Source organism: Parambassis ranga, chromosome 17 (genome assembly GCF_900634625.1).
Source record: "Parambassis ranga chromosome 17, fParRan2.1, whole genome shotgun sequence".
NCBI classification, from domain to species: Eukaryota; Metazoa; Chordata; class Actinopteri; family Ambassidae; genus Parambassis; species Parambassis ranga.
In genome coordinates, this window is record NC_041037.1 from 7,991,749 (window position 1) to 8,114,851 (window position 123,103).

Sequence of the window (123,103 nt, forward strand, 5' to 3'; positions counted from 1 at the left end):
GATGCTGCGTGTTTTGGGGAAATGTGTGCTGGTTTGCATATTCATACATTAACATGTGTGTGTGTGGTTGTGTGTGTGTGTGTGTGTGTGCAAGTGTGTGATTGTGTATTGGAAGGGATCCGTGTACTTGATGGTACAGTCATGGGTCACTCTGAGGACCTCAGGGCCCCTGACATTGTCCTCCTGTTTTGGCCCTTGGTGGTCAGTGGCTTACATGATGTGATCCGGTCGCCCTGGTATGCCGAGGTGCGCATGCCCACTAAGAGGACGCAGCGGCTCCATGTGTGTTGAGGCGCATTATTTGGCAACAGACGCGGCAGTGGGGAGGGCCGAAAAAAGAGGATATCCCCTGGATTTCAAAAAAGCAACGATTTATCGAGGTTAACTGCAGATTAAACATTCCTTGGTCGACCATCGGCGAAGAACGGGCGACAAAGCTACAGAGTAAGTTGACTTAGGTGAAGCCGAAGTTTCTTAGTAAGTGGATCGAGGAGAGCCTTTTATTCGGACTGGTCGAGAGGAGCCAGGTTTTCCTCCACCTATCTGTGACGATAAAGAAGCTGATGGGCTGTTGAAAAGTAACACTTCTCCGCAGAGCCAAAGGTTGAGCACTGGGGAGGAGAGGGGGGGCTTACTCCGCCGTATTTTATTTAATTTGACGGTTTGTTTTCTTGTAAACATGATGAGTGGACTTGATTTTGTGCGGTAATGAGGTAAGGATTACAACGTTACATCGCCAGCGGCTCGTCGGCGGCGGCAAGCTCCGTTCGTGGGCCGGTCGATGAAATTTATGAGTTCCGACTGGAAGGTTTTTCTTCGGGAGAGGACAGCCAGGTAAACAGTCCCGGTGAGCCCCGCGGAGCCGTACTTTTGTGGCAGCAGGATGAAAGTTTGTGTCCCCGTTTCGAGCTGACGGCTGTCCCGCATCGGGGTGCAGCCAGGTCAACGATTCGGGCTCGGTTCTGGCGGTGCGGGTCATGTTGACGAGCAGCTGCCGGGCTGGAGGACTTTCACTAGTTTGTCTTGAAGTGTCCGGCAGCCGGTCATGGTTGGACATGTATTAACTGCTTTTTATCCGAGCTAAAGTGGCTTCGTGTTTTTGTTTGTGCGATGTAGCTAATGTTAGCCCGCTAACTAATAACACGCACACCTCCTCCTCCGAGGCGGTGTCAATAATAAAAAAGCCGGCTAGTTGCACATGTAGTGTGGGCTGGGTTTAGTTTTTAAAGGGCTGAGTTTGCTTTGGATGGTGTGCTGGCTACTGAGACGTTAATGGTGGACGCTGCTGCCCGCTTTAAGCCCCGTGGCACCAGTGTTGGTTCTGCTATCTGGTAGCTAATCTTCCTACTTCTCTCTGTGACAACCGTAGTCTTCCTCCTCTTAAAGCTGAACACACACACACTCTCTGACACACACTCACACACCGTACACACTCCCTCCCCTTCTCTTCTTCTCACCCAGACAGCCACACACACACACACACACACCACGGCCGTTCGAGTTTGCAGCGCTTCGGGACAAAAGCTGTGTCTCCGGATTTCTGCCATCATCAAACCAGTTTATCAAACATGTCTGCTGTTTATCTGGACGCTTCTCAGATGGATTTAACACCTTTTAATATTTAATGATTGACTGTTACGGAAGCCGGCGTTGCTCATGGTATGATCACTAAACCACATGCAGCACAAAACGTTATGAAGCCGATGCTCTTTAACTCTTATTTTTCATCGTGTAGGTCTTTATTGATTCCGATTAAATGTAATGTCAGTTTCATAATGTCAGTGCTGTGATGACTTATATCAGCTGCTTTAAAACAATAGCTTGGAATGTGTCATTATTTTTATTGTAATTACATTCCACTACATTTTTGCCATCATCTCATCTCTTTGCCATCTATCTTGATCAATCGTTTTTCTATTTAACATTCTTTCAGTCAGTAAATGTTGGACTCACTTAAAACATCTGTGCCTGCCATGTACAGAGATGATAGTATGGTGATAGAGTGTGCTGCTTTTAGGAGACTTTATTGCCTCTTTGTGGTGATCTGGAATGAGCTCTCAGTTGTTTATGTGAACAAAGGCTTTGTAAAGTGTTATTTACATGTTAACAATGTGTGTAGAGGATAGGGTTGTCAGAGCAGGGAGTGCTTTGCTTTGACTTAACTACTTGATAACTGCTGACAATGTAGAAGTTGTGCATCCACAAACATCATACTCTGGTACAACTCTATACTACTGTGAGCATGATGTTTGTGGTATTAGAATTATAGGAGTGAGTGAGTCAGAAACTGCTCATGAGTTTCAACCTTTGCAGAATGCACTGTTCCAGTCATCATACGCAAGACTGATCTAGAATAGTTGTGCAATCAGCCACTGTTCAGTAGAGGGTCGCCTGATGGCCACCTTTCAAGCTGCTGCGCATAACTTCTGGGGTCACAGGGCAGCTGTTTGGCCAAGATATAGAGAACAATTTCCTCTTTAATTGCCCCTGTCAGCATGTTTTGTGTACACAGTGATGTCACTTGCTACATAAAGCAGTGACCTGTCAAGAGTTATTTTACTGAGCAGGTTAGTGACCCATAAATGTTAGCTTTTTATTTAAGTAAGCTCCACTGCTAAACCCAGATTACATTCATCAGTTGTGATCGGGCCATGATGGTTTTGTTTTTAGTTAGTGCATGATGTATGACAGATCAGGTGACAGATGAGAAGGTGTCGGTTTTACAAGGTAGCTTGATCCCATAGTTGCAGTTTTTCTGAAGCCCTTGTGCGATGTAGAAATATGTTTTCACAGAGTAAAGGTCTGTCATTGTGTAAATAAAGTCTTGCTGAACACATACAGTACGAGCAGCCGGGCACCGGTGATGGCTGAATGCAAGTCTGGCAGTGTGAATGAAGGGTGACTGAGTGACTGATGGCTGACAGAATCCATGAGTGACTAGATAAATAGCACACCTTGAAGCAGTGTTCTGATAGTGGTAGCAACCTAATACCAGATTAAAGTATGTGTATTCTGTGCTGGTGAAAGCCACACTTGTCAAGAGTCAAGTACCTGCACAGTGCAGTTTGATAATGTGATGCCGATCACTGTGATTTAATTACACTGCAAGTGCTAATAGGGATGATTGAGTTGGATTAAATACATGCTGCAAACAAAATGTATTCAAACACCCATCGTTCCTGTGTAGTCTCAGGCCAAACAAAGATGAGCAGTTTCAGAGTGTCAAGATCTAAACACCAACACTCATCCTACAGTAAACATGTTATTTGGGCCAATGGGTTAATTGGATACATGTATTTAAAAGCATAATTAAGTTTCATTATCCTAATGATATAATGAGGAGGATGATAACAAAATAGTGCTCATTATAGGACCAGGCCTGTGGTCAGGATGCTTCTATAAGCAATAATCAGACACAGGTTCCAGCAGTGAAGTTACAGCACAAAAGAGTAGCAATGGAGCATTTCCTTTATTGTTGTGTCATTTGAAATAAGACTCGCACAGACATAAATGCTTTAGTTTTCTATGTAAACCCTCTCTTGTACTTTAGAGTGCCAACATGGAAGTTGGCACCACATTGGGTCTGAGGGGAAAAAAATCAAGGGGATTCTTTCATTGGCTTTTGGATTAGAAAATGTGCTCTGTGTCAGCCAAACAGTCACAGGTTATGTTCAGGATTATTTTACATATGGAATCCACTCAGTTACCAATGTTACTTCATCAATCAAACCACACCACACCACAATCGCATGACCTTATCGTCATTGATATGACAATCTATAAATCCTCATTTAGCATCTGCACTATGACAATCTCTTTACTTTCTTTTAACCACATACGTTATTTAAGACATCTGTTCAAAGCCTTAAGTGCTAAAATGCTTTGGGACTTATTCCTGCTAACTTTGTTGGGTTCAGCAGTGTGACATACAGGTAGCACAATATGTATGTTACATGACTGTCTACATGAGTGGCTACACTGACTAATATTCCAAAAGTTGTACAGATGATCAACATTTAGAAGAATTCCAACCACAGCATGGTGGAAAATGTGCAGTTTTGATGTCCCTCATCAAAAGGGATTTAGTTGAAACTATGTTGATTCAGATTGTTCTGATAAAGATGTATAGGAATGACAGTCAAACTGACAAACCTCTCTCAGCTTTAAATGCTGTTTGCGAATTTACATCTTATTTGTATATTTGTGAGGATAATATTGTACACAAGATCATTCAGAAAAAGACACTTTCATAATCACACATGGCTGCGGATAAAAATAGTAGTAGTATATTAAGAAGTACAGTGCAGCAGTGTGTTAGTAAGCAAATGGTTAATGTTGTGTACATATATTTCATCAGACATGTAAAATTGAGTTTTCTTTTTAGTTGCTATTACAGGCTTTGCAGTGTTTGCATATGATGTCAAGTTCTTGGTTGGGTGGGGGTTTAATCTACACTGTGTGTGTGTTGGCTTGAAGGAATTGTGTGTAAACTGCCATGGAGATGAAATGTGAAACCTGTCAGCCATTCAGATCCCCCAATACAAAGATAGGGTCAGTGTCCGTGTAAGGGTTGGGGGTGAAGGGGGGTGTTGGGTGGCATGTGTCGTGTCCAACTTCTCCTACCAGCATCATTACACAGATAAATACACCCAGAATGGACACTGTCATCACAACCCTCGCCCCACCCCCACCCTGGCTTGCACACACACACACACATGTGTGTGCATGCACACACTGTATAACGACTGTTTCTGTGGAAGCCATGCGCCTGCTCCAGCACCTGAAGGGTTAAAACCAGCTTCAGCTTCTCTCAGTCATATACACACACACACACACACACTGACAGAGTCTCTCTCTCACACACACACACACACACACACACACACACACACACACACACACACACACACACACACTAGCAGACCGGTTAAAACCGGTTCTCAGGAAAAGTGCTTTGTGTGTCCCACTGAATCCTGGGAAGGGTCATGTCATGTGTGTCTCAGTGATGTCAGAGTATTAAAAAAAACACAACTTAGTCAGCTCTGTGTTATCAGACGATTGCTCTGCATTGTGCACTGTGACTCTGTATAGATATTGTAGACGTTCATCTTGGATACACTTAAGTGTTGTTTATGCTCGTCGCCAGAACAGGAAGAGGAGGGGGAAGAAGTCTGTACGGTGTGTGTCACCAGGTTGTAAGGGTTAATTGTAGTCCTTTCTCACCCCCCAACAAAAAAAAACCCCAGCTTCCTGCAGAGCGTGGCCATGCAGACCTAGAGAGACCTCAGCAGACTTGGAAGGACTGGGTCTCCATTCTGTGACATAAATGTCATTTGGTACATAGCTGTACTGTGCTTCTTCTTCTTCTCTGTAGTCATATAGTGAGAGCCATTGTACATTTTTGCACTTTCAGTTTGAGTTTCTTGGAGCACAGGTTGTCTGCTCTCAGTATACCATGGGTCAACATGTATTCAGCTTCTACAGATTTGAAAGAACGATGTCGGCTTAGTAGTGCTAGTATCCTGGTTTTGAGTATGGATATGAAGTTTGCACAGACCATGTGAAACTTAGAAAGTTGATTTAAAAGCCTGTGAGCCTGTGATGACACATGAAAGGAGTTGAAAAAGCGGTCGTTTTATGTACCGGTACATACAGTTTCACTGTTAAACGTGGTCAATTACTTCTCTGGTATTTATGTGGCACAGTATTGAAAGTCAGCACTGTTCGGTAAAATAGTTGTCGTCTGCTACCTCAGTCTGAAAAACTTACGTGAGGAGGTGTTCAGGGACACCAGGGGAAGGTGCTTCTTCTTCCTGCATGTTAAAGCAGTGGGGTGCTGAATTCAAACACCGGAGAACATGCGACCTCTGAAAGTTGTTCTCTTAGACAACAGAGAATTTGCTATTTTTATTTAATTTAATTACCCGAAACAGAAATACTACCTTGAACTTCCTGAAAGTGCTTAACTGCACATGCGCCTAACAAGATCTGCATAGCTCATCTCCTTCCTTAGTACATGGTTTACAGGATCATGTCAATGCCCAGGTTTGTGCCCCCGTGTCATGTCTTTACAAAGTGAGTCGGCTCAGGAGGATAAATAGTTTAGCTGTAATATCATTTACCATTCATCTGTGACCCTAGGCAGATGAAAGTGATAGTGAAAATACAATTTCATTGGAGTCCTATCACTCCTTTACATCATCATGTTGATATTTAATCTAAATAGATTTGAAATCTGTTTAGAACAGATTTGAAATCTGTTTACATGCCACGGTATTCATTGTACAGGTGAAACTAGGATGTGACATTTACATCTGCCACACATCAAAAACCTGATTGAAATTGATATAGTTGTGAGTATGTAATACAAGAGCTTTTGAAGGTAAATATGTGGACAGTGGTGCACATTATCAGCCAGTAAAAAGTGACAAGAATAGTCATGGAAAGAAAGGAAGAAAGATTGAGTGAGAAATTCACACCCTGCTTAGTCTTATCTCTCCACATCAGTCCAGTTGCTGCACAAATATGACTGCTTATCAGATTGTTGTTTTTTGAGAGCAATACAGTTGAATTTGCAAAGGAGAGATATGAGAGAGGATATAGGTAGAAGAATCCAGTGAAGTCCAGTAGCATGTGTGTCTGTATGAAAAAAGTGTGGTTGTGTATCTGATCATTTGCTTGACAGAAGTGTCTATGAGGCTCATATTCAACAGCAGGAAAACCACATCTCTTATACAACGCAGTTCTTTTGTTGCACAGAAGGCTCAGGTTTTCCAGTCTATTATACACGAATGCTCTTAATTCCCTGATATGGAAAGTGCATCAGAGATGCACAGAGAACAGTGTGCTCCTCTATTATTAAATCCATAAATGTAAACATGTATTGACTGATGTGATCTCCCTATGCCTCCTCTCTGATTTCTGACTCAGCTCTGAGAGATTCACTGTAATGTGTGACAGTGTGTACCACGTACTGATGCACTTCCACGAGGGCACAAGTGCACTCTGTAAAGCGCATCTGTATGTCTTCGTCCACACCACAACTGGTATGTCAACATCTGGCTGGATTGAATCTATTGAGCAGGGGATAATACGGTAATATATGGTTCTCCTTGGTGCCTGACTCAAAGACAGAAAGGTATTCGCAACCTAGAGTCTTTGAAATTGATAAAAAAATTTCACTTTAACACATAAATTACTAAACCATGTGGATTCATAAGTCTGTATGAATATTTGAAGAGAAATCATGCTTCAGTTAATTTTAAATATTCCCCAAATCCCTTTTAACTTTTAGAGATTTAACTACAATGTTGTTGTGTTCTTTCAGTTGTTTGATGTCTTACATTTTTGTTGTTGTTCGTCTTTAACAAGACCTTATCGTTGCCTTCAAGTGATCCCCAGATTGTTTTTGCAGTGAAAGTTGTTCACTACCATTTTTTTTTTAGCTTTTTCTTCTTTTGGTTTCTGGTGTTGACAGAAATTTGGATAATTGGATGCTTTGGAAGTATACTTGAGTAAACATCTTGGTCATGTGACCGTGCTAATCTACCATGATTTGTCTGGAGGCCATTTTAGTCAGACTGTGTCCCCTGCAGCTGATTCAAGGTCAGTTTTGTCTGCTTCAATTCTGAATGACTTCGACTACAGTAAAACATATCCATTCATTTTTCAGTGGCAGGTAGCTCTGTATTGTAGGTTTGTGCTGTCATGGTAACATTAGAGGAAAATGTGACAGATCAGAAGTTGAAATTGTGTCTTTAAGCATGCTCCCAACTATTTTGATCTTGTGCTAACTTTTGTTTTTACGACAAACGATAATTGTCAGGTTGAGAACATAAAAATCCTCCTCATGCTTCTATTATGAGTTGATATTTTAACCATTTAGCTGTTCAGCTATTTTCCAAGCTCACATACAGTAAAAACACGCAATGTCGCTGTCTATATGAAGAGATTAGTTCGGGGATTACACTTAAGGAACCTGCGCTGAACTGTAGCTAACACGCCAACTCCTTTTAAGTGTGAAATGATTAAACTGGAGCTTCCACACACACATTAACAAGCAAGTGTTTAACATCATAGAAAATGTACACCTGCAATCTTTTAGCTTTAACTATTTACTTACTGAAACTTCTGCCATGACTCTTTAGATCCTAGACCTCAATCAAACTGACATTTCATAACATTTAAAAATAAACATCTCAGGGTGTTTAAACTGTTTAAATGTGCCTGTTGAAAACACGCCTCTTCTGAATATGTGGATTGTGGCTGAAAGTGTTCTACAGTCAGTGAGCTGTGGTGTACTGATGATGTATCATTTTCTTCACAGTGTAGTATCCATTCCATTCAACAGAAAAGTCCAATGACAGATGTGTTGGAGGAAATACAGTTATTGAAGATATATTCGTGTCAAAGTGTTAGAAAACAACAAACAGTTTGGTTAATACAATGTTTATGTGTCTGCAGGGGATGTCTGAGGAGGCTGTCCGCCAGACACGCAGCCAGAAGAGGGCGCTGGAGAGGGAGGCTGCACCACAGTCCATAGAATCCTCAAATGATGACAATGAAAGCAAAAAGCCTAAACTGGACCCATCCGAACCCGCATCGCCGGCACAAACTGAACCAGAGTCCAGCCTCGAACTGGCAGAGGATAGTCAGAGCCAGACTGTGCCTGGATCAGAGCCTGAGAGGGAGCAGGCACAAGAACAGAGCCAGTCGCCATTATCTTTAGTGTTACCATTGACCTCTCAGCCAGCGAAGGATGTTCAGGATCGGACCCAGAGACAACAGAACGTTGAACCCAGCTCAGACAATCATACTGACCACAACGATAGAGCCAGCAGGGTGAGGACGGAGCCTACTATAGATACAAAGAACCGGGTCCGACAGATGGAGCCAAAGGCATCCAGTGGCATGCTGGCTGCAGGCGAGGTGAAGGCCACCATTAAAGTGGAAGTTCAGACAGGAGAGCAACCCGTGGACATGAGCACCTCCAAAGGGTGAGAAATGGTTCACAGTGACAAACTAGATGAAGCACTTGGGGTGGAAAAATGTAAAAATATGAACTGAACGTTCATGGAAGTCGTGGTTTTTCTTTTTAGAATTCACTAACATTAATTGCTTATATATGGGTATGTAATAATAATAATAATATGTAATGTTTTAACCTGCTGTTTAGAAAGTGGTGGGGTGGTAGGGTGGGGGTGGAGGGGGTGCATGTATTGTACTCCGAATCAGAAAGTGATGTTTAACTTTATTTGTTGGTCCACCTCCATTTTCCCCCCACACACCACCTGAACCCTAAAAACTCCCCTCACACAAAATGAAGCCGTGTGTCACAAACTGGTTCCAGCCGGTTGTTGCCATGGTTTCCACAGTGGAAGGAACAGCAAGGGGAGGGGAGGTGATGGGTGGGAGGAAAAGTGAATGTGTCACGTGATGATGACTTTGAGGTCATGTGACTTCTTTGGAAGAGTAGTGATTAATCCACAGGAAGTGATGATGGCGCTAAGCCCCGAGGAGAGACTAATACACACACATACAGGAACACACTCACATTAGGAGGACGCTTCGGAGAGAGACAGGCCTCATGCACACGTTTAACTACTTCTTGTGCTTCATGGAAATGCATCATCAGTGTAATCACAAGGCCACTCTTGTTTTTATAGGAACATTACTCCCGCTCTTCGGATTTTGAGTTTCACTAGTCAAAGAATTTAGGTCATCTGCTCTCGCTTATAGCCTACAGTTGATCTAGACACTTTGCAGTATGGGTTAAATGCGTTGCAGAGGGCGTATGATTAAAATGTGCATAACGATGAGATTTTATGTACAGAAGTGTGGGCTGATCCAAACTGCCTCCAAGATTCCCGTTTTCCTTCATTTCCTTTGCATGCCTTGCATGAAGTATTTAGCTGTATACAGGTCACCCAAATGCCTGGGACCCCTGGTATACCCTGCCACAGTATCCTGTTTCAACAGGAAATACGTGCTCTCAAACAGCCGCTTCATTGTGAGTTAAAGACCTTTACTGGAGCTTTAAGTCCCACCTTGCCCCTTTATGGCATTTAAGATGATTCCTCTGTTGCTGGAATAGCATCTACATGAAGAGAAGCTGTGTGGGGAGGTGTCTGGACTTGTTAGATTATAGTGGAATGGATCATCATGCAGCCATAAATTAAAATTGTGGTTGAGGCAGAGCAGACCTTGAATGTTCTTAAACTTAACACAGCCACTGTATCTGTAATATGATGCAGGTAAGCAGAACATATAAAATCGTAGTTGTATGCAACCATGAGAAGTTTTATGGTGTCCGTGTGGAATAATGTGAATTGTTGCAAAGAGTTCATCAGTTTTGTGTGGTGTTGATTAATGATTAATATTTACTTCAGAAAATGTAATATCATTTTATCATTTGTTTTGTCCAGCAGTATAAAAAGAGAGAAGCGCCCTCCGTCCCCAGAAGATGATGACGTTATCATCTTGTCAGATAATGACTCCCCGAGTCCACCAATGAATGGCCTGAGCCACTTTAAGGAACTGGACACAGACCTACTCATGGTGAGGCACAAAGCTTGAAGTCATGGTTTTATAAATCAAATACAGAACAAACGTTTACTGCACTGCCCTTTGAATCATGAAGTATACATGCAAGAGTAAAAAATGGGAAATACCACCGCCACAACTTTATGCTTTCAATCTACACAGTTGGCTGAGCAAAATTTAAATACAGCTGTCAAAATGTTTGTATGTATCCACATAACATTATTACCAGAGCACACCAGAGACAAATTTATATTACTTTGTATTGTGTTATCTCACCTGTGCTCTCTGAGTCACGTGACATACTGTGCAAGCAATATATGACTAGATATTATAGCACTCTAATTCTGTTTTTGGTTACTTATTCTAAAACTTCAAATTCTAGCTTTTCGTCCTACTAATGGTGTTCTAAAGTCTAAATTCAATATTATGGACATCAGAATGTAGCCATGCCATGAGCTTTTTTTTTTTTACATGCTTAAATGTTGACAAGAGAAGTGGTGTGAACGTTCTGTTTTCTCACCTCAGAAATGTTAGTTACACTGTGGATATTTCATAGATGGTTAAAGTCAGCACAGCTGAAAATTGGTGAGCAGATACGGGTTCGTGGACACACAAGTGCCACTGAAGGTTCAGGTAAGATTTTAACAACCTTAAAGTATTTTTCGTAATGTGAGTTGTGATCTTTAAAATGCAGAAGAGCAGCCCAGCCGAGAGGGAGCGTATCATCAAGCAGCTGAAGGAGGAGCTGAGACTGGAGGAGGCCAAGCTAGTGCTGCTAAAGAAACTTCGACAGAGCCAGATACAGAGGGACACTCTGCAGAAGGTAAATGGCAGGTTTATCATCATGATGTCACACATTCTCTGCAACATATTCTTCTACTTTAACACTCCTAGAGTTATAGCACACAAATGTGATGCATCAATGAATGTTAGGACATCCAGCCACTCTAATCAGTCGTGATTTCAGTAAAATTGGACAGGTGAGTATAGGTGGATCCTGGATGTTACTTGGGTTCTGTGACTACAAACAAAGGATTACAGTGAAATGTGGGAGGAACCATGTTGACCCATAAACTAGTTGGTCAATGTTAAAACCTTACTTGAACAGTGACTTGTTAGTTTAATATTTGTCTCTAATGTTTCAGCCCTCAGGTTTATCCTGCTCCTCTGCCCCCCCTCCTCTCATCCGAGGAACCATTGCAAGCAATAAAGGCTCTCAGCAGGTTAGTGTCACACATGCACTTAAAGCACATTCATACTGTAGGCACCATTTCTGACTTGTTTTTCCTGTTTTTATCTTACCAGATTTTGACAAGCAGGAGTTCAGGCACAGTCATCCCTCCACCTCTGGTGAGAGGAGGGCAGCAGGTGTCGTCTAAACATGGCTCCCAGATCATCATGCCACCGCTAGTTAGAGGAGCACAGGTGAGTATTGTTGTTAAAGCTCTAAGCAGGATATCCGTGTGTGATTGGTCATATATTTAAATATCATTATTGTCAGGGCTATGAATGCCAGAGGAGTTCAGTTTTCCTGCTGTCAGTTTACTCTTGAGAGACAAACTGCTGGGAAACCATTTTACACAAACGTAGGACTTATGATCTTTCTTTGCGCCTCTCTCTCTCTTTGTGTGTGCTCTTTGCTTTGGTGCTTTTGATGCCCCTCCCCTGTCTTCCACTACCTGTGTCTGTCGCCCCTCTCATTGTCCTGGTTAGACCATCTCTGTATCTCCACAGCAGATCCAGGCTCTCCGCCAGCAACAGCAGCAGCAGTTGGCTGCCTCTGGAGGATCAGGGTCAGGACCCCCTCCTCTGCTGCTGGGGCCCAGGACTTCAACTACTGGAGCCCAAGGCCAGAGAGGCTTGATCCAACCAGGCCTCATCAGAGTTGGCAGCGGTACAAATGCACTGGTTAGTATCTCACAGACACCACAGACAGAGATTAAGCACATATATGTTCACCAAATACACCATAGTTTGGAGTCAACATTATTAAAGTACACTAAAATATGGTGTGTTATGGAATTTTGTTGCCTTTAATGTATTTCACCTGAATGAAATAATAACTGAAAAAAAATCCAATCTAGTTAGGCTTAACACCCGATACACACAAGAAGCTATTTGTCAACTACTCTGCTGCTCTAACGGGTTAAAAACATTTATGATTTGACTGAGTGTGTTTCTTTCTGTCTGTGCTTGTTTTCAAAGGTCTCGGCATCCAGTTTGAAGGGCTCTTCTTCAGGAAGTGTGTCTGTGGTTAGTGTGAATGACTCTCCAGCCAGCCGCCAAGCTGCAGCTAAACTTGCCCTGCGGAAACAACTGGAGAAGACCCTCCTGGAGATTCCTCCACCTAAGCCACCTGCCCCTGAGTTTAACTTCCTGCCCTCAGCAGCCAATAATGAGTTCATATACTTGGTTGGACTAGAGGAGGTGGTCCAGAATTTGTTGGATACCATCCACAGAGGTTTGTGTATTTAGTTAATAAGTATTTATCTCAAATGCCAAAAACATTCTGGTTCCATCGTTTAAATTGCAGTGATCAGTGGCTTTCCTTTGTTTTAAGAAAATTTGCTTATGTTTACTGATTACTTGTTTTCTTAGTACCTGTATTCTCCAACTCTCTTAATCCAGGAAAGATGGGTGCATCACCGTCCAAGCCCACCGTCAGAGACCCTTTCATCTGCACCCAGTGCAACACTGACTTCACCTGCCGCTGGAGGCAGGACAAGACAAAAGGCGGGGCAGTGCTCTGTGAAGACTGCATGTCATCCAATCAGAAAAAGGCTTTGAAAGCTGAGCATACCAATAGGCTGAAAGCTGCATTTGTCAAAGCTTTGCAACAAGAGCAAGAAATAGACCAGCGCATTATTCAGCAAGCATCCTCACCGGTCTCCCACAGCACCTCATCATCCTCTTCATCTGCCTCTTCGTCGCTGAAGGCAGACCAGCTGGTGTCTCAGCAGCTGAAGCACGCTCAGGCCAGAGTGTCCTCCCTCCAGCACCACCATCAGGCCAACCGAGGAGCCAACCTGGTTCACCATCACACCATTAAGCAGGTTGGAAACACTTTGTCCTTTTAACACCAACATCTGTGGAGTCAGTATCACTGTGACTCAAACAACCTTTCTGTGTCTCCCAAATCCCCCTCAGAGCTCGCACCTGTCCCATGCTATCTCATCTGTGGGGGTCAGAGGCGTCCCTCACTCCTTCTCCTCCTCCTCCCAGCTGCAGAGTGCAGTGGCGGCCGCAGCTTTGGTCAGCCGGCCAGGTAAGCATGGTCATATTTCCCACCGCTCTGTCCAGAGTTCAAAGGTGAGCAGCAGTGGCAGCGGCAGCGGCAGGAATATCAGCGGAGGTAGTGCCTCATCCACTGCATGGAAGAAGCAGAGCAACAGCAACACAGGTAGACTCACATTAATACCAGCTCAACTGTGGCACCTGACATCTGATCTCTTTTAAACTCCTGTCTGGTCCAAAAGCAATCCTTGATCATAACAAATCCAAAAAATTAAAAACAATAAAGGTGGAATTAGTCTAACCTCAAACATTAAAGAAATAATAAACATACAGTTGTACATATAGGAGGAAATGTTTTCGGACAAGGCAACCCCACTCTCCAGTCCCCTGTGAAAATGATCTCCATTTTCCTGCTGTAGATCCTCTGTTTGGTGGTTTAATATTTTTCCTGGGTGTCTCTGCTATACCAACAGTAGAGTAGAAATTCTGTCAATTTTCCTTTTGTCTGTCTGTACATTGTGGGGAAACGGGTCTTTATTCAGGTGTCAAAAATCATACTAATTTAGCTTAAAAACACTCAACAGCATGCTGCTTGCTTCACACCTTGACCTATTGCTCTTCTGCATGCTCACAGGAGTTACTATGGCCTATGTGAACCCCAGCCTGACGGGTCACAAGACATCAGCCACCGTGGACGCTCGTCAGAGGGAGTACCTGCTGGACATGATCCCGTCTCGATCATCGATCTCGCAGACTGCAAACACATGGAAATAATTGAAAGAGCTATTCATATTAGGTTTTGTCCTCAAGTTCCTCATTTCCAATAATATGGTCCACACCACCCCCTGCAGGACTGTTAAGCAATTACAATCTCCAAAAGTGAAGAAACGTTCCTTAATTCATTACCTTTGTATAATTCTTATTTTAGTTTTCTTATCTTCTCTTGTTTATTTTTGAGGTTCGCTGTTGTTTGAAAATTGTGCAGAAACCATTCTGATCTGACAGGGGCAAAGACAAAAAAATAACACAAAAAAACAAAACAAATACTTGAAGGGCTTCCCCTGGGCGCTGTCCTCCAGACTGGGTAATTAAATGACATGTGATAAGAGGTTGTGTCTGCTGTGAGTATCTTGATAAAAACATGGACTCTGTTTAAGGCTTATTAGTCCTTTCTGCCATTATGTGGGTCAAACAGACCCGACCTTCTGACACTTGAATGGTTATAGTCATACCCAAGAGTTCACATTCAACAAAATACACATTTATTTTAAATAAAAGCAAAATAACCAAGTTGTAAAATTTTCAGTACACCACCGTGTAGTTTAAGGTTTGAATTTATTTTGTATTTACAGTAAGTTATTTTGTTTTGTTTTTTGTTGTTTTGACTGATGTTAAAAATCACTCATTATATTGTGGTTTCCACAAATGAAGAGTTTATTCTAGCTTTGTTTTTTCCTGTTTAACAGCATGCCTACCCTTAAGCCCATTTTACACCTTAGCTGAATAAGCGTGGTGTCATTGCTTAATTCATCTGTAATTACCATCCGTAATTTGCTTATTTTATATAAATGTCAGCATTGTAAGATTATTTTGAGTGTTATATCATCACTGAGAAAATGCAAACTCTGAAGGAGCTAAATTTGACACACTGGAGCAGCCAGAAATCATGTTTTAAATATTCATCCATAATCCATGCAACACTCGGGATATTTGTAGCCCTGAGTAAACTCTTAAAAGAAACATCTCTCAAGACTGTGGATTAAACCAAACCATCGTTATCTTGTTCCCCACACTGTATTGCATAATTTCTCTGCTTTCCAGTAATCTTAATTGCATTGTACAAACTTATGTTAAATTTTATTTGGTTTACTTTTTTCCTAGCTCCTAAAGAAATAATAAAAATATAAATTTTAAAGGATTGTTTTGCTTTCATCTCTTGTTTTGGAATGTCACTGTTGATAGCCGTCAGGGCATACATTTAAGTATAGAAATGAGTTTACATTGAATCTATTGTACTATTATTTAGCCACGTCTATTTATTCTTGTATTTAGTATTTTTTTATTTTTTCTAAACAATATTTTCTTCCTTGCTTAGTACAGAATGTCATTATTACTGTCTGGGCATTATGAAGCCACATGGAGGCGCTCTAAATGTGGAGCTGTCATGGCGTCCATCTTTATATACGTTGACATGCTTCCGGTCTTTTGGGGGCGATAGAGGGTCTCTATAGCTTTTTCGTGGGAGAGAAGAAGAGTAGCTTCACTGACGTCACCAGCGCGTTGCGGAGACGGCTGGAAGATGGCGGGGCCCAAGGTGAAGCAGGACATGCCTCCTCCGGGAGGCTATGCTTCCTTTGATTACAAGAGAAATCTACCGAAACGAGGATTTTCGGGTACACACACACACAACACGCTCACGCAGCTGCATATACTCGTTCACACAGCAGGTGTTAAATATGAACTTCGTACTATAATTGCTCTTCATCTATTAGCAGTTTATGCTAATGTGTGAGCTTCAATAGAAGAAACGATCTAATACTCAAATGTTGCTACATATTTGTTCTTGTGATGTTTGTGTATAATGTAAAACTATTATGGGAAGGTATGAAAACTTACTAAAGTAGATTAACAACATTTGTGCTGAGCTTGTAAGTGACATTGATGGTGGCTACTTGCTAACCCTAGCTAACACGGATACTTGTTTTGTTTCAGGTCAAATTCATACACATACACCATGCTGCTCTGACTGGACAAAGAGGTTTAGATTTAACAATCTGTATATGCTGGGTGGCAGGCCATTAAGAATATGTGGGGTCACAGAGTAAAGAGTACGCCTTACTATACTTAATACCTACTTAAACAATAGTTTATGAAGCTACAAGCTAATTCTGTCACACGTTACAAAGCCGGTTTTTAATGAAGCATGAATACTGTTATTTAAATGTTATTTTGTACTCACAACAGGGACAAAACGTATATCAAAATAAACATTTACACACTTCGATATTAATACATGTTCTAATCTAGACCTTATTATGAAAGCCAAAGACAAAACCTGTGGATCTGAAGATATGTTAATGTGTGCAGGATAACAGTGTCTAGAATAATCTTATATTAGGCATCAATCAATAAATAGAAATATTTCAACATGTTATTCAAATGTAGTGAATTAATTCTAGAATGATGGCAGTTACTGCTATGTAAACAAACAAAGTGTGTAACTGAGATACCATTGTCACATAAGAGTAGGTGCCACATATGAGTCTGATCAGTAGCCAGGATCTTGATGCTGTACAATAACATAGGCCGCTCACAAACATTTCTGTGCTGCCAGTATTTGTCTTATCAAATACTAAAGATAAATGTATTCCTGTAGCACTAATTGTCTTTGTGTTATATCTTGGCTATATACAGCAGAGTAGCAATCCCTAGGTTTATTTATGCTGTAAAGAACCTGAAATTGAGATAAATATTACGCACTCAACATTCTGTGAGGTAAAATACAGCAATGTTCTAATGCTGAAATGAATTCTGTGATCTGCAGGATATGGTATGTTTGGCATTGGAATTGGCATCATGGTGTTTGGTTACTGGAGGCTATTTAGCTGGAACAGAGAGAGGAGGTAAGAAAAATTAATGTTTAGGTTCATATGCTACTTTTGTGTAGCACTGAAGCTAAAACTGCTGTTTGTGTTGCAGGCGCTTGCAGATTGAGGAGCTGGAAGCAAGGATAGCTCTGATGCCACTGATGCAGGCAGAGCATGACCGAAGGTGATGATAAAAAGTCACACATGTTCTTTATATATTATACAAACAGGTCTATGCTGATGTAACAGCTGAGTTTTTCCATTTTGCTAGGACCTTACGAATGCTGAGGGAAAACCTTGAGGAGGAGGCAGTCATCATGAAGGACGTTCCAGGGTGGAAGGTGAAGAAAACAAAATTTAAGCCGTGGTTTACTCAACTTAACAGTCTCTGTATTGATTGTGTTCTGTTTTTGGCAGGTTGGTGAGAGCATGTTCCACACAGACCGCTGGGTTTCCCCTCTGACAGAGGAGCTGTTTAACCTCCGGCCACGTGAGGAGCTATTGCACAAGCGTTTTGGCTTCCTGTGGTACGTGTAATCAGAGACAAACCTCATCCTGAGTTCCACCACCCTCCACACCCAGTACCACGTGGACCTGAGCCAACACTCAGTTTAGCTTGTAAATGTTCAATATTAAAGTATTGTTTTTTCTGTACCTTATTTCAGCTTATGTGTCATTTATTTACCTAAATCTTCAAACTTCTATATTACATTTCTGCTACATTTAATGGAGTCTAATTGTTTTTTCATCATCTAAATTAGTTGGAACTAAATTGGTTTTCACTTTAAAATATAAATAAAGTATCATTGCAGTGGACAATAAATGACACATTACCCGTTATAAGATGTCTCAGCTTTTAGACTTTAAGTCTAAAGCATTAATTTCCAGCTTTCATTGACTCAACGTCTGTTCAACTGGAAATACTGTTAATGAATACAGCTGGTCTAACTGGTTTGTTCTGGTTGTATAGCCAAGTACCTGCCCTCTGACATAACATCCGTCTGTTGAACCTGTTGGATTGGTTAATCTTATTCTGGTGTTAAGTGGGTAAAGACAACATGTCCTTTATTATTCTAACCACATATTAAGCTGCAGCTAGAGACTAGCTGCTGATTGAGGAGAAAAATGAAGGGTCATTCAGTCAGTTTTTTGCCAGTCTTACAACTTTATTTTGAAATTTCAGTACAAAAGAGAAAAAAAAAAAAAAAATCAGGGTTCTAAACATAATCTGCTTCTGTAGTTGCTGGTTGACAGATTCTCAGCAGCTTCAAACGGTGATAAATCAAGCTGCTGGTGGACAGCAGGACATTAACCATCTTCAGACTTTTTTCAATTAATCCGTTTACCACTCAATGCTCAATATCATGTAGTCCAAATAGCTGCCATAACACTTAGGACTTTGCAGTGACTTAGAGCTGCCCCACACTGGTCCTGAAACAAGGCATTAAAGATTTAGCATGTTTGGCTAAAGACAAAAAACTTGTTTTGTAACAAATCACACATCAAGGATTTACCTTCCTGCATTCCACCACTTCAGCAGTGGGGGGATCCTGCGACAGTCAGTTTAGCCTGGAAAAAAAAAAAAAAGGTGGCACACTAAGCCTAGGAACTAGTCTGTTTATAATAAAACAACTGCATGTAACCTCATTAATGAGGCTTTAAGTTTTTTTTAAATGATCACCTCAATTTGAATTGCATTGAAACATAACACTTGAAAAATGTGTTTCTCAAGTCAGCCAACATCTCACGCCGTCTTTCAGTTGGCAGGTTTCTTCAGATGCAGTTTACAGGTGCTGCATGCTGGACCTAAGAGGAAATTAAAGATCACAAACCTATATTCACCTGACAGAGTGAGCAGTGTGTGTATGTATATAAAGGATTTACCTGATTAAACATCTGTAGAAGTCGCTGCGTTCAACCACTTCAGCTTCAAGGAGATCCAGAGTTCATTCTAGAGAAAAAGATAAACAAGGGATTAGAAGTCTGGCAACTCATGCCTGTCTGAAAACAAAACTGCATGCAGCCCTATGAATGAGTCTGAAACTCACCACTTATTCAAATATAAAAGGTACAAAAATGTAGTCTAGACACCTTACACATCAATTAGGAGTGCAGTGGAACATTACAGGAGCAAATTGAGGACTACTGCCGTGAACAGAAGTGAACTGAGCACAATATTACCCATGACTTAACAGGCCAATGCTTTTTTTGGTGGACTCGGAGTGGAGCAATACAATCCAGAAGAGCTTCAGATTTTTTTTTCCCTGATTGGACTACAAGAATCAGAATCGGGGAAGAGGCCATGGCATGTTTGTAGGCAACATCTGAAGCACAGGACTAAACACAGCGACTAACTTCAAGGTATTCATGGAAACAATGAGAACTGAGTTTGAAGGATGTGAGCAAAGCAAAAGGAGATTTTTACCTCACGTGCATTGGCCTACTTTCTCCACATATGACCTAGGCAAGAGAGCAGCTTTCATCTCTGATGAGCACTTGTTGGTAGGCGCAACACTTCACTCTCCAAGGACTTGTAGGTTTTTGAAGTAGCTGACCTCTTGAACGTAATGAAACATTAACATGACCAGACACCACTGATGTATTCCCAGCATTTCCATGGGCCAATATTGGGGCTCATTCAAACCTCACTAGAAGTTTGAGTTCAATAGACCATGAAGTTGTTAAACATTAGAGTAATGGATGGTTTGAAACAGGTACAGGATTCACTGGGTAAAATATGGTTTGGTTGATTCAATAATTTACTAGGTCCCAACAGATAGTTCTGCCAAATAACGTGGACTTCATCAAGTTACAGCTTATTTTATTTAAATGAGAATTTATTTTGCCAATTTATAGTTGCCGTCCTGAGTCATCCATGCGTAGTTGCAGAGCTTTGAGCAGGTGAGCCTAGCTCTCACGCAGCACTATGTTAATATCTGAGCCTACAGCTTTTAGCTAAACTCCCCCATACGATTGTTTTAAAAGGCAAAGGAATCAAGGTTATTTTCCACAGTCTGTTTAATAGGCTCCATGAAGCCAAACTGACAAAGAAAAAAAATGTTGATCATACAAAGAACATAAAGTACAAAACCGTTCCCGTTTGAGATATTACTTTGGGGGAACGAAGTTACATTTTCGATCACTTCAAACAAGATTAGTCCATTTTACAGCACATTTAAAATGCAGATGTTGAGCAGAGGACAGAGGATACCTTGGACAGACTGTAGCATGCTGCTATTTGCAACTTCATGAACAGCCGGCCACTTCGGATGTGTAGTTCACCAGTCTGAAAGGAATTCACTCTTTTGGGAAATTGAACACACAGGAGCCTCAGCTAAACTAAGTTTGTTTAATAGTAATAAGGAATTTAGCATAAAATCCCCCCAAAAATGTCTGTTTAAGAGCAAATGGATCTCTTTCCTCACTCCATTTAAATCTGGCAGGAGGTAGGTCAGTCAAAGACTGAGGGGAAATTACAAAACACAAACTAGCCCCATCAGGTATATAAAAAGAAAAACTAAACAAAAATCAGGAAACACTTTAACCCGCTGGACAAAAAAGGTCTACTCAATAGTAGTGGCTGTTCAACGAAAATCCAGGTGGAGAGCCATTGTTTGGTCCCCAAATTGGGACTTCACAGTACTAATTACAGTCAAACGAACTTTTCGAGGAATTAAGATGCCAAATCAAGCAAGCCAAGATTCAACCAATTTGTAACATGGTTTGTTAAGTAATGACCAAAACTCATGGCTACATTTTTAAAGACGCTGAACTACTACAACAGAACTACAAAACTAAGGTCAGCAATAACAAGTGGACATTTTTCTTGAGGAGTGCATCTTTGAAAAACAGCCAGCCAAGTGATGATCTTGAATCAGGGAGATGTTTACTCGTGTGTAGCTGAGGATAAGAAGTGGGCACAGAGGTAAAGACACTGCAAGTTCCAACACTAGAGTTTCACAACATCCCCTTCAACCCACCAAACAGTCTAAAAAAATAAAACAAAAAACCCTCCCTCTGTTTTCCAGTAAGGGGCTCCCTCAGCAATATTAGAATAGGAAATTCCGCATTTGCTAAAGTGTTTCACATTTTTTGCCAGCCTCTTATCAGAATGGGGCTTGTGCTAGCGAAATCTGGCAACCGTATAAAAGATGCGTCAACTTGGACTCAGGGGCATACGTGGACAGGTCTGTTCATATGTTGGGGCTGTGTAGAAGACTTAAATGTAAAGTTTGATGACAACTATTTTAATGAGGTGTATAGAAATTATAGTACTATCATAAGGTAATAATTTAATATTAACCAGAACAATGTCGCTATAAAAATGTATCATTATGGTCGTTTAGTTCTATGATCAGTGTCTAAATGTTATTTTTGTCAGCAGATTTTGAACAGCCCCAACATAAGCCTACACACAGAGCAAATGCATATCATTCATGCTTACCATAGCTGTCATATCCATCACGGTAAGATCCAGAACGGTCACCATATCCACCCTGGCCCCTGGTGTCAGAACATCAAGATTTATTTTCCAACTTATTGCAAACAAAGTACACCACAAGATTTTTACATCTCTTGATGGAGTTCTTACCTGTTTTCTCTGTAGCCACCTGAGGAATATCCTCCGCCACTCCTGTATCCACCACCACCGAAGCTCCTGTCTCCACCACCAAAGCTTCTGTCACCGTAATTCCTGTCTCCATACCCCCGGTCTCCATTGTATCCACCACCTTTAAAAAGGGGAAAAGATAGTTAACGGAGAAAAAAAACATGTGGAGCGGGAGCACTCCTGTTTCCACAGTGACCTCGGGAGTAACTACCACGTCCGCCTCGTCCGCGTCCCCCGCTGAATCTGCCGCGTGGAGCTGAGCCAAACCCTCCTTTGGCACGTCCTCCCTTTCCTGCTTCATCCACTCGAATAGCCCTGCCATCAAGAGTCTGCAACAAAAACGCAAGCAAATAAGCATTCAAGAAGCCAGCCAATAGTGTTCCAATGGTATAGACACAGAATGATAAATCTAGACAAAATTTAGTTAAAATAGCTAAATTGAACTATTGAGAAAATAGTGGTAAATGATTGTTTTCGTACCTTGCCGTTCATGGCGTCCAAAGCATCTTTTGCGTCTTCTGCGTTGTCGTACTTCACGAAGCCGAAACCGCGAGACCTGCCCGTCTCTTTGTCTCTGATCACATCCACTAACACACGGAAAAACAATATAATCAAATATTTGTAACCGAAACGGGGTTTTGAAATGACTTTAAATGATTTTTAAAAAGTGAGTGCAACAAAAAAAGCTTGTAAAATTCACCTTTTTCGATGGTTCCATATTTGCTAAAGGCCGCAGCCAGAGAATCCTCGTTGGTCTCGTAGCTCAGACCTCCGATGAACAATTTACCCTCGTCCGACATCTTAATTTTATCCTGAAAACAAACATCGGAGCCACTGAAGTCACTCAACGTGTAAATAAAACTAAACACAGACTTCTTTGAGCAAAATAAATACACAAGCACCGGGCGCTTACGCAGTGCGAAAAGTAGGTCACTGGATCAGACGCACAAAATGGTCAATAATACCTACGCATCGGTATAAAAACATCCTATCCGTTCTTAACAAAATACTAAATGTGATTGTAGTTTTAAAATGGTTTTAAAACTACCGGTTACAGACAATAACGGCCCTGAAAAAAGCTAGGCCTCAGGCCCATAAACGTGGTGCCTTTAGGTTAGCGGATTAGGTTGCTAGCTTTTTTTCTTTCAGCGCCATTTTGTAGCAGCGAGCTCCTGCTCCTCAACGTTTCTTTCGACATAGCAATTAGCTTGAGATGCGGCTACATCAGGGTTACATAATGCTCAACTAAACTGCCGAAATAACGACCAATAATCACTTAAAACTCGGTTTCACACACACACTATTAGAAACAAAAGCTGATCTAGCTCTGGCTCATGTTTTATTTTGCAGTAAAATTGAAATAGAGATCCTACGTATAACACATAATTGATAAAATCATTTTAAAAAAGTGGACACTGACTAAACACGCTATGTATCCAAAGATGTGTACGTATCTAGTTTATAGGAAGCACGTGGTGAAGAAATATAGTTACCTTTGTCTGGCTGAAGCGAGATGCCTGATGTGCGGAGCTGCTGGTCGAATGAGGAGGAGGAAGAGAGCGCTTCGCTTTTCACTGCGCTGCGCCCTCACGTCTTCTTCTGCTTCTTCTTAGTTCTTGGTTTGGCGCGTTAAGCACGTCCACACCGCCACCTACTGTCGGGGATGGTGTATCAATCAACGTGGATATAGGCCTTCCACTGAAAGAACAGAACGACCTGCATCAAAGTTATGCCAAAACTGAATAAATAACACAAATATTTTATCAATTTTGACTAAAACTGTAATTTTATTTTATTTTTTTAACTGCTTCTCAGTTAAAAGTGAAAAAACAATCAATTGTGTGGTCTGAAAGTGTAACACATTAAAACACAGTTGGCTACACATCATATTTGCACACATATCTAGTGAAAAAGATCTGGTCTGATTGTAAGATCACACTTTTTAATTTGACTCCCACAATGTGTTTAAGTTATGATGTGCGATACCATAAGAATACGTATCATTTTACCCTCCATCAATCAGGTTGGCTGAACTCTAGCATTAATCTGATTTATCTTAATATGTGTTGTATAGCCTAGATGAATTTTAGGAGGTACTACACATGCATCTGTGCAGGTGGACAAAGTCTAGTTGTTATCTTGCTGTCACTATAACCTGTCATGTTTGTCCTGTAATGCGTAATGTTTGCTGAATGTTTCCTCTCGCTCTCTCTTTTTAACCTCTCCTCTTCACCTCCTCTACCAGGCCGGCTATTACTAGGAAGGTTCTTCCTTATGAGCCCGGTCCTGCTCAAGGTTTCTTTCTGTTAAAAGGGAGTTTTTTCTTGCCACTGTTGTAGGGTTGGACGATATTGGCACAAAAATGTATCATGATTAATTGTGGCATCTAGTCGATAACGATTAATTTGACGATTAATTGATGACAATTGCACTTACATGTTTTTGACTCTAAATCGCCACATTGTTCTAAAATGATACCGACAAATCATCAGTCAAGTTAACTACTTCATACTAAAAGGTTAAGCTGGTAAGTAAGCACAAACCAGACATGTTTGAAATATGTATTGATAACAGATGCACAATGCACAAACTGCTTCAAAATAATAATGAAGCAAAAAGTTAAAGTAACTTTGCCCTTCAAATGTTCTTATCTTAAGGTCACAAAGCAGTGCATATCAACATTAAAACTAGAAAAGGGCATTTCCTGAAGAAAATGCAAGTTTGATTGCTGCAGCTGAAGCATTGCTTTGAAATGATTCAGAATTAGAAAATTCTGAATACAAGTTTGATAGAGCAGCATCTAATGAGCGTTTTAAGACTAAAATGGAGTCTGTAGCTTGACATTTGTTGGAGGAGATACATTTGGCAGATGACCCTCATTGAAGGGCTCTCTCATAGACTCCCATGTTAAAAATGACACTGAAATTGCTTAATATTTGAAAAATGATAATCTTTTGAAAAGAAATGAAGTTGACACGGAATGTCCTTTGTGAGATGAACATTTTGATAGTTGAATGGCTGAAAATACGCTGCGCCAAAAAACATACAGAAGAATAAAAAAGAAGAAAGAAGGTGAAGAACAATAGTTTGATTGCCTAGCAACGGCAATCAAAATAATTAAACAGGACAAATAACTCTACACCTTTCATAATTCTACACCTTTTCTGCAATTTTCATGTATTCTGGTCTGATTTTTCCCCTCTCATCTGTTCTCTTTGTCCTCTGGTTCTCTTCTTCTTTGTTCTTTTCTGTCTTTCTTTCCTTTTGTTCTATTTTCTTTGCCTCCTTATGTTCTCTGATTTTTTTTTCCATTTTTTAAATATTTGATTTGATGTTGTATAGTTTGGGGTTTTGTGGTGAAGCAGTGAAAGGCCTTCTTGGTAGGAACACTGATTGATTTCACTCAATATGTAGCCTGCTCCACTCGGGACAATAAACTCTGGAATTACTGTATGCTAATGCACATGACACATACAGTGCCCCTGCCCTCCCCCCTCTCAGCAGGTCAGATCACAACCTAAAGTATGCACCTCTGGTCTGGTGGCAGCCTGGGTCCACAAGAAGGAGGCCCTGCAGGACTGCTTTGAGTGCACAGACTGAATGCACTCTGCCAGCCTCACAGGGAGGACATCAATAGTATGACGCACTGCATCACAGACTACATCAAATTCTCCTCTGCTGAACAAGAAGAAGAGAACCTTCAGGTCTGGAGCCCTAAACCTAACCTGGAAGCCAAACTCCAGCAAACCACGAGGGAGGTGTGGTCTGGAATAAAGGAGATCACAGGATGTGGGGAAGAGGCAGACAGACTGATGCTAATGAGGAGAGAGCTGATGAGTTTAACAGCTATTTCAACAGGTTTTACACCTATTTTAACTGCCCCCTCCACACCTCTCCCTTCTCTTCTGACACCCTCATAGCTCCCTCCTCCTCCTCCCCCTATAGTGAGTTCACCGGACCAGACTACGGGACAACAGCTTACGACCCCTTCCCCCCTTTATTTAAATTTCTCCAGTGCTTTCAAAACCATTCAACCTTTATTATGGGTAAGAAGCTGTGGCTGATGGTTGTGGTGATAGGCCTACCACACAGGAAGGCCCTCTATCTATCTGTACTGGACAATGGCTGCATACTGGATAGTTCATTTTAAAACAGAACATTTACATCGTAATACAAGGATGACTAGCAAAAGGTTTGAATTTATGAAGTTTCTGTTTTCTGAACTGTTTCATTGTTAAACCAGTAAAACCAGAATCCTCACACATGGACTTCTGCTGACATCCGGTGGGCTTTTGGTGGTACCTACAAAGAGCCCCATGGTTCTGAGGAAGGATTTGCTGCACTAAAACCCATACACATGCCTGTGTTTGTTGTTTACCTTTTTTACCAACTTTGGCATTACATGAGTTGTTGTGTTTGCAGCTTTGCAGTGTATGTTAACTGCAGCGAGTGCTGTGTCTGATCTGCAGAGTATCCATCCCATAAAATAATTCACATCCTTACATATATTCCACTTTCTTCTTTTATTCTTTCCATATTTTTTCTCTCCTTGTGTTTACATTTTACAATATTGCATAAGAAAAACATTTTAGAGGTGCATACTCAGAAACAGCACTGTTTACATTCAAGACATGTACAGTTAAGGCAATGGAATGCATACAGAAAGAGTTCGACAACATGAAAACATACATAAGAGCTTTTTGCTACATACTGCAACAAGAAGAGTCACTGAGGGGCAGACTCAGGTTACATATCATAGTCAGACAGCTACAGGAATATATTTTTTTTAGCTTATACTTGAATTTTCCTGAAATGCCAAAAGTGTAAAACTACTAACAAAGCGTGCCCCTCTTTTATGTGAGCAGGAGGGCGGAGGTCAGCTGTGGTTTCTATCACAGTGAGTAGTTCTTCTCCCAATGCAGAAGATTAGGGATGATGGTGACAATGCTGGTATGGATGAGAGGCTCGTGAGAGGTGTGAAATCCGGCGCGTTCGCCTCTGAAGACGTCTCTGATGCATCAGTAGCTGGAGGTGCTCAAGCTTGCAGTGCAGCATTTGATTTTCCTCTGTTGATGAGTGCAGTGGCTGCAGAGTGTCATTATCTAAAAGAGAGAAGTGAAATAATCTGTTAGATTAAGTGTTTGTGTTGTGTGAAATACTACATTTATATTTTGGGTAAACTTTTGTGGAAGAAAGAACCTGAACAGGTAGCATTTAGGCTATAAAGTAATTTTTTTCACACACTTCCTGACTTTGTGTCTCTTTGTCCCAGTATTCTGCACCAAATGTGAACTTAAAGTATATCACAGGTTATATTAGTGTCAGTTAACCTGACCTGGAGCTTCACTGAGGCGCTCTGTCTTCTGTGTCAGTGTTGGTCTGCTTCCCTCTGCTGTGAGCAGCTCTGAAGCAGGAGGAGCCCCCTGGTGGTGGCTGGCAGCTCTGAGGAGGTCGTTCAGGATGTGGAGAATGATGGCAATGCCACGTCGTGGGTGACTAAAGCTGCTCTGACTGCATGGGGCCAGTGTCCCTGATGGGATGAGAGGAAAGCAAGATGACAATTAAATAGGTATAACTGAGCTCTGTTTTTCTCCATGAAGAGAGGGGGATAACATTGGGTATTTTTGTCTGTAGGCTTGTGGGTGTGGCAGAAGACCTCTGGTCAGATTCCCACTGATTCATTTGATTTTGTACTATCAAAGTGTTACTCTTTTACAGATAGTGAGACTAAATGAGACTCTGTTTAAATTGTTTTCACTGACTCACCTGAAAAGGTCCCAGAGATGATGCCTGGAGAATGATTCACTAAACTTTCTATAACCGCTCCTGGCTGCTTCGACAGGCCTGCAGCTGATGATCCATTAACACAACTCTGTAAGAAAAACACACAATAAGAAATATGTTTGACAGCTAGATAACACAAAGCAAAACTGAAAGTTCTGCTATTGGTGCATATTGTGAAACTGCATGATGACTGACCTCTGTGAAGGTGGAGGCGGGGGCTGGGCTTGGAGGTCCCGCCATGGAACCAGTGGGACCAGATGAAAAGACTGGTGTGGTTGCTTGTTTTGGAGAGATGGGTTGTGGACAAGCAGAGAGCAAAGAGGGAGGTGAAGAAGCACAGAGAGGTGTGTGTGCAGAGTGGGACTGAAAGAGAGATGAGGTGGCTGGATGGGAGGTGTGTGAAGCCCTGGGTGTCTGAGGGCTTAGCTGGGTGGAAAGTGTAGACTGAGGAGAGTCTAGGGCTGCAGAGGACATTGGACAAGAAGGCGAGGTAGTGGATCGAGTAGTGTTGGTGGAGAAATGTGCCGAGGTAAAGTCAGGGGGGCTCGAAATGCCTGATGTGGGCAAGCCAGACTGAAGCTCTGGTGTTCTTAAATCTCTGTCCTGCTGTAGCTTCTTCACATCTTGTGCAGACAGCTGGAGCTGTACATACATCATGTTGGCACCAATTCCGAGATTAATGGTCAGAGGCGATCGTCCAGACAGGAAGTCATTGATCTGCAGGGGGAAACAGGGAAAAAGCACATGAGAGCTTGTTCGTACAAGCCATCAGATTTTCAGTCTTTGGAACTGACTGCAGAGGAGGAAAAATGAAAGGAGAGGAGGCTGGTTTCAGGCTAGTTCAGTAAGAACATCCTTTGGCCAAAGCACTGCATCACACTTTAAATAAAGTTTGAATCCAGTGTTTTTAAGAGGTTGATACGCAAGAAACATTGCAAGTAGTATGTTGTCATTCATCAAAATATGTGTAAATACTACACACAAAATTTTATATTGAACTCTTCAAGTAGGTTATTTTTCCCTTATTCATACACTTGGCAGGTTTCTTTAAAACAAAAACATTAATTTCTTACCTGGACCTCTGTTAAACTTTCCAACACATCCATCACAGGCCTCTCTGCTCTGGCAGTGGAACACTGTGGTGGTAAAACAGTCAGTACAGTTCTGATCACACACTGTACTTTACTTGTGTATATGTTGGCAAATGTATGATGACTATTACTTACAACTAAACCAGCCTCAATGACTGGGACCAGGGTCAGCTTGCTGCCATCTGTCACACCCAGCTCCAGCAGTTTCCCTGCAGTCAGGTGCCTGATTTATAATCAATATTTTATAATCAATATGGAAATGTCAATAACACACACACACGGGTTTATCCTGGGGTGCAGTGTAACACAGTACCCACCTGTTTTTGTGCAGCAGTGAGATTCTGTGTGATTGTAGTCTGAGTTTCTGGGAGACGCGCGTCCTCAGGCCCTCCACAGTCTCTCCCCCGGGGACGGTGAGCTCCACCGGGCTGCCGGTTGTAGAGGTGATGGACAAACGCATGGAGGACTGACCGGTGGAGAGCCCAGCCCCGCAGGCTGCGGAGTGGGAGAAGCTGCACACACCCGGCTGCTGCTGCGGCTCCATTGAGAATGACTGAGAAATGTCCGGCTTAAATCAGACTGTGAGGCGGGACGCTGCAGTGTTTGACGGACTTTAGTCTGAATCTTCATTCCATCTGTAGATTTAAATGTTCCAAACACAGCAGGTCCTCTTTGTGGCCGTGACAGGCGCAGCTCTACTCACGAGTGTAAAACACCCCGACTCTGTCACAACAAGCCACGCCCATATACTGCCACACAGCCAATCAGGGGGAGACACAAGACCAGTCTGCCTCTGCTGCCCAATCAGGAGGCACGTCTGTCCACACATGGCCCCACCCTGTGTGTCTAAAACACCATTCATAGAAGTGACGTAACCACACACATAACATTTAGTACAAAATGTCATCATGTCAGAAAGTCTCATATTACAGTACAGTCTGTATTATTTACACTACTCAAAGTCTTCCAGAGATAAACCACATTTATATTGATCCAGTCAAGATCTAACTGTCTAAATTCTTAAATTATAATACATAGTATTATTGTTTAATTTAATGAAAGTCCAAGAAAACACATTTTATATCAGTAATCGATAAGAAACAGAACGATGCTTTAAAAAAACATTAAAAACATTTAAAGATGCAGCTTGGCTGGTGTTTGGCTGGTGAGCTATGGCACATTTTATTTTCAGTCTATTTTCCCCTCCTCAAGGTCACATAGGGGTCTGTCTCAGCGTGCTTCGTGCTGATGGAAAGGAAACACCCTATGGACACTTACATGCATCTGTCATAGTTTCACAGCTCAGCTCCTGTGAGGTGAGGCGAGGCTCACAGAAAGCACCGTTGCTCTTCTTCTGCAGCCCCTCACATCCTCTCCTCTTCAGCATTCACATCCCACCTCTGGTCCACGCAGCAGGCTGCACCTGTCACATGATGCACGGCAGAGAAGACCCGCTTGGAGTAAAGTGACGTAAGAGAAGGCAGGGTGGGCTTGGGGTGGAGGGAGGCTAATATGTGTGTCTCCTCATGGCGTATAAAAATAGCTGCACACACACAACCACCCAACAGCCCCCTCTTCAGCTTTTTCAGCCTGCGTCACTCTGCGCCTATATGACCCATTCCTTCTCAAGTCACACCCTCACCCTGTCTGAAAACAGCCTTCCACTGCAGTGTGTGTCTGTGATTTCAAATATTTACTTGCTGCAAACAAAACTGCGTCAGATCTGTGTGAGAGAGTCACATTTACAGTATGCACCGTATGCACCGGAATTCCAAAAGAATCCCATCTGGACCTCTCTTTGGTGTTTTCTGCTTTTAGTGACTTATTGAACTCGATGTCCCTCCTCTGCTCCCAGATGACAGAGATGGGAGAGGCTGCTGCTCTACAGTCTTCAGGCTTTGCTGAGAATAATTCCAAAGGATGTCCTGCTCTTCAGAGCATGCACAGACGCAGCTCTGACGTCAACCACCCATCAGCAACACACACACACCCTAAGCCTTTAAACTCTCCTTCACATTCTTCCCACCCCTGCATGGCCTCTCCTGCCATCATTTCCCAGATGTTTCATTCTTCTGGAATGTTACACCTTGGAGCTCCTGGAATGTCTGAAAAAAAACAACAGTATGTGAGGAATTTGAGTCTCAAGGATACACTGATAGCAGATAAAATGCCATATATGGCTCCTTACTAATAGTAGTAGCACCATTTTATACCAGTAATAGCTTCATGAGTGAAAGAGAATAAATCTCTGATAGTCTTTAGTTCAGCACAGATGTACTAGATATTTAGTATAATTGTCTTCTTTAGATAACATCTACGGGTTAGATCACATCTCAGGTTGGGCCACAAATGGCCTACACAATATTCAACAGTGTACACAAAGAGCCCAGCATAGTTAGACAATGATGCAATATAAGGAAACTATCTTGTTTGTTCCTCATAAACATACATCAGATATATGTAAGTGGGCTTTGTTTACATCACTGAGAGTGTTTATTATTATAATATGTACATGTGCAGAACTATTCATTATTTATTCAGCTCAGCTTTATTTGAAGCATCAATAATGATAAAGACAGCCTCAATCAACAAGCACTTAGCAACAGTGATGAGGAGAACCCGACTCCTAAGAGCAGAATAAGTATCAGCACAGGGGCTGATAAAACAAAAGGCTCACATTCTGTTCACTTAGTATTTTCTATAAACTATATTCAGGTAATTATTTGTTTTAATACAATATCAGCAAATTTTACGCACATTTTACTAAATAAAACAATAGCTGTGTTGATTTGTTTCCTTATCACATCTATAATAAACATCCATTTATTATAAACCCAGTGGCATTTAGTTTACTTTAAGTGTAAACTAAAAGTGAAGTCCATTGAAAACATTTTTTTATATTTTCAGATGGTCACACTGCCCTTTTGAGTAAAGTCGACTCTCTAAAGTAAACAGAAAGATGAAAGGAGACATGAAAACCAGACAGTGTCTAAAAGTTTAAGGTACAAGAGAAGAAAAGTTTCCACAGAGGAGGCAACCAGGACACTTTCAAAGTCCTGAATCAACAGCTTCTCTTCTGCATTCATCTTTATTTTACACATGTAGGTCTGTAGGTCTGTTCCAGCTTTGAACCAGTTTTTCAGCAAACAGTGAAAAAAAGTTATTTATTCATGCATAGGATTTTCTGTTTGTTCACCACTTCACACAGGAATATCAACAAACTGCAGAGGCTGCAAACGTGAGTGTGGCTGCATGGGAAGTACAAAGTTAGAACAGGGGAAATGAGGATTGTGTTGGGCCTGAAATTTTAACTATGGAGCAGTAAAGGTGCAGAGAAATGATTATATCAACATGCTGCTCTAGTATCATAGTTGCTCGAAGCACTGATGGTAGAGTTCTGAGAAATGTTCCTAAATGTCATAGAAAACTTAATTAAACTAGAGTGATCAAATTTACACAGTGTGTCTATTATTTTGATTTATAAGTTATAACGGTGAGTTATAACGGTGCAATACTGCCACCTAGTGGCAAAAAATAAGAATACAAACAAAAAAAACAGCACCAGTGTGTCTCCGTGCGTCTTATCATCACAGCACAGACGCTTCATTCAGCATATATTCAAATTAGAACGTCAGTGTCGATAACACCAATAATCAATCAATCAATCTCCATGTGTGCTGCTGCCATTCATGATCGACTCCTGTGAATGGAGCCGAGTTTTTTCCTCCATCTCACATCACCACCCTCATCATCATCAGAGCTGGTCACGTGGTGCGTTGGAAGCGGGCGGTGGGTGTGTCTAATCGCGTGTGGTTTCATTCATAACTACAGTCTTTATTTGAAGCTCAAATTAAAGTATGCAGACCGGGCAGGCTGCCTTTGGACCGCTTCAAACGGACTCTACAGCCGGGTGAGTCCGATTTTTGTCCCTCTCACAGTTTACCTGAGCAGGCTTGCGGCTCACAGTATGATGTGGTACTATTTCATTATGTAAGACGTGGGATAGCTGGGTGACACAGCCGAGTCCTCAGATTATCGCAGCATCTGATTTATTTGGGAGGCGCACAGGGACCTCTGCGGAGCCCCCGTGTCCAGGCTCCTGTGTCCAACATGACTGATCGTGATTTATTCCCCGCAGGAGCGCGGACAACGCAGACATATGGGACAGCCCTGATCCGCGGGTTTTTGGAGGAGAGGAGAAGATGCTGCCGCTGCTGATGCTGAGGCTGCTGCTGCCGCTGCTGCTGAGCGCCTCCGGCTGCGGCGCATCGCTGTAGTCAGTCAGAGCGGGGGGGACGCTCCTTCAACACACGCCTGTACAGACCGTAAGACACAGCACATCTGGAGCACATCAGCATTGTGTCACACTGTTACGCAGTAATCCTGCCTCCACACGGCGCTGACGGTATTTAAGCATCATCAGCATCATTACAGTTAGCGGCATGAGTGTGTTGATGTGTCGTCCATCTGTCTGTCTGCCTCTAGTCACAGCGAAAGATGATGTGAGGACGGAACATGTCATTAGACCATAAACTCACGCGTGCGCACGCACGCACACTGTGGATTATATATATTGTCGGAAATCCACTCACTGCAATTACTTACCAAATGAATTCATGCTTGAGGCTAATCGCTGCCTGATATAAAACTACCGCCGCCATTATATAACAATCATTTAATATCATTATGCTTATTTTTTTCTACATTTGGTAAAAAATCGAAATAAAGTTAAAATTGAACATAAAAAAACATAATATGAATGATGAAGTAAATAGGTAAAGTAACTAAAATAGACAGCTATATATTATCAAAAATTATATTCAAATAAAATAAATGAATAATATAGGATTTTTATAATTACAGTCCAAATAGTTCACAGTATATGTGAATCATGCAAATCACCTAGTTTTTAATTTGGATTATTTATCATATTAATTTACATTCATACAGGTTTGACTGACGGCATGGAGCTTCACTGCCTGTCCTTTAGTAAGAGGAGTTTCCCCATCAACATGATTATTGATTGGCTAATTAAATGTGTGAAATTAGTTTAAAATGGCTCTTTGTTTCCAGTCTGTACCAGTGCAGTGTTTAATTGTTCTTTAGATTTAAACCAACTGTTTGTCATCCAGGCAGTAAAGAGAAGACAGATGTTTTCACCACATCTGTCCCAGGGGGATAAACAAAAAAGAAAATCAGGCAAGCAGAAATTTATGTGACATTTGAGTTTTTTTTTTCAATCAATAAACATAAACACAAAAACACACATACAGATACAAACAGTACACAGTTAGTGTGTGTGTGTGTGTGTGTGTGTGTGTGTGTGTGTGTGTGTTTTCTACTTGCTATTCTCAGCTCTGTTCATTGTTACCTTGAGCTGCTGGTATGTATGAGACATTACATAAAATATGACTCTCACATGGTGAGGGAATGTGTGGTGCAGTGTTACCAGCATGTGTGAGGAATGCAATCATGGGCTGATGTTATACAAGCTGCACTCTGTGTAAATACTTACGTGCCATCAGCTCTTCTGGCTTCTCGCTGCCGTCTCTTACACGTTGCTGCACAAACACTCATTCTACGAGAGGAGAAAGAGATGGAGGTGGGAGGTGACAGGAAAGGTTACTGTGCTTTCTGTACTAAAACTCTGGACACGGGGAGAGTTAATGCACAGCAGTCAATCCAGAACACAGTTAGGTTTACATTTTTGGTGTGTTAAAGGGACATTACAACCGTTTTATTCAAGATAATCAGCTGATAGATGTTGTCTTGTTTCTGAGGAGAGCTTAACCCATGCATATGAAATCATTTGTGATATTTTTGGCTTAAAAACTGTAAAAAAAGATGTGGATTTTGGATGTCACACTGGACTCAAGGTTAATGTTCATGAGTGACATAAAGCTGGTAAGGTCCCGCTACCGCAGTGAAAAATTCATTCTCTTCACTTGCTTTGTAAGGTAGAGGGTCACACAGTGAAAAACTTTGGTAATTACTACTTACACTAAGCTTCTAACCTGTTTAAAGGGGTTAAATCAATGAGCTAGGTCTACAACACTGACTTTCAGCTTAGAACAGGACATAAAGTCCAGGTTTACTGGTGAAAAGGGGGCTTGAATGCACCCTTTCCTGCATGTACTGCCTTGCTGTCTCAGAGCAACATCACACCAAAACACTGTGGGACAGCAGTGTGTAATAATGTTGTATAATAATGAAACAGTTAGTCTTCATCCCTGCAAACTCTTTGATGTCGGTCAGCTCTCTGCTGTGGGTGTATCTGAGATTAACATCCTAAACAACTACCACAGGACTATTCTCACCTGGGTGTAAATCGATACAGTTATTACCCTGCTACACAAAGATGCACCCACACCTTTCTGTGACTGGTCACTTGAGCACTTAAAGTTGTTAATAATGCATGAGTGTTTATGGCACAAGTGTTGTAATAAACTGCTGGGTTGCAAAGCAGTTGTAATAAATGTCACCCACTGCAGTGAAGTGAGAAATCAGGCCTTACTGCCTAATTACAGAGATCAATTCAACTCTGTTTTTGGGCTTTGTGAAAATAATCCTATTGATCAAATCTTTTGTTCTGAACTCTCTGTCAAGAATAATCATGTTATTGTGTGCAGAGAAGCAGCAGATCCCTTTGACATTTCCCATGCATTTTATCTTTCTTCATCCTCTGCAGGGTTCGCTCACACTGACCTGGACCATGAGCAATGATCTGCCTGTTCTGACAAGTCTGACTGAGAACTCCACTGTGAGTATACACTGCTGCATCAACACCATCAACACACACTGTCCACACCTTCACAGAAACATGATGATTTCAGAGTTTTTCACAATTACTTTACATCCAAACCGTGTTCCTGTAACAGATATCACCTCCCAGGTGGAGCAGTGCAGGACAGCATGATCTGAAACCAAAGAGGATTTAACTCAAAAACAGGATTGTGTGTGTGTGTGTGCTGCTGGCTTTGTGTGCCATGTAGCCTCCGGATGATGAGGGTATTTGAGCTGGTGTCAGTTATCGGACAGTTAAAGGTGTCTGCGCAGAGGGAGAATTGACTCCACAGAGTGTGTTAGAAACGTGGCCTGAAGAGTGGCGAGGGGCGCCGGCTGATTGATTGTGTTGTTCTTCCCGTTCAGCTGAGCTTGTAAAAACAGCAGATTTCATTAAGGTACAGATGCCTTGACAAAGTCTGTGTGCCGCACACACGTAACACAGTGGGTGTATCAAGGTGTAGCTATTATGGTGTGATGGATGTACTGTTATGTGTTTCAGCTGGATATGGGCTGCAGCGGCGTCTAATGAACATAAAATGAAATTCCGTGTTCAGCTCTAACACATTGTTGCCTGAAGCAGGTTTGAACATGACTAAAAGTGTGTTTCATGGCACATAATCATCAGCTTTTTTCATCATCAGCAGAGAATGACAGTGTCTTGGTGGCATTCTCGTCTATGTACAAACTCGCTGCTGTTCGATTGAGCCTATCATTGAAGCTGACACAGACTGATTGATGCTTGTATGTCAGAATTACAAGAAAAGCAGAGTCACCATAAAATCTGCACGTTTGGCTGTTTTATAATACACCTCTATGTGCAGCTTTTCTATTCTCTGGTTGTTGCTTTACTTAAATAGATAATGTGGGGTTTTTTTGTAAAAACCTCACTGCTGCCTCTAATAAGGTCATCTTCATCTAAAAGTCAGACTGTGCTCTGAGAGGAGCTTCTCCACGCTGTCGCCACCTTTTCACATTTTTATATATTACATAACATTACATGTTGCAATAGATAAATCTGTGGTGGCAAATGGAGCCTAATTATCTTCACTTTTTCTTGAAACCGACATCAAAAGAAGAAAAGCCAGAAAAGTCTTGTGTGGGGATTGCTCATGTGTGTCGGCATCCTCCTCCTCTTCTTCCTCCTCCTCCTCCTCCTCAGATTCCATTTTTAGCCTGTGGAGGCCTCATTTCCCCCTCATTGAGAAGAGCTGGGAAATTGAATTAAGGGTCTTGCTGACGTTTCGATTAGCATCCCCAGGCTCACTCAGCCAAGACTGAGAGTATTAATCAGAGGAGAGCAGTTTGTGTTGTCTATGTAAGAGTGTCAGGCAGAATGTATAGGAGTGTGTGTTTGTGTGTGGAGGCAAGAACGTAAGAGAGTATTTCAGTGTTAATACCACTCATTAAATATTACGGCACTTAGCTGACAGTGTAATGCTACAAAGACAAGGGAGAAGAATCAATTACTGTCCCAGCAGGATGAAGAGCCACTGCAGCAGCAACACATGACAACACAGATACAGGAGCTTCCACCTTACTGTGCTATTAAAGGAATGAGTTATGAGCTCCAGCTATGCAATGGAAATTAAATTGATGTTGTGCAACCTAAATGATAAAAGGCTAGAGAAAGGAAAAACGGTGTTCAATCAGTGTCTGAGCGCAGATGTCGTGGCTTGCTGAGGTGGAGAGAGGTCAACAGAGCACCTTTGGTTTGGTATTTGGTGAATTAATGCGTAGAGAAAAAGGAAGCAGGGAAAACCAGGAGCCAGCTATGCCCCACTCACAGCTGGTAACAGGATTACAATCTGTAATTTGGTGAAACATCAACCCTGATGGAAACAAATTAAACTCACACGCTGTGTAGAAGGACTGGGAGCCCTGCAGAAAACTGACCCAGGCTTGAATTATATTAATTTAAAGTGATTTAAGGCTGGTAAATGAGACAAATGAGATCATTGTAAATAAAGAGACTTACAAGAGATTATTAGCACAGTTTCTGAAGAGGAACATATTGATGTTTGGTTTCCACACATGGATGGGTTTGATAAGTTTGTGGTTTATGATAGAATCGTTCAGAATTAGAAAATCTAGAACACTCCTCTACATTTACATCCTCAGTCCAAAGATTGAGGAGCATATGGACGCGTTCTGTGTAGAAGTTGGCATCTTTGACATCCAAAAAAAAGGTTCACAGCACCAGTTACAAGATCATGTCATCTGTCTAAAGGGCAACCACTGACCTCTTCATCCTGAGGAAGCGGCTGATGCTTTAGAATAACTCTACATAAGTTCATTTTTTAAACTTTCTGCACACTCCAAACTAAAATATATTACTAAAAATATACTAAAAATATTTAAATGTGACTGTTAGATTAAAACATCAGCTCATCTCACACCTCTAACATCTCGTAAAATATATGATTATATGATGTATTCATGATGTGGTTTTCTAATAAAATGTAATCTACATATATTTAGAGAAAGTACTTATAATAAAAGCAGACAAATCCAAATTACAGTTTGGAGTCTGAAGATTTGTGATAATGTACTAACACATTTAATTTGTAAGGATAATGTTTCGAGATGACAACACTACCCCCTTGTTGTCAGAAAGTCTTTTAGAGCAGCTTTAAGTTAACGTAGAGTATAAAAGTCAATTATCAGTAATCACTCATGAGTTTCAAAGGTTAAAGATGCTTTATGAAGAATGGTCCTTTAAGTCATCACATTATAATGTATGTTTTATGATCTATTGAGGAGTGTGGTGCTAATATCCGATTTTAATAAACGTACTCACATGAGTCCATGTTCCATGGTTGTGCTCCATCAGGACGTGCCCATCTCGGCTGGCCAGGTGGAGAACTATGTGCTGCTGCTGGTGTTGCTGAGCATTTTTGCCGGGGGGACGCTGGTCCTGCTCTCCCTGCTGCTCCTCTTCTGCCACCGCTGCTGCATGGGTGGGCGCCGCTACTCCAGGTAGGCACTACACCTGCAGAGTGACAGACTGTGTGGGAAACATACAGGGATTACAGAGGCTGCTCAGATTTGGACAGATCTGCATTAAAAGCTGCACTGAATCTGAGCTGCAGTGTGATGAGGCAGTTTTGCCTCTGTGTAGGTGCACAAAGTGTAAAACTCATTTTCTTCTTTCAGAGCGAGTGATGACCCTGAAAAGACAAACACCACTTATGCTGAGGATTCTCAGCCCACACAAGGTCAGGGCTGAGGATTTTATTAAGTCCTTATATACATGTGTTTTGGTCTGTTGCCTCCTCTAATTCCATTATCTCGCTCCCTTGTGTGCGTCCTTGTGGTTTTTGTCACTCAGAAATCACCATTCGTCTAGATGAATCAGATGCTCTCTCAGCCTCCAGCTGTCATGATGGAGAGTCGGAGAGATTTGTCTCCACCGGGTCCACCGGCCGCAGAGTCTCCTTCAATGAATCTGCACTTTACGAACAGGAAAAAACGACTCAGGACAAAGGACGAAGGTACGCTTCACTGAACTGAATGCTACTGGTACAATAAGCCCCTGAATGGAATGGTAAATGGCCTGCATTCCTATAGTGCTTTCCTGCCTACTCAAAGTGCTTTACACTACTTTGCATTTGCCCTTTTGCACATAAAAAAGGACACACACCAGTGCTGCAATCACTGGGAGAAACTCTCTCATGTCTCTTGGCCGAGGACATGACAGCATGCAGCCAGGACTGGGGATCGAACTGACAACCTCACAGTTCGGAACTAAGATCTGAGCGGACTCATTCTCATCCTCAGGTACACTCTGACAGAAGGAGACTTCCACCACCTGAAAAAGGCCCGGCTGACCCACCTCCACCTGCCTCCAGCCCCCTGTGACCTGAAGATCCTCACCATCATGGAGTGCGACTCCACAGAGAGCAGCACCATCAACATCAGTGAGACTGCAGCCCCCAAACTGCCCCTCACCATCTACCAGGTATGAAATCCTGAAATCACAGCAGAGATCAGCTGTCACTGCAGCAGACTAACCTGCATTCATTCCTCTGTCCAGCCCACAGAGAGGAGGGTCCCTGATTGGATGGGACAGAGTCTCAGTGGGGGTCTGCCAGGAGATCCACACCACTCCATCATCCTGGACCAGGGTCCCAGACGCTCCTCATCTGTTGTTAAACCACAGCACACACGCTCACAGACCGTGAGTTTTGCCACTTTGCGTGTCAATAATATTTGTGTAAGATGACTGGCTAAGTTTGAGGATAGTGGGTGAACATTACTGTCATCTACCCTGACAATTTGAAACACTATGACCAAATTATTTTTTTTAAGTAGCCCAGTGAGGATACTTTTATCAATCTTTGTTCTTTTGCTGAAATTAGCACATTGTCTTGAACCAAAAATAGCTCTTCTTTAATGTAAAACCTGAAATCCTCCGTTTACACCACTTAGACAGAAACACACTCACATAGATAGAGTTGTATCACACGCAGAGAGAGCTGTGAAAAGCAGCTGCCACAGGCTCATACCCACTGATGCACTGTGACATCAGCCATCACAGCAGCTGAGTGACAAAATGACACACTGCTGTCCCCTCCGGGCTTTGCCTCTGCCCGTCACGATTCATCTCAGTGTGTCTGTCCCTCCGCAATGTGTCATCACCTCCCTCCATCCTCCTCTCCCTTCATCTCTTCTGTCAGATGGAAGCTATCGGGGACAGAGGAGAGGCTGAGAGTGAAAGTGGGCTGAGAGGAGAGTCCGCTCAAGCTCTGGGCCAGACTTCAGTTCTACATTTCTTGTCTAAACTGCGCCGCCACGCCAGTCTGGAGGGGGCCGGGCCTTATTTTAAGAGGTGGAAGTTTGACACCAGTCACAGGGCTGCCAGTCTGGATGCCAAAGGTTTGTACATGTCAGAAATGGAGAAGTAAGATTTGATGCATTGGTAAAATGTGCAAAGCAAAAACCTAATGAGAATGAGAATGAGAAAAACCCCTATATGGTGATGCTTTTACCAGGATCCCCCAAAAGAAGGCCCTTTCAGAGACAGAGAGCTGCAAGTGAAACCACCGATTACACCGAAGATGATTCTTCTCCTCTCCGAGATGAGGTCATCGAATCTTTCACACACACTCCCATCCAGACCTGCGGCCTCCAGTCCCTCTCTGCAGAGACTTTGTCTCATCCTTCATCCTCAGTCTTCCTCAGCAGGTTACATTCCTGCCCAGAACACCATGACTTACACCATGTGATTTCCAGAATTACTAATTAACTGTCTGTCCTCTATCTGTGCAGGCTAAAACTGGATGCCATGGTGGAGGTAGGTGGTGGCAGCACCAGGAGAGAGGAGCTCGGCTTGCCATCAGATGGCTGCCATGACCAGAGGCGAGACGATGCCACAGTCAATGGAACGGGAGAAGAAAAAGAGACAGCGTTTGGAAGAACAGACACAGCAGGAGATGGGCAAGAATCAGCAGATGATGACGACTTATTTGAAGCACAAAAAGAAGCTGTCATCCAGGAAGGATACAGAGATACATCAAATAAAACTAAAGACACTAAAACAGACAGTGGAACAGCAGATGTGAGGAGCAAGAGTGAGGCAGAGGTAGATGATGGAGATGAGGTGGTGTTGGGAGCAGAGGCCAGACGAAGGACTGATTCAGGCTCTTCACTTTCCTTCATGATCCGCCAGGAGAGCTCAGAGGCGCCTCCTTCCTTGTATAGAGACATCTGGAGCCTGCGAGCCTCACTGGAGCAATATGCCTCGTCAGACCAGAGCAGCACTGATCGGGAGTCCATCCGCAGTGATGCAGACAGTGTCTCCTCCCTTGGTGGTGCAGGAGCTCGTTCTGGTCTGGACAGCTGCTTGTCCCAAGACCTGGATGATGAGCCTGAGGGAGAAGGGGAGGGAGAAGCGCTGGAGGGAGGAACCAGAGGGGCATCAGGTTTAGACAGTGAGACTGGAGGTGGAGCTGGAGGCGAGAGTGAGGGGGGAAACAGGAAGCTCCTTCAAATGGACAGTGGTTACGCCTCTATTGAAGCACCATCCAGGGCACCGGAAGAGATGAGGCTGTTTGGGACTCCTGGAGTTCCTCGAGGGAAGTCGGCATCAGAGAGGAGGTTATTTTTCACCAGCTCTGGTAGAAAAGGTTCTGTGTGCGAGAGCATCGAGGCCAGGCTGTTTCAGGAGGAGCTGGAGGACGAGATGGCTGACAGCACAGTGACTGATGGGAAACTAAAGGAGAAATCTCAGACCGGCAGCCAGCCTCTCACCCTTCAAGAACCTTATCAACTTCTGAAATCACTTCATCCTCAGAAACCCCCAGAAGCTCAGTCACAGCTGATGTCTCCACTGATGAAACCGATCACACAGCCCCCCAGTCCTCACCGGCCTCGCCTCCGCCGCCGAGACTACAGCATCGATGAGAAGACAGACGCCCTTTTTAATGAGTTTCTTCGCCACGACCCACGGTTTGACCAGCAGGACTCCCCGTTACGCTCCAGGCACCGATCCAGAGTTCACCTCCGGAAACAGTGGCAAAGACATAAGCAATACAGTGACCCAGGGTCAAGCTCTGGGGGAAGGTATTCCCCATCTTTAGAAAGGCAGAGGTTCACTCCACTGAGAAGGGGTGACAGTGCAGGTTACCCTCTGGACACCAGGTATCACAGCACCCTCTCACGCATAGCGAGTGCTGCTGATGAAGAGGCCAGTGAGGTTGCAGCTTCTGAAGAAGCAGCCAAGGAGAGAGCAGAGATCACAGATCCATCAAGTGAAGCAGCTGCAGGAGAAGCCGCAGAAATTGCAGCTGACAAAACATCAGAAGAACTCGACACAACAAAATGCAGCTCTAGTTGTGCAAATTCGACTGGTGATACTAAAAGCTGCCAAGCCTCTACAAACACAGAAAGCACAACCAGCCAGTCTGCGAGCACTGTGACTTCACTCATGGATCCACGAATCGACAACAGGAACAACAACAGTAGTCAAGCTATCCTCTCAGAGGTTTCCCTGCAGGCAGAGAGCAGCCTGACAGACAAGCTGGTCATGTCAGTAGAAGAGAGGTTGTACAGCGGCTTGCGGAGCACAGAGAAGCTTGGCCAGGGAGGAACAGAGCGAGTGCTCACTGTGTCTCACACAGCCTCACCTGGATTCAGTCCCACATAATCCTCATAATCCTTTATTTCAGATCCATAGTCTATAGACAACACATCTGGACACAAAGCTCTGGAGCATTTCAAACATTCTGTGTCTTCTAAGGACCCTCCTGATGCATTTCCATTCTGACTTTAACTGCCACTGTGATGCCATGTGACATGTGATCTCCCTTTCTATTGGTAACCATTCCTACAACCATTAGCTTTGAAAGTGTAGACCCCACCATGAGAAAACATACATATTTTCAGACTTAACTGTGAATTTTTAGCATGCTACCGTAGGTTCCAAACAACGTGTTTGTGAATACTGTACAGTTTAACTTAACTAAAACAAAGAGCACTTTGATGGGAAGAAAGATAATGATGGTGTTTGTCAGCCATTTATCTCATTTTAAAACCATATCCTCAAGTGTCCTTCTCGTCTCAAGTCACCATGAGGGCAAGTGTCTGTGTGAGAGCTGCTGTGTTTGTGTGTGCTGATGGAAAGAACAGCACTGTTTAAGAAAATAATATTACAATAAGTCAGTGTCTGGAAGCCTCTTTCTCATAAACACCATATCTCCATAAATTAAAAACAGATGGGATATCCAGACGATATTATCAACATTTCTATGCTCACATTTCACCTTGTTTATATTTGTGTTAGTCATCAGTCCCTGTTCATAATTAAGGAGGTTGTATCCAGGAGCTTCCAGGGATTCAGGTTAGTCGAATGAAGACTGATGATGCTTAGAGTGACTGACACAGGAGGCTCTCAGAACACAGAGGTTAAAACTGAACAGTGTCTATTTCCAAAATCCCCCAAAAGAAAACCGATTACGCTGATTGCTACATAAAAGTATGATAAAATGATTTATATTTTCTTATTGTTAAGAAATCTCCTGAAAAGACTCAAACATACAGTGAGTACAGTGAGTCCCAAAAAGAACTATTTCCTGTTGTTCCTGCTGCCAGATGTGAGGACATCTGCAACTTAAAATACTCCCCTGAAAACACACAATGTGACCATTATTTAAATTTCATTTACCTATTAATCTTTAAAATGCTGTTCCTACTGCTGAGTCTCATAGTTTACAGAAAATAATAACTATCAATGCACAAAGACTTTCTTTAGCTGATGATGCATCATTGACTCAAACAAGATTCACCGCTCATCCCTGTGTTGCCAATCAACTATGGTAACACCCAGTAGAAGAAGAGAGGCATCAAATCTTCATATCAGACAAGCTGTTTGTTTTGATTGATAATAAATAGCTAATCTTTGGAGCTTTAATCTGGAGATAATGTCAGGTTTCCGGTGTCAAGAGGTCTCATCTCATTGAACAGCTTCCCCCTCTCTTTCCAAGTGTTATTTATCCTGCAATTATGTGAAATTGCATTTTTACATGAGAGCATCGCTGCATGTTACGTGTGATGAAGATTGTCACCTGGGAAACTGATGCTTAGGTACAGCGAGTCCCCGCTTTTTGAACATTGACTTCTGTTTTAGCTGCAATCTGACATTCATGTCTTTGTCCTTGTTCACCGTGAACCATCTGCTTTATTGTGAAATGAGTTGTGCTGAAAATTCTAACATCTTGCAGCCTTGGCAGAGGCTAGACCTTGTGGGACCAACTGCAGCAAAACTCTCAATCTGGATTTAAAGGTTTTTCAGAATAATAAAAAAAGAAGGTACCAAATGAGTGCCTGCCATCCATGTTTTCTTTATGATGCAATTGAAGTCAGCGGGTGTACTGTGTGAAACTGTCAAAACAGCACAATCAATAGCACGACAACAGAAACCCAAAGTGTGTCCTCACATACTAATCATACTGCTGTAATGTTCCTCAGCCTGTTAACAACACGAGGCATCTCTTCACTCACCGCACTGTCTCGTTGAACGGAGAACCTCTCCATCGACCTTGCTGACGTGGGAAGCGCAGCTCTCTCCCTCCCTCCCTCACAGTTGTGACTCACCTGCTCTCTGATCTATTTCCAGTGAGGAGCTGATGATGGGCCTGACTGCGTAAAAGAGGGGTGAGGGGGGGGGAGCGCAGGGCTCCTGCCGATGTGATCGGCAGAACAAAGAGCTGGAAAACAGGCCTGCAACTGAGTGTCACTGCTCCGACTACAAAATGGTTGCAGACAGAGAAAGATATGTATAATATTCCTATGAGCGTGTAGCCTTATAAAGGACTAAAACAAAACACACACTAATCTGCATAGCATGATAAAAATATCCTCAACTAAAAGTGAAAAAGAAAGGATCATCCAACAAAACAGCCTGTTTGGGACATATTTTATATAAATAATAATTAAAAAATATTCATTGGTAAAATAAAGAAAAAACCTAAATGGAAATCAAAAATCCCATTAGCAGTGAATTTCATGGTTTCAGTCTGTCACTGTCCACAAACCAAGCACTTTCCCTTTCTTCGAGCTCTGTACAGCATGCATTTATCGTAGTAGGACTATAATAATTTTTCTCATCACAGATTTAAATATAGAATTATTCATAACTTCAGTTTTTTTCCCATTTTTAATTTTTACACATCACAATGTGTCTTAAAAACTGCCATTAGGGTTCTGTAAAAACAAAGGTAGTCAAAGAATAAGAAGGTGGGGGGCAGAGGAGAGTGTGAAGAAGAAGAGAGGGGGGGGTTGATGGTGTCTGTAATGTCCGGTGAAATCACTTGGCCCTCTGGAGAGGATGACAGGATGGAGAGGGGGAAATGACAAGGAAACAGAACTGGATGACACAATTTGAAAGGAGCAAAAATAAAACACCATCTTCACAGCCAGTGCTTCAGTCTCAGAGCGAAAAAAAAGAACATTTCATGCTGTCCTCCTCCCTGTCACTCATACCGCATCTTCAAAAGACACTGTGGGCCAGTGGTCCAAGGAGGTAAAGGTGGGGGGGCATTAACGTCAGCAGGTTTCTTTCACAACTGTGAGGACTCCAGACATAGAGGGACCAGGACAGATCAACCTGAGAGAGAAGGACAGAGAGGACAGAATATAACAGATGTCTGATGAACTCACAATACAAGTACTAATTGGTGCCGCTAACACAGAGACTCAACCCACATAGTGAGAAAGAGAGAGACAAACATCCCACAGCCCACTTTATCTCATCCAGGGTGAGTCATCGCCTGAACAAATTAATACACAGCATCTCTCCTGCACTGCACCCATGACAAAGAGCCTTGCACTGTGAGAGTTTTGTGTACGCATAGAAGACAGAAAGAGCAGCTGTGGGTGGTAACTAGAAAAAGAGGACAACCTGTTAAATCTGTGTGTATGCATGCAGCAAATATTTTCCCCAATCTGACTGAATGAGGGCCACTGATGAACCTGTGAATAGACTGTAATGTTGATAAATGCTGCAGAAATAGGACCTGTCGAGGTGTAATCTTTGTGACTGTACAGGAAAACGCCCATGTGTTTGTCTGTGGTGGTGAGTCACAGCACTGCTGACAGAATATCAACATACATTCTCTCTCCCCTCCCCAATTTCCTCCTCCACTCCTCCTGCCTGATAGTCCTTTCTACATTTTCAGTCTGTTCTAACATATTCTCCAACCTTTTAGTCTGGATCTGCAGCACCTGTTCCTTAGAGTTTATCTTTTCACTCTCACTGTGTAAAGAGGTGTCTTCCAGAAGCACAAATTCAGTTAAAAGCTTTAGTGACACTCACCAGGCAGGAGAGAAAGAGGAGGTGGGGTCATTGCTGTTTGCACGTGGAGAGCTTGCGGATTTTGCTGGCTGTGGAGACTCCTTTACGTGAGGGGTTGGATGAAGAGGAGGATCGGCGTTCGGCTTTGGCCTTGCTGTTTAGAGAGCCCCCTTCTGTTCCATTCACACAAACTGGCTTGGCTACAGCTGGGCTGTGGTCTGCACTCCCGTGATCTTGATCTTCTTCAGCCACTTGTCCTTTAATTAAAAACCAAAAAAACCAAAACAATAAACACACACTCACAGACACATCCATGACATAAGCGATGAGTGCTGGATGGATGAAAAGCACCATAGAAATCTGTAAACACCGAAGAATGTATGAGGAAACAGATTTTTTTGTTCAGTGCAAATAGAGTTGAGACGGTACTGCTAGAGAGACAACAGCAGTTTAATTACCACACACACTTCTTTCATTCACATGAAGCACCCTATGAGCGACAGTGTTCGGCATGTGTGGGAGTGAACCCTGGAAAACCATTCATGCTCCAACACCAAAACCCATTTCCACAGGACTATTTTTAGATTGCTTCATTCACATTCTGTGGCTCCATTTGGTTTTTATGTGGGGCACCACTTCTAGATACCCGACACTGACTACTGCATTTATTATTACCATCTGTTGCCTAGCAACAGATAAAGGATCTGAATTCTGGTGAAAAAAAATGACAAAAGAAGAGCCGAGGGACATGTTACATCCAATATAAAACATGTTACTATCTATTCAACACAAAGTCTGTCAACAGTGTGTTTAGAGCAGCTCATTCCAGACACTTAAATTAAGATCACAGCATTTTCATGGTACTCATTTTGACAAGCCAGAGTAGGGTGAACATAGGAGGAATAAATGATTGCTCAGTGTCATTAAGTGTCCCAGGGCTGGGTATATACACTAATACGCTGTTACCATGACCAGTCGAACTGTTTTTTTTTTCAGTCTGCAGGTGAAGTTGGCTTTATAAATGAAATCAAATGAGACTCACTGCCATTTGCAACTGATCAGTCTGGATGTGTGACTCAAGACATCCAACCTATCTGCTGGGTAACGTACAGGAATCCGTAACTACAAAGCCATACTGGTGACGTGGCTTTCAAATAAGGAAACACGAGGCCTCCCTTCAAGGTCCCAGCAGACTCTTTTTCCATGTTGCCCTGCATAGCACTCAAAGCTGGTATCTATATCAGCAATGCCTCAGATTCTGTTAAAAGTTGGACAACAGTAACTGCACCAAACAATGAATGTAATGTGGGACTGAAATAAATGGAAGATGCAAGCCCAGTGTCTGCAACATAACATTTTACAAGGTAAATGGCAGCCTGCCCTTACAAACCTAATCTACCTAATCTCAGGTGTCGATATAACCAGGGTTATGCAGAAGTCTCTGTGACTTTTTTTAACCACATTTTAACAAAAGGAAATGAAAAAATGAAATCTATCTGAAAGTAATTGGTAGGAATTCTCTAGGGGAACTCGTACCTGGCACTGTGAAGTCCTGAGTGTATATGATCTCATCCTCTCCATCATAGAGCTCGTCATCATCCTCCTCCGTGTAGCCATGAAGATCCTCCAGGTAGGGCACCACCGTCATACTCCGCCAAGGGTCCCTGCTTTCTGCGCTGGCAGGGATGGGTACAGGGGGCTCAGAGGGAGGGTGTTTCTTCCGTACCCAGCTGGCAGGGATTTTGAAGGAGTTAGAGGAGCAAGCATGGAAAAGACAGAGCAGTTCATTCTTCTTAATACTGTTCGTGCAGTCAATCAGGAGTCCCACACATGTTGGGATACATGACAATCGTATATTAAAACCACTCACTTGTGTTGCCTTATGTTCTGTATGGAAAACCTTTTTGCAGGGTCATACTCAAGCATTCCTAAAAACCAAAACGAAAAAAAAAACACACATTGTGAAAATGAGTTTAATGACAACAATTTACTGCGTTTCCATGCAGCGCTTGACATAAACCAATGGGAGGCCACAGCAGTGAGTGGAGAGAATCATTAAGGTAACATCAATTAATGTGAATAATAAACTCATTCATCACTGTATGTCAAAGTATCCACTGTAGGAGTCAATGAGCTACAGTAAAGAAACATCAATATGAGCAGCTTAACAGCTGTACCAGTGTAATGAAGGTTTTGTGCCTTAATTATCATAATGTGGGCTAAGTCTGTGCGAAAGGCAGAATATCAGTGTGATAAGGCAGAAATGATGCAGTACCCATCCTAATAATGTAATTGTCTCCCAGTAGGCAGAAAAGGGCAGTATGCAGAAGGCTGATAGTAGTGCTGTGCCTGCTGAAGGACACCTTTTGTGGCACTGGGCTTATTTTAGACCACGTAATTATGGACTGACTATCTCTTAGGTGCTGCGTCATCACACACAGACGTCACAAGCTCAGACAAAATGGAGGATAGAGGCGCCATATGTTTTAACAGCAGCAACAAATAAGGTTTTTCCCTCCTATTTTTCAAAACACAGCTTTTAACTGTTAAGGTATCCATGTGTAGAGGGGGTTATTTCCAAGCAAGAAGTGCTGGATAATAAGCTGGAATACTACGTAGGCATGCAGCATTCATGGGAGTGTTTTTTTAGTTGGTACAAACATAATCTTCCCAACATTCTTCATGGATTTTACAGGCTGCCAGTTTGCTCCCACACAGCTGATTATTTGGTTCACTATAAAAAGACTCTTGACTTTTCTTTTTTCCTTTCATATGGAGCTGAAGCATTGCAGCACAGCACTTGGGAAAAGCAATGCCCGACTGTGAGGTCTTTAGTATTCTACTGCTGGCTCCAGATCAATGGAAACTACGTCAACAGCTGAAGGGATTTCTACAATTTGAGGAAACCTTGCCTGCCAAGAAAACCTCAGTGGCTTTCAATGTCGCAGCACCACCTACTGGCTGCACAAGATCACAGAGCAGTCAGCAGACACTTGATTTATTACTCCTACAAGATGCCTGAGCAGTTCCATTTCCAAGTTGTTTCTAGCCAGTCATTTTCTGCAACATATAGAAATCTGTATTTTGTAGTGTAGTAAAAAAACTACCCAGACAGAAAACCTTTTCCCCTACCAATAAATGGCATCGCGTAATGACGCATGACACATGATACAGACGTCATGCAAAAGGCAAAGGTATTTAATGGATTTATTCTACCTTGAACTATGAGTCAGCCTCTACTGAGTAGGTGCGTCTCTATGACAGCACATTAATGGTGTATTTCTTGTTAGGAGTTTCCTTGAACAAGACTGACCTCGCAGCAGATCCGACAGGAGGGGTCCACACTCCTCGGGAACAGTGTAGTCACCTTTTCCAATGTTTTCAAATAGCTTATAGATGTTGTCTCCCTCAAACGGATACAGGCTTGTTGTAATGTTGTATCTAAATGGAATAAAAAAAAGTCAAAGTGTGGAAAGTTTCTGTTCAAAGTCAATAGAGGCAAGAGGGTGAAAAGTGTTACTCACAGTGTTACTCCAGCAGACCAAATGTCTACTTTAAACCCTGAAAAGGTGTCCAGTCCATTGGCAATCTCTGGAGGCTGGAAGGCCGGAGAGCCCTGACTGGTACGACATGTGTCATCCTCTGCAAATGGGTGAAGGGCCTGAAAAACACACAAGACACAAGAAAGCTAATGTAGCAGGATGATGATGGATGGAGGTTTTTTGGGGGGATTTTGGAAGCAGTCTGAACTCACCTCTGCTACCCCCAGGTCGGAGATTTTAAGCGCCCCGTCTGTGGTCAGTAGCAGATTCCCTGGTTTAATGTCTTTGTGAACTATTCCCTGGCTGTGCAAATATTCAAGGCCATCTAAAAGTTGGCAAAAGTACCTGGAAAAACAGTGACAACAAAAAAACACGGTGAGATTTATGAACATGATTATAAACAGGAGCGAACCGTACCATACTATAAACACATCAAACAATTTATCACTGTGGTCAGATAAAGCTTCATCACTTAGTGCTGTAGTTGCAGTGGCTTCCTGGCAGTGATCAGACATTCTCACAATCTACGGTTAGTTATTTTAACAGTAGAGGCCTTGCAGTCTCAGATCTAAACTTAGGCTTGAAGCAGGGGCTGCAGAGAGACTCAGACTAAATATAGCAGAGACTCAAGAGAAAGAGAGGGGGGAGAGGGAGAGAACAACAAAGACTTACCCGTGAGCTTGAAATACTGGAAACCTTTTCTCTGGGACACTGTCCAGCATTTCTTGCATCCCACAAACACAATACTCCATCACCATATACGTAAGTTGGGAGTCAAGAAAATTTGCCAAACCAAACAAACAGATCCTTTAATAATGTGAATAAATTATAAGGATGAATACTAACAGCTAGGAACATGATTCATGCTCAGAACTAACAACAGCAACACTTCCCATTCCCACTTCAAACAAAAGGATATATTTTTTGCTTCTCTTCATTGTAGAGCACGTCCACCAACTGAATCACATTCTTGTGTTGGAGTCTTCTTAGCAGCTGAATCTCCCTATAAAAAGATATTTTAAGAATTACAGACAAATATCAGAGAACAAATACATGCGACAAGGAGTGCTCTATCATTTAACACTTGGCCAGGGCAGCTGTGAATGTATGCTAAAGGACAGGTACCACACATCAGCACACTGGCACTAATATGTATTTTCATTAAGCAGCAGTTAAGCATGGAAGAGACTTGTAAGCAACTCAAGTCATTTTCAAATTAAATGGCTGCAGTTCTGTGCTACATTTATTGTGTAACATAAAGGACTTTAAAGTAGTTAAGAGAAAAATAACACCATTCAAAATGATATAATAACAGACTTCCCTTAGTCTGTGCCAAGTTTATTAACCTCTTAGGTTGTTTTAATATTAATTGTTTGATAATAAATGTTTCATTTTTGTCTGCATAGTTCAAGTCTAAGAAACATGTAGCTACCTGGCATACAAGTCAGTGTGGCTGTATGCTGCAGAATCTGCCTGGTTAACATAAGCTGCATAAGGCTAGATGTTCAGTCACACAACGAAAATGAGTCAGCTTAACTATCACTCGTGTTCTATACTCCTGTGGACGTGTAGCAGGAATACAATTTTCTTTGCACTAATTCTAACTGACTGGTAGAAAAGCCTCTAAATTGTGTCTCAGAGACTGCACTGTTTTGAGTCCACCAGTACAGCTGTGTCTGACAGAGCAGAGCAGAGCGGTCTTTACTATGTTAACAATATTGCTTATTTAGTGTTTAGATGTCACAGCTAAGCAGATCAGTTTTTGATGTCTGTAGTATGTTTTATATTGTAGATAAAAATCTTTTTCCTTGAGTACATTTTTCCACCTCTTGGTAATATGTAAACTTTAAAGGAACATGTAAAGACAGGCCAAAGCTACAAAGGGAGTGTGTGTGTCTAAAATAAATCAAACCTTGTTTGCCTCACAGTGCTAAGGCATCATTGGAGCTCTTAAAAAAAGAAAAAAAATACTTTTTATGAACTGCCTTGAACACAATGTACTACTGACAAACATTTTCTGGGACTACTCAGCCTCCCATTTCACACAAGCAGTTACTGCTGCATCACTGCACTGGTAAAACGACACTGCTGCCTCATGCATGCATAGAAAAGAAAAGCAATATTTTATAAATAAGGAATGCCATAAATACCCTGATGTTGAGCTACAAACAGACTATGCTGTTCCACTCAACAGCAAGTACTAATAACACATCTGATATAAAGCCAAAACCACATTGTATGAACACCACTGCTTTAGCATAAAACTAAATCAGGAAACAGATACAGTACTGAAGGCACCGTGAGTGCTGCAGTCTAGCTGCAGTCTGAGTTCGAAAGCGTATCAGTGGCCTTGTGCTTTCAACCTTTGGGAGAGCCCAAAGGACTTCAACACTTAACCATTCAGCAGCAACTGATACACAGCGGGAACAAAAACAGCTGATCAGAATTTGCATCTGCACTGTGCTGGTCCACAGTCTAGCTTAAAGTATGTGTGTCCATGTGTGTTCCTGTCATTCCAGACAGGGGCATGGCGTTACCATAGAAACAATAGTGGCATTGCTCAATCAAGGCCAGAATGAGCATGCTCATCCCTATGGCAACGCTGTAAAAGCAGGAAGTGTTTGGCAGACAGGAATGCTAAACAGACACTGAATGAAGAGACTGGAGGGTACTACAGCATCCATGCAGACAGGCCTTTACAGGCTGGAGGATCCAGCTTCCTCAGGCTACAAAACACAAGTTCACCACCACAAAGGAACAGGCCTAAATATAAACAAAGAAAAAATAAATGCTGATTGGAAAGTATGGTAGAAATAATATTTTATAATATCCTTGACACAAACAGATGACGTAGGTCATTGTCAGGCCAGATAGTGATAAAATCTGTCTTCTAAGCTTTCCGTTTTGACACTTTGTTGTAGCCTCTGCAGTCACTTCTAGTGAGCACCATGTTTTTTTATTCCTCCTGAGCTGTCACTCGTCGTTGGCCGAGCGGCCTTCTCACAAGGCCTTTTTTTTCTTATGACCGTCCATACAGAGATATTATATTACAGGTGGCCAACATCTGATGAAAAACACTGCACCAACGATGATTAATCAAGATGAACTGGTTAAAACAGAAATCACTGATGTGGCTTGATGAATGTTACTGAATGATAGCTGTTATGTGCTAGCATTTTGTGTATACTGAGCCTATTAGTGATTTGTATTACTGCAAATGTTGCTAATACCACTAAAATCTCTTAAAACTATCTCCCCTGGCTTTCTCAGCCCTGATGAAGTGGCTACGAGGGAGACAAATGCCAATTTGTACCATAAAACTGTTTCAGAATGGTGAAGTGGTAAAAATTTCCCTAACAGGTAATCTAGATATCAAATAGCAGATGTTGAAAAAATCCCAACAAAATGATTCGTACTGAGCTGTCACAGTCCCTTTTTATTGTTCTGCTACTGCCAGTTCGTCTGTGGCCTAAAAACATCTTGCAGCTCCTCTTTCTCTCTGTGTGAACTCATTCTGACAGGTTTCTAAAGCTTACTCTATAATTAGCACAGGCCCACAGCGAAAGGTTGGAATAATATTTAATAATACTACTGTGATTAAAACTTCTAAAGCTCATTCGGAGACGGGGATGCAGAAAAGGAGTATGAACACATAGACATGACAGTCACATAACTGAGGCAGACATAGAGGAGAGAAAATATGAGACAGAGAGAGAAGATAGGGAGATTTCCCTTGATGAGATCCCCAACACTTTACTGCTATGAAAATGGTGCAGATACTAAATGGCTATGACCTGATCTCTGATCAATTTTCACAGATTGAAACAATGATTTAGGTTGTATGAACCTGAACCAAAACAACTGACTTAAAAAAGAACAAGCTGCTGTTAACTGCGTTCTTTCACCTGTTTCAAAGATTCTTGATGATGCAATTACAAGTTGTAATGTGTTCATTCAGCTGGCAATGAACTACTGACTGATTTAACTCTATGTATGCATGTTTTTGTGTCCTTGACATTAAAAACATTTGATTTCTTGCAGGACAGGTATGTCACATGTTAAAAAGGACTAGACTACATATTAAGCATTCTCTTTATATAGGATTAAGTATCAAACTGCAGAATTTTTCCAATTTCCAACACAGTTTTGTTGGAATATTGAACTATGTCATCTTGGCAAAGTTTCTATTATTAACATCTGAAAAGCATGTTTATCTGGCTCCAGTTTCAATGAAGTGTAAATGTATTTAAGGTGTGTTAGGAGCGACTTCACATCACTGATGGGTGTGGATAAAGGTTAAAAAACAAACACCCAATACCAAACCTATCGTTGATGATGATCAGAGCACATATGAATCCTTCAACAAGAGAATAAAAAAAAAGATATACCATGTATAATTACTCGTTAAAAGTGCGTGCACACTGCGCATGGATTTGTGGCTGCTCTTTTCTGTTGAACATGATAAAATGTACTAGGATAAAAAATACAACAATGCAGAAAAAACTTTTCTTGAAATATTTCCAAGTTGTGCATGGTACATCTCATAAGATGGATTAAGAGACCTGGCAAGGCATGAAAGGTCAGTCTCATTGTGGCACAGTCAAAAGAATCCTATTTGACTGTTGGAAGAATCATTAAATTTTCAGTGTGGTGACTCAAACTAATTAACTCATAGGTGAAGCATTAAAGTCAAGCCATGACCAAGTAAAGAAGTAAAAACAGACTTACAGGCCCAACTGTCACTTACTTTTTCACATTGGCTTCTCCATTGGGAATCCTCCTTAGCTTCTTCTTCTTGAGTATCTTGACCGCCCTGCGACAAAGAGTCTCTGAGTCCAGCATTTCTTTCACCTTGCCATAGGATCCCTCCCCTAGTAGATCCCCCATCAAGTACTTTCCTATCAGCTTCGCCCTCTTCCTCCGTGGCTGGTAGATAACCTCTGTAGAGTCAATGCGATGAATAAAAGTTTCCATGTCCATCACCAGTTCATTTTCATTCAGATAGTCAAGATGATGCAGCTCCCTGGTACTCATGACTGATAGTATAGCGACCACAGCTGGTGTCTCCTGTGGGAAAACTGTTTTCAAAATGCTGCTGTGGTGTAATCCACAGGTAGCCTTTCAGCTGAGCAGAGTATTCTGAATCTGCAGACGAGTTACAAAATACTGAACATGGGAGTAATCAGTCCTGAGAGTCGAGGGAGGAGGTGGTGATCAATTCCAATCTGTAAACATTAGGGCTCTTTTTACTCAGAAGAAATGGGGTGAAGGACTGTTTGGGTCCAGTGCTGAGTTAGTGCTTTATACTGTGCAATATGTACTATGTCAAGGATGAGTGCAGTTAAACAGAAACAGGAAAAGAAGTCTTTTTTTTCTCTGCTTCACCACTGAATAACTAATACCATACAGCCTTAGGTCAAGGCTACCAGTCTTGCTTCAAGGCCATGCAGCACCAGATATCTGTCAAAGGTCCATGGTGCATAGCATAATTTTCTCAGATCACATAAGTTTGTGGACCTGGACTGAATCCAAGCATAGATATACAGCATGCAGCAGTCTTAGTCCAATCTCTGGTAGTCAAGTCTCCTGGGAGGGCCACAGCCATCCGATGTGTAGAACCGTCCTCAGGTGTCCTCCATGTCACCACGGTTCACTAGCTAGTGCCTGAAAACAAGGGTCATTTAAACATTAATGAAAATACACACACATGGTCTTCGCTCGCTTTTAAAACCAAGCTAGATCTCTTTGGTAAACAACCTGTCCAGTTGTCATCACTTGGCTGGTGTAAACTTTACTGAGTTTTCCTTCTGCTGTGAGGAAACATAAGACACGAAGAGATAATCTGCTCTCATCCCGTTTGAATTGAACAGCGTAATTGATGAAATATAAAACAAACATTTGTGTTGACTGTTGGCTAGCTAGTATGCTAGTGTAGTCTGCTTGAATGAACTAGCTTACAACACAAACTGTCACCTAACCTTTCATTGATGTGTACCCCTTCGGCGTCATTTGCAGGTTTTGCCTGAGAAGTGTGCTTTAAACAGTGCCACCTAATTTAATGCAAATGACAAATGACACCGAAGAACTGGAGAGGATGACCGAAACGTCGTCACACAACTGTAGCTAACGGTGCTTGTTGTGCAGCAGCAGCAGCAGCAGCAGCTAGCCAAGTTTGCCTGACGTTGGGATTAGCGTTAGCCAACTTTGCCTCATTTGCCGGTGAAGGAGCGACAGGCGAAGGGACGGGCATTGTTCTTTGGGTGTGCTAGATTATGCTCGCCCAAATACAAAACCATTAGCAGCTTCAGTGTTTAAACCGGTCGCTGGCACAAAAGAAACAATCCAGATAAAACCAGCTAACGCAAGCTAACCGGAGTTGCGTTGGTTAGCAAGCCGCTCAGATTCCAGTGTAAATTGCTAGCTAGCCTGTTAAGAAGCTCAATAACTCACCTAGATCCGAATGAATCTTGGTTCCGCTGCAGGTCTTATTTCCTCTTTGTGAGTCCGTTCTTGATAAAACAAATACTTCATACGGGTTTAGCGAAATATCAGTTAATTTTTCTCACTCTTCGTGCTACTCTTGCCACTCAGGTTGTCGCCATCTTGTTTACCTCCCCCCCAACTCGCACTGACAGACCACACGTTAATGCGTCAAATCAAAGTTTTCCCCCTCGCACACTGTGGAGAAACGAGGAGAAAACGGCTTCTAACTTAGATTATACAGTCAACTATCAACAGTATAAATTATTTATCCAAGTTTGAACAAACAGTCCGTTCCCATAAATGTATGTGATAATTATATATTTTTTGGTAAATTGCCAAGCAATATTCTATTAATAATATAGAATATAAAGCTTTAAAACGCACATATCCAGTACAAGCATATTCCCCACGTAAGGTTGTTTTTTGTTCTCTTTTTCATTTTAATTTTATTACATTTATTGAATTCAATTTCTTTGAATTTTATTAAAATGAAAACAAGGAAAAAAAAGAAGAGAGATGGAAGTTATTTTACCATTCACTGTGGTAAACAGAAGAAAAAGCAACAGTAGTGCCTCTGTTTGCAAGCCTGAAAAGACCAGTAATACTTTGGTGCTTGGGATTTAAAGCCCAAACAGATAATTTATAACTTAAATATAAAATGAGCCTACAATCATTTTTGAGTTAGATGTGCCAAAAGGGGCGGAGGTGAACCAACCTCTCTGGTTGAACATGAGACCAGACCTTTGGCTTTCTGTGACCTAAGCAAGTCCCACTAATCCATCCATGTCACTCTCACCTACTCCAGTGTTGGAGCTTCGGGCCACCAAAGGTACAGACAAATTCCATTCAACTAAAGCTAAAAAAATATACAACAAATAATCAAAATAGAGAAAATATTGGGGATTTACAGTATTCAGACATTCTGTCATTCATGATTTCACCCAAGGAGGCAGACCATTCCTTCAACCTGTCTTCTCCGGTTTTAGCATTTGGTCGTTTTCAATTTTGTGAGGTAGCCCACATCATTTCTGTCAAAACAAGCCAAGATGTTGATTATCCTTCTAGTGTGACTCAAGTCACCTCTAAATGATGATGTGACTCTTGCTTAGCTGGGATTGCGGAGTTATATTTATCCCATGTAAACCTCTCTGGGGAATGGCGAACTGTAGGTCTGATTTCACTTATCTGTCACCCTGCGCGCCACAGGCTGCTTGAGTCTGGGTCAGACCCACTTCACTTCTGCTGTCCAGAATCATGCAGAAACGAATACTGATGAAACTATTAACACGAATACCTGCGCTTAGCACCTGAAAGTGGATTTATCTTTAGCGCCTATAAAACACATCATAAACACAGAGCTGTAGTTTAACAAACTTTTAGGACACCTGCCACAGATCCACAGTTCTGTAAGTGGTTCATTTTATTGTGAACACTTCAACTTAATGAGAGGAAGTAGAAATCGACAAAAGCACAGTATGGAAAATAAACAGAAGACATACATAAAGTGTTATTTAGCGAAGAATTTAAAATTTTGATGAGGAACAAATATGTAACATGAACCGCAGAGTGCAGTCATTAAAGAAGTCAGGTGATATCAGCCTTTATATATTTGCAGTTGTTAAGTAATTGAATTAAAATGTAAGTAAATGTGAAGTATTTAAAGAAAACAGTTAAGTTTGTCTCTTGATTAACATGAAAATCTACTCATCTTTTCCAAAACATTCTGCCATCTGGCACATACTTTTTTTCTCGTGCAACAGTGTCCATTTCAAGCTCGACCATCGCTCTGACAGGCGCACAAACTAGATTTATGTTGATAAAAAAAACAAGTATACACAGAAACAGTCTTCTGCATCAGTAATACGGTCTTCGAGGATTGTTCTGCAGAAAAAGAAAAAAAAAGAAACGATTATATTTTAAAATATTTTGAAGAATGCAGAGGAGTACAATGATTTGAAATGATCCAAATTAATCATAATCTACATAAACTGATGAACATTCAGACTTTATTTCTACAATGACAGAAGATGGAAACAGATGTTACCAGTGGGTTGGGCCTGAAGCGGTAGGCTAGCATCATCCTCTTCCTAAAAGCATCATACTCATCGTCACTTTTCACCAGCTCAGCTGGACGGTCTATTCCCAACCCTGCTCCGTTTTGTGCTGTTTGTCCCCTGAGGTGGGACAGAGGGACAGACATTCAACATTAAAAAATTTCATCATCGGATTTTCAATAGTGTAGGTAAAATAAAATTAATAACAGGCAGAGTTAAGGGTTGTGGATGCCCACAGGATGCATGGTAATATACATAATTATATCTGCTGACTTGTTAAAAAAAAACATTTCTAGTTATGTTAATCTACATCCTGCATCATGTTAATGTACATTTCAATACATTATTGTAGAATGGACATGTTGAAAACTACATTATTACTACAGTGCCTTCAGTGAAATGTGTAAGCACAGTTATAAAGAGGATAAATGCTCACTTGTTGACCGGGGCTTTGATTCCCTGCCCTTCACTGCCGAGGCCTTCACCTTCCTTCCAGCCCATTTTCATGAGCATCCGGAAACCAAGATTCTCTACAGTCAACTTAAACTCTTTATATTCTGAGTAGTCTGGGTCCCGACCCTCCTGCAAATCCAGAAGAGAAATTTGTGCATTTATTCATTTTACTAACTGTTAGTTTAAAGGATAGTGAAATTACAATCATATGGTAATATTAAAGAAAAACAGCAGTGTGATTGTAACCCTGAATGTGTAACACATGCACATTAGGATGGAATGTGTGTCTCTACATGTTATTTATAACAGAAGAAAACAAATGTATGTATTGCTGTGCTGGGTGCAGCTAAAGCAGCCTTGACCTAAATTGACAGTTTGAAAGCATGAAGTATGAATGGATTATGATTATAATTATGTCTTAAGCCATTTTAAACTAAGCAGATGTAAACTTACCTTGAGGGCCTTAAAGGTTTCCATAAACCGATCCAGCTCCTCAGGCGGCAGGAAGTCACCAATAAAGTGTTTTCCTTTCCCCATCTCCGTCAAAGACTCGGCCCATTCTGTAAAAATACAGAGAAGCTGTTTTGAAAAACCAAGATTTAAGTGTTACTTAAACATGACATCAATCTCCACTTGCTGATGCTAATGTGGATATGAATCATTTTCCAAAGGCACTAGTCAGAGTCACCTCTTGTCTTCTCCATTTCCATCTTTCTCAGCTGATGCTCCCAGGTGCCTGCATCTTGGTCCACTTCTTCATCGCTGTCATATTCATGTTGGTGATCTCTTATCGCCTTCTCCCACATCTGCTGCATCTCTGCCATCGCACGCTTGTGCTTCATGATCATGTCATACATCTCTTGCATCTGCGTGTGAGTAAACACATCACACACTCAACAAGAATCTTGAATATAAAGTGTGGACAATTATTTTAAATTATAAAATTAAAATATAAATATATATATATTTATTTGACCTCTTGTTGTTCTTTGAGTTGTTTCTTCTGGTCCTCTGATAGTTCAGTCACTCCAACCAGACCAAGAGGTTTTCCCTTTTTATACCCGAGACCTCTCAGCTCCTGGGCTGAAACAGATGGCACCACAATATTAAACATATCTCCCAAGAAAAAAATACATAAATATAAGAACATTTATGAATGTATAATAAATTCACAATATCAGTACCAGAGAGCGAGGGTGCGTTAGGGTCTACAATGTTGATATCATGAGGAATAACAACGGAAGGAATCGGCAATTCCACTTTGTCATCTTCAGACCCCCATCTGCTCTTTCTTTTTTTCTTCACAGGTGGAGTTTCTGACTCCTGAATTTGGGGTACAAATGCTGGTAAAGGAGAAGTGATTGATTGCTGAACGTCTGCCTTGGAGTCTTCTGCAGGAGGTGAAGAGCTCGAAGAGCTCTGGGAAGTTGCGGCACGATACTCCTGTACTTTCTCTTTGTAGAAACGATAGGCTGGACTTTGGCGATCATATAAGAAACTGAAGGAGTACAGGTAGATATAAATCAAAAACAGGTTTTAAAAAGAGAGTGTCAAAGTTACAGAACACAGAGGGCAGATGTGGTGACTGACTTGAAGGCAGGGTTGTCTTGGTTCCGCTCAGCAGCAATGGCCTCTACCTCAGGACCACCCTCTGCCACAAACCTGGCCAGTTTTTCAGCCACCTGCTGGGTTTCTGCATCAACTGGGGGTAGAGTTTAAGCAGCCTATTAGCACATACTAAAACTAAATGATCCATAGCTTACACTGCACACTGTCCAAGCCCTGTGCAACATCATTTTAAGGCGTTTTGAGATGAAATATGAGAAAAAAAAGAGTAGAAATATAAAGATTAAGTGTAATTTACCATTATCTGATGTATTCTCGGACCTTTGCAAATCTCGTCTCAACACTCCAACTCTTTTTTTGTAGTACAGATACTCCAGGCTGCTCTTATCATATAAAAATCTGAAAGGCAATGCAAAACAGTTAAAAAAGGGAAGTCTAAATCTGACTGAGCTACAATGTTATTTATACTTACGAGAAAACAGGATTATCTTTGTAGTCCTCCTTGGCCTTCCTCTCCAGCTCAGGACCTCCCTCAGCCACAAAAGAGGCCATCTTGTCGATAATGAGTTTGGTGTCTGAATCCTCTGGGGGAGAAACTTTAAGCAGGCTATGAGTACAATTACTCTAAGGGCACAAATGACAAAATGCCAGTCACAAGGCAAGTGCCACTGGAGTCACAGAGGACGCACTGAAACGTCCAAGCCATGGAGTTGTCCCGAGATACACTAGAAAAACGCCTTGAATTACCTTTCATTTCTAAGAATTTGGAGTAATCGGCCTCTTCTTCCTCATCTTCGCCATCTGGAGAGCAAAACACACTCGGCCTTTGGGTGAGAACGGGATTCTTCTTCGACTGTGAATAGCTCTTGAACTGACTAAGCATGCTGCTGACTCCGAGGCCAGGCCGCTGCCCGACAAAAATGCTCTTTTTCTGCAGTGTGTTTCCTTTTGGAGATGTTGAAGCTGAAGAAGTCTTAGTATCGCTAGTAGAACCTTGAATGAGCACGAACAAAAGTATTAGCCTTCAGATAAATGCTATGATGATATTTTTGCTGAGATGATGATGGTGCTTCTTCAGTTATCAGTCAGATGACCATAACAAGTAAGAAATATAAGGTCATGTTAATTGTTTCCTTAACCAATCACTATGGGTCCCCTTTGGTATGTTTTCTACTCCTTAAACAATGTACAGTTGTCAATGATCTCTTTATCTGACTACTACATAAGCCAAAATTGATGTGTCCGAGTGTTCTCATAGCTATAATATAATATTTAAAATCACAGTATTTTGGATCAATATTGCAAAGAAAAAGGCACTTACCAGACGTGTTATTGCCCTTTTCCTTCTGCATCTTCATGAACTGCTGTAAAAAGCTTCCATCATTTACAAACTTATTTGAAGGACCTGGGAGGACACTGGGAGAACTAGGTGGAATCAGAATGGACAAAACACACCTTTATGTATAAAGCATATCAACACCCACATGTGTACAGACTTGACTTTCCTATGACATATTGGAAGTGCATAATTACCTTGGGGGAATTGACTTGCTGGTGTTTTGCATGTTTATTTTTGCTTGCTCAGCCAATCTGGCTTCTATCTCTTTCTTCTTCTCCGCTATAAGTTTTTCTTGACGGAGAATATTCATGTTCATTTTGTTTTTCTGTGTTTGGCCCGGTTTGGACTTCCAGGATCCTCGGCCTGGAAACACGTTTGAGAGAGAATACAAAAGAGCTTTTAGAAAATTGGTTGACGTTTTGTTGTCATGTTTTAAAAAAACAAAGAAAATTCAATATTGTCTAATGATCTCGTGTATTACAATATTATAACTTCGTTACATTTAATTTTTAAGGCTGGAGTGCAGAAATGATTTCAGACATTCGTTAGAGAAACAACTTAATAGCTATATGGTGGAGTGCACGCTGAACCATTAATATCATTAAACATATAAAAACAAATAAACTACAGACTGCAGCCTGTCGGGACTTGTAGAGGAAATATTACTTTGTTTACCTTGCAGCTTGAAAACATGGCTAAGGTTTTATATATATACGCTAAGAAACAGGCTGTCTAGTTGCTATATATGCTAATGTTGATGGCTAACCTGGCTAACCTATGTGTTCAAACAATAAAGCTGCCATATTTAAAGCAATAGTTTCACGGATAAGATTTACCTTGATCGCTAGACTCCATGGTCGTAGCAAGAAGAAAAAATATATTATGAAAACACAGCACAGGGACGACAAAAAGGCCTATTTGCCGCTACATGAGCAAGCTAACTGCTGTTTAGGACCACAATGTTGCTAACATAAACAAGAACTGTACTTCCGGTTCAGCTTTTCAAAATAAAAGCATAAATATTCGCACCATACTGTAGTGGTTAAAAGGGTTATTAAAAGTGCAGTGTATCACAATTTATAATCCCCTCAAACTCTTTTGTTGTTCACTTTGTAAACTGTGTTCTGAAAATGTCTACAATCTTCATCGACATGCTATGTTGTTTTTAAAAATTGCCATTACCCTCTTATCGGATGTGGTGTGATTGTGAGCCCCTTTTATGTCGTCATTTAAATACAATTTTCAATCTTTTTATAGCTAAATAAAAGACATACAATGTATAATTGCTCGGTGTACTTTTGTGAACCTTATCTGTCTGTTATCATGTTTCCGTTTTTCACGAGTCTTTCCTGTTGCAGAAGTCGGGGTTTGTTGTCCCTTGCTGCTTCCCGTCCGTCCAGCACGAACTGCTCTCCTGCTTAGAAATGGCTGAAGCTCCCCAACGGCCCTGCCGGTTTTTTTGCCACCGATGTTCAGCAGAGATAAGTCCACGTTTGCCGGTAAGAACCCACGATATATGACGCCTTGACTGGATTATGAAAAATTATATTTGGACTGTTGCGGCTCTGTGTTTGTGGCGCCCACACGTAGCCTCATTGCTGTTGCTGAGCTACGCTAGGTAGGCTAGCATTATGGGAACGGCAGGGTGGCAGAATGATAATCAAGTCAGAAATTAAGTTGGCGTTGTTAAACTGTACTTTAGAGACGTAAGCGTAGTCATGTATTGGTATACCGAATAGCAGGTAGATATTTCCTGACAGGTGTAGCAATGTTGGCGATAACTAGCTAGCTTCCAGAAGTCAGATTTCGATTCTGCCAGCTGGTAAAAAATTCTGTGTGTAGACTTTACATAAGCTTATTGAAGTTATACCACATAACAAGTGGAACTGGTACAGTGTCACTTCCTTTAAATGTCAGCTTCAATCAGGATATATTGCTGTTGTGGAAACAGTTCGCCTGCCACAGTCGTTTGTTGTCAAGCTTTTCAGGGGAAGCTTCTTGAATGTTACAGTAACAGTTACCTTACAGTTAGTCAGCTGCGTGACAGTGTGCTTTCAGAAAACTGGAAATGCTCATAAACAGCTGTACAAAAACACAGCTATAAACATGGTTAATTAACTGCTCCAATAAATAGAAAATGAAACATGAAACATGGAATGTGTTTATTTCTGTTTGTAGGACTACACATGTCCACGCTGTGAATCTGGTTTTATTGAGGAATTGCCCGAGGAAAGAAGGTAAGAAAGATTACCATGTGTTTCATGCATTTGGTTAATTTGATGTTTAAGTGGATTTCTCAGAATTGGCTTCTTTAATGTCTTTGTTCAGCAGTGAAAATGGGTCAGCATCCACCTCCTCTTCCAGTGATCAGAATCGCCCAGCCTTTGAGGTCAGTGTGACTTGTTAAATCAGCTGGTCCAGGATAAAACTCTTTTTTTTTCAGTCTGCAATATGATTTGACATTGCCTCTGTCCTTACCATTAGAACATGGATCATCAGCACTTATTCACATTTCCCTCTGGGTATGGTCCATTCACCCTTGGGATTTTTGATGAAAACTTTGACCTTCGAACACGGCAACCCACAGAGGACAACCGAGAAACGGAAAACAGGAGAGAGAGGGAAATGGCATCACGGCAACGATACAGTGCACAGCAACCACGGGGGCGACACATTCCTCGAAGACAGGGTACGCGCCACGAAGGAGTGCCCACATTAGAGGGGTGAGATGTGTGCTAGTGTTATATGTCTTATTGATGTTTTATGTAAGAATGAAATCATTTCCACTTTACAATATGATGATGTAAAATTGTTTGATACATTTCTTTATAATTTAGATCAATTAAAAAAATGTACCACTAAATGATCTGTTATATTATTTGACAATAAAAAACAGCTGTTCCTATAATGTTAAGATTAAGATTAAGAATACCCTTATTTGTCCCACAATGGGGAAATTGCATTAACAATTAATGAATAACTGTTTTTTTTAATTAAGCAGCTGTTAACATTACTTTTGTGATCATAATATTCATTCAGATTAATGAGTTTTGTACAGGCATCATCCATTTCTTCTTAAATTCAAAACATTCTTGACTTTTTTGTGATTTTATTTTTCCCTTTTTGATACAGAATTATCCAGCAACTAGTAAATGGAATCATAGCACCTACAGCCATGCCAAACATTGGGATGGGACCATGGTGAGTATAAAAATATTGGGAAATGTATTCCCACATTCCTGTTGCAGTGCTGGACAATGTTCTGGTGGCATCTTTTGTTGTGGTATTGCAGAAGAACAGTCTTGGTTGTTTTTTTTACCCATTATCCACATACTTCTTTAAGACCTATTTGTGTCAAATGAATAAAGTGATTTTCACTGTGTAAATTCTTGGTGTTTTAAATGCTTCTTGTCCTGAAGGGGTATGCTTCATTCCAATCCGATGGACTATGCTTGGGGTGCCAATGGACTTGATGCTATTATTACACAGGTATAAAAATTTTAATGTAATGTTATATATATATATATATATATATATATATATAAATATTGTTGAAAACAAAAAGCAGGTCTACATAATATTGTTTCTGTGCATGTTATCTCACAGATAATGACTGATTCAGTGATTCTGCTTTATTTAATTTGCAGTTATTAAACCAGTTTGAAAACACAGGTCCACCTCCTGCAGACAGAGAAAGGATAAAGAGTTTACCTACAATTTTTATCACAGAGGAACATGTTGGTAAGTTCATATCTCAATCTCACTCTGTTTCACTAAGCCTACACTGTATGCAAGTCTTTCTGATTTGCTTCTAGCTTCCACCCTGCTTTTAAATTTGTTTATTAATCAGATTAATCAGATTCAATGACAAGATGTTGCATATATGCAGGCATTTGTCTACACTAATACATTTGATGTGTAGACGGTATCACTACTAATTAGTTTCCACTTTTATGAGTTTATCTATATTAACTTTTAACCGCGAGTGTAATGCATTTAACCGTACAGTGTATAGCACTGCCTGAAGTCAATTAATTAAAATGAGTGTGATCACACTTTTCCCTGTTGCTGAAGTGTGTGTGTGACAATGGTATGTCATTTTCTGTTTGTGCAGGTGCTGGTTTAGAGTGTCCTGTGTGCAAAGAGGACTACAGTGTTCAAGAGAGTGTTAGGCAACTACCCTGCAATCATTTGTTTCACAATGACTGTATAGTACCGTGGCTAGAACAGGTATGTATATCTAGACATTCATATAAAGACATTTCTTTTTAAATGTAGCTGATTAAATTTTTGGTATTTTCACCCTCTGCTGGGGTGAAATATGTTTTTCACTGTAGGAACTAATAAACCATTTTAGACTGGTCTAAACCTTTTAGGCATATTCAGGCAGGTGAAGCTTCCCCTGTAGGACCTCTTGCAGGGCCTTTAGCTTTTACAAATATACTTGACTTTTGTCTTACTTGGTAGTGGAAGCCAAAATATCAGATCATCACATGGGGAATTCTAAGTATTTGTATTAATGCTGATTGGATTAATAATTTGATTCTAATTTTCTTACAGCACGATACCTGTCCTGTGTGCAGGAAAAGTCTTAGTGGACAGAACACAGCTACAGACCCACCAGGGTTATCAGGAATGAACTTTTCTCCTTCCTCATCCTCCTCTTCCTCCCCAAGCTCACCTAGCAATGAAAATGCAGCCCGCAACTCCTAGATTTTCACCACCACCCCTCTCATCTGAAAACACCACACCATACCGAGACCCAGCAGCTCCTCCCTGCGGCTGAGATCAGAACAGTTTTCTGTCTGGAAATCTTGGGGACGATGAGTCGGTGTGAGCTTCATCATTCCTCTCCCTGTGCTGAACGGATACTGGGTCCATTCCTGCTGCTATTGTTACCGAGTGTATGAGCAGGTGAGAATGAGTGGAAGAAGGATCCTGAAAGGTTGTGAAATATAATAAGAGTGGGACTTTGACCTGACCTGGACTTTGAGCCAGTGTGGACTGCTTTTTGAGGGAAACATGTCCTTGCTGTGAGGCCTGGACACATTTTATATAAAAAGGCAAAATGCTCTTTTTTTTTTTTTAATAAAAAAAAATATCTTTGCCTGTGGTGGTGCAGAGTCCATAGATGTGTGTAGATAGATAATTCTTTTTGAACTGTCAGCCACTGTACAGCTAATGGATCTAACTAAAACCATGTGGTCAGGAAGGCAAGAATATGCATCTGATTTTTATTTATTTGCACTTTTATTTTGCACAGGACTGTCTGATGTTGAGAATGTGAATCTGATAAACTACTGAACACAAATAAGCAAGATTTTTTTCCAACTTTTGGCATTGAATAAATCTTTGAGGACTTTTTTTAATTGGAGCTCGATCTGGTGTATGTGGATTATCTTGACAAGGCAAATAGCTCAGCTGTGGACTTTTTTGTATTCTTTAAGTGAAGAAAAAAACACAAAAGTGTGTTTATCGAACCATTGCTCAAAACACAAATTGAACAATGTAAAAAAAAAAAAAAAAAAAAAAAAAAGAAAAAACCATAGGTTTATCTTACCTCTGAGGAGCTGGCCAAGTGTGTTTCACCAAACTGTTCATTATTTTCTTTACAGAATTTTTGTAAAATCACAATAAAGTCTTAAAAACCAACACATTTCAGGGGTTTTGCTGATAATGTGCTGTTTTTTAAAGCAGAGATGTGATGTAGGGAGAGTTTGAAATGAAAAAATGAGGTATGATAAATTACCTAATATTTTTGTTCTGTATTGAAAATGCAGAATGTACACTTCATAGTTCACTTTTGATCAGAACATCTACTATATATTATAGTAACCTAAATATGACCTCATTCAAATGTCACAGTAGAGTCAATTTTGAAACTCTTTGAAACTCATCAACAAATTAATTATCAGCAAATTTAAACCAATACTTCATTTCCTGTGGAACAATACTGGTGCAACCTCCTGGTATTATGTGATGTGCCTGTGTCCACAGATTTCATTCGCAGTGTAAAGACACTTTTTGTGTCACTACTGAAATATATATATCTAAATCCCACTGAAAAGAACAAAAATCATGAAGACTTATTAGTCACTGTGTGTCTGCTTTATGAAAACTCTTTGTTTTGGGGGCTGCAGTAGTGGAAAAAAAACGTGATGCTATTCTTGCTGTAACAAAGATGTGTTTGTCAGACATTCACACTGAGCCAGGAAATTCTTCGCAATATTTAACAAGCAGGTGGTGACTGAGTCACTGCAGCGACCTGTGATGATCTCACATTTAAATAAATAGGAATAACAAATTTAATTAACATTTCTGAGGCTCTCAGATTTGTCAGTGCAAACAGATGAGGTGTTACCTCTCACTGCAAGTATAACGAGCTGCCAGCCTGGGTGGTTTCAGAGGCTTATTAATGTAACCTTGACAGAACAGAGACTGTGGAGGAAGGTTAAAGGTTGTAAACATGTGGTCATGTGCCTTCTTCTTTGACTCTTGTTTTCAGGGCATTGGTATGCACAATAAGGTCATCTCTTTATCTATCCCTTTATAGGCTAACACACTTTTGATTAATGGACAACCCTTATTAGGATGTGGCTTCTGCTCCTGTGTAGTACAGCAACATGTATCTGGGCCATTCACACTAAGAGTCTAAGAGTTTGTTTTCCAGAGTTTTGCCTTTTAGTCCTGCAATCTAAAACAATTTGAGAACATCATGCAGCTGCTTCAGACAACCAGGAAATTAAACTGAATCTTGGTGCAGCTGTTGTGACTAATGAAGTGAAGGCAGGAGAGAAGGGTGGGGGAGAGACAGATGACGCTCGTGACTTCCCAGCACTGATGACAAAAGGTGAGAAATGTTTAAAAATAATATGCAGCAGAGATGCAGCACAACAGATCTGTTGATTGGCATTGGTTACACTTGTACTGATATTGCTGTTTATGTATCACACAATGATTTTGTATATGTGGCCCAGATTAGACTCAACCAGAACTAGATCAAAGAAAACAGGCTAGCTGCTTTATCTCCTCTCTGGTGACAGAGCACTCGATTATCATGGCCTACATGTGTACCCCGTTGGCTTTTGGTGTTGATAAAGCCAACGGCATTGTATGTGGAACCAACTATTGTCACCACATTGTGTGCTTGCAGTACATGGATAGCTGTGCTGCACTTGTTCACCCTTGTCACAGGTACCTGCTCAGATTATGCAGCAGCTGACCCGGCTCCTGAATGTTAATTTTTTTTCTGTTTGCAGGTCAGCTGTTGAAAGAGGACAAGAAGAGGTAATTAGTATTTTATTATTCTTGCAGCGTTGTGCTTGTAAAACAGACAACCAAACAACAGAAGTGATTATTGCTTGGATTATTATAGAGCTGTTTTTATGTACCCTGTGTACTTGCTTTAACTCCAGATTTTACTAAAGCACAAATTGTTACATGTGACAAGATGTGCACCTTTTGTGGTGAATGGGTGTCTGCTGCTGCCTCTGCATGTGACACTTAAAACGTTTGGTTTTGCGTCAAACTAACATGAAGCGTCTGTGCTCCATCTTTAAGGCCACTAGAGGGCGCCAAACGCCAACTGAGGGTAACATTGTTCAGATTGACATTGTCACGTCACCTTATAAAACGCATTACTTCATTTAAGTTTTCATTAACTAAGCAATTAAACTTTTGATGTCAATATATAGGCCTATAATGTTTAACAAGTGCAGTAGGCTATGATGTTGTGATCATTCGGTATGACTCCTTCAGGTTACTAAATTAGGCCGTAGGTCATTACTGCGAGGCCTCAGCTGGAAGCAGCTTGAACTGATTAATGAGCTAATAGTTTAACAACATATGACGCAGACAAATGCCTCATTTAGTTTGAACCTCTGCATCTCTGACACAATGACTAGTGAAAATATAAGTGCAGTAGTTTGCAAATAAGTCACGTCCACCCCTCCCTCTCTCCTTTCTCCTCTCTCTCTCCCTCTCTCTTCTTCTCTCCATCTCCCCTCTATTTCTGATTGGCCTTCTCCAAAGATAATTGGAGGCAAAATTTGATATGCTCAATGTCATGGACAGGAATGAGGTTTCACAGGGCTCTGCTGCCACCATGAAGAAGAAGGCGGTGGGCGGCAATGGATTCAGCCACATAAGCGCATCTAAGGCTGTCGCATCCAAATGCACGAGAAGCAACAGCGGACAGAACTGTCTGGACTCCGGTTCTTCTGGCGCACATAGCGGTAAGCAGTCCGGTGCGACCTGCAACGTCGTGATGGACGAAACGGAGGACGGGGAAGAGGAGTCCAAGTTTCAACATCCGCGGTTGCGCCGAGCCGGGGGGAGCGGCAGTGGCGGAGGTGGAGGAGGAGGAGGCGGAGGCGGCGGCAGTATCAGGATGAAGAACTTTACGCCAGGAGGGGGAGCCGCATCCTCGGCTTCCAGGAGAAACTCCAACAAGGAGCCCTGCCTTACGCACACAGAGGACACTCCAGCCGCCCCACGGCCCATTGCTGCCTCCAGAGCTACCGAGACACCCTGTCCGGGCGATGCTGCCCAACGCGGCGAGACCAGTAGAGCATCTGCGGCGGAGGCGTCGTTATCAGCGGTCGCGGCAGAGGTTTTAAACGCGACAACGGGTGATGGTTGCAACGGTGTCCCTCCAATTTCCAGTATGAAATGCAACAAAAACGGAGAATGCAGAAGGGACTCGGGAACCGGGAGCCTGCGCTCAATCATCTCCAAGCAGGAGAAGCAGACAGGGGGGTCGGGGAAAGCCGACGACGGAGGGAGTGCCAAACGAGGAGCCCGTAACTCGACAACCGCCAGCATGGACGGCTCCATCACACCAGGCGGGTCCCTAACTGGGGGACACGGAGGAGAAAGCGCAAACCCAGGCGCTACCCCGGTCTCCAGCGGTGTCCCTGAGAAAAAGGACTCCAAGGTGTCCTTCTCTAACGCACCAAGCCGGAAAGCCTCATCGTCGCTGCACGGCCCGACACAGACTCAGACCCAGCAGCCAAGGAACTCTGTCACTTTCCAGAAGCCGGAAGATGGACCGCCAATTGTGCCCGCCGAGGATGCAGAACCTCGGGGCAGCCAAGCCAGCTTCATGCAGCGGCAGTTTAGTAGTATGCTGCAGCCTGGAGTTAACAAATTCTCCTTACGCATGTATGGTAGTCAAAAAGCAGTGGAGAGAGAGCAAGAGAGGGTAAAATCAGCTGGAAACTGGATTATCCACCCTTATAGCGATTTCAGGTAAGAGCAGGAGCTGCCATTGGTTGCACGTTGGAAGTCATGAGGGGCCCGTAAGGGTCCTCATTGTCATCTACAACTTTGTAGTGAGCAGCCTAAGCACTCCATGGGAACACATACACGGTTATTGTTCAGGGCTACAGGCAGCAGATTTTTCATGTGATTGAATCAGATTTAAGTCGATGCATTGCAACGTGCAGCCTTTAATCCCGCAAACAACCTGTTGTCGGGCAAATTCACTTTAGTAAAGAGTGTCCTTTCAAGGTTGTAAACAAATCCAGTTTGTACCATGTCAGGGATGCTCAACAAGCAGGCCTGCTAATACATGTCGACTTTTCGTTGCAGTGCGCTTACATTTAACAAAGAGGACAGCGCTCCGACGCTTGGTCGTGTTCATTTATAATGCCTTATTTCTTGAGGATCGGGTTAATGGTTGTTGTAGCAGGCTGTATCATGCTCTGCGACAAGAGCCGTGCTAACAAGATGTAGGCTATGTGTGTGTGTCTGTGTGTGTGTGTGTACGCGATGCATTCAGTAATGGAATGTCACCTTGAGCCAAGTGTGCGAAAACCTCAAGCATGCTCACTGGAGACATATCCGCCTGGATTCTGCAGCCTAATGACGGAAGCGTTCTGTTTATCACGGCTCAAAGACCAAAAAACCCAGCTGGACATCCAGCGGATATTTTGTCAATTAAATATTTGGGGAAATCCACGAGCCAAGAGGGCTCCTCGTGACAGAGGCTTGGCTGTCAGCCTTTTATTCGACACCTTTAAGGCGCTGAATTGTATTTAGGTCAGAAAATCAGTAGGTTTGACTCTCGGCTGGACCGGCAGGTTTCAGCACCACAGGGGTGGACAGCTCCCATCTCATTTGGAGTCGGCTCGCGCGTTACAGCGCTACCTTTAACCCCCCCCCTCCCCCTCCTCCTCCTCTTCCTCTTCCTCCTCCTTCACAGCGCCATTCATGTTTGGCCCATTTGTATCACATAACGCCGAGTCAGTACCCTACTGAAGGCTAAACTTGAGACTCATCTTCAACAGCAGAGATGTAATTTGACGACAGGTCACTTCGGAGACCTTTATTTACCACGCAGAGTCCCACACCGCGTGGAGCCGTGGCTGCCCTCTCCTGATTCTTATGCTAATTAACGCCTGGTTTGAAGCGGCGAAGTTGCTTCAAATCTTATAATCGGGCGGTTTTATTGTTGTTGCTGAGGAGTGGAGGAGTCGGAGCTTGTTGCATAAGTCGCAGTGTAGTGACTCAGCGCTGCACCTGTCCTGCAGAGCTTCCTCTGACGGCCCTAATACTTTTACCGTCCGTCCCATCCACCAACGTGTCACACCACATCTGGCAGTAAGTAGCAACAGAACAGTCACCCAACACTTGAAATCCATACTGTAATAACACAGAGATCCCAATATAGCCTGATAGATCAGTCTTAGTGCCGTGTTGGGTGGCCTTGCAGAGACAATGGCCCACTGAAGCATCCTATAAAACACACAACCTTCATAATTCATGACTTGACTCAGAAATATCTAATTCTATTGTAAAATAATACAGCTACTAAATGTTTATATTGTCTGTATCGTGGTTTCAATTTTTTAATGCAGCTCTGCACAACCCAGATCCCAAATAATCCATCTGTGTATATGCTTTATGTGTTGAAGTGCAGTTTCTTTTCAATTCAGACACAGAAATGACTAACAACATTAATAGATTCCTTTGTCTGGCAATGACTAACAAAACAAATGCATGTTTGTGTCTCACAGATTTCTGTGTAAATAAAACATTGCTAATGATAACACAGGGTTAAAAAATAAAACACACTATAATTCAACTCCCAATTTAAACATCAAATATCAGCCTGAAAAGCCAGTCTGGTTCTGAATTAGTACAAAAAAGAAGCCATCTTTATTATCTAGATTTTTGCTCTCACTTTATTGGTGACTTTAGTGATTGAATTTTTAAAATATAAAATGTATGCATACGGTGCTATTTAACACTGATTAAAGTACATTAACTGCACTTTGTTTACACTTTGTATCATGAGGAAGTCTCTTGTGCCTATCAGCCTTCCACAACAACTCCCTTTTCTTATCTGGCTCTATTTTTGTCTCTGTTCCCTCCCCCCTCTTTTTTTCCTCCTGTATTCCACACACATTCATGTCAATTCATCATCATGCACACACCACAACTACACACCACACACCCGTCTGCTAGGTTCTACTGGGATTTTACAATGCTGCTGTTTATGGTGGGCAACCTGATCATCATCCCCGTAGGCATCACCTTCTTCAAGGACGAGACCACGACGCCCTGGATCATCTTTAACGTTGTTTCCGACACCTTCTTCCTCATGGACCTGGTGCTCAACTTTCGCACTGGAATCATCATTGAGGACAACTCGGACATCATTTTGGACCCTAAAACCATTAAGAAAAAGTACCTAAAAACTTGGTTCATTGTAGACTTTATCTCCTCCATCCCAGTGGATTACATATTCCTCATAGTGGAAAAAGGGATTGACTCGGAGGTGTACAAGACTGCTCGGGCCCTGAGGATCGTCCGATTTACCAAGATCCTAAGTCTTCTGAGGCTGCTGAGGCTCTCCAGATTAATACGCTACATTCACCAATGGGAAGAGGTAAGAGAGCACTCTTTCATGTCTGTCTCTGAGCAAACATGTTAACTCTAATCACACAAGTAGTCAGCGATAAATGGTCATTGATTTGCTTCCAATATGTCAGCCTTGGCTCACGACCAAACCAACAATCTGCCTCTCTGTCTGCCTCCAAGTGGCCTTCACCTGGAGGCTCAGTATTAATGTTCTCACCTGCCACCTGGTGAGAAATGTATAATGTCAGCAGGGTGTATGAGTGTTAACAAAGTTTGCATCCTAATTGCTGTTATTGTTAGACAACCACCCTCTACCCCTCCATCTCTCTGTCTGACCTGCCAGTCCCTCAGGTGGCATCAGGCGGTCTAATAAGCAGCCTATTAACAGGGCAAACATAGTTAATCAATTAAGGCGCCAGAGGAAGCGCAGGTGAGGGATGATAATATGCAGCAGTAGGGGGCCATTGACTCTGATTATATATGTCACTAATTGCTCAGGTTGGGTAAGATTTAATTTCTACACAGACCAAACTGTTTCTAGACTCTGTGCTGCTTTTAGGCTGAACACAAAGACCCAGTTCTGACCTTTGTGGCCACTCAGCTTTTATTTACTCTGTGAGAGATGCACTCTGTTTGGAGGCCATGCCACAGCCTGTCCTCAGACTCTTTCCTCGGCTGAAGAAGAACAGCCTGGGAGACAGGAAGACCAGCGATGTCATGAGATCACTCGACTTTTCGTTTATGCCAGTATTGGCAGACTGGCGTTGGCATTTTGCGGGAGTGAGCAGCGCAGTGGGGCTCGGCTGCTCACTTGACCTTTGGATAATTGGATTTCTGAAGATATGATGTGATATGCACACACACACACACATATACACACGCAGCGGTGCATGATGGGAAGTGATACTTGGCATGCATGGAGAATGAGGGTGGAGATGTGATGGAGGGTGAGACACTGGCACATGCAGGCAATGTCTACTTCAAATGAGTGTAACTCTGACGTCACAATTTACTTTGACAGGGTGCGTTTCTATAACTTTCTGGGAGCTGTCCGTGGTACTCAGTATCACAGACTGTGTAATATTCAGTTTCTCTCATCCATCCTCAGTGGAAAGATGTTCTATTGTGTCAGTTACTGATTGACAAAAACTGACAGTGAAAACCTTATAAAGGTTAAAGCTGCATTTGAAAAGATCAGTGCATGTGATTCATCACTCCCATCACAGAGTATCACTTCTCCTTCAGCTGCAGTAAGGACTGCCCCACTTAGTCCTTCATGGTCGACTTTATTAGACCTTCCTGCATGCGTCACAGTGAACTGTCTATACATTTAGACATTATATATTGTTATTATATTTAAGCAGACCTTACACTGTTAAGCAGCATCACTGCATGGCTCCTTGACGTCAGTCAGGTGACAGATGATTGGCCTAAGTGACTGTCCAGAGAAGGAAAATGATTGATGTATGAGACGACATAGACTATCAGTTGTTAGGAATCATGATGGTCCCCATCCGTCACTGTGTGTGTTTGACTCTGTCTCTGCGTGTGATGGCATGCCTCTGTGAGTTGTTAGTGTATCTCTGTGCCTGCAGGCTTGCGTGAGTGTTTTGTGTATGTGACAGGACCCTGTGCGTGTTTGTGCCTCTGACTGATGTCATGTATCGCTGCGTAACAAATGTCTTGCCTACTCCTGCTGTGTTTGATGTGGGACTCATGGGAAACTGTCTCCCCCACTCATTAATCAAACTTGGTATAATCCAAAGGAGACAGAAGGGGAAGATGTTGAAAAATGAATTCAGGGTCTTCAGTGTTTGACAACTTTATGAAAGCCACTTTCAGTCAGTTCATATCCAGATTCACCTCCTGTCCTAACCTACCTCTCTTTGTCTCACCCTAGATCTTCCACATGACTTATGACCTGGCCAGTGCGGTGATGCGGATCATTAACCTGATTGGTATGATGCTGCTGCTGTGTCACTGGGATGGCTGCCTACAGTTTCTGGTTCCCATGCTGCAGGACTTCCCCTCAGACTGCTGGGTGTCCCTAAACAAGATGGAGGTATGTATAAGCAGGGAAACATGTCTGTGCATACTAAGCTGCATATATCACCATAGAACTGGACTTGCACAATTGCTGGCCTTTATGGGTAAAATATTGGCTAAAATATAAATTAATCAATATTTCGTGACCATGGTAAACTCTTCCTTGTGTTTTCACTGTAACGGGATCCCAGTGGTTTGGGGTTGGTGGGAAAAAATTTATATTTGCCTTTTGTCACTTCGGAAGAAGCCATGTGAAGTTCGATAAATGTCAAGTGATGCCACTTGAAGTAATCAGATATGGCTGCTCCTCAGTTCTGCATGAGACTAACAACAGCTCCACATTAGCATAACACACATGAATCTCAGATACATATTACTGATTCAGGAGGGCAAAAGTGTGTTTCTTCCAAACAAATAATTACTCATATATCCACCTTCAGCTGCTGCATTCAGCCGGTTTACCAGACGCAGTAAACAACTGCAGGTTAGCAGTGATGAAGCTGTGAAAATGCTCCACAGAGATTTAAATGCACCTCTAGATCCCCCTGCACCTCCTCTTCAGCATGGTGGGGCAATGACAGGAAAGATAAAAGAGCAAAACAGAGGGATGGGGGGGGTATGGCTCCGACAGCTGGGCTCTTTGTTGCCATGTCTCTCTCAGAAAGATAAAAGCTGGTTGTTTATAGGTCTGTCTGTCTACACAGCCTTTCACTAAGTGAGGGGGGGGGGGGGACACCAACCCAGACACAAGGCACAGGACCAAATGGAGTTTTAAACAGATTGGGTCTCACTCCAAGACTTTGTCTGGGTCGGCCATGACTGCTCGTAAATTTTAGGTTTGAAGTATTTCTGGATCAGAGCAGTGACTCATGTTTTTGTTGTTGTACAGAAGTAATTCTGATTAAAACAAGTTAATGTGATGAGAGGCGTAAATATCCTCTTTGAGATATTCATTAAAGGAAAGGAATTCTCTCTTGGGAACACATTTCAGTTTGATGTTCTTATTTTGTTGATCTGGGCCAGGCTGACAAAAATAATACACATAGCATTGTATAGTGCTTACATTTGCAATTCATACTTCCAAGATATATACATGCACCAAGATCAGACATAATAAGACAACATTTAAATACATTCTGTATAGCTTAATGATAAGAGCAAGAGTGTGTAACAAAGTAAAGAAATTGTTCATTCTTATGATTGAGTAAATAATTCATCCACAGCATCAGCATCGATTCATATAGCCGATTAATTGTTTTGATTATTTTTTGAAACATAACAGCAAATATCTTTAACATTAATCAGCACTGGGGAAAATAATTAAGAGATCAATTGATAATAGTTAGTTGCAGCCGTGAATTTCAATATGCTGACAAAGCAGCTCCACCCAGTCTCCTGAGATCGTTTTTTTTTATCAAAATATTACTAAACCTTTCTGACCTTCACTATAAAGCCCTGCACGCCCTGTTTTTGCTTCAGACAGTGTGCTATGTACACAGCAGAGTTTGAAGTTCAGGATGATGAAGTTTGGGGCTGACAATCCACTGACTCCTCCAGTGCTCCCTCCTGCTGTATAATCAAAGACAGCTTGCCTCCAGAGAGCCGTCACTCTCAAAGTAAAGAGCCGTCCTGGCATGGTACAGGCTGCATATAGCCACCTGAGACCACCCCCCCTATTGAGTGGCTGACAACTTGTAACATTAGCCATTGTACTGCAGCCAGGCCATCCATCAAGCCTTGCACCCTACAGTGGCTCTGGTGGTGTGGGGCCCACAGGCAGGACCCATGGAGGGCGTTGAGAACACGCTGTAACTCTGAATGACATCCACCAACCAGTAATTGGATTCGGTCAAACTTGTTCTACCTCAGGGAACATAGGTTGTTTTAGCAGTACACCCCAACTTCCATCCCCAAATTGAATTTAGTTTATATTTGGTCTCATCCAGGCAGCCTTACTGCATTTGTAAAGGACAGAGGCGACTGGGTAATAATACTGACAGCAGTGCTAACTTGACAGACGCAGGGTGTAGTTTCAGCTCTGTAATTACAACTGTGTGTGCGCCCATGCTTTACTGTATCCACATCACAGAGACATCTCTTTCCCATTATCCCCCACTGTCATCAGCAGGGGAGGGGGGCTTTGCAGTACAGTGGTCTGCTTGCTTGAAAAAGATAAGCCAGTAATCACTATGTATGGTGTTAAATCACTTTATTTACTCACCCCAATTAGTTTGACCAAACAGCATTACAGATCTGCTGCAGGACAGTGCAGATTTGATTTAAAGTACTCACTAGACCAGTAACAGTGCACACACATGAAAAGTGAAAGCTGCCTTCCGACCCCTGTAAATGGACTTGAAATTAGGTGGTGTTTGTTTCTTGGGCGAGCAGAGAACAAAAAGATGTGATTATCTCAGTCCTACAGGAGCTCAGGTTTTTGTTTTTATTCTGAAGGATCTCAGTGTGCTGAGAAGGAGCAGTGCTTCTTATAGAAGTGCTGTTACTGAACCTAGAGAGCTCTGACCCAGTAACTGTTGTGTGTAACTATATGTGTGCAGCCAACCACAAACGCACAGTCATTTGAATAAATACATGTAAAAATATATGAATCTTTTGGTTGGGACAGAACTGTTGTTGGTCTGTAACATGTGTTAGGTGGATGTGAAATGATCTTTTCCTTAAAGAAAGTAGTCTTAATGGTTCGTACCATCAGCCCATCTTCCTCACGAGGACTGTCCATATGATCACTCTTTAAACTATTCCACTTATAAAACCACCCATATTTAGTTGCTCATGTTTGAGGAAGTGGACTCAAGTCCGAAACAAATACAATTTTGGTTTCTTGCATCATGAGAAATAATATGTGTGCGACTTCAACATCTGCTCATGCTATAACTAGACATCCCAGCCATTTGCCCCTGTGTTTAGTGTATGCAAAGGACAAGGAATGACTCCAATGTCTCACTTCCACTGATTAAATATGATATAGTAAACATGTTTACCACAATCTAAGTGCACCACAATAATATATAACTAATGTTCTCAGAGATAATTTGCCTTTTATTGTAATTTATGAATTGGGGGTTTGATGAATTAGCTGAACTGTTTACAGTAGTGCACTCACACCGTGTTAGAAAGAATGACTGACTGTTTGAAAAGAATGTTTTTTTCCACACTCCAGATGAAAATATTTCCCTGTCAACACTGCAGATTAGAAACGCAGCATGTACTGTGAGGTGAGGTTGACTATTAGAAACAAAGAGAAAGACAGACAGAGAGAGAAGGCAGCACACAGAGCTGACTCAGATAAGCCATTGTAACTAAACCGTGAGTGTGTGTGTGTGTGAGAGAGAGAGAGTCAGGCCAAAGGCTTTTTATTACATGTGTGTCGATCTTTTGATATTTGTCCAGCTTATCAGCTGTCGGACACACATAGTTATTGGTCATTCAATGAGATATAACTCTATTTTCCACTATCTGTTTCACTGTCTCTCTGTCATTTCTTCCAGCAATACATCAGTTACTCATTCAAAGCCCTGCTTCTTCCACTTCAGCTGAATGTTTATATCAGTGTGGCCACTGCAAACTGTTAACAAACATTCAAACATTCGTGGTTGGGATGTCTTTGTGGTGAAGTGAACCATGTACATAACCAATACAACCACATGTATGTTATACCTGACTTTAGTGATCTTGCTCGCCTGTGTGACATGTGACATTTGAATAGATTGTATGAGACCTCGTGCACATACCAGAACCCTATACAAGGAAGCATTTAGGACACTGGCAGCTAAATTTAAAGCCCCCCCCCCCTGCATTATCAGTCAGTTTCAAGGAGTCTATCTGCAGCTAATGGAGACGGTGATTACCAACAAAGTGATGGGTAGTTACCAAACTGAAATCTCTGAGGAGGGCTGCTGAGACTTATGAGGATATGGAGTCTTTCCTCTCTCTCCTGTCTGTGCTATTTCAGAGTCAAAGTGCTCATCATTCATCTATTATTCAATCCGTTTCACTCCACTGTTTCTCTTTCTGTTTTCACATACACCATTTAGCCTCAGCCCACTTGGTGGAGCTATATTTATTTTTGGATTTTCCCTCCGCTCATATGGAGAGGTCCTTTTATCAGTCTGTGGCCCTTTAACATGGAGTCGCCTGGATGACAACAGAAACCCGTACTATAGAAGACATGTGCTGCTCTGCTGTACCTCTGACTCTTTCTTGTCACGTCATAATAAATCTGCTGTGAAACATCAGAAAAAGAGTTTCCAAAGATAAGGTGGCATGTAGGTGGTGTTGCCAGTTCATTTCAATTGATTGATTTTTATTTCATTGTCACATTTGAGCCAGTAACTTTAAATTGTTTGTTGCCTTTGCTGTCTGAGTGCCTCTTTGCATCTGAGGATGAATCAGTGTGTGTGAGCCATGATTTGTGCTCTGAGAGGTATTCAGGGTGCAGTTTTTACCTTTGGTGCACTGCACCTGTATGGTAGAACAATAATAACAGAAAGGTTTTAGTTCCTACTTGTGACCTATCCTTGGAATAGCGCCCTCAGCAGGATGTGCAAAATGATGTCACAAATAGAAACCACCTAGTGTTAATGAAAGGAAATGGGGGAAACCAAAGGAAGCTTGCTGCACAAAAGCATCAGTTCTATTGAGCTTGTTGCTCGGTCATTTGCCTCCTTTGTGCACATTTTTTTCCAGCACAAAGCTGCTACAATGACACTGAGCCTCAATTTAGATTTGGGAATGTATACTGAGTGTTTGTCAGAGTGATCAAACAATATGATAATGCCTCTTCATGTCTTTATTTCTTACAAACTGAGGCTTTTCCCTTCATGTGTCTCCACACTCGCTGCCTGGTGACCGCTGCCCAGCTGTCACCATGTGTAGGAGATTCCTATTCACGCAGCTCTGAAAGGGCATATTTAATGACCTCTCATTATCATTCCTCTCTCAGGAAATAATTTCCAAACTGTCTCTACTTTGCTGATTAGGCCTCGAAGGATTCCCCTGATGTTGTTTCCTCTTGCTCACTGCTTCCTTTTAATGCAGCTCTGTCCCCCGAGTTCTCATTTGTATAAGAGCTATTCCATGACCCTTCTGTCCCCAAAGCTTTCGTCTGGTTGCCTCTTTGCTGCTACCACTCACCCTTGAAACAGGCCTTTTTTACGTAACACAGATGTAACTGTTTGTTTCTTCTTTCTTCTCTTTCCACAGAATGATACCTGGTCAGAGCTGTACTCCTTTGCCGTTTTCAAGGCCATGAGCCACATGCTGTGCATCGGTTATGGCCGGCAGGCCCCAGAGAGTCTATCAGATATCTGGCTCACCATGCTGAGCATGATCGTAGGAGCCACTTGCTATGCTGTTTTTATTGGCCATGCAACAGCTCTTATCCAGTCCCTGGACTCCTCCAGACGGCAGTATCAGGAAAAGGTGAGGAAACAACTCTGTCCCATGTTCTCAACACTTATCTGTTTTTTTTCTATTAAAGAACACTACACCTTTAAATCCCCTTAAAGGAAGGGATTGACATTTGCGCTTATTCACTTGCCTGCCAAGAGTGAGATGAGAAAATGAGATACAGTAAAGATGATTCCATCTCCAACAGCTGGGTAACTTAACCTAGCATTAAAACCAGAAACAGGAGGAAACAGGCAGCCTGGCTCAGTTCAGTGGTAACAAAACAAGTCCACCACCTCCCATAAAAACCTCCCATGTGTAATTCACACATGATATCACTTTTTGAAATTGTACAGTTGTTGAATCATGTGCCAATAACTTTCTAGTATCTGCACTGGTTGCCTGGCAACGGATTTCAAACAACAAATAGTCCAGCACCCCATAAAACATCATTCTCTGCCATTTTTTGAGATTTTTATGTATTTAAAGTGTCAAAAAAGAGAGTACTGCTACCTATATATATAGATACTATATATATATATATATATATATATATATATATATATATATATATATATATAATATGAATATTAAATTGGTTTCAGTATTGTCCCATGCATCACTGCTGTTGATCTTTAATTTTCTCAGGTCAATGATGAACATTGATAAATACATGTTTTCTTTGCTTGTTACAACAGCAGATTTTGCAATTTATTAAATTGCTGCTGATTTAAAGTAAGTAAGTAATTTAAAGTAGACGTCAACTATTATATTTATCTTGGTTTAAATACAGTAAACATTCATTTTTCAAAAGTGAATATTTGATCACTGTGTGGTGTTGGTAAGGTTATGACCTCAACCACACACCATCAGGCATCATTAAACCACCTCTGTGTATTGTCTTGCTGCCTTATTTTTCCTTGACTGCTGGATGTCTCCTGAAACAAAGATGTGGTCCAGAGCTGCACAGCGCTGCAGCAGTGGCCTGTAGCAGCACAGCCGCTCTGTTTCCAAGCAGAGTCTTGCTGGCTGGGGAGCAGGGGGGGTACTGCTGGCGTTCAGCAGCCAATCAGAGGCTGCGGGTGTGTTCGGCCAGGTAGAGCCACATTGCTATGGGCTGGGCCTGTGTGTGTGTGTATTTGTGTGTGTGATATGATGTCCCCTTGGGCAGCAGTAGAATTGATGAGGCAGCAGACCTGTGTGTCCTGCCAATGTCATCCTGAAGGTGACGTAAGCAGCCATGGCTGCCTCCCTCGCTGTCTGATCAAGCGCGCTCTGGGTCTCACTCTACCTGCACTCTGTATCATCTCTTATGCATCTTTAACCGTCCCACTTTATATCCCTTCTTTTCTTCCCCTACTCCACTTATATGTCTCTACCTGGCTCTCTCTTTCTCTCCCCTCACCTCCTGATCTAAATGTCTCTGTTTGCCTCTCCTCTCTTCTCTCTATCCTTTCTGATGGTGGTGTCCTTGAAAGGTGCACTGCTACTGCTAACCGGCTGCTACAGGGAGCAAAGCGAGGGGGAGGGGAAACCTGTGGGAGACAGAGTCCTGGTGCACTGCAAGATATATTTGAATGCTGTGTCTTTCACATCGTATGCAGTGTTTTTGTCGGCTTTTTGTCTGGCTAGCATTGTGTGGAAATCCCAGTAGGATTTTTTTTTTGCTATGTGGCAGGAGGCTTGAGTATGAATCATGTCCAATAAATGGTTTAGAAGACGACGATTCAGCAACTTGAGTGCTGACTGGTGCTCTTGTCTTTACCGGTTGTCCTGGGTGGTGGGAGTTAAAAGGCTAGAGAGAAGAGCATTGTGTTTTTCTTTCACTGTGGGCGTCACCTGAATGGGCAAAGAGACAGTTACTCCTCGCCCTTTTACTTGTCCTGCTGTTGACTGGTAAAAGTTTTGTCCTTATAGTTTTACATTTCTCACAAGCTGTGACGGCTTGTATTAATTCGTCTAATCCTCACACAGCCAGTATTTTCATTCAGTTTGAGGATAAACTGAGAACACTCATGCCCTGACATCAGAACTGTGTTTATATTGCTGTGTGCTTAATGCATATTCACTCATATTTAGACATTTTTCTAATACATCCTCACCCCATTTTATGGAGCTTTTCTGCTGAGGGCAGGAAAGTGCATTTTCTCAGAGCCCCCCCTTTTTTTGACCAGTTGTCAGATTTTCTTTATTTTTCCACTGCAAAGTTTTTCCCCCTGCTGCTCTGTGAGGATTAGTATTTGAGCTGAAGACGTGTTTATTAAAAAAAAAAAAACATAAAATAAAATGCACAGAGCAGAAAAAGCCAGCCAGTGCCAGCAAGGCTGATGCTGATGCTGCTGGGTGAATTCGCCATGCCTCAAGATAGGACTGTGAGTGACATTTTTATCATTTGGAGAGAGTTAGAAAAACAAGTCTGCTGGCAGTCAGCCTCCATGTGGATGAAGCTATAACTGTGGAGGTTTTGAGCTCATAAGTAATGTCAGACTCGCATGCAGGTTAAATGAGGGGAGAAGTGGACTTGTGGTGGGGACAGAGGGACAGAGACAAAGACAGTAAACCAGTCAGTGAAAATAATGCACATGATAGTTTACAGTGTAAAATGACTTGAAATGTTCAGGTCAGGGTTTATTTGATGCTGTGTTTGCTTAACAGTGTAATTACAACATCCGTGGTTTGACTCCCGCTGCATATCATATTACTGTCTCTCTATACTAAAACACCAACAACATACAAGCTGGCATGTTTACGCTTTGTGTTTCATTCTGTGAAGTTTAGTAAGTAAATAACATAGTTTTGTAGCTGTTTGGGTGTGATGGAAACACTTTCACTGTATACATATGTCCCTTGTTGGTGAAAATTTTGCTAATTTGCAAAAGTAAGTAAAAGACCTATATGGTTGTTCCGTTAACAGTCACTTTTTATAGATATTGCACCCCATTCATTTCTATGTGAAAGTGTAGATTTTAAGAACCAGCTTGTGGACCTAAAGATGGTGGACACTCACTTGAATAAAAATGTTGCAGCCTGTTGCAAGTAAAAACACACATGCACATGCACAGCAAGCTGCTTAATGAATACAACAATCAGTGCAGAGGGGTGGCATCACATCTTCCTCTTGATAGAAAGCTAAAACATCACATCCAGTCTTGTTGTGTTATTTCTCAATCATCTTTGTGAAAAAACGTGACTTGGAATTTCTTTCCATCTTCTAAAGGTTATAGGGTTATTTTACTTATGAACAATTTCTAACAAAATTTTTTTTCACTGCAATTTTCAGTAAACATTATAGTTTAGTTTACTTTAGTTTATTAGTTTAGTATAGTTATAGTGTAATAGAGAGCAAAGCTTCGCAGTGGGGCCACCATGTGATCACAAATCAGCGGGTGGCTATGTCCACATCATTCATCCATTGTATGTCCAGCACACATGTAGAGTCTGCAGTATGTACTCCTGTCTGTCCTGCTGTGTTCCCACTGACAGAGAGATGGTGATGGTGATAAACATGCTTAACATGTTGAGCTTAGTGTGTAATGCTGAGCAGCTACTTCACAAAAATGGAACAAATTTACATTTCAGGTGCTTTTCAATGCTTTATTTTTTTTATTTAGTTTTTTGTTTACAAATGAATTAACTTGTCACAGTAGGAAGGGCAATGTACCCTGTAATTAAAGGGGCTAAATGGTATTTAGCCATCATTCAGTTTGAATCCCACTCAGATTAATACAGACGTGCAATGAATAAAATACTGTATTTTAAATATAATCATAAACAGCTGGTTATAGATGAAAAATAGAATAGAATAGAATAGAATAGTGTGTCAAATATAAGCTGATTATAAGATGCTGTTTGGTAGGAGTTCACTCTTATATTTGGATCATGGTAACAAAGATTAGATGAACTCAGGTACTGTACATTCTTTACATTAATATCCAGCCCCTAATGGTCTCCTATAGGGTGTGACAATGAATCAGCTCTTCTTTGTTGTGCAGACTCATCAAAGAGTCAGTAGTTCTCTGTCCTCTGCCATAAGAGGACAGTATACAAAATTGTTTTCTACCTCCTCCTCCTCCTCCTCTTCCTCTTTGCGGCAGTACCACAATCAGCCCAGTGATCTGTCTTCCTCCAGTCTGACTGCTTGTCACTGATCACTCCAATTATCCATAAGCAGGCTGACTTTACAGAGATAGTGGCCAAAGAGATTCCTACGTCTACAACAAAAAAAACAGTCTCTTTAGTTGTGCCAGATGATACTCTGCTTAACATGTGTCTAATGAACAAACCTTTATCAGCCAGTCTGCTTGGGCTCTCTCTCTCTCTCTCTTTGACTGAATTATAGGATTTCCTGTATTTCCTTAGAAGATTCATTTCATTTAATGAGACTTTGAGCTGTGCCAGACCCCACAGTGTGTTGTTCCTCTGTCTGTACACATCTCTGAATTGAAGACAGACGAGGCGAGCTCTGACTTACCACTATCTGATTTTCTTCACTTTGGTGAATGTGCTTCATAATGTAATGAGGCGATTTAGCAGGGAATGAAGTGAATGAATTATACATCCACATGGGCCGTACGGGATGAAGCCGAATTAGGATTTCCAATGGAGAGAAGTCATGGGATGAATGAGCAAATCACAAAATACAAATAGAAATAGTTGTCAAACTGCAGTTTTGATTGTCAGCGGTGCGTTTTGCTGCCGTATACACTGTCATCGAAGTGGCACAGAAAATGGATGTCATTTTCGCTCTCATTTTAGTGTTTGTCAGTCCCCTCTGGGTGCTGTGACGCACTGGCCAAACGCTTGTTCCCTCTCCTCGTTGACACTGGAGAGATTTCAGGTTTGCCTGGCACTGATCGATCTGCCGCACTGTGACATGGCACTCAAAGTCATTAAATGCCAGCATCTAAGTTCAATCAGATAGGATTTAGCTGCCTCATTTGTTCAGACTTAGCTGAGTCACAGGCTGCTGTTTCACATCTAACCACAGCTGCCTGGTTGCTGCATCTGAGAGCCCCCCCAAACACACACACACACACACACACACACACACACACACACACACACACACACACCTACACTTTTCATACAATCAGCACTTCTATTCTTCTTTGAGAGGCACAGCGACTGCGGTGTTAGCGTTGACACGTTGGGTAAAGAGTTGTGACACGGGGTCATATCTGCAGGCTGCTCTCCATCTGTGGATGTCAGGAAGCAGAGTCACTCATGCCGGTGAGACTTTGTGTTGTGTGACTCCATCAGAGGAGGATGCACAGCTGCCCCAAGCCAGGAGACTTTGGGTTACACTGATACTGAATTATTCAACTGGTTGCACGTTTGGTGTATTTATGTTTATGTACATATTCCTGCAGGAAGCTCTGTGAGCAACTAAGCGTTACCTGCACAACAATGCTTCATTTATAACCTATTCACTAACTCACCCACTACAGAAACAGTGCACAGTTAGACCGTAAACGTTTCCTCCTGACATATACAAAGCGGTTGTATAGTTTGTGATTCCTTTGAGTAACTCACTACTTCCAAAAAAGTGTCACATTATTTATTTAACTTTTCTGCATTTATAATTTTTTATTAATTGCATGTTCATGGTTTCCAGTATCTAACATCTTGGGTGATTGAATCCAGTCAGTCTTTAGTAGGTTCAAAGAACAAACCTGATTAGCATTAGGTTTAGCAGATCCTGGATTAGCCAGCTCTGATCTTTTAACCACTGTGTGACACCTGATCTTTAGGAAATGATGTTTACTATGGTCATTTTAACCTTATGTAAGCTCAAATGCACAACTAAGGCTGTATTTAATGTTCCACACACATCAGAATTACTAAAAACCTTATAAACTTCACACTGATCTGAACCTTTACATCTCGTTTTGTGCATATAGATTTGCAGCCCTTTATACTCATTCAGTTTTCAGACCATGACACTCGTAAATATATACCAAAAACAAGACTTTATGTTTTAATATTTGTTTATATTCATTTAATTTGAATCTGTCTATAGAGGACATCACTATAGACAGCACCTCACTGGATTTAACCTGCATGAATACTTAATCTCCATTTACAGTGCCTTGCGAAAGTATTTGGCCCCCTTGAACTTTGTGACCTTTTGCCACATTTCAGGCTTCAAACTGTAATTTTTTGTGAAGAATCAACAACAAGTGGGACACAATCATGAAGTGGAACGAAATTTATTGGATATTTCAAACTTTTTTAACAAATAAAAAACAGAAAAGTTGGGCGTGCAAAATTATTCAGCCCCTTTACTTTCAGTGCAGCAAACTCTCTCCAGAAGTTCAGTGAGGATCTCTGAATGATCCAATGTTGACCTAAATGACTAATGATGATAAATGGAATCCACCTGTGTGTAATCAAGTCTCCTTATAAATGCACCTGCACTGTGATAGTCTCAGAGGTCCGTTTAAAGCACAGAGAGCGTCATGAAGAACAAGGAACACACCAGGCAGGTCCGAGATACTGTTGTGGAGAAGTTTAAAGCTGGATTTGGATACAAAAAGATTTCCCAAGATTTAAACATCCCAAGGAGCACTGTGCAAGCGATAATATTGAAATGGAAGGAGTATCAGACCACTGCAAATCTACCAAGACCTGGCCGTCCCACTAAACTTTCAGCTCATACAAGGAGAAGACTGATCAGAGATGCAGCCAAGAGGCCCATGATCACTCTGGATGAACTGCAGAGATCCACAGCTGAGGTGGGAGACTCTGTCCATAGGACAACAATCAGTCGTGTACTGCACAAATCTGGCCTTTATGGAAGAGTGGCAAGAAGAAAGCCATTTCTTAAAGATATCCATAAAAAGTGTCGTTTAAAGTTTGCCACAAGCCACCTGGGAGACACACCAAATATGTGGAAAAAGGTGCTCTGGTCAGATGAAACCAAAATCGAACTTTTTGGCAACAATGCAAAACATTATGTTTGGCGTAAAAGCAACACAGCTCATCACCCTCAACACACCATCCCCACTGTCAAACATGGCAGTGGCAGCATCATGGTTTGGGCCTGCTTTTCTTCAGCAGGGACAGGGAAGATGGTTAAAATTGATGGGAAGATGGATGGAGCCAAATACAGGACCATTCTGGAAGAAAACCTGATGGAGTCTGCAAAAGACCTGAGACTGGGACGGAGATTTGTCTTCCAACAAGACAATGATCCAAAACATAAAGCAAAATCTACAATGGAATGGTTCACAAATAAACATATCCAGGTGTTAGAATGGCCAAGTCAAAGTCCAGACCTGAATCCAATCGAGAATCTGTGGAAAGATCTGAAAACTGCTGTTCACAAACGCTCTCCATCCAACCTCACTGAGCTCGAGCTGTTTTGCAAGGAGGAATGGGCAAAAATTCCAGTTTCTCGATGTGCAAGACTGATAGAGACATACCCAAAGCGACTTACAGCTGTAATCGCAGCAAAAGGTGGCGCTACAAAGTATTAACTTAAGGGGGCTGAATAATTTTGCACGCCCAATTTTTCTGTTTTTTATTTGTTAAAAAAGTTTGAAATATCCAATAAATTTCGTTCCACTTCATGATTGTGTCCCACTTGTTGTTGATTCTTCACAAAAACTTACAGTTTTATATCTTTATGTTTGAAGCCTGAAATGTGGCAAAAGGTCACAAAGTTCAAGGGGGCCAAATACTTTCGCAAGGCACTGTATTTCACATGCATATTGTAACTGAATCTCAACAGTCTTCTTCTGTGGTCTGAGTAGTTTGTGTGAAGATGAAATGCTGTGTATGTTGGCTGAGTATGATGCTTTCTGCTCAGTATTATTCCTGCTAAAGTGAGAGAACAAGAGCAGTGAAGATTTTATTGTTCTGCGCTCTGAGGATTTAAGACAAAGATTCTCCCTCTGTACACATGCCTTGAGTTGTGTACAGCTTAAGATATTTGTTTGCAGAACGGGCCTTTGTTTTGGAAGCAGAGAGCCAGGCCTATTGCTTCTGATAGTAAATATTTTTTACTTCAGGAATTTAAATGCTTCTCCAGAGCATTCACAGCTTGTTACAATGTTTGAGCAGGTGGACCCCATTGTTTTGCTCTGGGCCTCTGGCAGGACGCACCAGTGCTGACACAGTCTGTGTGTAGCAGGAGTGAATGGGCCACTCTCCAGCTGTGGTGCAGCCTTGCTGAGGCCATGATTAGGATGCTGCGTGATGCTAGTACCACGCAGTAGAGTTTTTGTAAGGCTGGGATTGAGGTGGTACGGATGATGACTTCTTCAGTCCCTGAGGGCTGTGAGTATCCACCAGCCAGCTGACCTCCAAATTATGTTTTGGACAGCTTTATGGGTTCTAGGTTGAGCTGTTGTCCTTTTTTCTTTCCTTTTGAGCTGTGTTGACAGCAGTGTCCAAGGAGAAACCTTTTTCTTGTTGTCTGTTCTTTTTATGGCCACATCTGTCACTCCCCTCCCTGCAGTCCTGCCACAGAGTTTTTTCGGTTTGTCAGTTGTTGGCCACTTTGGATTGACTGCGATTAGCATATCTCAACAAGAGGAGCTTATTGTTTGTGTTGCTGCAATGTTGCCTTTGTATTGATCTGACATTGATTACACTTCAAGGAGGAACCAATCAAGGGGTGAGTGTGTTCATTTCAGCCGTGTGGCTGTTTGTATTGTCTTTGTTGACACACTAGAAGAAATGTGAGTTGAATACCGGTGCACCATGATGATCTATTTACTGTTCAATGAACACTACATAAAGCAAATAAAAATGGTGAGTGCTGTAAAATATGCTGGGTGTAAACTTGCTCTGAGCTTGCATTTTGTCAGTCAGATTTTTTATCTGCATCACATTGTCAAAAATACTATTAAAATACCGCAACTAGCAGTGGCAAAATGTGATGTTCAAAAAAACCTTCTAGGCATTACAGGGTGTATGCACACTAGACAAAACCACTGCAGCTCCTTTAATGTACTAGCCTGGTGTGGGTCAATAAAAGCCTCTGTGTTTCCTGGCAGTTTATACACTGCATTAACAGAACATCATCTCTGTCCATCTCACTCTCTCTTAGTACAAACAAGTGGAGCAGTACATGTCCTTCCACAAACTGCCAGCTGACTTCCGACAGAAAATCCATGATTATTATGAGCACAGATACCAGGGCAAGATGTTTGATGAGGAGAGCATCCTGGGAGAACTCAGCGAGCCTCTCAGAGAGGTGAGACCAAAAACAAACACTAGCTTTTATTTTTTTTGATAATGATATTTGTGTGTTTAATGTGATTTTCACATTTTCACTTTCACTTTTGTGAAATGTGCTTATTTCATAGGAAATTGTCAACTTCAACTGCCGCAAGCTGGTGGCATCAATGCCACTGTTCGCCAATGCGGAACCAAACTTTGTGACGGCCATGCTGACTAAGCTCCGCTTTGAGGTATTCCAGCCACAGGACTACATTATAAGGGAGGGCACTATTGGCAAGAAAATGTATTTTATTCAGCATGGAGTCTGCAGTGTCATCACCAAGGGTACCCTTGCCATGAAGCTCTCTGACGGCTCTTATTTTGGAGGTACGTCATGTCTTATTAACATTTGCAGGTTATTTAAATATTATTCTCACCTTCTGGTTAAAATGTTGGATTTCCTCTATCCTTGTTTCAGAGATCTGTTTACTGACGAGGGGCCGACGGACAGCCAGCGTGCGGGCAGAGACTTATTGTCGACTCTACTCCTTGTCTGTTGACCACTTCAATGAGGTGCTGGAAGAATATCCCATGATGAGACGAGCCTTTGAGACTGTTGCCATTGACCGTCTGGACCGTATAGGTAAAGATTATCTTTTCAGTCTAAAAACATGATCTGACATGAGTGCAAAGTAATATTGTGCTCAGGAAGGAATATTATTGTTGAAATAGGCAGTAAAATGAGCTGCACTGTTCCCTCAGAATGTCACAGGACACTGTAACAGTAGATGAGAGTACAGGGTGACACATCCATTTTCCTCAGGGCTTGTTCTGCTAAAGGATGTACCTGGTGTGAAGGACATCACATGCTATATCTAACTCCTGGTGTTCTCTCTTTTTAATTCTTCCTTTGTCCACATATATATGCTTTGTTAAGCTTTTTGTTCTGGCTGCCCTCTCCTCTCTCTTTCCTGTGTCTACCTCTTTGTCTATTAATTCGTCCATATTTTCTTTCTGCAGGTAAAAAGAACTCCATCCTGATGCACAAGGTTCAGCACGATCTCAACTCTGGTGTTTTCAATAACCGAGAGAATGAGATGATCCAAGAAATTGTCAAATATGACCGTGAGATGGTGAAACTGGTGGACCTGCAGAGGCCGCGGGCCATGTCGATGACCCCTTCCATTGGAGGCATCTTTGCCCCTCCGGGTCAACCACAGGCAGGCTCTGCTATTGCCACTCTCCAGCAAGCTGTGGCCATGAGCTTCTGCCCTCAGATAGCAAGTCCTTTGGTGGGTCCTAGCACTCTGCAGTCGCCCCGTATGGTAAGAAGGTTCCAGGTGATGCAGAACTTGGCCAGTCCAGTCTCCATGTCTCCTCTTCAGTCTCAGCCCCCTCAGACACTTGGAGGGGCATTCGGATCTGCAATTTCAAGCCCACCAGTCCAAAGCCCACTCGCAGCTACAGGACGGACTTTCCAGTACATGGCGAGCGTAGGACCCTCTGGGTCCCAGCTGTCCCTAGTACAGCACCATGCACCTAGCCCCACACAAACCCAGCAGAGGCCTGCCACACACAAGAGCACCCACTCCCTTCATACAGGCAGCTTGAGCCAGGACACCCGTGCCCTGTCTGCCTCCCAGCCTTCCCTCCCCCAGGAGGGAACACCACAATCTGCCTCTGCAGCCCCCAGCCCTCCACCCTCCACCCGCACCTCCAACACCTCCATTGGCCCCCCACAGCCCCCTCACCCCAGCTTGCCAGGGCCCTCGGGGGTGGGGAGATCAGCGGGAGCCCAACCGAGGGTGGCCTTTGCCTCCACACCTCCTCCCGGTGGACCTGCTGGAATGGGGGCAGTAGCAGCAGCTGCTGGAACTGGACCTCCAGACTCTGGAGTTCCCAAGAAAGATTCAATTGTCAGCCTTCCAGAGCTAGACTCTGCCAGATCCCGGCTGTCTTCCAACTTGTGACCCTGGTAGATTTCAGGAAAGAGGCCTTTTTTTGTAGGAGAATCGGTTCAGTTTAGGTCAGTCCAGCTGATCTGTCAGTCTGCTGAACGACCAATCAGCTACCGCCAGCGGCAGCAGTCATTCGATCTGGATGCACTGTGTGCTGGTGTAAGCAGAAGGAAAAGAGCTACTCAGAGTCTTGAGACACTTTCGCTAGGAGGAGTCTATACAATTAAACTAGTATAACTTAAGGTTGAACTGGTCTAGTCTACCGTGCCAGCAACTTTAGTCTTAGTATCACCCCTTTCACTCTGCTTCCAAACACCTACCGTATATCGCTGTCTTTACTGTAAAGATATGAGAAAAAGTATGATTAATGTAACTATTGCATACTGTGTAGAATCCATGCAATGCAATCTAGCAGGAGCTGGACTTAAAAATGAAAATCAGGGACTTGAGGTCAAATGACAATGACATTTTAAGCGTTCAAAAGTGTTTTGAGTGTGACTTTTCTGTAAAAGCTGTCGTAGCAAAAGAACACATTGCTCTTCATATTGTTTAAAATAGTAGTCGAAATAGTGTTTTAGACCGCTGGTCGATCTTACATCGATGTGTAAATAGTTGATGAAAAAAGTATGGAAGGATATTATATTCATTGTATCTACCCAAACCAAAGTTGAGCTCGAACACCAAGTCTGGTTGTGTCTGTATCAACTAAAAAAGAAACATAGAAGAAAATGCCATTTATTTAACTGCCTTGATTCAACGTTAGAAGCCATATATTTGGTTTGTGTGTATGTATATATGTGGGTGTAAGTTTGTGTGTGTGAGTCTGTTGATACGTTTTGGTTGCATTTTCAGAGAATGGACACTCTCCACACTGCTTTGTCAAGCGCGTTCGGTTTGACATGCTGACGGCGGCACTGACCCGTTTCCTTGAAACATCAACAAGCGGTCAGCAGGTCGGTCGCCATACTGATTGTAACCCTGAAGGCAAAAAGGTGGTTAAATAATCTGAGCTTTATCGAAAGGAAACATTTGTGAAGAACCCATACTGTATACTTGCTTGTTTCTGTCTAGGTTTATTGATTAACACATGCAATATAATTCTGCAATACTCTACCCCGCCTATATATATATAAATATATATATAATTATATACGAATATAAATATCTATACATATGCTGTACAGAAAAGTGAACTTTTCTCCTATTTGTTTTCTTTTTAATGTGAAATCCTAAAGAATCCAGCAGCTATTGTGGCTTCATTTGAGGTATTGTAATCCAGTGACCATGTTGTTACCTTAACCAAAAACGTTTTAAAGGGAATGAAAGGACGTGCCGTGTCATTTACGTCGGGACAAAAGCAAGTCAGATCCTCAGAAACGTCACTTTAAAGCCCATTTTTGAGATGATTGTCTCAATATTTAGATCTGCAGCAATCCCATAAAATTCAAATTATGGGATTGGATTTGAGGCGTTGGTTGGTTACAGTTCTTCTAAATATTCTGAACCCAAAATCCTTCTCTTGCTGAATGTATGCCATGTGAGAAGGAAGACAGCTAATCAGATATAAACTGCCATGTAAATAAATGGACAGAAGTTTAAAGAGGATTTTATGATGCAATGGGGATGTGGGCATTGCTGTATGTGTTGCTGAGTGTCTGTGTGATCTTTTTAGATTTGACGATGCTTCTCTGGGTTTGAACGTTGCTGTATTTAACCTGTATGCTACACCCCAATCCCCAGATCTAACATGAGAGGATACATCATTTTTATCTAAGTTTATTTCATAGAGTGAGCGAGAGCGAGTCATGACCACTTTGAACTCCTCGGCCCAAAGCGAGGACATCCAGTTAAGCACCTTGTGTCGCACTACAACCTTGTAATCAAAATGAAAATCGATGCTCTATTCTCTTAACGTGGTTGCGGTACTTCTCCTGGACCCATCACCTGGTTAAACTGGAAGGACGAAATAGTGAATCCAATTGGGATAGAAAATAGGCAGCTGATTCATTGTGTTAAACAAATACCGTGGCTCTGAAGATCGATCTGGAACCAAACTGTAAAATCAATGCGATGGACATTTCACTCAGGTTTGCTACCTTTCCACAGAGTTGTATTGATCGCCTCAGCGTGGCTTTCCATTGATTTATGTAGATTTGTCCATCCTCTCCATAATCAACTTGTTGATTTAACCATGCTGAAAGATTCCCCTTGAATTCTGATTGGCTCAGACAAACATGGAGGGTCTAGTGAAGTCATAACTCTCAGATTGTTATTAGCATAACTTTCTGGCTTGATCTTGGTGACTGATCCTGACAGCTGTTGAACAAGGTGTAGGTGATTGTTCCTAATCCAAGGGCTTCATTATAACTCCCATTGTTACTGTAGAGCAGCCACATTTCCTCTGTCTGTTTGATCAATAACATGCACTAAACCTTGTTCGGGGTTACAAAGGCGTGACCCACTTCATCAGAGACACAGTAACTTTGTATTGCTTTTTTTTCCTATGGGAAAGGTACATGCCAAAATGCCAATACGATTGTGAATGAAGTCCATTTGAGTCAATGGGTGTTGTGTGCTTCGATACTGTTCTCGTGCAATCAGTTGGTCCTCTTCCCTATTCCTTTGTGCTAATACCAGAGTTTGCCCTATTAAGCTGCTATCAGGACTGTGCTGATATTATGTGAATGAGTCCACAGTCAGTGAGAGCAAGATGGAAGAAAGGTTAAAGAGCTAATGTTTCAGGCAATATCAGGCACCGTCTCTGTTTCCTTGCATCCATCTAGTAAGATACTGTAGTGTGTAATTCACTCCCACTCAAAGGATGGCATCACAGACACTTTGATCAGTACCGCTCTGTTTGAACCCTCAGCCATGAGGCTGATACAGCCCTGGCCAAGCACATACTTCTGTCACTTATCTGTTTTGTGTCTGTGTCACCAGTGTGTTCAGTCTGTTGGCTTCAAGCCGACGTCGACACGTTGTGTTCGTGTGTGAGATGTAGTGCTGTGTTTGCCTGATGACGGGGGGTTCAAAGTGTGATCGTTCAGCCGTTCTTCTGGACCTTGCTGTGAAGTGGGATTGAAATCCTCCATACATGTTTGACACTGACTGACAATTATTATTGAGAATATTTACGTTTCAAACCTCTCATTCTTGCTGTACCAGATATTAAGGGTACTGAATGCCTTGGTGTTGATCTGTTAGCAAATCAGGGTATTATTTTTGTTTGTAAAATTGTCTTCGATTTATCGGTATATTTTGTTCGGTTGTTGTTTTGAAGTTTTACAATGTGCCCCATGCACACGGACTGTATATACCTTGTGCCTAGTGCATCTAGTTTCCACATAGTCTATTTTTGTGGTATGTATGTGCCTGTAAAAATGCAAATATGTGTTTTTATTTTCAACTTGCAATATATGTAAAAACCATTAGATAAAGACTAGTGTTGCTGAATTACAATGACAATGTCAGTATATATCATTTTCCCTGATATGGGAAACACAAAATTGCACATTTTTGTTGGTTTGAGCCTTCCAACACCATGCGCGCTGTACTCTGTATTTTCATGTTCTGTACATATGGTATACACAGAGATGTGGGGCACATTGTTGTGTTTTTACCACAGCCTGCTGTATAAGAAACATTTTCTACAGTGAGAGGGTGAGCTCTGACAGGCGTATGGTGGATATCGGCAGTCTAGACGTTAGCTTAGATGATCTGCTTGCTGCAAAGAGCCAAAAATGATAAGACTAATAAAAATCTGCTGAGGTGCTTCGCACAATTACAATACAGTAACAAATCAAAGGCTGTGCACATGCTGTTGCACAGTTCTTCACACTCTGATGCTGGTTGCACACTGATCTGGTGTTTGCCATTAAAAAAAGAAGAAAAAAAAAGAAGAAGAAAAAGTTCTCTCCAAGGCTGAATTTGACTCATGAGCCACAGCAGTCATGAGCTAGACTCCCGGTTGTGTGACCTTGACAGAAAATAGCAGAGTGCATGCTTATATTTTTCTTATCTAAGCAGAGTTCTGTGTGTGATTCTTAGTGGGACCTTCAAATCTAGACATTGTCGTGTATCAACTACTGTACAACGATTTTATTTAGTCTAACAGTTTAACCTTTGTGTCGTAGCTACTGTAGCCTGCTTAGCTTACCTAAGCCTTCTCTCTGCTTCAGGACTCTGTGTGCTTGAGTTTGTGTGTGCGTGTGTGTGTTCCTGTGCCTTTCCTTCTATGATGTTGGTCCCACTTGAGAACAAGATGCCATTTAGGGGGTCTGAAACCCACACGAAGCTGAGAGAGATGCCAGCACCGTTGTTCAACAATGATAATACTATAAAACAGAGAAGAAAAACACTGCACTGCTCGTAGAAACGACTCTGGCACACCCCTAGACTTAGTAGCATTCCACAGCCTGCACGAACAGCTCGGTGTGGGCATCCAGACACACTTTACCAGCACCATGTAGACAACAGCACAGATATCTGACACAGCATGTGTTCTCTCTCACTCTGGAGGCCAGTCTGCAACCATCTCAGGCTGTGCTCGGCTTCTGCTTTTAACAAAAAAAAAAAAAAGTTTCAGAACTTCAGCTCTGTCTAAGTTGATGTCTACAATCCAGGGACGACTCAGCTTCCAGCCCAAGCCGCAGCACTTACCAAATTGATCTGACTGGATCAGGGGGGTACTTGGGGATTGCTGGTGATATTTATCTGACAACGTCCAGTACTTTCAGACTGAGATGCACTGCTGCTGGTGAGGGTGTGGGGCTGATTTGAACCTGTGTCTGAAAGGCTGTCTTGTCCACCACCTCTGCTGGCCAAGAACACAGAGCCACACCCTGGTCTCTCTCAATAAGCTGGTCTGTCAGTCAGTGGCAATGTTGTTTAAGCGTTCGTAAACAGACGATACATTGTTGTGCAATAAAAAGATGAGCGCATTGGCATACTTATCTCTGTGTGTCGACTTTTATTTATCTGTGTGCATCGGTGTGTTTGCTGCTGCTGCTGCTGCTGCTGTGTGTATGTGTGGTGTATGCGTGTGTGTGAGAGAACCTTTAACATACCTCCTGGAGTTACACTAGTAAGTACAACTGCACACACACACGCACACACTTCCTTGTTAATCAGCCACCAACCCCTCCACCCTCATTCTACCCCACATCAGATGTGATCTTTCTCTTTTTCTCTGCAGACAGAAGCTCTGCTGCATCCCTGATGAGATGTCTGAGCTCAGACTAAGAGCCGTGTGTGTGTGTGTGTGTGTGTGTATGTGAACACACAAGTACAGCCTTGCACAGCAGAAAGTAAATGTTTTCCGGTACCTAAGAGGTTGTGCATGCACATGCAAGTCCTAGTTTTGTATTTGTCTGAGAGAGAGAGAGAGAGAGAGCGAGAGAGAAATAGAGATCGAGTAAATGAACCAGTGGCAGGAGTGAGTGAGTGTGTGCGTGCATGTGTGTGTGTGTGAAAAAGGGTGGGTGGGAGTGTGCGTCAGAGATGAGGGCAGTCCAAGGACACACTCCTCTGGCAGCCTGGGAGCAGCATCCACCCATTCCCTCTTCGTCTATTTCCTTTCCTTTCCAAGAGCGCGCACGCACACACACACACACACACACACACACAGCTGTCTGGATATTCAGTGATTATGCATGGCACACAGATAGAAAGATCAAAATTACATGCAAGGTGAGTTCTCAACAGAGAGCTTTACACCAGTCATGTTGCCTTGTCAGATCTACATGCAGCTGGTACAAATGTGGGTGAGGCCATCCGCAGTGCGTGTCCGTACTTTTACCTTGATGTGACATAATGTCCTCTCTTTTTCGCTCTACCGACACACACTCTCTCTCTTTTTATTTCATTGTAATTCAATGAGGAAGCAATGTACTGATAGTGGCTGTAGGCAGATACTACACCAAGTTGTGAAGCTATATGAGTCTGAGTATATAGTTTCATCCTGTATATGGCTGAGGATTGTCCTCTACCTTGTTTCCTCTGCAGTGCCGGTCCTCTGCTTTGTCCCTGGTTGTCCTACTTCAATTAATCATATCAGCATCTCCTGCACTACCCCCCTGGCTGTTTACCTCCAGAGGGCAATTTGCTTATTTTGCTCCTTACTGGTTTCCTCATCTCCTCCCATCCATCTCTCTCCAGCGCGCCTGGACTTCTGCAACGTATTCATTTATAGGAGCTAACAGACATTTGTGTCCCCCTCCAGGATCTTCCACCGTGCAAAAACTGCATGTTCGACTATTGCGATTCACAGAAACATGCAGGTGCAGTTTGTTTTTGCTCTAACGTTTGCAGGTGTTCCCATGATTTTGGGTGAGTAAAACATAGGGATACAGGGTTTACCCAACACTTCCCTTCTGCTGAAGCTGCTTAAGAACACGTCTGTCTGCACTGGAGAACATGTAGAGAACACAGCAGCCCCAATCTGAATACCAGGATTAACACTTGGTCCAAGCACTCAGTCCATGAATGAGTCAGTGAGGAGGATAGAGAGTGAGAGGGATACAGTAAATCATCTTACAGCCGCAAGCAGCCTCAGTAACATCACAGTTTGCTGGACAGTGGGCTGGAGAGGAGGTGAGAAGTGCGTCAGCCTGAAATGATCAAGAAAAAAAAACAGAAGGAATGGGTTACATGATGTTTAAATGTTCTGCAGTTAGATTTTAAATGAGACTTCATGGTTATTATGCCTTTGTCAGTTTGGGAGTAATCACAATGTCAAGTAAGAGGAAGCTACTGTGACACTGAGAAACAAGCAGGCTACTAACCTCTTGTGTTTAACTTCTGTTGTGATTTCCTGTTATTTTTTGTTATGTAATTAGTTTGGTTTTCATGTGTTGTGAACTATCTCTTCTCTTGTGTTAGCGTACCTCCTGTTTAGTGTCAAAGTCCGTTTCTTTGTGTTCATGGTAATTTGTGTTTAATTTTCGTATTGAATTCTTCTGTTGTGCCTGACGCTTTGCCTCCACTGAGATTACCTCAGTAATCCACCCTCCACCCTTGTTGTTTCCACCTGTGTCTGGTTACCCTCACCTGGTGTACTAACTCCATGCGTTTCCTCAGCACATTAGTTGGCACCTCTCTTTTCCCAGCCAGTTTTCACACTCCTGTGTTTTCCAGTGTTTGTTACACTTTGAGTCTTTTCCACTATGTTTACTTTTACTCCTTTAATTGTACTCATCTTTTGTGTTGATTTTGATCTTTTTTTTTTAAATAAATCTCCTATTTTGTTAGTTCATGTTCTTCTTGTCCTGTGGGGTAGTTACAAATCCACAGCATACAGCATCAACAGTATTCATTTTAATACTTGGCTGTTTTTCTGGTGCAGATGGAGTCTGCCTGACCCAAGCTCTACATACATCTTACATCTACATTATTTCAGATTCAGTCCTTTAATACCAGTACATTTAACAGTAAGTCCTATCAGGTACTGTGTATCATGCTTATAACAGCAAATTATGTAATGAGCAGCAGGTCTCCTGGGGAAAAGAAGGAGGAGGAGAGCAATGGCAAGGGCACGATCTTTACATACAATGTTTTATATAATATTTTATATAATGTTTGATTTTATAATATAAGAACCTGTGCAAATTACTGATAAAAGATTTGCTAAGTCAAATGATAATTTAGCAAAGATTAAAAGAGGTTTTTCAAACAAGCCAGGCCCAAAGGTGCTGAAAGCTTTAAAAGGAGAGGAGTGTCAGAGGAGAAAAGAGGAGCTGAAGGGGCGTCTGCTGGGCTCTCTGCGAGCAGCTGGCCTGCACAGCACTCCACGCATCTGCTCTGCTAAACACTTCCCATTACAGACGACCCAGAAACATCCCTGAACCCGCCGGCTAACAGAATAGGAGAGAGATACAGAGGATGAAGTTAAAAGGAGAGGGAGATGAGGAGTGATATTCTAGAAATACTCAGAACAGGAAATATGATTCATAGAGAAATAAAGAAGAAAAATCTTCAGGCAGATAGTATTGCTGTTTTTTTCAGCAAGCACTTCTTTGTTTCGTTAGAAAAACATTTAATCTCCTCGGATCTTTTTGACTCTTTTAGCAGCAATTGTTTTGCATCAGGAAACGAAGGCCCCCGCTCAATAATTTCACTCCATCATCCACTTCCACCCATAATATTTGCTCTGGGCCGCCAACTGAAGTGATGAGAGCCAGGACAATGGTTTGCTTCTGAATCATCTCATCTGTTCTGCGCTGTCAAGGTCTGTACTCAGTGACACTGTGGCTATTCATCAGAGCAGACACACATTCACACATTCACACTTTGTCACACACACAGTGAAAGACAAAATTATCCACCATCCGACTGCAAGGCCTTTATTAACTAATCAGATTGCACACATATAGTTTCCACCGTGTTGATGTGTCATCACAGACAATTTGTCAGCTAAATGAAGAGTTGCCCTGAGGAGGTTTTAATCATTTTACCGCTGCGACAAGTTTATGTTTATTTTAGGGGACAATGCACATCTAACCATGTGCATCAGCCAGATTTAGTCACACAAGCTCATTTGTCTCTACACTCCCTGGAAGGTTGATGACATATAAAAACACACAAAGCACAGCAGCAACACATGCAAACACAAATATGTTTGCTAGGCATGCATGCTGCGCCTGAGACTATGCATGTTCGTGTGATGTAATTGAGTGTGAAGACATGTATCGCTGTCTAATCTGTATAGCATCAGCTTTTTGCCATCTTTACAGGAAGAGGTGTCAAAATAAAAGCCTCATCAAAAGGAGCAATTTACAGCAGCAGTATTTTGTTGGCTGATTGAGTACCGTACATTTAATTGTTGTGGCAAACTGGAATCAAGAAACTGAGGACTCATCAGTACAATTCAGGATCCAAGTCCCATTACCATTTTTTAATGATGTATAGTAGTACTACTACTACTACTAGTACTACTATCTGCTGGTACAATCAGGTGTTTTCTTTCTTGCGGATGCAGTGCTGCAGTTCATTTAATCTTGTGTGGTGTGCAGTTAAGCGCCACTTTCTGGTGACGCAATCGGTCTCCTTCATCGTTGAATGTTCTTTGGTGTTGGTTTATGGACGTCTGAACAAACTCTGGCACAAATCATTAAATGGTATATGCTGTCACAAAGGTTATCATTACCACCAGACCCAGCTTGTAACAGTAAGACAAAACTGCTTGATCAATGTCACTGTTCTTGTTTTATGCACTCGTACAGGTTCACTCACTGTGTATTGAAGCCAACGCCTCAGATGATAGGAGGGAGTGTGGAGGCAGAGAAAAAAAATGACAGAAAACAGGAAAAAAATTAAAAGAAGATAAACTGTTTGTTTGTGTGACCCTTTAACAGAGCTATTTGGTGCAGGCTGTGCAGAGCTATTTGTTGTTGTTGAGCATTAGCCCAGGGGCCAGTCTGTTCTGCTCTGTCACTGTGTTTGGCTATGTGACCGTAATCACTAATATACTGCTGTGGGGTTTTTGCATTTTGTTGTAGAATCCAGAAACATAATCTCTAGTAGTGATTTTAAGTGGCCTCAGTAAAGATTGATGACTCTGTGCTGAAGCAGGCCAGTGTTTCTGGGTGATGGTCTAATTGTCGGGAGGATAGAGAAACCCTACAGCATCCATCATCTTCATGCAGAGCACCCCTGGGTCCTAACAGCACCCTCCCCTCTCTCTCTCACCCAGGACCAACCTGACCTTGGGTGAGTGTCACGACAAGAAACAATAACATGTAATAATCAATGCTCTTTTAAGCATGTCAGACAATGAGGCTGTGTTCTGTGCATGATGCCTGCTTGTTTGGTTTCTTGTCATGATGACATATTAGTCTTTATTTCACAGAGGCTTAATGAGTCTTTACAGCCTCACAACTATAGCACAGGTTTTTACTGCAGAGAATTGTTTTTTGTGTTATTAGCACACACAGTGGCCCCCCTCTGCAGGTTAACTTGGCTATCATAACAGATATTTAGCTGTTGGCTGGCCTGGTGGCAGGTGACATTTTTGTGTTGGGCTTCTAATCAGAGTTAGGCTACCTTCTCTTCCAACTTCCCTGCAAGTAAAAAGGTGAATTAAGACATTCCTGTGAAATACTATTCATAAAAACAGCCATCTTTCTTCAAAAGCTGGTGTCCTGAATTCATAACTAAGTCTTCGCTATTTTTCATTCCTCATAAACGACTGTTTATTTATTATACATTTTTTCCCTCTCGCCTATTCTATAAAGTGAGGGGGACATCAAAAACAGGGTAAGGGGTAATAAAAAGATCATCTTAAAGGTAGGGTAGGGGATTTTAAAACCTCAGTGAGAGTCAGCCAGATTTTAAAAGTAAACACACGCCCCTTTCTCTCGGAGCTCACCCCGAAGCCACGCCTCCCAATCACATGGATGTGCATTACCTGAAAACGAGCTGCGGTCTGTGACTTCGGCCATCATGCACGTACCTCTCTGGTGCACGCAGAGCAGGAAGAGAGTGGCAACCAGCCAATACTCCGCGCAGGGTCCACCCGGAGGATTGGCTGATGTTTTTAGCGTTTTATAGCTTCCACAGATGATTAATATTCTTCGTTTTAATGCGAAACTGCCAAACTAATTGGTTGCTTTCGGATTGTAAAGAGAAGTTACACTAATTTAACAAAAAGTGCATCAGAATGAAATCTCCTACCCTACCTTTTTTACTAATTTGCTAGAAAAAACACATCCTGTGCATGGTTTATACGCACACATGGTCTGTTTTCAAGGACTAAAATATTGACCTCAGGTTACTTTTTCCCAGTGAGGACAGGCTGCATTTCTCCCAGCTGACATGGACAGAAGAGATCTCTACAATTGGTGGACATGCGTTTTGTTTTGTTTTGCTTGATGACACAACAGTCTCCCTCTCACAGTCCCCACATATTGTGCCACTATGCATTTATTGCCTCTGTCTTATCATTCCTCACTGTTAAGGTTTTTGCAACCCTGGTCCTGGCACGTTGTGACTTAATTGGATAACAGCAGTGTGGGAGTACAAAAAAATGAAAAAATGAATGAAAGCAGAATAAAAGTCATGCAACCATTAAGCTGACAACAAAAATGAAAACACAAATGGAGGTGAAGTTGCAACAGTTTCCCAGAGAGATGCAAACCTAAGCACATTTTTTCCCATGATGACAGAAGATAAGGAAGTGAAAATCTTTTTGTTAATTTACTGTATTTGTCTGCAGAATGCTTTATGCATATTGTTTTTGCATCAATTCTGGCTTTCTATTAAGTAAACCAGTATAAACAAGAGGTGAGTAATGAAATGAGTGGGAGGGAGCTCTGGGCACAGTGAGCTTTGAGGAAAAGTCAAATCAGTCATGATGACCCTTTGTTCAAGAGTGACACGGCCGATGTGAGGTTCCTGCTGAAATGGCGAGAGACATCATTTCCAATCTGAAGATGCTGAGTGTGGTGTGTGAGCCCTGCTTACTATGTCATCATGACAGGTCACAACCCCCAACAGTCATCAGAATCTTGATGATCTATGGAGGGGATTTGAATCCCCTGCACACAAGGGCATGCATGCTGCTTACGTTTTTTTTCTATGCTACTTAAATTATATCTGAACAGCTATAGGAATGACATACACTTTTTTTATTTGTTTTTAACATTCATTTAGAGACCAACTGTCCAGTTGCAGGTCACGCCCTTCACAACCCTCATTGAGGACATCTAAGTCCTGCATTACATATCTGTGATGATTCATGCTAATGTCAAGCATGCATCTTTCATTGCACTCAGAAATAGGAATAATGAACATGATATCAGGATGTGAAATAAAGCATCAAACCTGGGCTGACATCACACCAAAATCTGCTGTAATTGATACGTCTCAGGCAGATGAGGAAAATGATCACATTTTACACCCTTGACATGTGCTCTCATGTTACAAATGTTCTCCAGTGTCCCTGGGATTCTCTTGACTTTCTTCCTAATCTAATACTGATGACATGGAAGCTCATTTCCTTCCTGCTGCCTCTGTCTTCTGTCAGACCACTGCTGCTGCTGCGACCACCCTACGGCTCAGAAACACACATGCACACACACAAGTTTAATGCATGACCCACTGCTCACTCATGCTCTCCATTGTCTCTGCTGGCGTTAATTCCCCACCCCACCAGGCTGGAGAGTCGGTGTTATCTAGGATGGCAGAATACCCAGGGCCTCTCCCTTCTCCTCCTCTCCTCAGATATCCCAGTATGGTCTATTTCTGTCCCTGCATCTCTCTGCTTTCAGCAAAGTGCCTCTGACGTCTCTCTCTCCCTCTGCACTAAACAGATGAGGGCTGTCAGTGATGTGTACTCAGCTGAAGATCACACTGCAAACCATAAGAATTTAAATAATGCCTTTTTTTTTAATTTTACCAGATTATGGTTCCCACCTCAATCACTCTTCTAGAAGAGCAGCGATAATAGAACAGCGGATGTGTGATGATGAGTTTTCACATTTGCTGTCCCTCTTTCCTCTAATTGAGAGTCATTATAACAATGAGAGGTTATTTTTATATACAAAAGCAATTAAGTAATGAGACATAAATGATTACTGAGGGCGAGGCGGCGAGAGGGGTGATGAAGTGTGAAAAGGGCAAAGGGGATAAGGGGTGAAGGAAGCCAAAACGAGAAGAGGGGATTATTTACAACAAATTCATCTCTGAAATTGCTGAGTCACTGGAAGAGTAAAGCTGCAGCTCTTTCTCCTTCTGTCTCTTCCTCACCCACACGCCCCACACCAAGACACACAGCTTGTCCCCACCCCACTGCAAAACACACACTTACGCACACAGACGGAACCCAGGAGGAAAAAAAAGGATGAGCCATATTGTTACTCCACAGCACCCTGTGGTATTGACTGCGCTGTCGTCATGCAGATTTATTACAACAAACCAGATCACCGTAAAGTGGAGAAAAGAAAAAAAAAACATCCATTTATTCAAAACTGAAGCAACAGATTGGAGGCCTTGCAGTCAGATGACGTGCGTCTGACATCGAATCCTGGTATGTTTTCAATGAACGTCACTAAGAAACCCTGCATTGTTGCAAGTTCCTGTATACACGCATACAGACACACAAAACAAAGCAAGTTAAAAGATTTAATACTATTTCAATAACCACAGCCTCTGGCCACAGATGGCATTTTGTGGGATTTTATGCCACTTTCATTGCATGGATCTTCATTTTGTGTGTGCGCAGTAGGCAGGCAGCTGTGACATTTGCCCTGATCGACGTTTCTTCCCATATGTTGTGCTGTGCCTATAAAACCTCTGGCTGTATAAATTCAGTCACATGCTCCACTTGCTAGAAAGGCACAACCCTCAGAGAAATAAGTATGTGCAAATCAGTGATTGGCAAAGCTTGATAATCCTATCTATTACACTGCTCAGTGAGCAGGATGCATTTATTTGATTGGTCAGGATGGATTATATTTATAGTATTTGCCAACAGTGACTTTATAACAACTGCAGCATGTCTTTATTTACAAGGCTTCAAACTAACTCATTGATTGATCACGCTAACTAACTAGTCCTTGTATATGTAAGCATTGCATCTGCAGGGTCTACATTAAGCGAAATACATTTCCAAACTCGGTCTTCATCTCCAGGTGCAAAGTGTGTCTGAGAGCCTCGGGACTGTGTGAATACTGTTTTGCAGATGATGTGGTTCTGTTAGAGTCAGTGAAGTTAGTCAAAATCAGTTTCCTTCAGAGGACGGCTAGGTTCAGCTGTGGAGACATATGTGCAATTACTCTGTCACACAGACACTCTTGTAGAATTGACATCACATTAAAACACATAGGGAGGCCCTTCAGTGTCATTTCTCCATGTGCAAGGTAGGCTGATGGAAATCTTTAAGTGTGATATTGGCAAAAAAAATAATCAGGAAAATTGAAGTTAAAGCTTGGTGCGGATGGAAGAAGTTTCTTCAGTTCAGTTTAAATATATTCGAGATCTGTCCCACAAAAGTCAGAACTATCCCACTCACACACAGTGTCAGATTGCATCTCCATGACAAAAAGCTACACAATCAAGTGTAAATTACTCATTTGTTTCTTTGCTGCTTTAGTGTTATTTTTGAGGAAACAACACTTATAATGTATATACATTCTGAAGCCTGAGCTTCTAGGACACCAGCAAACGTTAGGACTGGACTGACAGAGCAGCGCCCCCTGCTGCCTGTGTAACAGAGACAGGAAGAAGACAACATGAGGAGAGGAGAGGAGAGCAGAGGAGTCAGGAGTGATACAGTATGACTCAGGGCTATGAAGTCAGAGAGGGTTTATGCAGAGATTAAAGGATTGAAGAACAAGGTGAAGAAAGCGTGGGCAGGCAGACAGAGAGCCCATCAGAGTCCAGAATCCTGCTGGAGAGTGAGTAACACAGGAACAGTTACTCATCAAAATAAACTGTAGTTGGCTTCGGATGTAACAGCACCTCTGTGGGGTGGGGTGATCATTTTGTTCAGTGCTGTTTCAATGTCTGGATGGAAAGCTTAAATTGATTGTTTAGCCTGTAAGGATTCAAAAGGAGGGAGGTCTGTGTCCTCTGAGGTGGCTTTCCACTCAAAAAAAGGCTGTCCCGTAAGCAGACAGTGTCAGATTGCATCTTTACCACAGCTACTCTGTGCATCAATAACACAGAGTCCTGTTGAAGTGTCCTTGAGCAAGACACCCTCCCGTTCATGACAAATGCTGCAAACAGACATTCAAATTAAAATACACATGACCAGCTGATGAACTGAAGAGGTTACTGTTTTTTTATATTTTTAAAAGGTGAAAGCATATATTTTGGTAAAATTACCTGAATAATGGATGTAGTTAAGAGCTACGGCTTGCTGTTTGTGCCAATACTTTGAATTTTTTTTTCTTGTTCTGGCTCTCCCACACTCATCCCAGCAGCTCCAAACATCACTTAGCTGTGACATCATATAGCATTTGGCAGGTGGAGTCTGATATACCACTCTGGAGTTATGCTAGCTTATATTTGTGCATCCAAGCAGCACATCAAAAATCATTTATTGCAGCTTCAAGGCTGCCCTAACATGAATAGCCTCAGTTTCCCATCATCCTGTATAGGCTGCAATAGCTGTACACCTCTTCCTGATGCAACCTCCTGAGAGAGAGAGAGAGAGAGAGAGAGAGAGAGAGAGAGAGAGAGTAAAAGGTGAGCAATTTTTTCTACATCTACATCCTGCTTGTTCCATAATTTAAAAGAATAATGATAACTGCAGATAAAATGCCAAAATTAAACACAGTGTCTCGTTAAAGGGTAACATATGTATGTTCATACACTATTTATTTTAAATTGTACATTGATTCTTATTTTGCCATTTAGTCAGGGGCACCTGATTGCGGTCAAGAGATCTCATGTGACACACTCATGTGACTCGCTCACACAAACACACACCTCTATCTGGTTTTGGTGGTGTTAATTAGAGTTGTGCGTAAATGAAGGCCGATGTAGTCCACCTCATTCTTGGGGTCAATTAGCTGTGACAGCCAGAGCTACGCAATCCTAAGACCCAATTAATGAGCGGATTTACTTATTATCACACCAACTGGATTTAATTATAATGAAACATTTAATGTTACGGTTATAAGTGCTGAATGACAGCTGCCTACCTCTCAATTGTTGATCATGTGACATTTTTTGTGACATTATTTGGTTATCATTGATTTCCTCTTTCTCTGGGATATCACTACTAGCAGAATGCACGGACAAGCTGAGCTTCACTCCTGATGAATTACCAGTGTGTGCAGTCGAATGGTTGTGCAGAATGGAAAGACAAATCTTTGCTCTGTCCAGAGCAGCACTTAATAAATCTCGTTGGCTTGCTAGTTCACACGTTAGCGGTGGACGAGTTGAAAAATAGACTAGAAAAGCACCTCTGGGAGCCCCAACCTGTCAAGTTGACGAAGCAGCAATTCCTCATCACATACGCGAAGAGATTAAATTACACACATGGAATTCAAAGGTGATTCATTCTTTTTACCAGAAAAAAGTGAATTGGGACATGTGGGATTTGAATTTATTACACTAAATCTATGAAACTAGGCTAGAAGCCAAAGGCAGGTGTGGCCTGATGCAAACCTCATCCCTCTGTGGAGAAAAAAAAATCTTTTCACACTCCTGAATGGACGATATTTCTCCTGGGATGAATATGACCAAAGATACCGTCTGAAATCTGTATCAAACATGTGGAGCAGCCTCAGCTCTGAAGAGGAATTAGCTTTCATCTAAACATGAAAGAAAACACAGGAGCAGGCAGCAGCCAGCTGTGTAGTTCTCCACAGTGACCTTGCCATCTCTGACAGCTCTTTTCAATGCGATTCACAGTACTCACATCATCATGTTTGGTCTTGATTTGGCTCTCAGGATTTTACCCAACATGTTCATATTTGTAGTCTCATCCTCAGAGAGGGAAGGTGATGCAGACAGAAACAGAACACAGCTGATTGAAGCCTTTCCTGTGCCTCACACACTCACACTCACACATATCACAGTGTCAAGTTTGATTCAGCTCCAGACCCCCATGGTACAGCCATGATATATGCCCCCACACCACCACCACCACCCCCCTTTACAGCTGCCATTATTCAGGTTGCATAGGGATTGGGCTAATAATAGAGATATCTAATCAATGGACATACACACACACGTACGTATATACTAACCTTGGCTTGACATTCTGCTATGCAATCTCTGTGCATCACTTGACAGAAACAGGGTGCAGATAATTTCTGTGCATGTGTGTCTGGTGAAGGGACACACATTGTAGATACTGTACTTGGAAGTGCAGAGGAGGGTACCTCTATTTTTGGAGTCTCATTCTGTTCCATGGGACAGGCCCACTTTTGGTATCTCACAAAACAGTGAGAATAAATGAATACATTTAGAGACAAACAAACTGGTTTTGAGTCTCCCTTCTTATTTCCCTGAAATATGCCACCTCCCCTCTTTACATGAATGCCCTGTTGAATCTCTTTGGAATAAAAATAAAAGTAGAAGTGAGCCCATTTTTCCGGCATTCAGGCCTTTTCTGTTGCTGTGACAACACATCAAGGACATGAGGAGGCAACCTTTGACGCTGGACAGCTTTGTGTCAATACAACAGTGGCTTTCTCACAAAAGCTGCCAGCTTTAAGGTGCACAAACACTGGCTCACATCTCACAGCATATCTGTCTGTAGTGAACAGGCAGCTCTAATTAAGAATGATACTTTAATTATTAGAACAACTTGGGTCAGTTTGATTCTCTCAAGTAAAGAAGTAACATCTTCTGAACTGCCACAGCACATCAGGCACATTGGAGTAAACTTCAGTTCAGTTTCCAAGTTAAACTGGACTTGTTACCATGGTAGCTTAGAAAATGGTTGAGAAGCTTGTTGCAGATATTAATCCAAAATCTTCTCCTAAAAGATTCCAGAATGTTTTGTAACCTGTAAATGAAAGTCAGAATCCTGGGTGAAAGTCCAGATTGGCTTTATGCTGCCATCATGTGACTAACAAATGACCATATACTGGGATTCTGGAAGTTAATAAAAATCCAACTATTCTAATCTAAGTGTTAGAATGTGTTTTTAATTTAAAAGAAAAAACATACAGAGGGCGTGACCTCACTGACCTTAGTGGGAGTTTTTCTGTGGGCAAAATTAAATGACCCTGATCATTCGACTAGGTTAGTTTTGTTTGTTTGTAAATGACTTGGTAACTATTTTTGTCTTAGTGTTGGTTTATTATGTGTATTGGTATTGGTAAATGTGTGTTTGTATGTCTCTGCACTGACCTCTACATTAAAGTGGGAGAACCAAACATAAATAGGTGAACACAGTGGGAATGAACAGTGAGTCCTGTTATTAAATGAAGGTTAAACAAATCATTTTTAAGGAATTAAGCTACAGTTATTAAATAATGTAAGTTATCGGTGATTGATTTGTGATTATAGGAGGGAAAGGTTTTTATTCAGCTTCACATCATAGATGAGTCATGCACATAGAGGTGGTTTGGCACAGGATAAAAGCAGGAGCCTTCACCCTGAAAAAGCTGTCAGACAGGCACACAGGAGAACACACTGCATCATTCACTCTGCACACTGCTCACTTCCTCCTAAGTCTGATAACAGTGAGAGAGATTTTGTGTTTAGTCTGACACCTTGTGGTTGAATTGAGCATAGTTGCAAAAAAAAAATGCTACATTGCTCAAACTAAAAGCATTAAAATGAAATGTTTTAATCTGCCTTTCATACATTGTTAATTTTTCAATTCAGGCCTGGTGTGAAATGTCTGGATTATAATATAATAATATGATTATATTAAATAAGTACTTACAACAAAACGTAACTATGTAAATATTCTTTCAATAAATATCAACCTGACTGTGTAAATAAGGTATTACCTGCTGTTCCCCTAAAGAGGTAAATGATGACCTCACGATGAATCCCAGAGTGCTTTGCGAGCGGCCAGATGCTCTGGTATTTGTAGTTCACTCCCCAGGTTCGTTTCCGTGTATCTAACCTAGGTGGAGGAATCTGCTCTGCAAAGACAAACACATGTGAAATTATTCATCAGGTAGGGTAAACAGCTTTTTCCGCTGGCTCCCACCTACTGAACTTGTTGACCATGTGAAAAATATGTATTCGTTTCTTATGGACAGTCCGTTTTATGTGTTTGTCTTAACGATTGTAGCCAGGGTGCAAAATCAGCGCTTACATGGCGATGCATTTCCTTTTGTTCAGCTAGCATATGTACAGAAATGCAGGAGCCTAGTTCCCAGAAATGTTATCTTGTAAAATAAACAGTGACTGACAGGATATGTTGCTGTTAGCTAACTAGCTGACCCTGTTTTATCCAAACTGTGGTTTCTTATTTCTGACCACACTCGACACGTCACCGTTTGTTCTGCTAGCCTCGGCCAAGTTACATATTTATTAGCCATATAGTTAGCTGTATAAACATGTTACCTGTGATTAGCAATGAGCTACGTTTGTTAGCATTAGCAGCGAGCTTGTCGCAGTTACATTGTTTACATCCGGTAATACGTGAATGTCCGGAGTTGGCTTGGTCGTGGTTGTTAGGGCAGCTGAATTATTGTGTATCACTGTGTACTGTTGACATATTTAAAACATAATAAAAGTTTCTACATGATGTTTTAGTAACTGACTTGTGTTTTTCAGGGTTGTATGAATTTATGGAAACATGTCAAAGAAACGGGGAAGGTAGGTGGCACTCTCTTTACAGTGTAACACAGTATACTGTTATCTATATGTTTGTTGCCACATCAGCGTTAAAACCTTTTATTTACCAACTTTAATGCCAAAGTTAAGTCTGACTGTTGGTTTGAACCTCAGCTCAGTGGTACAAAACCTCTGTCATATGTCATAGTTTGTATATACCTTGAACACAGTAAGCATCTATGATATTCATTAATAGAATTATTCAAGATATGACTAAAATGTATTGATTGGATTTTGTGGAATAGATTGTATGTAATATAATGTGAATCTATTGTGACGAGGTGTGATTCGACAGATAACTTTTGTTTGTTTGTCAGGATGATGAACTAGAAAAACATATGTGTTACTGGATACTAATAAATAAATAAAAACTGGGTTGGCCCTAATAAATACACAAACTGTTTTACTATATTATATATATATATATATATATATGTGTGTGTGTTATATTAGATAAAAATGTTAGTAGTTGACACTTTTTTTGTTCATGTGGTAACAATGATAGTATTTTTTTGGCTTTTGGCATTACGGAACCCATTCTTAACCTGCCGTGATTGGTAAAGGTGCCGTATCTGTTCATGTCTATATACTGACTAAAAAGCTGTGCACCTTAAAATAAAAAAGGTACCTAAAAATTCAGTATAAAAATAGACCTCATTCCTTTTATGTTGACAGGAAGCGTAGCAGTGGAGAGCTGAGTGAGTGCTCAGCTTCAACCCTGAGCCCAGACCCTGACAACCTCCTGGGCCGCAGGATTCAGCATACCTGGAGAGAGAAGGGCAACGTGACCAAATGGAAAGGCACAGTCCTAGAGCGCCTATCTGTAAACAGCTCTCTCTATATGGTCAAATATGACGGCTTTGATTGTGTCTACGGTATCGAACTCTTCAAAGACAACCGGGTGTCCAACCTGCAGGTCCTATCAGAGAAAGTTGGTGAGTGTGATGAGTGTGAAGTCTTGTGGACATTTTTCAGATGAAAATGTAAACAGTAAAGTTTGGAGGTGAAATTTACTAAAACTGTGTCTTAAAACGATTTTCTTCTTTTATCAAAAAACACTTCACTGTTACTAAAGAACACATCTAACACATCACTGTCATTTCCTAAAGGGGAGAAAACGGCTGGTTAAATACATGAACTGGTTAAAAAATATGTCAAATATAGAGAATAAATGGTTATAAAATATATTATACTAATAACACTTTAGAGTCTGAATATGTGCATCATCTGGGATCTATAATCTCTAGATTAATGGGCTCATCAAAGTGTCCCCTCTTCCCTGCAGTGAACAATAAGATCAAGGTGCCTCCTGGGGCGGAGGAGCTGGTGGGTCGAGCAGTGGAGCATCTGTTCGAGAAGGAGGATGGAGAGAAAAATGAGTGGAGAGGCATGGTGTTGTCCAGAGCCCCCATCATGACCCACTGGTACTACATCACCTATGAGAAGGACCCAGTGCTGTACATGTACCAGCTGTGGGATGACTATAAGGATGGAGACCTACGTGTCCTGCCTGAGTCGGGTACAGTAATGAGAGTTTTATTTTCACTGTGCCTGAAACCGTCAGTGTCTGTATTGCAGATGCTCCTGAAAAAAGTGGGAGGAAGAGAAAAGAACAAATTTACATAGACAGCATTACAAAATGCGCCAGTGTTTTCAGTACCTCCTTACTGCTGAACGTTTTGTTTATGTGTTTGTTGCGTTTATGTTTGTTGATGGCACTAAGCCAATGCTGTCTCCAAGGAAATGGATGTTTTATCAAGGTGAAAATTCATAATCAAACTAAAGATGTTTGGATATCTTTTATTTTCCTTCCTTAATACCAGTGTGCTCAGAAAATGTTTATTGATCTTTATGTTTTTGTTAAGCCTGTGTGCTCTTGTTACTGTGGTCTTATTGTGTTGTGTGGTTTCTCTTGTCGGCCCTTCAGAAAACAAACACCTGTTGCCAGCAGACAGGAAGCCTGGTGAGGAGCCAGAGAGCCTTGTGGGTAAGCAGGTGGAGTATGTCACAGATAATGGGCTGAAAAGGACGGGCCTGGTCATCTACCAGGTGCCAGCGAAACCCACTGTATACTACATAAAATATGATGATGATGTCCACATCCATGTCTATGACCTGGTGAAGACCACTTAATACTGACTGTCCAGTTTCATCTTCATATTTGTCCCAACAGTCGTTACCTGTTAAAGTGTTAAAGATTTCAGTTTACTCCAGTGGGAGGCAATGTGCCGAAAAAAATTAAAGCCCCATTTTGTTTTATTTTTTTACTTTATTTTTGGCCTGCAGGGGCTTCCTTCACTATTGCATTATAAGACATATTGTTAATTTTATTCTCAGCTTTAAGTTGAAGTCCTCTACAGTGTATATAAAAAAGGTCTGAGACCTGTTGTGTAGCCCAGCAGAAGAAATGGAGCTAGACATTAATTTTGGTTAAATCTCATTTGTATAGTGCAATTCTCAAACTCCCAAATTCAAATTTTTGTAAGCAACACTTCAAACTAGGACAGCTCAGCTTTCTTACTCATGCGTGTGTTTTACTCTCCATCATTTCACTTTTATACACCTGTTATTTATTGCATCTGGAATATTTACCTGTGCTGCTGGTAAAAAAAAAAGTCTCATGTGCTTTATGTGTGTCACTCAGTTTGTTGAATATAGACGTAATCTTCAATACTGATTTTCCATCACAAATTTCAGTCCTAAGTGTACAGACATCTCTGAGACTCTCACAGGATGGATAAAAGACAGACTCATCAAAAAAAGTCATGTATCATATTTCTTTCTGTTTCCGGTTTTCTACACTATAATATTATATCAAATACTGATGTTGATGTCAAGTTGTTTCAAATAGTGTTTGTGCTCCACACTATTTATGTAGATGAAATTGGCTATACCAACATTGTTGAGTATTTTGGGACTAAAGTCTTCATTGTTTGCCAAAAAAATTAATGAAATATTGTTCAGTGTGACCCTAAATGTTTTTCTTTCTGTAAATATAATGAGACATTTTTATGAACGTAACACAAAATGAGAACTGTCTACTTCAGTTACTGTTCAAATATATATTTCATTCATTCATGTTTGCACATACTGTATTTAGCAATGTTTTACAATGACACACACTGATGGTGATGAAGCTGCTGTCTAAGGTGCACTTATGCTGTCAGCTTAGGGTTCAGATTTTTCATTGTAGAAAGTACAATTTATTAATGTATTGATTTATTATATTGATTTGATTGGTGAAGCTTCAAAAACTTGACTCCTGCTTTACTATGAAGGGTTATATAGCATAGCATGTCTCCACTTTCATGTCTTCAACTGTGCACTGTTGTCACAACTAATCATCTAAAATGAATGTAGACCCAATGTTTAGACTGGAGACTGAATGAGAAATACTTGTCTTTACAGTTAGCTGAGAGGCATCTCTCCTTGATCTTTTTGAATTCACTGATTAAGAGTGAGTGAACTCAAATAGTCAACAATTTATGTCAGAAATGTGACTTTCCAAGCTGTTTATTTAAAAGCACCAAAACATTTTTCCCAATTTATTAGTTAACTTTTTTTACACCCTTTGGAAAGAGACATATTTGTTTTTTTTAAATTTGATTGATGCAACTTGCATTTCCTAAAACATGACCTACACTTTACAGTAAACCCTTAATAGTACAGTGTAAAATGCACTTCACACAATGTTCACAGTTCAATGGGCCTGGAGGTTCATGTAAGCAACATTTAATTAGAAGTGATGGAAGGGAAGTTTGGTTCCTGAGTTCATTTGGGTCAGCTCTTCCTTTGGTAAGACTCTTGGCTTTTGTATGCAAGTATGTTACATATTATTTTATGTAACATACTTGCATGTATGTAACATATTTTTGTATTTTCCTTTTTTGCGGTGGGGAGGGGCATTTTGTTTTATTACATAGCTGTTTTCCATACTCAGTTCAACAGTTGTGGTAATAATGCAGATGTAGCATGGCTAAAACCTAAAAGTAAACAAGAGGATATCTAGTTTCTACTTTCACCCTTTTGCTGCTTATTTGAATCAAATTCCTTAATAATAATCAATAATAATCAAATAGCTTCTACATTTAAAGGCCAAAGAAATCAGGGAATACTTACACAGTAGATAATTTAGGATCGAAGTCATTTAAATGTCTATTTATCTTACAAAGGTACACACTCACAATCCTCTCTGATTACTGTGTAATCATTAGTTGTGCCCAAAAATGAGCATGGACTGTCAGAAAGCTGGGCTACCTCCTTTTTCCCGTAAAAATACAGCAGCAGGTGTTTGTTCTTGGTGCATCTTGTCTCATGGAAACAGTATTCAGATATTTGTAAGGCTTTTAAAGCACAATCGGCCAAGAAGTGGGGCTCATGACGGATATGAGCGTTGCTCTGTGATCAAGTGTCAGCTTTGTCGTTCATGACGAGAAGACTCTGATGATTCCTGATCGTTCTAACCGCACATGCAGCCACATGCTGACTGCTGACGGCCTCTCCCTCCCCCAGAGTGTCCACCGAGGTGCCAGGGCGGTGGTGCTGGCTGCCAGCACAGACATCGTGGGAACAGTTGGCATACCATCACGCCAGGCTGGCAGCCCAGATAGTAATGACAATGAAGAGGGAGTGCATGCAACACACAAGGTCTGTGCTCTTGAAAATCTGTCTGATGCAATTTGTCACCTGTTGTGCACTTCCTTTTACACATCTATCACTCACTAGCTTCTACCATTTTCCTTTCTTTATGAAACCATCTGCCTGGGCTCTTGGCAACAGCTTTTATTGCTCAGAAATAATTACATACGCTTGACTGTTTTTATCTTCCCATGAGAGCTATTAATTCATTCAGAACAGGACAAATAAACAACAATACGGGCACGTGACTCATTCTGTGGGTGGCAAAGTTTATGTGGGTCCAAAGGTCGAAACCTCCAGAGAGTTTTTCTGCTTTCAGGCAAAGGGAAAGGAATGTAGCTATGGTGTGGCTGCTCTGCGTATAACGACACTGTTTTACTTCTCTGTTTCTGTGCTTTATGCGCTGTAGCCTGTGAGGGTAGAGCAGGACAACATCTTTCTGCATAAAACTATTTATACACTCATTGTATGAGAAAATTCTTGGCTACATATTTTTGTCTGTTATCATTAATACGTGGCCTCCCACAAAACAACCTTGAAACTTTGTCTGCATTCCTATTGGCCAATAAACAAATGCACTTGACTCTTTTGTGTTGCTTAGCAACGCAAGCCAGTCCCTGGTTTTTAAATATGAAAAAGCAGGATGCCAATCTGGAGACTTCCAGGGTGCAGTGTGAAGGCAGAGCTGCCATGATGCATTTTTTAATTAAAATAATTTTAGCTTTATTGAGTGAAAGGGGGCTGAAAGCTATTATCAGGCAGTGGTGACTGATTTTTTTTTCCTTCTGTCAGTCGTGTGATTTTATGTCACTCAACCATTTTATTTTAATCAACCAGGCCTGATTTTGCAGTAATCTGATGTAAATAAAGCGACTTTTTTAATTTAAGGAAGACCAAAGATACTTGTTGTTTCTATGTGTCTTCCAAATTAACATGTCGCTTTATGCATTTTCAGTATTAATTCCTAACATCTGGGCTCATCTGTCCCTGTCTTTAATAAGCAGAAACTGGTTAGTTCCACTTTATTCTCCAGTACTTTCGTTTTTGTGAAAAAGGCCAAACAGAGAGTGGGACCTGTGTCCTTTCAGCTGTGTGAGCTCAACCTCTCAGTCTCCTCAGTGACAGCAGATATCTTATATTTGCTCAGGTCTGTTTACTGATATAAATCAAAGCTCAGAAAAAAGGGCCAGCTCTGCATCCACCTCATACACAGACCAAATACTGGAAGTGAAGTGATACACGGAGGCAAGGACCATCACAGGAGTCCCCATATTATATCTGATCTGCACCAGTTTAGGTACTTTTAGGCTTTAATTTACTTGATCACTCAGCCCACATACACACTGAGGAAACTGCAAGCCCTACATTTAGTTCACACATAGATTTAGAGCCCCTTTATTGATCGACTACTTGTATTTCGGCCTCTAAGTGTTGCCTGTTAATCGTTAAGTAAGGCTTCCTGACTGAAGGCCACCCTATAATAAGTCTCAGTGTGGAAAAGACTTTGCTGGATACAAGAACAGATTTTTTCTGAGTGTGTGGTGCAGATGTGAGAAAATGCAGAAATACACAGTTACAAGGTTTCATTCAGGTTTTATTTTGAAATGTAAAAGTCGAGAAATACTGTTTGGACTCCAAAATACAATTTTTGACATATGTGAAATTTAGAAGTCTGAAAAAAGGTGTAAAAGGCCAAAATTAGGTCTGTTTCATATTATTGCCTGAGGAGCTTTCATTGCTTGATTCACTCCTGCTTTGATTGCAATTTTGCCAGTAATTAACATTACTGAACAATTAGGCAACGCTTATTCACACAGGGACTGAATCAGGGTGATTTTAAAGGGCAGGTTTCATATTGTTGCTGCAGAATTAAAGAGGAAATCTCTTCAGTAGAGAGCCATGAAGGTTTCAAGCTGACATAAACTGAAGGGCTCTGCTAGTGCTGAGAGGTAGACTGGGACTTGTTGTTCTTTGAGCAGCGTCACAACAAAATCACTAGTCTTCCACTCAGCACCACCAACACTTTCCCCTTGTTTCGGTGGCACGCACATCCTCCACTTCAGCCTGCAATGAGAAAGGACGCAGGCTTGTTAAGCCGCAGGGGCCTCCTGAAACTCAAGTCTGAATCTTCGCTTCATGGCGAGGGTGTTGATGTATTGATTTGTGCAGCGTCACCAACACACACACACACACACACACACACTTCAGGACATGCACGTGTCACAGGTGTTTCAGGGCACTGGGTAGTTGTGAACTTTTGATGTCAGAGATGGAAACACTACATGCAATTCCCATCTTTGTGTTTCCCCCTCAATCCATTTCTCTCTGAAGCCTGTTGACATTCCATCCTTCCTTTGTTGTTGTAATGCCAACCTTTCAGCTCGTCTCAAAAGGGGGAGGGGGAGGGGGCAGAGAGAGAGAGACAGAGACATGGCAGAATAAATCCTGTTCACCATATGAAGAAACTGAAATGAACAAACCGAGAATCCTGAGATATATGGAAAGCAATCAATTTAGTGATTTTTGCTTTTTCTCTATTAAGTCACATTTGGAGAGCGAGAAAGAGAGAGAGAGAGAGACATACAGATTGTCCTGCATCTCCAGTATGTTTTTGAGCTGGTAGCTATGCAACAAGACTGGAAGTCAGTGGAAGAGGGGGGATGGGAAGATGGGGACAGTTCAGTGAGAGGAAGGAAGGAAGCAAGGATGGAGGGAAAGGGTGGTGTGTGTGTATGTGTGTGTGTGCGTGTGTATGAGAGAGGGGGGTCCTTAAGTGCAAACTAGAGAAAAGAGGAGTGCTGAGCAGAGATACTCTATTTACACCAAGAGGAGACCCTAGAAGAGAAGATCAATAATGTTCACTGAAGTCATTTTAATACAGTATTGATTTAAAACAAAGCTTCAAGTCAACAAAAAAAGCTTGTTCCCTTTAGTTTCCAAGCAGCAGCTGAGCTTGTGTTATTATTCTGTGGTTGTGTCAACATGAAAAAAAAAATGAGCCTGAAAATCCACCTGTTATTCCTCCCAGCTCGCAGTTTAAATGGCAATGATTAGCTCTCGACGTGGGAGCTGTCCAGTGTCTCGGTGCTGAATGACGCCCTACTTTTTTTTTCCACGTCCATCTCCTCCTCAGCATCTCGCCTCGACTCCGGCCCGGGAAAAAAAACATGCCACCTGTTGCTGCACCGAAGTTTTCTCTCAGGAGGTTATAAAGCCAACAGACCTCTGATATCTGACACGTATAATCTGCTGTGATCCCGGTGCTGAAGTGTAGTCAGCTCAGTTTTTTTCTCTCAATTCACGGCAACATGACGACATGATAAACATTTTCCTCAGGCGAGGCAGGAAGAGCGGCTGTCATTTCATTTCACACAGACTGGCTTTGAGCAGCTATTTTTTTTCTTTTTCTTTTAAAGGCTTTATCATATTCGATGCAAGCATAAAACAAATGCAGCGTATGTTGACCGAAGAACAATAAAACAATATCCTGCAGATATAAACTCTCTAACACGAGAAATGACCCAGGATGGAGGCTGGTAGTGATGGACTCACCGTTTATCGACGGGAACAACAGGTGATGCCGACATCGTCTCATCATCCAGCGTGTAGCTGGATGAGTAGCCGAGGCTGTTGGCTCCTCTGCTGAAACCCAGCTACTCAGCCTGAGCCTGTGCGCCCTCCTCCCATCCGAGCTCCACGTAATGGTTATCGTGATGTTACTGGGTAAGCTGGAGGAAGATGGATCAGTGTGTTTATATACGTCTGCTGCTCGGAGAAGACAAGGAGGAGGTGGGACGATGTGGAGTGACGCCTGCGAGAGGAAACCAATTGACGTGGATATTTTTTTTCTTCCTTTAGACCTTGTTGAGGGTGCGGCCCAATAAAACCAGCAGCCAAATTACATTATATGAAGGTAAGAGGAGAATATGAATAAAACAACTGCAGGTGTATTACTAACAAATATTTCTTTTGTTTAAGGAAATGTTTTAGCATAGACCAATGCAATTGAACGTGTGTGCGTGCGCGCGCGCGTAGTTTAATAAATAAATACACATCACCCCAAGAGTGCAGAGAAGCTCACCTGTGACCCTGCGCCTGTCTTTGGTGAAGACATATAATTGAATTAAATTTGTTCTGAGATTAGACATGTAATTGATTTTCAATGGAAAAGAGAGCGTAAATTGTTACATAGCTGTTGTTGTGTCTCTGGAAACTGCATCATGGCCACAGTGGCAGCACAAACTGCTCAGGATGAAGCGTTTGTAGCTGAAAGGATTTTGACTTTATACACACACACATACACACATGTATATATATATATATATATATATATATATATATATATATATATATATATATATATATATATATATAAACTTGTATAGGAGACAAAGATGACTCCATCATATGCAAGAGTTTCAACTCTAATTGAGCAAAAGCTGTTTCAGCTTGTGTATTAATGCTTTAAAAGGTTAGGTTTCTTAAACTTTCTGTAGATGAACTCTGTCAATACAAAACACTACAGAAAAGGCTACACCACCACCAGTCAACGTCAAGATTGTCCCCCGAGAGCTAATGTCTCCTTGTGACAGTGTACAGAACTGGTTAATGGCTGAGAGATGGTAATCACATAAATCACTTCCCCAATAGCTTCAATTGGCATAATAGTTAAATCATACCATTACTCACCTCTTTTGACTCCTTGACACTGAGCTGCTGTTATAGAAGTGAAAAATGTGTGATATAAATGTGCGATCCTGTTAAAGCTACAGTGCAGAATGTTTGCCTCCCTCTTCTGGCTGTGAGAGAAACTACACCAAAACCGCTGAGTAGCTCATCCATTAACACGGATTGTTGACTTACAGTTAGATTTTATTTGATTTCATAGGATAGGACCCTGTTTCTCTGAATAACAGGTTTTATAATTAAAACACACTAAATGTGGAATTGTCACTACTGTAAACACTGTTGCAGAGATTTATTAAAAACAAAATGTTTAGCAAATGTCAAATTTGCAAATGTTGTTTTTAAAAACCTCTTCCTATTCAAAAGCAGTGCAAACATATTTTAGGACTGAAGTTGCGTAAGACTGGAGCACAATTAACTAAACTGTCAATTAATTCAGATGATATTACAGCTTGGCTCAAATTGGCCGCAGCCCATTGTTCGTTTTATTAAAGTTTTATTAGCTTTTCTCCAATAAGATGTTTGAATCATCTTCCTCTGCACCTGCTATTTGACAGCTTGTCCTAGTTTATGGAAAGACACCCTACCCCTCCCCCCGTCCTCATGAACACAAAGGTGCTGCTGGGGTGAATGACTGGTGTCTTATTTGTAAGCAAGGCGCAGGAGTGACCCTCTGTTCCCTCTGACAAAATAACCAAAAAGAAACCTGGGTGGCTGCAGCTATTAGCTATCACAAAAGCCTTGTTCCTTTGATATCCCTGTGGTCTGGTTATCAATGAAACTCAAGAGTCAGGCTTAGCGAGGAACCTGGGGGAAGATCCTGTTCACTGTGTTGTGAGGCTCTAGTTGTATAACGAACATCGCACTCTGCGCCTTTTGATAGAAACATCAGGAGGTAGGATTATGCATATTAGCGATCCCCTCCTCCTCCTCTTCCTCCCTGTTCTCCTCTCCGCTTTCAGGGCTTAATGTTAACATCTGCCCGCCGAGAGCCACAGATGAGCTGGAAGACAGTGTTGAGAGTCTTCCATTCTGATGATTTATCTGATCACTGTAATGGACCATGCATGTTATTTCGATGACATTATAATGGAGTCTGAAGGGGGAGAAAGCTCAGGCTCTTTACCATTGATAGAAGCTGAGTCACTTAGGCCAACGCTATGACTTTCATCAACCACTTCACAAAAAAGACCTGTAATTTCAAAAGTCACTTAATCAGCACTGATATTTTCCTTTTGTTTATTGTTAATGTTGTTGTCTTTACTCGTTAAATTCAGTTTATTAACACTCAGATTCCAACAATGTGGCTGCAGCATTTCTAAATTAACAGCAGAGCATAATTATTCAACAACATCCATCATTCTTCATGCATTTGGACCCTTCAGCTGTTGTTTACACTGATCAAATCCATTTGCTGTTTAAATGTGTAAGAGGGAGGTTGGAGAAGCTACAGGGCACAAAGCAGAGGTGGGGGAGCTTTGGGAGGCTGTGAACATTCATTATTTTTCATGCTCCGGGTCAAAACTATGTTTGTGTGGGCTGTGCTGGTAATATCATGATAAAAAATCCAGAGACTTCCAGGGAACAAGGTGAGGCCACAGGATGTTTTGCAGCTGTTAAAAGCTCTCGTTGTAACAAAATGTAGTCCTAAAATGAAGCCAGATACCTCATGGGGATGTTGGTGGTGTGTTTCGGATGATTGTCCTTCCTCATGGCCTGTCCATGTCACTGAGAGGATTCTTCTTCCTGCAGGTGTTAGATTTGATTCTCACCTTTGAGGCACAGTGTTTAAGTTTGATTGTATGGGTGTGGTAGCAGGCACAGAATCACTGAGTTTGGATCACAGGGTGGCTCCCTCTGGTGTTCACTTGGAATGGGGACAGCTGCTGGAAAGTGCTCAAGTAGGTGACCAATTAAAGGAAGAATGTATTTACACAGCAAAGCTTAATTAATGTAATATAACATAAGATCCTCATCTGATTAACCTACAGATTTCTGCTTTAAAGTGTTGTCACGACAAAATGTACACAACATTTTTGAAGTCTGCACCTTGACTAGGTGAAAATGCCACACTGTAATTGATCCAATAATTTGCAAAGTGGTTTAAAAAGTAGAATTCCCATAAATAATTATCTTTTGCCAGCAGACCTGCACATTTTGCTTATTTTTTAGTGCTTATTTTTATTTATTCTTACTATGCCTAAAATAAGTCTGTTGTCTTTT

General features: G+C 41.7%; 10 protein-coding genes across 19 annotated transcripts; 6 read left to right on the forward strand and 4 right to left on the reverse strand.

The window, feature by feature from the left end:
• Positions 1-284: 284 nt before the first annotated feature.
• LOC114450108 (transcriptional repressor p66 alpha) lies at positions 285-14,816 on the forward strand. 8 transcript variants are annotated; one of them, XM_028428041.1, is made up of 11 exons: positions 285-444; positions 8,464-8,996; positions 10,425-10,557; positions 11,237-11,365; positions 11,688-11,765; positions 11,848-11,967; positions 12,256-12,450; positions 12,748-13,003; positions 13,171-13,595; positions 13,690-13,942; positions 14,411-14,816. In XM_028428041.1, the coding sequence occupies exons 2-11, from the start codon at positions 8,467-8,469 to the stop codon at positions 14,548-14,550; spliced, it is 2,259 nt and encodes a 752-aa protein (XP_028283842.1). In that variant the 5' UTR covers positions 285-444; positions 8,464-8,466; the 3' UTR covers positions 14,551-14,816. The 8 variants fall into 8 exon arrangements, with proteins under 8 accessions (XP_028283842.1, XP_028283844.1, XP_028283843.1 ...); XM_028428043.1 differs by lacking the exon at positions 285-444 and adding an exon at positions 543-847; XM_028428042.1 differs by lacking the exon at positions 285-444 and adding an exon at positions 544-834.
• A 1,195-nt stretch (positions 14,817-16,011) lies between these two features.
• Positions 16,012-18,022, forward strand: ndufa13 (NADH:ubiquinone oxidoreductase subunit A13). Its single transcript, XM_028426997.1, has 5 exons — positions 16,012-16,169; positions 17,321-17,399; positions 17,476-17,547; positions 17,635-17,704; positions 17,781-18,022. Exons 1-5 carry the CDS (start codon positions 16,076-16,078, stop codon positions 17,898-17,900), a joined length of 435 nt encoding a protein of 144 aa, XP_028282798.1. The 5' UTR covers positions 16,012-16,075; the 3' UTR covers positions 17,901-18,022.
• Positions 18,023-20,363: 2,341 nt separating this feature from the next.
• cirbpa (cold inducible RNA binding protein a) lies at positions 20,364-23,592 on the reverse strand. Of its 3 annotated transcripts, none has more exons than XM_028426996.1 (7): positions 23,466-23,592; positions 22,673-22,784; positions 22,453-22,559; positions 22,184-22,301; positions 21,955-22,093; positions 21,808-21,866; positions 20,364-21,263 (listed from the first exon to the last, which is right to left on the reverse strand). In XM_028426996.1, exons 2-7 carry the CDS (start codon positions 22,770-22,772, stop codon positions 21,250-21,252), a joined length of 537 nt encoding a protein of 178 aa, XP_028282797.1. In that variant the 5' UTR covers positions 22,773-22,784; positions 23,466-23,592; the 3' UTR covers positions 20,364-21,249. The 3 variants fall into 3 exon arrangements, with proteins under 3 accessions (XP_028282797.1, XP_028282795.1, XP_028282794.1); XM_028426994.1 differs by having other exon boundaries at positions 20,364-20,649; positions 22,169-22,301; XM_028426993.1 differs by having other exon boundaries at positions 22,169-22,301.
• Positions 23,593-26,556: 2,964 nt separating this feature from the next.
• LOC114449904 (midnolin-like) lies at positions 26,557-29,524 on the reverse strand. Its single transcript, XM_028427770.1, has 7 exons — positions 29,165-29,524; positions 28,983-29,070; positions 28,830-28,892; positions 27,952-28,473; positions 27,739-27,844; positions 27,308-27,502; positions 26,557-27,074 (listed from the first exon to the last, which is right to left on the reverse strand). Exons 1-7 carry the CDS (start codon positions 29,389-29,391, stop codon positions 26,899-26,901), a joined length of 1,377 nt encoding a protein of 458 aa, XP_028283571.1. The 5' UTR covers positions 29,392-29,524; the 3' UTR covers positions 26,557-26,898.
• Positions 29,525-33,142: 3,618 nt separating this feature from the next.
• On the forward strand, positions 33,143-43,767 carry cbarpa (CACN subunit beta associated regulatory protein a). The gene is made up of 10 exons (XM_028427957.1): positions 33,143-33,252; positions 35,536-35,607; positions 38,464-38,609; positions 38,787-38,848; positions 38,962-39,124; positions 39,411-39,591; positions 39,667-39,810; positions 40,310-40,508; positions 40,625-40,817; positions 40,902-43,767. The coding sequence occupies exons 2-10, from the start codon at positions 35,560-35,562 to the stop codon at positions 42,775-42,777; spliced, it is 3,012 nt and encodes a 1,003-aa protein (XP_028283758.1). The 5' UTR covers positions 33,143-33,252; positions 35,536-35,559; the 3' UTR covers positions 42,778-43,767.
• Positions 43,768-45,030: 1,263 nt separating this feature from the next.
• On the reverse strand, positions 45,031-56,619 carry stk11 (serine/threonine kinase 11). The gene is made up of 11 exons (XM_028428375.1): positions 56,415-56,619; positions 54,712-55,628; positions 50,884-50,967; positions 50,637-50,726; positions 50,177-50,309; positions 49,947-50,083; positions 49,736-49,863; positions 48,293-48,350; positions 47,959-48,152; positions 46,444-46,679; positions 45,031-45,735 (listed from the first exon to the last, which is right to left on the reverse strand). The coding sequence occupies exons 2-10, from the start codon at positions 54,996-54,998 to the stop codon at positions 46,471-46,473; spliced, it is 1,320 nt and encodes a 439-aa protein (XP_028284176.1). The 5' UTR covers positions 54,999-55,628; positions 56,415-56,619; the 3' UTR covers positions 45,031-45,735; positions 46,444-46,470.
• Positions 56,620-57,844: 1,225 nt separating this feature from the next.
• Positions 57,845-62,829, reverse strand: sugp1 (SURP and G patch domain containing 1). The gene is made up of 14 exons (XM_028428290.1): positions 62,696-62,829; positions 62,054-62,222; positions 61,842-61,945; positions 61,268-61,513; positions 60,993-61,116; positions 60,819-60,919; positions 60,545-60,656; positions 60,139-60,452; positions 59,931-60,037; positions 59,643-59,820; positions 59,408-59,514; positions 58,938-59,083; positions 58,492-58,621; positions 57,845-58,328 (listed from the first exon to the last, which is right to left on the reverse strand). The coding sequence occupies exons 1-14, from the start codon at positions 62,712-62,714 to the stop codon at positions 58,302-58,304; spliced, it is 1,884 nt and encodes a 627-aa protein (XP_028284091.1). The 5' UTR covers positions 62,715-62,829; the 3' UTR covers positions 57,845-58,301.
• Positions 62,830-63,217: 388 nt separating this feature from the next.
• Positions 63,218-67,395, forward strand: rnf126 (ring finger protein 126). The gene is made up of 9 exons (XM_028428235.1): positions 63,218-63,358; positions 64,038-64,096; positions 64,188-64,248; positions 64,344-64,582; positions 64,992-65,060; positions 65,279-65,348; positions 65,507-65,600; positions 65,974-66,089; positions 66,420-67,395. The coding sequence occupies exons 1-9, from the start codon at positions 63,284-63,286 to the stop codon at positions 66,570-66,572; spliced, it is 936 nt and encodes a 311-aa protein (XP_028284036.1). The 5' UTR covers positions 63,218-63,283; the 3' UTR covers positions 66,573-67,395.
• A 1,619-nt stretch (positions 67,396-69,014) lies between these two features.
• On the forward strand, positions 69,015-92,317 carry LOC114450223 (potassium/sodium hyperpolarization-activated cyclic nucleotide-gated channel 2). The gene is made up of 10 exons (XM_028428234.1): positions 69,015-69,053; positions 69,119-69,146; positions 69,891-71,108; positions 73,329-73,752; positions 75,625-75,786; positions 80,994-81,212; positions 90,235-90,381; positions 90,494-90,734; positions 90,826-90,990; positions 91,368-92,317. Exons 3-10 carry the CDS (start codon positions 69,913-69,915, stop codon positions 92,315-92,317), a joined length of 3,504 nt encoding a protein of 1,167 aa, XP_028284035.1. The 5' UTR covers positions 69,015-69,053; positions 69,119-69,146; positions 69,891-69,912.
• An 18,460-nt stretch (positions 92,318-110,777) lies between these two features.
• On the forward strand, positions 110,778-114,181 carry LOC114450375 (spindlin-Z-like). Its single transcript, XM_028428435.1, has 5 exons — positions 110,778-110,891; positions 111,497-111,538; positions 112,232-112,491; positions 112,842-113,075; positions 113,484-114,181. Exons 2-5 carry the CDS (start codon positions 111,519-111,521, stop codon positions 113,687-113,689), a joined length of 720 nt encoding a protein of 239 aa, XP_028284236.1. The 5' UTR covers positions 110,778-110,891; positions 111,497-111,518; the 3' UTR covers positions 113,690-114,181.
• The last annotated feature ends 8,922 nt before the right edge of the window (positions 114,182-123,103 follow it).

Coding starts and splice junctions, on each gene's coding strand:
- LOC114450223 (XM_028428234.1), top strand. CDS start 69,913: ATGCTCAATGTCATGGACAGGAATGAGGTTTCACAGGGCTCTGCTGCC. Junction 71,109..73,328: donor CACCCTTATAGCGATTTCAG/GTAAGAGCAGGA, acceptor CCCGTCTGCTAG/GTTCTACTGGGATTTTACAA. Junction 90,735..90,825: donor TGACGGCTCTTATTTTGGAG/GTACGTCATGTC, acceptor TCCTTGTTTCAG/AGATCTGTTTACTGACGAGG.
- LOC114449904 (XM_028427770.1), bottom strand. CDS start 29,391: ATGGAGCCGCAGCAGCAGCCGGGTGTGTGCAGCTTCTCCCACTCCGCA. Junction 27,503..27,738: donor CATCTCTGGGACCTTTTCAG/GTGAGTCAGTGA, acceptor TCATCCCATCAG/GGACACTGGCCCCATGCAGT. Junction 27,075..27,307: donor GCGCCTCAGTGAAGCTCCAG/GTCAGGTTAACT, acceptor TCTCTCTTTTAG/ATAATGACACTCTGCAGCCA.
- cirbpa (XM_028426993.1), bottom strand. CDS start 22,772: ATGTCGGACGAGGGTAAATTGTTCATCGGAGGTCTGAGCTACGAGACC. Junction 22,302..22,452: donor TGGACGCCATGAACGGCAAG/GTACGAAAACAA, acceptor TTTTTGTTGCAG/ACTCTTGATGGCAGGGCTAT. Junction 21,867..21,954: donor GGTGGCTACAGAGAAAACAG/GTAAGAACTCCA, acceptor TTCTGACACCAG/GGGCCAGGGTGGATATGGTG.
- LOC114450108 (XM_028428039.1), top strand. Junction 12,451..12,747: donor GCAGCGGTACAAATGCACTG/GTTAGTATCTCA, acceptor TTGTTTTCAAAG/GTCTCGGCATCCAGTTTGAA. Junction 13,596..13,689: donor ACCATCACACCATTAAGCAG/GTTGGAAACACT, acceptor AATCCCCCTCAG/AGCTCGCACCTGTCCCATGC.
- LOC114450375 (XM_028428435.1), top strand. CDS start 111,519: ATGTCAAAGAAACGGGGAAG. Junction 111,539..112,231: donor ATGTCAAAGAAACGGGGAAG/GTAGGTGGCACT, acceptor TTATGTTGACAG/GAAGCGTAGCAGTGGAGAGC. Junction 112,492..112,841: donor GGTCCTATCAGAGAAAGTTG/GTGAGTGTGATG, acceptor TCTTCCCTGCAG/TGAACAATAAGATCAAGGTG.
- rnf126 (XM_028428235.1), top strand. CDS start 63,284: ATGGCTGAAGCTCCCCAACGGCCCTGCCGGTTTTTTTGCCACCGATGT. Junction 65,349..65,506: donor TTGATGCTATTATTACACAG/GTATAAAAATTT, acceptor TTTAATTTGCAG/TTATTAAACCAGTTTGAAAA. Junction 65,601..65,973: donor TATCACAGAGGAACATGTTG/GTAAGTTCATAT, acceptor CTGTTTGTGCAG/GTGCTGGTTTAGAGTGTCCT.
- cbarpa (XM_028427957.1), top strand. CDS start 35,560: ATGAGCAATGATCTGCCTGTTCTGACAAGTCTGACTGAGAACTCCACT. Junction 38,849..38,961: donor GGATTCTCAGCCCACACAAG/GTCAGGGCTGAG, acceptor TTTGTCACTCAG/AAATCACCATTCGTCTAGAT. Junction 39,125..39,410: donor ACTCAGGACAAAGGACGAAG/GTACGCTTCACT, acceptor TCTCATCCTCAG/GTACACTCTGACAGAAGGAG.
- stk11 (XM_028428375.1), bottom strand. CDS start 54,998: ATGAGTACCAGGGAGCTGCATCATCTTGACTATCTGAATGAAAATGAA. Junction 50,310..50,636: donor CCAGTATTTCAAGCTCACGG/GTAAGTCTTTGT, acceptor CTGTTTTTCCAG/GTACTTTTGCCAACTTTTAG. Junction 50,084..50,176: donor CCGACCTGGGGGTAGCAGAG/GTGAGTTCAGAC, acceptor TGTGTTTTTCAG/GCCCTTCACCCATTTGCAGA.
- ndufa13 (XM_028426997.1), top strand. CDS start 16,076: ATGGCGGGGCCCAAGGTGAAGCAGGACATGCCTCCTCCGGGAGGCTAT. Junction 16,170..17,320: donor ACCGAAACGAGGATTTTCGG/GTACACACACAC, acceptor TGTGATCTGCAG/GATATGGTATGTTTGGCATT. Junction 17,548..17,634: donor CAGGCAGAGCATGACCGAAG/GTGATGATAAAA, acceptor CCATTTTGCTAG/GACCTTACGAATGCTGAGGG.
- sugp1 (XM_028428290.1), bottom strand. Junction 60,920..60,992: donor AAAGATAATCCTGTTTTCTC/GTAAGTATAAAT, acceptor ATTGCCTTTCAG/ATTTTTATATGATAAGAGCA. Junction 59,821..59,930: donor AACTCAAAGAACAACAAGAG/GTCAAATAAATA, acceptor ACTCACACGCAG/ATGCAAGAGATGTATGACAT.